This window comes from Buteo buteo, chromosome 7 (genome assembly GCF_964188355.1).
Source record: "Buteo buteo chromosome 7, bButBut1.hap1.1, whole genome shotgun sequence".
NCBI classification, from domain to species: domain Eukaryota; kingdom Metazoa; phylum Chordata; class Aves; order Accipitriformes; family Accipitridae; genus Buteo; species Buteo buteo.
In genome coordinates this window covers 14,982,035-15,094,413 of record NC_134177.1, presented here as the reverse complement: position 1 = coordinate 15,094,413, position 112,379 = coordinate 14,982,035, and the positions used below count along the sequence as shown (strand labels likewise).

Genomic DNA, 112,379 nt, shown 5'->3' with positions numbered 1-112,379 from the left:
CTTTGCCCATTTAGTTGAAATAACCGAGATGAAAAAGTTATTAATGAGAATGACTGACAGCGGGCCAAATGACCAGACAGCGTAGCCTGCCTAGCTTCCTTCTCCAAGGCGCCGTGCCAGGGAGAGGAGATGCACGCAGGCTCTCTGTGCTCTCTGAAAGCAGGCATGGCCCAGCCTTGCTCTGGAGAGCATGAAGCAGAAGAAAGGCTTCCCAGCGCTCCGCTTTGTTGTAACAGCACCGTCCGCCAGTCTGCTGGGCAGTTTCCCAGGAGGTGCTGTGAGAACAAGGTTGCATAAGTCACTTCAGCAATAACTCTGCTTGCTCTGCCCTGGACCACACTGTTAAAATTGTGTCCTGTCTCCAGGCACAGCAGGGGTTAGGAGTTGTTCCTTAGCCTGCGAGGACAGGGGCATCTTGGTTTGAGATCTGTGATGAACCCCTGAAGAAGCTGTGGATGCCACCCCACACCCCGTCCTGCCCATGGTGCAGTCCCTGGTGGCATGGCAGTAAAAGGCAGATTTGGTTTTGATTCCCTGATGGGAGGGTATGCCAACTGTCTCCTCGCCCTGGGTTTCAGTGCACTTCAGCTCCTTACTGCATGCTTGCCTGCTCTGGGCCAGCTCCTGTCAGAGATGGCCAGGACAGTGGTCTCATGGACCTTCAGCGTGGCTCAGGATGGCTGCAAGAGCTGCTGCTTCTCTGCAATTGAAGTCCAAGGACAGAAGGTGAAAGCAACTGTTGCATATGCTATAAAAATCACATCCAGGGGTTTTTTGGTTCAATAGGGAACTTTGCTATCATAAATATGTCTCTGAAACTGGGAACCCAAACAGAAATAGTTCAAAGACATTTTTCTGGTGCTGCAAATCTAAAGCTGCTCATCACGGCGCAGCCCTTGTCGGGCTAAGTGTAACAAGGATTGTATCCCTGCTTCCCGCCAAGGGTATAAAAGCAAGGCACTAATTTGCAGATCTTGAAGAATGTGCCAGTGGTATTTCAGCAGCTCTAATGCTCTGCAGCCTGTGAAGGCTGCACAGTAACTGAAAGGAAATATCTTTGTTTTTATTCACTTGGCTTTATTCCTAATTCACTCTTTGATGCCATCAGCCTGGGATAATACGTTTTCAGAGATATGCTTGAAATTAAGGAAATGAGTCTGATTAAGTCCTTTAAACATACTTTGAGGGAGAAACGTACAACAATAGAGGTATTAAAGGCCCTATTTTCAAGCAATTCTAATATGAAATCAAAACATCGCGCTGCTAGATGGCAAGGTCCATTAGCGGTGTGTGTGCATTCTTCAGCTGGAGAGGATCTCTCCTTCTCCAGCTAGGAAAGTTGCCAGAGCTTGAATCTGTCCTCTGTGCTGGGTGGACAGTGAGAGGCAGATTCATTTCACAGTCCCCTTACTTGCAGCCAAGTAATAAATGCACAAGCACTCGCCCTTTGGCAATTGTACTCTGCTAGGTAAAAGTGGTGGTTTCTCAAGAGTCTTGTGTTTGAGGTTTGCCTGCATATTTTTTTTTAAACTCTGTTTAGATAGTTGTTTAATTTTTCTCAGCTGTCCTGGGGTAGTTTATCCATAAATAGGTTACCTAGTATTGCGGTTATGCTGTCCATTGGTGTGGGTGGAGCTCCCCCCATTTAGTGGGATACTTCCCAGTGAAGTCAGTACCTTTGCAGGTACCTGCTGGGTCCCCTTGGCAATTTTTCCCTCTGGCTGGGAGAACTGCTCCCAAACTCAACCCTCCTTCATAGTGCGACAGCCTTTGCTCTGCTGTTACTATCACAGTGCTGATGTGGTGCCCAAGGATTTCAGTCTGGCCCAGGGGCTGGATGTGACAAGCCCTGTGCAAGCCCTCAGGAGACCGGTGTCCTCAGTGGAGACGATCCATCAGTGAGCTTTTGGGTGTGTGCTGCATGGCAGCATTAAGAAATAATACGGTGGAAGCATGAAAGCAGGTAAAGGCACTCAGATCCCACTTTTTTTTAGGTATGATACGGGCCAGGCAAAGTCTGACAGTCCTATTGACTGAAAGACTTCTGCATTATTTAAAATAAAGGCGGGGGGGGATGACAAGTACCAACAAAAAGGACATTTCAAGTAGCTGCACAGTGATTCGGCTATGGCTTTGTGAAAGCAGGGAGCCAGGAGAGGAGAGGGGATGGTAACTTCTGCAGAGGGGATAGTCTTCAAAGGGCCTGGGAAGTAACCTGGCACCTCCTTTACTGCTTCCCATGGCAGCTGTGGGGCTAGTGAGAGGAATGGGAAAGCACAGTATTATTTATTCCATCCGCTATAAAAAGTGACTATTTAAGATCTTGTTTGAGTAAATGAAGCAATGAATTCCCCTTTCACTCCGACTGCTGCTGAAGGCATGTGACTTATTAGATATGCTGCTGTTGTAATGGAAATAAGTAGCCAGGCTATTTTAAACCAAAAAGATCTGGATGTCTGGGGAAAGAGGGAATAAGGATTGGGTGGCACAAGAGAAAAGAGAGGCTTCATCTGTGACAATCTTGGACACTTTGTACAAGTTGCTCTTTAAGCTGTTTCACAAGCTCTTCTGGCAGAGAAGAGATAAAAAATTGTTTAACAACTCAGGCTTGCCAAAGTAGTTTAAGGAGCTTTCAAAGGAGACTTTTAAAGACTTGTGGCTTCCAACTGCATGTGAATCATCCTCTTGAAGAGTGAAACTGTAACTGCAGATTGCTAACCACTATTTCATGGGTCACCATGTACCTGTCTGTGCGTTCAGGAGCTCTGGCACTCAGTTCGAGAGTCAGATGTTCCCGTGCAGATCCCATGCCTACATCCAAGAGCCCAGCATGGCAGTGATGCTGTTGCTGTTGCCAACCTACTGAACCTGAAAATCTCAGCTGGCAGAGCCTGCAAGCAACTGAGGTCAGGGAAAATGTATAAAGGTAGGAGGAGGAATGTCATGTCCACCCACAGCCAATTCCTTCCCCTCTGTGACTCAGGGAAGGCATGGAGCCTTATCCACTCTCAGCCCCGTTTCTTACGAGGCTTTTTTTATTTGCCTAAGGATGTATGGGGATTAGAGACAGTGGGCCAGGGGAATTCATCCCCTGAGCATAGAACACCCTTGCCAGGAAAGTCAAAGGAACGGGGCCAGAGGTGTCCCACAGGAGGCCCCACGGCTGTCCCCAGGGAGGGCTGGGTGGCACAGGGCTAGCAGAGGTGTGCTTGCAGCTTCTGGGACCAGATGTGGCCAGCTGGGCGCCTGTGCACCGCGGAGGTGGGTCCCATAACCTCCTCTGAGCTAAGGCACATATTTATACAGCCCTACCAGAAAAGGCAGGGTGGAACACACTAATATATACACATTAAAGAGACTGAATAAATAAACAGTAGGTTTTGATTTATTTTCTCTGCTACTTGGATATCTTAGTTTTGGCACAAGATAGATTTTGTACACGAATGTGATCTCCAGATAGGTTCTTGTCCTGGCCGATTTAGAAATCATGTGCAAAGAAGAAAAACTTTGCAAATGTTCTTAAAGCAAAATATTTACACTGTTTACCGCTGAAGCATGTAAAATCCTTGGCCCCCTGTCAGCTAGGTAATATACAACAGGTAACAAAGCTGGTCTCTGCCCTGAAGGATTTACAGTTTAAGATGAGAGATAACAGTGCATACAGTCAGACTGGGAAAGCACATAAAATGTGATTAGTCAGCCTGAGACTCACTAAATGCCATAAACCTAATGAGCATCGTTCAGCAGATCTGTGCCTCGCCTGGGAGAGTGCAAGGTTTGGTGAGGCAAAGCTGGACACGGAAAACAGCGTATGCCCTCAACACTGGGGAAAAGGTAGTGGGAGGGTGCAATCAAGAAATGTCATGTGTGAAAAATGTTCTAGTCACAGGAAGTTGTAAAGGAGCTGGTAAGTTTTACTGTGGTACCTGTACCCAGTTCAGGTGGAATATATGTAACTATGAAATCAAAATAGTCATGGGAAGCCTGCTAAGAAAGGCTGCAGAACTTACTGCTCCTTCTGTCCTCAAGCCTCAAGGTGCTTGCCTGCTCCCACATTATTGAGCAAAGTCTTGAGGAATTTCACTGGCTGTGAATGCCCATAACATTGCCAGAAGCAGTGACATTGCTGGATTTTGTGCTCTGGCTCATTTCCTCCTGTTAACCACTCTCAGTAAGGTGAACTGAACAAAGAAAACCTGTTGTTTCTCTTGTCATTTTTTTTTCTTGTTTCTACCAGGTTGAACACCCAATGCTTTAAAAGCACTAAACACCATGATTTCTAGGTCTATACCTAGAAATAACTTGTGATGCCCTGTGACCCATCCCTTCCCTAGAGAAGCTGCAGCCAGCGATGCTGCAGGAGAGCAGGGGTTGCCAGGCACTTCCAGCAGTACAAACCAGAGTGACGCCAAGAGAGCTGGAAAGCAGCTGAGAAACAGCTTAAGGAGATGGGTGGAGGGAACGTGCCAACCACAAAATTAATCTCTGAATTAATAAAAGCCTCCATGGTTTGAGGTTTGTGAAGCAATAAACGAGTTGAAATTTGCCAGTGACTGAAAAAGAAAAGCAATTATGTATTAAGGGAAACCTTCTAATGGGGATAAAGATAATACATTAGAACATGCAATGGGTTGAAAAATGTGATGAGAAATTAATCTGTAATTGAAAATGACTACAGGAATTTTGATGAAGAACATAGAAATGTATGTATCAAAGCAAATCTTTTTATTCTTATTACAAATAGGGAATGACAGAATAAGAGCTTCTGTTTAATGGCACTAATAACTTTGTAATATTTTTCCTTTGAGTCATATGGTAGACTCTCTTTACCAGTCTATACTTAGTCAAAAAAAATCTCCTCTTTGGCTTCTCCTCATCATAGTCATGTTTTTGGTCTGTATGGATGTCTGCTACTTCTGCTTACGTGTTTTGCCTGTTTTTCTCTTTCCATCAGTATGTGGGCAGAATAGTACCCATCTCAATCTCCCTGCCTTCGTATGACTCTATTGGGGACACTGCTGCCCACTACTGAAAGGCTAAAAGCAGTTATGAGCAAAAGCAAGCCTGAGGAAATACTTCAGAGTGATCTGAATGCTAATTGAGGGAGTTCTTCACCAATGTGTTATTAGATGACTCCAACGCTCATGATTTCAATGTCACCAAAGGAGGCTTTTCTGGTTTTAAAGTGAACTAAAACATCCTGCTCAAAAGGGGAGGTATAGACAACAATAAAGTATTCTATATAGGTGGAAATTTGGCAAGCTGATAGCAATGGATAGATCAACAGTTTGGAAACAGGGGTAATAAATTAAGGAAATTCAGTGAAAATATATATGGCCAACACGACTGATCACCACCCAGTGGCATTTCCTTGAGGTACAAAGCAAATCCTAGCAGTGATTTAGGTTGGATGTTAGACAAAGACAATAATTCAGTAACACAATTCAGTGAAAAAAAGCTGAAATCATTCAGTAAATTTTTCTGTTCTTTGCTTGGAAAATGGACAGAATGATGTCCCCATATTTAACGGAGGTATCTTTCTCTTCCATGTGTAGCCAGAGTGAATGAAAAACACTGGTTAATACCCATCTTTAAAACTTGCACGCAGAAGTATTTTCAAAATTGCCTGAGAAGATCACCAAACCCTTAGTGCTGATTCCTCAGAAAATACTGCATCACTGAATTTCCAGAGAATCAGGGGAATTAATGATTGAGTCATTATATAAAAAACAGTAACTGATGTGTCCCAGGTAAGCAGGAACCAAAGCTGGCTAGGCAGATGCCAGCCTTTGGCAAAAGCAGTAAGGAGGTTGCTGAAGCACACAGTCAACACAGAATTAAACTGTGAGAGTACAAGATTTAACATGTTAACAGAAAACAGATGGTTTTCTTTTTTTTTTTTTTTTCAGTAGAGGAAGGTGACCATTCTGATTTGACTCAGAGAAGCTCAGTATTGTGCCTGATCTACGGGTAGCTGCCAAAAGGGGCAGTTTTGTTTCTCCTTTTCTTTTCCTCTCATTCCCTTAAATAGTGGTCACATGCCTGCCTGTTGAATCAGTTCAGCTCACTGGGCCAACAGAAAACTACGCTTTTTTCTTTCTTTTATTTTTATTTGTTACTGGCAGAGTTTCCTCCTGGATCCCTGTGCTGACCTGACTCACCCCAGGGCTGTGGGGTCACTGGAGCTGGCATGGGAAGCTGAGAGCTCTGCTGGGGCGATGGGATGCTCTGCCAGATGGATGTAGCCCCTGTTCAGTCGCTGCTGGGGTTGTGTGTGATGAGATATAACAGTCAACAGCTCCCTTAATCTGCAATGGAGGAAAAGTATTGGAAAAAAAGTAGTACTATGAGAAAATATAGACCCTTCTGTGGTTTACGGATCCCTTAAATGGTTTATAGCGCTCTTCAAAATCTTTAACTGATGCATTTGGAAACTTAACCCATCATCCACCCGAGGGTATGTTTAGTGAAGTCACACAGATGTCTGTTTTTTGGCCTTACAATGTTGATTATTTTTATATGTTACCTGAAGATAGTCAAAATAATTTCTGGTATAGTGTCTGGAGAAATGTGTAAGTCAGTGGGATGGTAACTACGAGTAGGCCATCAGGCACGCCACCTCAGCTGGCTTTCTTGGCTGGGCATATACGAGCAATGTAAATTTTACAACATTAAAACGCCGGCTTCTAGGCACTGAGAGCAGAGGGCACGCAAGCGCCAGCTGAGCACGCCGTGGAAAGCCGTGACGTGGGAGAGGGCTGCCGATGAGGGAAGCAATAAGCCTGTGAGCGCTAGGCATGTTCCTTGGACACCATGACATTTCCAGATAAGCCTATCATTAGCTGACGGCGAATGCAGCTGACAGAAGCCGAGATGGGTTACGAAAGGCAGGCGTGTATCGGATGGGGGCTGTGGAAAGGCCCCTTGGCACTCCTGTCAGGCTGAGGGGAAAAGGAGACGAGCGATCTGCTGGCTTTTTCAAACTGAGGGCCCTGGGTTGTGTGGTGCCTCTGCCGGGGTGTCGCAGAAGGGACTGGGGGGGTCCCTGAGCCGCTCCCCACCCTCTCTCACCTCTACGTAACACACGCGGTGGTCCCTCGTAGTCACACAGCAGCCTGCTCCCCCGGGTGCCGTGGCTGACCGACCGTCAGGCCTGCCGTGGCATGGAGCCCTGCCCGGGACAGGGGTCAGTTCCCCCAGCCGAGGCCCGAAGGGCCTGGGCCCAGTGCCCCCCCCGCGGTGCCGCTCCCCAGCCCACCGCAACTGAGGGCCCAGCCAGTGGAACTCGAGGAGTTGGCCCCCAGCTCCACGGGGATCTCTGGCTTTTAGGGGCAACGTCCAGCCCCCAGCCCCCGCGGGACGCCCCACAGCCAGCACCTGCGGCCCGGGGGACCCCCGGGAGCCGCCGCTCCCCCCCCCCCGGAGTGAGGCCCTGCAGCCCTCCGCCGTGCCCGGCGGCGCTGCCCCACGCCTGCGGGTCCCCAGACCCCCCCCCCCCTCTCCGGAGGGCCTCCCCGGGCCCCGCTGCCCCAGGGACCCCCGTCCTGCCCCACTGACTCCTCCCCACCCGCGACTCCCCCCTGCCCCACGGCCGCCCCCGCCCGCCCCTCCCGGCAAAGCCCCGCCCCCTCGCCAGGCGAGGCCACGCTCCCCCGCCCCCTCCCAACCCCGGAGCCGCGCGGCCCCCCGGTCTTCCGGCGCGTGGCGCGCGTGGCGCGCGGGGCGGGGCGGGAGGGGCGTGCCGCCGCGACGTCTCTTCCGCTCCCCTCCCTGCCCCCGCCCAGCGCGGCCGGCGCGTGGAGCCGGTTGGCGGCGGATCCGGTCGCGCCTCACGAGGCAGTCGCGGGCGCGCCGCCGGGCGGGCGGGGTGGGGCGGGGGAGAGCCGGTGCCGCTCCGGTCCCGCGCCCGCCCCGCCGGCATGGGGCTCAGCTGAGGGCGCCGCCGGTGAGTGGGGCCGCGGGGCGGCGGGCCCGGCCCGGCCCGGCCCGGCAGGTGAGGGAGGGTCCGCGGGCCGGGCCGGGCCTCCAGCGGCGCCCCGCCGCCTCGGGCTCGGCGCGGCCGTCCGCAGCGCCCTTCAGCCGCGCCGGCATCTCCTCCGCCCGCAGCAGCCCCCGCGGGGCGGCCCGGCCCGGCCCGGCTCGGGCGCGGAGGTCGTGGCGGGGCCGCTGCCGTGAGTAGCGGCCCCCCGCGCTGCTCGGAGCGGGTCCGGCGGCTGGGGCCGCCCCCGCCGCCCGGGGAGGGGGCGTGCGTGCGGCCGAGAGCCCGTGTGCGGCTTGCCCGGGGTCTCCCGGCCGCCGGTGTCTCCGGACACGTGCGGCGCCTCCCCAGCCAGCGGCCCGGTGGTTCCCCAGCCCCTCCCGTTGCCCGGCGTCGCGCCAGCCGCGGCGGTCCGCTCCCGAGGCCGGCCCGGGCTCTCGCTGGCACCTTCAGCAGCTGGGGCAGAAGTCCGATCGCGCTTCTTCCGTTCGCTCTGCCCGGCGTTCGGCTCTGCCTGCGGGTTCTGGTGACCGAGCACCGGCCCGCAAAGCGCTTCGCTGCTGGGGCACGCGTGCCCTTATTTTGTAGTGGCGGGGTCCGTGGGGAACGTTAGGATCAGGTAGCAAAGAGAAACTTTCCCAGCAGAGTACCAGATGAGGACTCGGAGGTTCTCATCTGTTTTTCAGCAGATGAGTCGGTGCCTTATGCTGCTGGTGGCAGAGGCTGCAGAGCACTTTTATGTCAGCTGGGCTGTGAAGATGGTGATCTCGCGCTGCAAGCGCCTCTGACAACCGCAGCTTCGTCCCGGAGAGGAGGCCTGTTTATGCTTGTTCAGGGATAAACAACTACTCGGTGAATTAAACACTGGAACTTGAAAGGGAAGCCGTGAGGCAGTTTTAAAAACTGCACTGATACTTAAGGTGAAGAAGAACAACTTGAGTATCTGCAGTATTGGCCCCAAAAGCTTGCTGCTACCACTAGTGCTCTGGGCTGCCTGTGGGGATCTGTATATCCCTGCAGGTGCTGTGGTTGGAGGAGCTTTTGGAGCCCTTCAAGAAGCTCTTGTCTCCCTCGGCTGAGGTAGCGTAGCCTCCAGCAATGGGAGATGGTTAACTCTGAACCACCGTTCTAACAGAAGTGCTGCTAGTTGTCTGGCCATGCCAACTGACTGCTTCCTCTTCATCTGAGCTTGCTGAGAATTTTGTTACAGTTTTAGAATTCGTTAACGTGTTTTCTTTGCCGTATGCACTCACTACAACTGTACAGTATTTTCTTAGCTAGGGCAATTAAGCTTAAGTTTCATTTAGCCTATTCATTCCTCTGACTGTTTTTGTTTTTTTTTTAATTGTAGGTGTCTCAGCCGTTGTATGTATGAGATTTGTCCACACACTGGCTCTTCAGACAGGTTAGCTATATTTTTCTGCCATCAGTTCCACCATCTCTGAAAGAGTTGCTACTTTTACCTTTTATTAAAGTAAAACTGACTTTTGCACAACACTGTGTTATCTCCTGTAGAATACTGATTTTCTTGAACCTATGGAGAAACAGCTTTTTTTGGCATTATATTTAAATATACTCTATGGTATAAGTCAGGCCCTCATAAACTCAAGTGTCCATGTGGCAGTGTCACACATGACAGCAATAGATCTTGGCTGCATGTACACTGAGGAAATGTTTGTCTTGGTATGTAGTGTGACAGTAGGGGCCACATACTGCTAGATTTGTAAGCTGCTTTTTCTTGTTGGCTAAGTACAAATACAACTTTACAGAGTTTAAAGATTTACTGTGTAAACTTTGAACTGTATAATTGACTTGGAAATGTATTGGTACTGACTTAACTCTCCTGACTTCTAAGAAGTGTATGGTTGAGATGGCTTGGTGAAATAAAAATGTTGTGTATTGTTGGTGTAGTCACCTGTGAGGAAGAACACTGGCTTCTGGCACCATGGAGTGTTCCAGTGTGAGCGCCTAGGTTAGCTAGGAAAGACTGATGTGCTCCAAAGTACTCAGCTTTTAAAGTGCTTTGGAAAATGGGTAAGAGGGATCTTCTTGTTGACTTTGGCTTTGGCCAAAGCTGATTGTGCTGCAAGGAGGAGAAAGCAGGCAAAGGGATCTGAGGAATTCTGCAGAGGCTGTCTCCACCAGAGCTGCTGGACAGCAGCTCCTGCCTTCCCGAATACCTCCCAGGAGCAGCGGTGCTGTTCTAGGTGCTCTGCTTGGTGTCTTCTGGTAGTGGTCTCTAGACTTTGAGCTCACTATGCTCTCACCCCTTAATTTTTTTGTTAGTTGTCTTCTAGAATCGAGTGTCTGTTCCTGTATTTGTTTTTCATTCATCCCTTTCTCCTCTAGGGAGGGCTTGGTGACTAGTTTCATCGGGCAGGCACTAATCATTCGTAACCTGAAGAGAGAGGGATGAAAGGTCCTAGCTGCCTGGTCAGGCAGCTTGCAATGCCTGACAAGGGAGCGTGGAGGCTGCCTAGCAGGGAGGGAAGTTGCATCACGATGGCTGAGTGTGGTTGAGAAACTTTGTGATTCAGTCCTCTTCTGCTAGCGTGCCATGTGACAGGCATGGTGCATCAGACAAGCTGCTTTGCTGTGGTCCTAGTAAATGATTGTAAAAAAAGAAATTAAAAAAAACCTGTATTGACATGCAGCCCTCAGATTAATTTTTCTCATTTGGCTTGAGGACATAGCATCCTCGCCGTCTTCAGTGTGGAGTATAAAACAGCCAACAAGACTCAGATTTTCAGTGGTATGGAGACAAATTCCATTTATTCTGTGGGAGTAAAATACCTTTTTATTGTTAAAGCCAGATCCAGGCGGATTGCCAGGTCATAGAGGAAATCTGTACTAGAACTGGGAACTGACATGGAAAGGCCAGGTTTTCGTCAAGCATCTTAACCATTGCACCCTTGTTCCCTTTTTCTGGAAACTTTCAGATACTGTTTGCTTTATTTCTGTAAAGTACCAACAGTGGATTACTTTGACTTAGCTTGTCCAAGGTCTGTTGTAGGAATTATTACTTCTGGTGTGAAAAGTGTTTGAGTTGAGTGGTATGCTTAAGCATCTCTAACAGCAGGCCAGGGAGAACTGTTCTAACACTTTCCCTATTAAATGTGTGTCTGGTATGAACCCGATGGTAGCTGGCATGGAGGGAAGAGGTTTCATTCCTTTAATACCTTGTGAAACAAAGTCCTTTAGTTAATTCTTCTAAAACTATGAGTTTTGGAAATTAGAAAATTTCTCAGATTTCATTTTCTCAATGCCCAAACAGCATCAGCGTAATGTAAAAACGTATGTTTCTTTAGCGTACATTTAGAGTCATCTTTTGAATGGCTTAAAGACTTGCATTGGAGAAATGAGTGTGTATGTAAGTGTATGCCTTTTTGGGCAGGGATTACTGGTTTCCACAGCATGGCATCTAGTACGGCCAAGACTGCTTTTGGTCCGTAGGCACGGTATTGTGCAAATTAGTAGGTCTTGTGTTCTTTCAGTGGCGAAAAAAACCAGGCGTTCTGACTAGTGCTTGGATCTGGTTATGTTTAGCATGGGAGAGTTCATACAAAAGAAATCCTAGTTCAAAAATCCTAATTTCCCAATTAGACACTTAAAAAAATATTTTAAATAAGAGTAATGCTAAAGTGTTTGCCTTTCGTGGTTACACAATGAGCTAAAAATAATTTTCATTCATAAAAAAATCTACTTCCTTTGTTAAATAATCTGCTTAGCAGAGAACAAAAGTTCAGTTTGTAGTAAACTGTAGTTGTATTATAGCCTCAAGTCTGACACCTTTATTCCGGATTGAAATAAGACTGTAAACTTTAATCTTCGGTAGCTGAAAGGCAGACTTAAATAAAAAAGCATGGGTGATTCACAGTTACTGTTCAGGAGTTACAGATGTGATCTGCACAAAGATCTGAAGTGCTGTATCTTGCTGCTCCTCTTCTAAAATATATAACTTCAGCACCATCTGCATGGAGCGCTGTGCATGGGTTGGGATTGGGAAGGGGTCTCTGTGGCCATGGAGTCTAGCTGCTTGCTCTGAAGTGGTGCAGTGTCGATCGCATTCGTAATCCTATCAGTCCTACCAGAATTAGCTGCATTTTGCATTCATTCTGTATTTTTATTTTTTCATTGTATATTTTTCATTTGAAAGAATTTAGCCCTTTTTTGTGGTTCTGGTTTATTAGAATTGTGGCATTGCGTTGTTCATCTTAAAGCAGCTCTTTGGAAGAGGACCAGGTAGTGGAAATGGTAGCAAGTCCATTACTTCTTAGTTGGGTTGAGATTTTATGTGGTATTTAAGACCAAAAGACCATCCTTCAAAATCAAAATACCTAACTCTTTCTTTTTTGACCTTTATCAAAGTTATGTGACGGTGACATTTTCAGTTTGGAAGGTACATACAGCAACAAAAATGGCAATTCCTTTAGATTTTATTCTAGCTAGAGGATGTCAAAAAGAAAGGTGATAAAGGCAACGGCTATGAAATCAGAGCTCATGATCCTTATAAAGGGTAGGAGACAGAACAGCAAAATGGGAAGGCTTTTGAGAAGTAGAGAAAGTAGTAAGACCAACTTATGACCTTTTACTGACTTTGAATGTAAGAAAAAAATACATGTAGAGTGTGAAAGTAAGTCACATTATGAAGAACATGTATAAAAGAATAGTAGAGGCAGATATTGGAAAGGCCAAAGTGCAAATGGAATTGCAAGTAGCAAGAGGCATAAAAGCTAGCAAGGTTCCTGTAGAAGTACGTTAATAGCAGGAGGAAGATTGGGGAATGTCTCTCTTGATTCAGTGGAGAACGTATGTATCTACAGAAGGTGCAGAACATTTAAAGTGCTCAGTGCCTGTTTTGCTCTTCTTCTCTAACATAGTGTCATGCAGGTGCTTAATCTTATTAATGCTTGTGATGAGGTAGTATTTTATACTAGAGTGTGTTTCCACTAGATGTTCCTGTGTCAGCTGGCCCTGGTAAGCTTCACTGTACGATTCTCAAAAAATGCAAAAATATTATCTAGAAATAATCTGAAGTACTAGAAGACTAGCAAAGGATAAGTCTTCAGAGAGCTCTAATGGAAGAGAGCTGAAGAAGAGGAGTTGAAGTCTGACAGTTCTCTTTATCTCATTTTTTTCCATCAATTGAGATTGGTAAGCAAACATTTTATTTTCAAGTGCTTGGAGGATAACTACAAGAAGAATAACAGCATGAACTGATTTGTGGGAAAACAATTGCGTCCAAAGTCTAATACCTTTTTACTGCAGAGCAGAAGGCTTTGTGGCTGTGGCAGAAGCAGTGGAGTTCTTGTCCCTGATTGATTGATTGGTTTATTTAATAAGGTTTTCCACATCTTAATGGCCTCATAAGTAAATGGAGACATGATCTGGGGAAAGTAGTCTAGGAAACATGCAAAATTGGGTAGATGATCCTATTCGGAGAACAGTAATTAGTGATTCAGTGTTGAAATGAGAGGTTATGTTGAAGGGTTCTGTCCTGGGTATTGTTGCCTTTAATGAAAGCATCAGTCAACTGGCTGATTAAATGTGCTTATTAAATTCTCAGGGACTGTGTGTTGGAAGACATGATGAGAGTTCAAAACGACCTGAAAAATAGGATGACTTTCAATAGGGACAAATGCAGAGTACTGCACTTAGACAGGAATTATCAGCTGTGCAAATGCAGGGTGAGGAATAACTGGTTAGGCACTAGAAAAAGGACCTGGGGGTGTACTGGATCACAAGTTGAACATGAGTCAGTGTCATGCTGTTTGCAGAAAAGGCAAATATCTTACTGGGATGTGTTAACAGGAGTATTGCCTGTGAGATGTAAGGTTTAAGTCCGTTGGCTTTATTTGCTGTTGGTATACTCTCAATGTGCAGACAGCATCTGTTTTGGGTGCCAAAATTCTAGAAGAATTTGGACCATTTGGAAAGAGTTCAGACGAGAGAAATGCAAATGGTCAGAGTTCGAGGAAACAAATTCATAAAGATGGAAGAACATCCAAGTTATTTTGGCAAGAGATGAGGAGGTTAAGGGGAATGTGAGAGATTTCAAGTATTTAAAAGATTTGTAAGAAGGAAATGCTATTTTCAATGACCATGATGGGCAGATTGAAGTGGGATTAAGTTTCATCAAGGAAAACATTGATGAAGCTTTTGACTTTATCACAGTAAAAATGGTACTTTAAGAAGTCTTTTATTGGTGGCCATGAAGAACAATTTAGTGTGTTGAGAAAGACTGGTATAGTTGGTTAAGGTTGGGGAATAGACGAAAAGTTGGTTAAGGATGGGGAATAGACTAAACTCTCTATTGATGTTCCTTTCACCTTGTTTTATAGGATTCTAGTTTTAGTTTGGGCCAAGGAGAGGGAAATGCACAGAATTCTTTTTGTCCATTTCTTGGTCAGTCGAGGTTTTAGACTTTGCACAGGTTCAGATAGCTAGACCGTGGTGCTTGTATCCATTTGGGAACATATGGTGTTCTGGATGTTACTCTCTTCTCTGGGATTGTGCCTTTTGCAAATGGAACAAGCTTTCTTGTGCTGTCACGTTGTTCTAAACCTCCATGGTGGAGGTACTACAGGGTGGCAATGTGTGTGTGTGTGTGTATGTAACTTCAGTGTAGCAGAGCACTGAGGAATTTTCAATCATTTTATTAGTCTTAGTAGCTTCAGATTACTGCTTTAGGCTCAGGTGGTGATCCTAATGCTTCTGATACATACTTAGAAAGGTCCACCTTTGGCTTTGAAGATCTTTTTGAAGAACACATGCTTTGGTATATTCACCAGTACAGGCAGCCTAAGTGAGGATGGACAGATTTTGAAGTGGAAAGTCCAAGTGCGAGTATAGCCGTGTATTTTATATATAATTATTTTCAGGCACTCTTATAATTGCTTTTGATTGTCTGCAGTAGGCAAAACAAAGGATCCAACTAGTCCTTCTATTTCAGTGATTGATATGTAGGATAACTGGAATGTGGGGAAATATTTTAATTAACTCTATGCATTTTGCTGTCATACCAGGTCTCCAAATCAATGAAGAAAAGTACGGTCACCCTTGTGAATTGTGGCCTTTAGATCTGCCACAACATTTATTGTAAACAAAATCCTCATTCTGGAGGATACGTGTAATGCGGTAGTAGATAGCAGGAGCTGAAAGTTCAATGACGTAGATCAGGGTTGGCCTCCAAGGTGGAGATTGTAGAGTGTGTTGGCAGTTATGTTGCGTTACCTGCCTGACTTTACCTTCACCCTGTAATAGTATTTATTGAACTGTATAATTTCTGGTACAGAAATCAGATGATTCCTGAAAAGTCCTATTACTGTTGAATTGCTAGAGAATTTTTTCTCTGAGCAGAGGGATAGTTTCTTACCTCTGTTTCTCAAACAGGGGAACTGTTTTTATCTTAGAGGAGTGGAGGAATCTTAACATATCTGCCGTTGTCACTAAGTTGTGAAGGCTTGATCCAAAGCCCAGTGAATTCAAAGGGTTGTTCCATTGGCTTGAGCAGTCTTTGGCTCAGGGTGCTGCTGTCTAAAACTGGTGCTTCTGTCACTATAGCAGTACTGCAGATCTGACAAGCCAGCAAAAAGTTCTTTTCAGACCAACTGGTAATTCAAACAGGAACATAAAAGGGCTGTCAAATGTGCAGTCTTGTGGAGTGCATTCTTTGGATTAACCCTATCTTTGGTTGGTCCATTTGGTGAGGACCACAAAAAAGTTTAGTGTTTCAAGAGAGGGTCATGGTATTACTTCCCTGCATCATAGCTGTGCTTTATTGCTAGGGACAATCTCCTGAGCCTTAATACTGGCAATATTGAAGATCTGTGGTGTAAAAAGGTTTTGACTCTAGTTTGGACAGCTGGGCTTTAAATGCCAACAATGTATGGATGAAACACAGCTTCTGCCTATTTGTTGTTCTGTACAGTTGTGATGCTGTGACAGTTATCTAGTGTTTGGGTGAGATCAACCCATGGTGAAGGGCATGTGTGTGGAGCAGAGGCAGATGTAATGTTTCTGAGTGAACAGAAGCACTTGGAAAATGGCTGTTGTGCAGTCTCTGTTGGTTGAAATTGTACTTGGGCTCTTGACTTCTTAAGTGCTGTTAGTTCATCTACAAATTTTATTTTTTGTTTGCAATATAAATTGCTTTTTTCTTATGACCATGTCTTTTCCAGCAGAAGAAGCTTTATTATAGTAATAAAGAGGCAAAAATGTGGGAATACACATAAATGTCTCACCACACAAATTGTATGCCTTTTGTAGGGGGAGAGCACAATGAAAAATAACTTACAGTCTTGTCAGCTTGACAGAGTCCTTACTCTATAGCTTGCAAATATAGGTATGCTCATAGTGTTCTTCTCTGTGCCACTCTTTCCTATATCCAGCAACATCCTTTCTCCAGAAAGAGAGCTTTTGTCAGTAGTGAGACTGTTGGCATAATTGCACTCTGAGGATGTGTTATGAAGGATTTTTGTGCCTCAAGCTGATACTGGTATGCTAGTAGCATTTGTAACACCAGTTCTTAGCCTGTGGTCATTTCAATAGTGATTGCCTGGTACATTAAATTGCTGCTGTCTCTTTGCTGGAGATTGCTGGTCCACTAACTCCATTGGCAGAAGGGATCATAGGAGTGTTTTGCTCAGGTTTCAATGCAAAGTATTTTGAATTTGCGTAGTCTGCATCTTGCATGTGGAACAAACACAGAGTGCCTCAGTTTCTTCTGCTTGCTGTTATCCTCTGATGGCTTAAATGTCTGGGAAGCAATAGTATATTAAATGCCATAATTGTCTGTCCAGCTGAAGTCAGGTAACATTTGTTATATGTAACATTGATGGATGTGGTAGGAGAACTTGCACAAACTGTAGTCAGATAGTAATTGTGCTGGTTGATTAGCTACTGTCAACAGAAGCTGTATCAGGTTGAGAATATTTTGGTGTGCACCCTGACAAACTGCTTTCTGTTGACTTATTGCTAAATTGAAGTAATTTACCTTTTGTAAAGCTCATTTTCCTTGGAGGCTGTAATTTTTGATATTCTGGACATTGAGTTCTACACAGGCAGTGTAAACTTGAGTTTAAGTTCATGGGGCAGTGTTTGGTGGTGAATCATCTGTTCGGTGTTCACTGTGTCCTCCCATCTTATCTTTGCTAGATTCTTGAAGTGTGTGTTTTATATCTATGCTTTCCTCCGTCAGGGAGGAAATCAGGAGGAACTTCCTCCTTCCTTGGGTGCGCTTGATACCTATAACATCAGCTTGAAAGATAGTAAAAATACAGTAACTTGTGGTTGATTCCCTTCTTAATGTTCCATAGAAATAAGGTAATGTTCAGAGCTTCAGTCTTTTTCAAAACCTTTTTGATTGTTTTGCTTTCATTCAGATAAAGTAGTTGCTTGTGAATTTCCTTTCCCAAGTGCTGTGGCCAAGGAGAAACCAAAGTGCATATTCATACAGCTAGTTGTGATAGTGTATAAGTTGTATCTTTCCTAAGTTCTTTTGTCCTACCTTGATAAATGAAGGCATTTTAAAAAACTCTGAGGTCGTTGGTATGTTTGCAGGTAGGATGGGAGGTAAGTTAATGTCTGTCAGGAAGTTGCACATGTGAATTTCTAACCGTATTAATCACACTGGTTTGCTAGGTATCTTGGATGAAGCCTACTCCATCTGGAACCAGGCTACTCTGTTGTAGTTTCTGTAAGGAGTGTACGAATTTGAGGACTCTACAGAGCCTCTACAAGGGATTCAGTTTATGCTTAAGTCTTATGATCCAGTTGAAGCTCCAGGGTGAGTTGTCAACTTTGACAGAGCTTCCCTGTGGTCACTTTTATGTAAACTGTGAATGTCCACCCCCTCTTCCTTTGTGTAGAAAGCCAAGCTAAAAAAACATTGCTTACTTTGTGTTGCAAGTGTTTTCAGATATATTGTGTTCTGCCCGTGATCCCTTTACTGTGGGGTTCGAAGTGTGAGACGGGGATGGGGCTTTGGATGCTGTGGCACCATCTGGAGTAGAAGTCACTGGATTTGGAGAGTCTCCTGGGAAGTATCATTATGTGAGTCTACCTGTGATGTCTCCTTGACTGCTGCTCTTCAGAATGCTGGGCTAAGTGCACATTTGATCTGACCTTTCAGGGACTGTTATTTTGTTGCTCTATTAGCCTTCAGCCAGGCTTTCTATTCTTTGGTTATTTTCATTCAGAGGGTATAGACTAAAAGCTACTTATGCATTTAATGAATGTGGAGGATTGTGGCAGTCCTTAATGGTAATTTAGAAAGCTGACCTCTGTTTTCACCTAACATTTATGAAAAAACAAGGCTGATGGGGGAAATCTGAGTAGAGCACCTGGACCAGAGGTATCTGAGAAGAGGCTACTTCTGAATATTTGGCTAGACAGTGGTGATATTTCAGTTTGTGAGGTCAACGCTTGAGGAAAGAGCGCTCCTTCATACATTTAATGTACTTAGAACACTTAAGTCTTGGTTTTGAGAAAACTAACTTTCCTCCTTACAGCAGAGAAGGTGGATACAGTTACATCTCTTAGTACTGTTATAATAAAGTTTAGAGGCTAGGGAAAAAAAACCCCATCTAAAAAAGGTAGCTCAAATGCAGATGTAAATATTGCTCTAGACATGGTATGTTAAAGGAAAACTTCTCCTTTTAGGTAAGTCTGCAGGATAAAAATTAACTATAAATAGAGTGATAACCAAAAGCTATTGCTTGCTGGGAGAAGCAAGTCTGAAGACCTTTACTGACTGTCATCAGTGCTGAGAAGATTGCAGCACTTGAAGGGAGATTATGCGTCAGATTTTTGCAGAGTCTGTTTCCGTTATACAGAAGATGTCTCCCACTGCTTATTCTGCGGAAATGATTCCCAAGAGGTACACATGTGCTGCAAAGTATCATTTGGACTGAGCTATATAAGGCAATGATGAAACGTATTGTAGTAGGCTGCTGTGAGTTCATTTAATTTCTTGGATTGTAGAAGTCCTTCTCTGAGGTATAACTGTTTACTAAATATCTAAAGCTCTTCTGGGTTTGTAGGACTGTTTTGAATGACTGGGATATAGTAGCTAGATGGATGTGGGCCAAAGTTTACATTACAGGCATGAAGGCATTGAGTTAAATGTTACAGTCCTGTATGTCTCTTCTTTTCTTGTCTTTGTCAAGCTTCTGTTCATGGACGTAGAGAGCGGAACTTTCCCCCCCTCGATTTTTTTCATCTTACCTCATCTGCAAGTAAATTAATCATTTTCAGGAGCTAAGCTGTCAGGTTGTATAAATTCCTGTGTGTAAGAAAATCGTCTTCTACAGCAGTCTAATCTCTGAATGGAACTTGTTTGCAGATTTTTCTGTTACTTATTTCAGTTACTAGAATTTGATCAAGGCAAATAAATTGTCCTGCTTGACATCTTAAATTCTTTGATACAACCTTTTAACTTTAATTTTTAGTGTTGTAGAGTTTTAGCAATTTCTGTCATGCATAGCATTTCTATTGATTGGTGGTTTGGTTGCACACAAGAAGAGCTCTTTCCTTGAAGCCTTTCTGATCTAAGTAAAGCGAATGTGCCACATACTTAAGGCTTTGTATCAATTTATTATGACTGTTTAAAAAAATTATACTTTCAGTAAACATTAGAAAACTCAGTTTTAAGTACTGAAGTTTAACCTATTTGCATGTATAGATCTTACGGAATGAATTTTTAGAAGTGAGTACAATTTGGTGCTATTTCTTTTAATCTGGAAGATATTCTACATGTGTGCATTTAGCAGTCATAGTTTAACTTTAAGAATCTTACATCACAACATCAGGGAGGTGAAGGAATACTGCTTTGTGTTGGAATGCTCAGCTGAAAGCAACAAAAGGTACTAAGTCATACTTATGATGGGAGAGAAAAGAAAGACGCTAAAGCAGATTGCTTGCTTATGATGAGTATGACTGGTTCTCAAACTATGCTGTGGTCATAGCTGTATGCCAACTGTATGTGCTTTTGAGGAAACAAAAGTTAAGTATCTAAACTTTAGAGGAAAGTTCATCACTTGTGATTAGTCTGGTTGTGCTTGATGATCTCCTTATAAGCGAACATAAATTTGATTCAAATGTTCTTATGTTAACCTCAAAAATATTTTCCAAGAATTTAGAGGAAGAGGAAAAAAGTCATTGCCTCCTTTTACTGAGCATCCATACTACAAAAGCAAATATATCCCAGGAAGCAGATACTCTGCATCGCACAATAAGGCGGCAGCCACGCAGGAAAGGTTGGGTTCTTGGCACGGCCCCTGAGGGGAAATGCTTCCTTGAAAGAACCCATTGTTGCTGGATCTGGGTCTTCAGACTCCCAATTCTCCACTAGAATACTTGCAGTTCTCTTGGTGCTGGATGGGGCATCTTTGCCATCTCCATTATCTGACCATAATAGTCTTGGTTATTTAATCAAATAGAAGGACTGAGTAAAGTTCATGCCCCATGCAAGAGAGGAACATCTTTTTGGAAACGGCTTCAGTACTCAGCTATTGAAAACTCATGCTGGGTGTAATGGTGCCGTGCCTTATCCAAGGTATTTGAAACAGTTTAACTTTCTCTTCCAAGAATAAATAAAACATTTCATTGTGTCTGTTGTCAAAGTCTGTGAATTGTAACCCACATGTCTAGAATACTCTTCCAAGAGCGGAAAGAAACAATAAGCATCTAAAATAAATGTATGCTTTATTGGATTCCCTGACTGTGGGACAGATCTTCTTTCCCTTGTGGCAGCCAGGTAGGAGATCCAGAAATCTAAAAAGGAAACAAGGAAAGACTGTATTTCTGTGTGCCTGAGAGTGAGAACAAGCTTTGGGCAATTTTGACTTTTGGTGCTTGATTTACCAGTTGAAAATTTGCATTAATGTAAATAGCTGCTGCGTGAAGTAAGATAAATGAGATGCCTGGAAGCTTAGGTGGTTAAGTGTTTGACTAGTTGTCCTTGATATGACTGACTGTGTTCCTAAATTCTCTTCTAACGTGTCTTCAACTTGTGCATGTGCTATTATGTTAACAACAAATGTTAAAGTGGTCTGAAAATAATGATCTGAAGAGCAGTTAAAAGTAAGTTTTGAGTATAGTATTGGCTATAGTACTTTGTTATCATGATGAATTCTGATACTGAGTTTATTGTTAGATGTAGAATTATCTTTCCTTAATGTAGCATATATTCTACTATAAACATTACAATTGCTATTGCAGCCTGCAAAAAGTATACTTTACAAAGAATACACTCTACAAATGTAAATACAATTTTGGTTTGGTGATTGTTGGATACAATGGTCTTCCTTAAGCCTAAACACAGAAACAAAAGCTTGTATTATAACAGAAAGCCCAAGATGGGAAGTGATAAAATAGGTATTGAGTGGAGGGCTTTGTTAAAATTTAGCTCGTGTACTTGTAAAATTTCCATGTATTCATTAAACTATTATGTCATTCTTATTGTTAGAGCTTGGTTAGTTGACTAAAGTGTTAAGCTTTGTTTGTAGTACAAATTATAACCTTAACTCCTTTCAAAATATAACTGGAGGTTTTTTGATCTTTCATGGTTCTTCCAGCTTGTATGTCTTACCCAGACATTTATTGTGCATGCTGTGCATAACTTCATGTTTAAGGGTTCAGCCTCAAGCTACTGGAGAACTGTAAATTGCATCAGCTTCCATTCATGTAAGGTGCATTTCTCACATTGAAGGTGCCTCTCAAGGAGAGGGTCTTCTGCGTTTGTAGTGTGGATTACAAACTTGTAAAAATATTGATATGTTAAAATAATACTGAAAGTTTTACAAATAAATTTAAATTACACGTGTAAATTCATCATAGTGTATGTTGAAGTAAAATGTGATAACCTTTGTTTTTTATGGTCACAAAAATGTGATATCCCCAGACTTTTGGTTAAGTTGCCCATCAGGTGTAAAGTGATCTATTTCAGTTTTGAAGTGGTCTTTGGGTGACCTGGCTTTTATGTTTTGGGGGCAGGCAAAGACAGGCTCTTGCAGATGGTGTCAGGTTTGCCAGCTGGTGCGAAAAGTCTCTAACATTATGATGCAGCTCAGATGGATGGATCCCTCTGAGTCCAGGGTGTAGTGTAATCCCACCTGCCCCAAATTGTGGCTGTGGTCCTAGATAATAAGTGGAAGTTGTCACTGCAACAGTGGTGCACATAAGAGAAGCAAAAATGCTGCGTGCAGGCACACTTGTGTGCAGAAGCTCCTTGAAGACTCTGAGAATCCATAAAAAGGAACTTTGGAAACTCTTTCCTTTGAGGAGGTACTGAGACTTATGAGGGATGATGAAGTCTGATAACAGACTGTTTGGAGACAAGATGTCATAATGTGGATTTTAGCAGGGTGTTCTTATAGCTTTTAAAACAGATTCCTAGCTTTTTTAATTGCAAATCTTTGTAAAAATAGTGCTTTTTTTCATTTTGAGTGGCTGCAGGTTCTGCCGATCTGTTTTGAAAGCAGCCGGTGGAGAAATTTTAGGAAATAGTACATTATTTTAATAGATGCTGAAATAGGATCCCTTATGTAAAGGAGAAGGACTGGAAAGTAAATATGGGACTTATGTCCAAGACCCTGTGGGCAGAAGCTTTGGTTTCAGCTCTTGAAAACTTGAAATGTTCTGTTCAAGTTTGCTTTTTTTTCTGTGATTGATTTTTAACGTGTGCAGCATGTTATGTGATACGGTTTGAGAAGAATGTGGTCCCAAATGTTTTCTTACCTTTATTTTTTTCTGATCTTTACATCTTGTTAGCCTTGTGTCCTTGTCCATTTATTTATTGGTACAGTACGTTTTAAATGAAGTCAGTGTTTTAGACTCAGTGTTTCAGGTATTGTATGTGGAACTCATTGGCAGTTGGCATGGGCAGGAGCTGCAAGCTCAAGTAGTAATAGCTGATAAGACTTTTCCTTCTATTTTTATAGCTCCATTTATAAGTGTGCTTCTTCTAGAGCGTGATCTCTTAAGCTATACCTAGAACTTTTTTTCCTCGGCTGCCGCCAATTCTGACATCAGGTTAAATATTACACATGCATTGAAAGCGATGTATTGAATGCAGCTTCGCATGGTCAGTGCTGTCACGTCCTGTGTAGACTAGAAAGTCTCATTAGCAGGATGGCAAAGGAGATCTTGGGTCAAGAACAGGTTTTTTTGTTTTGTTTTTTGTCTGCTGAGAAATGCTTCTGTGGTCTGGGGAGAAGAAAGTTCTTAATCTTTCTGGAATAATTTTGAAGAGGCGTTTTCATTGTTTTTTACTGTTAGTAGTTAGATAAGAGGTACTTCGTTTTATTTGCATAGGGGCATATTGCAACCGTAAAATTTTGAAGAACAGTTAATATTCAGAGCATCTTTTGGCATTTGGCCTGAGGTACAAGTGCAGAACTGTCTTCCAAAGTACCATCTCCTTGGATGTGCCAAGTGTTCCCGTGCAGCACCTGATACACAGCCCTTGCAGGGTGATGTGGAAAGCTGGCTTCTATGGCAGGGCAAAAGAATACACTTTTCCTCTGTGAATCACTTTGTAAAATTAACTGCCATCCTCTTCTGCTAATGGTTGAATGTAGCCCAGGCTGTGTTTTCATCTTTGCTAAGAAATCAGATGGTATTGTGAAACTGAATGTGTTCTCAGAAGATACATTCGTACTTCTTCCTGGCCTGTTATTGCTCTTCTAGTTTGATTACTTCTTCAATTTTTAATTTCATAACTGCCAGTAAGGCAGAGATTGAGCATTAGTTGGTGTTTTGTATATGTAAAGCAATTGCTTACCTCCCGTAGGTCCATTGCATAAATGCCAAAAACCTTTGTCATAAGGCATGGAAAAAAATGGACTGTTTGGTAACTGCTCTCAGTGTGTGGGCATCGTGTGTTGCTGGAACAAGAATAAGCCCTGGTGGTAAACGTTGCCTTTCTAAGGTCGGTTACCTTGTGAGGTTGATTCCTTCTTGTGGTAAAGGGTTGGAAGTATGGCTCTGAAGTGCAGAAATGTTTAATTTCTGAGTGACTGAAATAATGTTTGGCTTTCTAGTTTCAAAACAAAACAGGGTTTTACTGTGTTTTGACAGCTAGTCAGGTTACAGTTGAAGATGATGTCTGTCTGCTATGGAACAGGCGCTATCTGCAGTTAAGAATGACTGTTCCAAGATGTTTTTAAATTTAGTAATCTGAAAGACTTGTAATGACATCAAGCTACTTAGAAACTTAATTTGCAACTCCAGAGCTGTGAAGTGTTTCTTAATGGAGGATGTATTTGTTTAAAATAAGTTCTGGAAAAGGATTTTTAGTCTTTCAGTAGCCCTTAAAGATACTATAATGGTTCCTTTTGGACCCAGGAGGGCCAGAGGGGTCACTTAGTAAGACACTAGATCAGATTTCAGGAATATGATTTCATGTTTGATCTATACCATGATCTTTTTCTAGACAGGTCAGTCAGGTTTTTTTGATCTTAATTCTCTTCCTGTAGAAGTTTATGGTGCTTGGTTTATTTAATGACCGTGGTTACATAGGGAGCTGAGGAAAATTGACTCATATTAATCTTTGCACATAGGTGGTTTTAAAACTTGGCTGTTCTCATGCATGTCTCTTGCTTTTCCTGTCTGCCTTGCTAGCTTTTAGTTTGCTCTTTATGTTCTTACCAAAGCAGTGCTGGTTGATCCTTGTCTTGTAGAGAAAATTAACTCGTTTCTACAACATTCAGATAGTGACCAAATTCCCTTTTTTAGCTTTGTTGCACTTGATCTCTAAAGGTCATCTAATATGGTGTATGTGATTGCTTCATTATGCTCTGTCATAAACTGTAAAATGCTGAGAGTGAGAAATGTGTGTATTTCTTAACTGCCGCCTTTATCATCGATTAGCTCCTCAAAATGAATGTTGTCTTCACTCAGAACAGCTGTAAATACAAGGAAGGGTTTGGTCACAAGCCTATATGCTTTTAGCTGGGCAGATAGTATCAGGACTTGTGCATAGACCTGAAACTGTCTGCAGGCTCCTGGTGAGGCATTTGTGGTTTGAATAGAAGGAGCTGGACCGGGCGGCTGATGCCTGGAAGCGCAGCCTCCGCGCCAGCCCGGCCACAGTCTTGCAATTGTTCGGCCACACTGGAGGGAAGAGGGAAAAAAAAAAGGCATTCCAAGCAGTGCCAAATTTTCTTTGATATGTTAATCTTTTGATAACAGTTTGAAAAGCCCTTGGAGACTTTTTTTAGATTTTAAACAAAATAGTTCATTTGTCAGGACTTCCCTTGTAGATAGGGTCTCAGTTATTAAGAACTGCCTCACTAACTCATGATAACAAAAGCAAGTGCAGAGGACAGCTGCTGGACTGCTTGTTGGTAAGAGAAACTCTTTTAGTTATCTCAGGATTTTTATGAATATCTGAAAAGAATAAAATAGGAAATCTTTAAGATAGAAGTTTGTAAGTTTATTTACTTGCATATTTTAAGCAGATGAATGATGGCAGCATAAGCATATGTAACAACTTGATAATTTTTTAATGCATATCCATACATGGATTTTTACTAAAGACTTAAGCTGTCAAAATTGTATTTTCATCTGAGAAACTTGGTATTTAAATTACCCAGTGACTGCAGGAGACCTCAAAAGTTTCTTCTTTTGTAGCTGTAGTCTTTACAGACCGTGGAATTTTTCTCTTGAAATTAAGAAACTTGCAGTTAAACTGGAAAATTGGAAGAATAAACTGCTGGCAACAATGTATGTATGCTAAAGCAGAATTAGTATTTAAGGATTATGGACTTAGGACAAATGTTGAGGAGAACAGAGGGAAGTTCTCTGCTTCCCAACCCCCAAACCCAACTTGAAGGGTAAAATTTGTACTGAAGTAGTTTGTTAATTATGCCAGCTATTGGAAAACTGACTTCAGATACGCTAGTAGTCCTTCAAAAGTGTGGCTTGCAGAATTCTTCAGGCATACTGATTGAGACTTACTGTATTCTTTAACAACATTTACCTTAATAAATATGCCATGAGTTCACTTGCACCTTTTATACTGTTGCTACAAATGTTTATTGCATATAAATATTTTGGTAGAACTGCTTGGTATCCTGGTTGTGTAGTCAGGATAGATCAAAAAATAGATATTGGTGTAATTCAGATAATTCAGAAAAGGTGTAACATTTTCTTCACTGTGGGGGATGCATGTAGTTTTAAGGTCTGTACACTGCTGTAATCTCTTCAGTGATCCAATTTGTGATCTACTTTAGTTCCAAAATAATATCGACTTAAATCTGAAGCTGCAAGTGCTGCCCTACTCATAACTATATACTATTCAGGACAGAGGCAAATAGCAAATGCAGTTTAACTTAATTTTTATATACTTTTTTTACAAAGTTGCAGATTGTGATTCAAATGTATGCTCTTATTCAGACACTGTTCAGCTGATGCTGTAACATTTGTTAAATTTAGACCTATGTTCTAAAATGTTGCAAATGATTTCATTCTCTTAGTCTTGGTGGCAAACAGCTACAGACCTTTTTGATACTTCCTACTTTTCTGACTCTAGAATATGCTTAGCTATACAATAGTAGCTCAATAAGTAAAAATTATGTAAGTGGAGTGACAGTAATTTTTGCCATTTCCATTGTTTTTGTCCCTTTTCTTTAAAAAGAATAAATAGTGCTTTTTGGATGCTATTTTCAGTTTGTTAAAGGGGGAGAGGACTTGTCTGGCTGTTCACTCCAAGGAATCTGTGCCGGAGAGAGGCTGAGTCCACATTGCTGCTTGTGAGTGAATTTCAACCTCACTTCAATTCTAGTACTAGTAAAATGTTGTATTCCCTTGTAGTCTGAGAAGTCTGGGGCTTATATTTATTTAATTAAATATTTAATTAAGTATTGAAATGTTTTAATTTCCCACCATATTATAGAAATAAGTAAAGATCAAATGCAGATTGCTAAAATCTCTTCTGAGTTGGTGAGATGCTGCTACTTCTTTCTTCAGTCTGACCCAGCAGCCTGAAGTCACCTCCAAAGAGGGCAACCATGTGGAGCCCATGCTGGTGGTGTTCAACCCCAACTTTCAGCAGGGCAGTAAGAAACAAACCCAAAGTAGTTATGCATTTGAACTCTTGATGATGAGCTTGGGCTGATGATGTGCCAGAAGGGATAAGATTGGAGAAAGAGTGCTGTTCTTTGTTGCTGAATAGTAATGATTTTCATGACCCAGCAACTAAGAAAAGATCTCTAATGTTTTCTAAGTTTAGAGATTTGAATTTGAGTTTAATATGGAGAATTACAGACAGTATGTGAAATATTGAGAATGTGTGTGTTAGTTGAAGGTCGCTCAGTAAATGAGTCTGTATAAAATAATGCAGATGGAGCTAATGATGTGAGTCAAAAATAGCCTCCTAATGCTTCTCATGTACTCCCTGTGTGATTCTACCCAGCTGTTATTGCTGGTGCTCTCATTGCTGAGATTTCCCTTCGTGCTTCTTCAGACCGACAACTTGACGCTCCTTCCTGGCTGTCGAACAGCCCTAAATTAAGGCAATTGCACTTCTCTCATGCTGCTGTGGTGTCCCATAAGGAGCCTGTTCTGATGTGTTGGCCATATGGAAATCTCAGTTGAGATTTATTGATGTTGAAGCTGTTTGCATTTATTTTGCTGCCTGGTGCTTTCCTGTATCAAGTGTAGTTGTTGCTAGATATGTTCATCAAGATTGGAGTTTTGCCTGCAGGCACTTTTTTTGATGTTGCAGTACACTATAGTGGGGAAATGCATGTTTGTTTAAGAACAGACTAGTTCAAGTATGATAAATCTAGTAATTCTGTCATGGAGCTGTGAACTCTATTAGAAGTATAATTCTGTAAATACACAAAACTTTTTCCGGCTGCATGGCTTCTTGATTGAAAATGTGATTTGTATAGTGTACAGAAAGTTGTTCGATGTTATTAATTCAAAGATTGTTCTCAGGAGCTTTCTTAGCAATCCTGTGTAGGTTTAAGACAGATTTTAACTGGTTGCATATATGTGTCTTTCCCAGGATAAAAAGAAGAGTGGCAATTTAAACAAAAAATTGGTTTAGAACTTAGATGATTTGTGCAACAGATAAGGAAGTATCAGTGGTGCACATCTTTTGGCTTGATTTCCAAATTAATCTGCAGTAAGGAAGGTATTCATAGTTCAGTATTGGACAGTAATAGAAAATTTTCAGCTTAACAAAGCAAGGAGCATGTGAGCTGGTGTTTCTATCAAAGAAGACAGTTGTTATCAAATTTGCTTCCTTCCATACAGAACAAAATACAAACTGTATCAAGCATTCAATTTATGAAGTGCTGAGTTGTTTTTCACCTGTAACTGAGTCCTGTGTTGTGATGCAGTTCTTTGCTTTGATTGTGTGTTTATCCCACTAGGACCTTGTTCAGCAGTGGGGGTAGATTTCTGAGGAGACCCAGATTTGGGCAGCAACAGAAACCTTTTGTGTTGGGTTCCTTCCTCATTTGTTGGCTTAATTGGAAAGGAGGTGGTAGCTTGCAGAAAACACGTGAGGATGTGATGATGTTGATAAACTGCAGGAATTGGGAGGAAGGACCTTTTGAAGTTGGCATTGCTGCTCAATGTAAGTGCGTGGATCCAGGGGCTGGCTTTGAGGGGATCTGACTTGAAGTCTGGTGATTTGATTTGTGAAAATGTTGGGGAGTTAATGACAGCAAAGAACTGGGTAATGGTTGTGCTTTTGTCATAATGCTACCTAATACTAAGTGTTTTGAATAGTGGCATCCTAGCCTTCAATGGACAGCTGAGATGAAGTTAGGTGGGTGGCTTTCACCTTGATTCTTTTTTTTTTGTTGTTGTTGGTAACAGCCTTCTGTCTGAAAAATGACAATTACAGTAACTACGTGTGCTATGACAGTGAATCCTTAATACTTGAGGACTGCTTATATGCTGTGGTAGTAAGTGGTGTCTTCAGAGAGATTTATGTGTGCAGTAAATGAAAACAAAGGTTGTACATTGTCAGTGTAGAGAATGATAGTTAATCCATGCCTTGGCAGGTGAGCACTGGCTATTGAGTGCTTTTAACTATGGTAGGGTGGTCCTGTGGAAATATAATACAGCTGCATTAATTACAAATTGTATACAATTAACAGGTACAGGGGTGCCCAAATGGATTCAGTTTTAATTTCAAAAAATTTAGCTTTTTGAATTTGATTTTCTTTATTTGTGATGTTGAAACTTCTGATGAGCCTCATAGTTATGTTGTAGCCTTTTGTTTGTAGTTCTTCCCTATTGGAATAGGGATCTGTGTGCAATATGTTCATCTCATAGTCACTTCATATTTTTTCATGCCCTTCCCTATTCGTGAAACTTGTGATCATAACCTATACTCAAAGCTCCCCTCAAGATTTGCAATTAGAAGAATTTACAGTAAGAAATGAACCCATTGATACAAATTGGATGGTAAAAAAATTGGAAAGAAGGGAAAAGACTAATGGACCATTAAGCATGTTGTGATTTAGAAATACAAACCTTTTTTTAGCACATACTTTTTTTTCTTCTCAGATGAGACATGCACAGCTTGGGGGTACAATGCCTTTCCTTGTGGATGATAGCCTGGCTTCTGAAAGCATCTGACTGGAGTTATTACAGTACAGACTGATAAAAATGTGTAATCTTGACCTACTTGAAGTCTTTTTTTTTTTTACAGGTTTAATTTAGGCTTCCATCCTGAAGTTTGTAGAATGTACCAAAACCTGCTTGCTGCGTGTACAATGTAACCAAGTTAAATTGGTACAAGCTCTTTTCCTTCCTTCAAAGCCTGCTGTTTCTGCAGTATTTCACTTGTATTCATCCAGTGTTCAATCTTAAAGCTTTACTAGAGCTCCTTGGGTCATTACTACTGGAAAATAGTAACAGTGCAAATTTAAGATATATATTAATATGTTGTCAGTGTGTTTTATGTGTATGCACTTACAGAAGATAAAACAACCTAATGCTTCAGTATAAAATCAGTAATGTTGCTTCAATTTTTAATTCTTTTGTTGTTAAAGGTCTTCCATATCTCAAGTCGAGAAGTTCCATATCGTACTAAACATGGAGAAAGAAGAAAAGAAATTTGTCAATAAAGCAGAGGAGGATGAGATGGTAATTAATTCTGTTCATGTGTTTTTATACAGTGAGAGAAACACATTTTCATGGTTTTCTCTCTAAATGGGACATATTACATTAGGAAGTGGACTGTCTCAGTTTAAATGAGTTAAGCAATTTTATATGGTTATCCCTGATAATCTTTTTTTGGTATTAAGAAATGTAGTCTTGGGATAGGAAATGTTTTTGTTGAAAGCCTTTGCAAAGGTTCTGGGTTGGCTACATTGAGGTCGGCAGTCCAATGGTAAAAGATTTTGGTACTTACCTTTTTTTTTTTTTTAAAGGAAAATGGAAGCAAAGTATTGGTGGGGTTTTTTTTTCTCCAAATCTTGGAGTTTTTTTCTTGTCATCTAAAACAGGTTAATGCTCCATAATCTGACTGTACTCTGCATAATCTTGCATATTCATATTTACGCAGATAAGACCCACTCCCTAAAGCATGGCAAGCAGTTTTATGGGTATTTGGTAGCACATAAACTTTGCTTCCTACTAGAGCAATGATATTTCTTATTTCTCCTGGAAGATGCAGCAGTTAGTTTTGACAGGAAAATAGTGGCAGCTGATCTTTAAATTTTTATCCCATTTTAGAGATAGCAGAAAATATTTGGGATATATAGGGATTTTTGTTTTAAAAAATGGTAGTTTCCTGTGAATTGAAGTCCTTGTTCTTTCTTTGTGCATGCTGCTAGGAAAAGCTGCTCTCCACTAGACCAGCTCTAATATGGAGAGTAGGCAAATACACTGTAAAACAACAAAATGAAACTGAGATGCTTATGGTCTGATCACTAAACTAAATGCTTTTCAGAAGAAATAATTTTGTTTTGCCCCAAAAGAAGCATTAACCTCTCCCGCTATCTTTCACCCACCTGTTTTTATTGGTAAGGAGTGAATACTGACTCTAGTGTTTTGGGGGTAACAGAGAATGGGTTTTGTCTGATTTGTGTCAGGTGAGAAGGCTGCAAAAGGAACTTGTTGAAAAGCCTTTTCTTAGGAAAGGAGTTTAAACAATTTCTAATACCATTTAATGAAAAGTACAAAAAAATTTGCAACAAGTTGGTGTCAATATGAACAATGTGGGTGGGACTCAATGGGAAACTTCATTGCCCTTTTGCAGCAGGAAATATAATCTAATGATGTAATGCGAAACTCGGGAATGTAACACAGCTTCTAGTAAGTCACTGAATTATTTTCTGTTCCTGGCTGTCATCAGGTTAAGTTGGTACTTGCCTTTGACCAAGGCAAACTTAATACTTTGTGGGTTTTTTAATGGGAGAAGAGAATTTTTCCAGCTGGTGCAAGTTACAGAACCTTTGACAGTGCAGCTTGCAGCTTCTGATGTTTCACAGTAGCATTTCTTCTTAAATGGCAGGCAAAATAAGCCAGTTTTTGTACTAAAAACTAGTGTTTGATGAATATATTTTCATACTTGTTTTGAAAGTATGAAATTCTGCTGGCAACAAAAACTATGTATGATAGCAACAAAAACTAATGCTGTGCTAGTATTCAAAACTATGTATACTAGCTAATGTGGTAAAATCAGCATTTGATTAAACCAAATATGCTTTTACTTCTAACTGCTTAGTTGACTTGTGCTGGGTCATGGTCATGGTCAAAAATTTGGTCGTTCACTGAAAGTTAAGGTAGGTTGTGTTGCAACCTAAGTCCTTAGGGAGCAATGCAGAGAGGAGTCAGGTCCTATAATGAAATGTTGTAAATGATGCGTATCCTCTGCCTTTCTGAGGCTTTTACTGATGTTTATATTTCTGACTGAGCAAAACAGTCCTCCTTTTTGTTGCCTCTCCGTCATGTATTAAGTTTTTTACATCTTTCCTTCCCCCAGAAAAGAAAAAGGAGAAAATGGCTTTGAAATTCGATTCGCTTTAAATACTGCACTTATGAAAAATTAATGTTGGCTTCCCAAGCCAGAGCAATTAAAGAGGGTCATTGTTTGTTGTTTCTCTCTTTCCATGCAGGAGATCTATGGTTATGATCTTTGTCGTTGGAAGTTGGTGCTAGTTACTGTAGGAGTGATCTGTTCTGGTGGCTTTCTTCTCCTCCTCCTCTACTGGATGCCTCAGTGGCGTGTGAAAGCAACATGCAAAAGGACTACGCTTAAAGACTGTGAAGTGGTTCTGCTGAGAACAACTGTAAGTCTATAGGAGGGTGTGCTTCTCCCAGTTTACAGTTGTTTTACATCCCTCTTGCTGCTTGCTAAAGTATACAAATCCTTGCCTGCAATGTAGACATGATTTTGGTTCACAGCACTGCAGAACTGTGCTCCTTGGTACTGTACATAGCTTTGCTGCCCATATGGGAAGACTGACAGCTGCTTGCAGAGGACATAGCAAAAAGAAAGTCTTTGCTTTTGGATTTTAAGAATTAAATACATGATTGCTGTTGTCATCAAAAGTTACAGAACAGATACCTTGTTCATATAACCTGATAACATGGTTTTCAGGTTTTCCCTCCCTTGTTCAGGAAAGATAGATCTGTTGAATTAAGGCATAACTGCAGACTCAAGTGTGGTTTGATTTTTCAAGTGATTTTTCTTCCTCCACAATTGCTGGTTATGATCTTGTGTTAAGTCCTCAGTTATTTGAAGTTGTAGGGTGGATGCAGCTGAATGCATAGGAATTGTGTAGTTCCTACTACTACAGAACAGCTATTTTAAATTGTGAAGGGTTGAAGATGTCAAAATTCAAGTACCAAGACTCATTGCTTAAAAAAAATAATAAATCTTTCAGCAAAATCTTTTGGAAAGCAAAAAGCTTTTAGAATTGTGGAAGGAAAATGTATTCTTAAGGTAGCTGATATTAACTTGGGGATATCTTCTGTAGTTATGTATGGCTCTGCTAATCTGTCATCTGTTATTGACACATTTTGCTACAGATATTGTAGTAAAATGCTGTTTAAATGATGTTTCAACGAACTCATTTTTTCCCCTCTCTTTTTAAGGATGAATTCAAGATATGGTTTTGTGCAAAGGTTCGCCTTATGCCTTCTTTGGGAGCCAATCCTTTACAGAATCCTAACCCTATTATACACAAGGTTTCAAATGGCCATGCTGTTCATTTCTGTGAATCTGCTGCAGAAGAGAATAAAAATGATTTGAAAAAATATTTGCCTGTAAGTAAACCTGCAATACTATGCTTGCTGATTTTCGAAGTATCTCAAGTGGTATCTAGAGTAAACACACACAATACAGTACACATGAGCTGCTACTTTTGTCTAAAAGGCTAACTCTTTCTTTGGGTGGAGCACAAATCTTTTGCTCAATAACCTGTTACTGGAAATTGTGGAATCCTTGAAAGATTATTTTGAAAAGAAAACTGTTCATTTTTCAGTGAAGTTTTTCCAAATCCACTTTCTACTGCTGTTCAGAATAAAGTCAGTCAGAAGAGAGGAGTTAAGCGGTGCTAGTTTAATATCTGTCTGTTGCCCTTTCAGATTCGTTATTTCACACATCACAGCGTGAAGTATTTCTGGAATGATTCAGTTCAAAGTTTTGATGTTGTACGGTAAGAATACTTTTTTCTTTTGTGTTGTGCTTCAGCTGCATTTTTTTTAAAATACAATAGCATGCCTAAGAACATGGTGAAAATTGGTATCGTATTCTGACCAGCTGTTTTAGCTCACTGAGTCTTTGTTTGAACCATAGTGAGATTTTAACTTGGTGACTTTGGAAGGAAGGTATTTGTTTAATCTACCTTTATCGAGCATGATTCGTATAGGGTGACAGGCTGCATGCCTTTGCAGGCTTTTTGCCTGTTCTTGGAGTGTTATTTGTGAATCGAAGCACCTGTTTATAGACAGTAGCTCTCCCTCTATAAACTCTTAAAAACGTTCCTTCTGATGGAATAACTTACATTTTTTGCATTGCTGCTGAGTTAAACCCAAAAGGAGTATGTAGGAAGAGGGGAATTCACCAAATATCTTGTTGCTCACCTTTGCATGTAGGTCTGCTGCTACATTCTAGTCCAGTTGAGCTGAATTTGATCCCTCTTTTATTACTCTCTAGTAACAAAAACAGGTCTCCTGCATTGATAGAAAACGTCTTTTAGTGGGCAGTACTAGCTGTGCTCACTGAATATGATGTGCTGTATTTTCTTTTATCCAGCAGCACTGTTGCATGACGTTAGGGTTGAAGAAGAAAGTTCTTTTATCTGATGCTACTGATAAGGCCTTAGCATAGTGCTAACAAGTTAAATGAACGCAGGCTTCTCTGTTTTTGACAACTGCTTGTTAAGATAAGAAGTTCGGATCAGAAATACAACCTCTTTTTAACTTAAATCAATGTTCACTGCATTGAACTATCATGTGGAAAAGTCCAAGCACTACATATAGAAAAAAAATACTGACCAGGGACTGAAGGAAAGAAAAATAGCCAAAATTACTGTAAGAAGAAACATACTCTGCAAATGTTTCTTACGTTTTTGAAAACAGTGTGTGATAATAGTATGGAAAGTTATCAGCGATGACAACAATTTAAAGAAATGATCATAATACAAGGAGTTACAAAACTGAGCACTCCTCTGGGAGGATGGAAGTGTCCCAGTTCATGTGTAAATAATTAAAGCTTTGTATGCATTTTTTTATGTTAAGCTTCCCATGAATTACAGTGGTGCAGGTAGTGACGCTTGTCATTTTGCATTACAGGGTCCTGTTTTCATGCCTATAGTGTTGCTAATTTAAACTGCTCAAAGGGCATATTTCCCACAGATGAGATTAAAACCTTCAAAACTATACTTTTAAGCTAAGAACAGATATGGGAAAAAAATCATAAGACTCCACGTGTTTAGAAAAAATGTTGTTCCTTAGAATTGAAGCAGTGACTTGAAACTTGGCATTTGTTGGCTATTTGACTGTGCCTTTTGATGTTCTTGTGATAACTCAGCCAATTTATAAGCCCTGGAAAAATCTCAGATATGCCTGTGAAGTTATGTGAGCATTTATTCAATCACATTCTTGCTGATGTGCTAAACTTTCATTTGTTTGATGTATTAGCAATGACTGAGCCTCACCACTTATTTAGTCAGGTACTGTAGCTGAGCTGCTCGCCATTTTTTAGCAGTTGGATAATAAAGAGGAGAAACAGCTGGATCTGAGACATACCTGATACTGGTAGAGTACTAAGTCACTTTTGCACAAGGTCAAATAAGAATGAGAGTTTGCTATAACTTTTCTTTAAAGTGAATGAGGTATGATCATGTAGTGAAGTACTAGATACCACCTGCAAAATAATAGCTGAACTTATGATAAATATTTTGAAAAGAAGTCTTAATCTGTCCTTCATCGAGGTACTTTTAATCTGCTCTTCAGTTTATGTAGAAGACAGAAATCGGTATTACCTAATAACATAGTAGAGAATTAAGTTAATATTTGTAAAGAGATGGTATATGAGACTGAGGGGTTTGTAGTGAAATCCCCAAGGCAAGCAACACAGTTGTAGTTGTGATCTAAGCACAATACTGCATGATGAAAGCAGATTCACTCTGTGCAGTGACTTACGCAAGTATCCAGAGACAGAACAGTTTGATCACATAATTAAAGACTTAGCACAATACAAAAGGGAGGCAAATTCACATTTCTTAGGCAACTGATTTGGTCATGAGAGCTTGAGTTTTATATCATTGTTCTTTTAAAAATAATTTAATGTTAAGATCACTGTTTTAAACACAGGAAATGCAAGTGTAATTGTTCTTAAACTAAATCAGACTTGGTCACATAGCCAAAGAGGATGCAACTTTGACCTCATATGTCTGTTTTGTTTTAGCTAGTGTCAACTGAATCTCAGAGTGAGTTGATGAGTGCTTTAGGTAATAAACTGTGCATACAGGGATTTTTAAATGCCCTGGGAATTCAGTACTGTAACAGTACTGTAACAAGTAGATAACATCCTGCTAGAAGCTTTGTCTTTGCATGGACATTACACACATAGGTATACATATTTGCATATAAAGCACTTAGTTTTAGGGATCCTTCTTAAACCCACTGTTATATTCCTTTTTGTGCAGGAAAAGAAAAATTGAATCATTTGGGATGGAATGGGAGGAAAGGCACAGTTATTAACAGAGAATTGTGTATTTATTAATCTAAAAATTGTTATTTTAAAATCCTTGAACTTGAAAAATTTTAGGGAAACTTTTGTAAACTTATGGCCAGATTAACACATTAACATTTTTACCTTCTCTTATGAGAAGTTGCTGGAAACATGGTCCTAGCCTTTGCAATAGTGTGGATTTTCAAAGCTTTCCCTGTGTTCTAGAGAATGGAAATAATTTTTACTATAAATGCACAGTAAAGAGTTTTTTCTTCACTGGGACAACTCTGAATCTTTTTTAGTAGATAACATGATAGATGTCCAATATAAAAAAGACTTGTGTTGAATAGTGCTGGTTTTGTCATGTCATCTGTGAAAGCCTTTTGGAAGGTAATGATGTTTTCCTGTGCATCCAAAGTATGTTCACGAGAAAATGCCTGGATATTGGGCATGGTATGTCTGATTTAATGAGTTTGGTAGTTGAAATGATCCCATAGCTGTAAACATAATGATGTTTCAGGTGTGCTTGCTTATCTGCAGATCTTCTAAATTATAGCATTTGTTTTCACAGCATAGAAAAAGGAAGTGTTTAAAATGTAGACTGTACTTTACCTAGTCATGGATAAAATTTTGATAGTAAGATGCTGCAAAATAGCTTTAGTATAGATTTGTCTGATAAATTGATTAATTTTTTAAAAAAATGCTTCCATTACTACTGAGAGGCAAATTAAGATAATTTGAAGGAATATTAATCCGTATTGATTTCATACATTTTATAAAACTTGCTCACTTTTTCTTTTTAGAGGTCTTTGAATACTAGTTATGCTAGTATTTTACTTCATTTTTGAAGTGTAACTTCATTTTGATTGAAATAGATATGACTGTTTTACAGAGTAAGATGTGTCAACAAGAGGACTGCTTTTAACATCTCACTGGTATCTGCAGTTGTGACAAAAATAGCTGGAAAAACATTAATCCATAGACTTTGTTCTTTTATAATACAGTGTAACTCTTGGCAAAGACCTAGCTCTTTTGAACTACTGCATACTTCATTTTAAATATCAGGTTTGTTAAATAACTCATTGACTTTTTCCTTTACTTAGAGGTCTAGATGAATCTACATTCTGTTCTTCAATTCATAACGAACACAGCACGGGACTGACAAAGGGAATGCATGATTACAGGTAATACTACAATATTTCAGGGAAGAATTGTTTTTGTTCCATTACCTGTGCTTACAGTGTTGGCAAAACTAGAAGACAACTGAGTGATTTGTGTTTACAGACAGGCTCTTACATTTCCTTCAAAGGCGGCTGTTAGATGTATGAAATTCTTGTTTTTCTTACCTATGCATTGAGTAGGAACTAGACTCCGATATTGTGTTGACTTACTTTTCTCAAACTACACAGACCATGGGAATCAGAACCATTGTTTAAAGTAATTCAGAATATATTTCTGAAATTGTATTTACTACTTAACATTTTGAAATACAGTGAGTGTACAAAAAGAATAGCAAGCACTTAGGTTTTCAACCATGTTGGCAGGTATACAGCGAAATTTGGCAGTTGATGTAAAACAAAGTAGTTATTTTTTCCACATAACTCGCCTTTAAGTGACATAAATGTTACCATAACATACTGTCATTGTTGAAGGGTGTGTGTGGGTTCAGAGGCAAATAGACTGATTCCCAGTGGAAAAGTCCATCAAAAGTTCTTTAGCTGGAAAGATGCTTATTTGTCTCAAGCTGCAGATTGTTGAAGGCTTGAAGGGAACACTGAGGGAGATCGCTCTGCTGCTTCTTATTTTCTCTACTATCCTTGGCTAGCAGTCATTGTGAGAGAGGGGATAGTGTGCTAGATGGCTAATAAGGAACTTTGGATGCCAGGAAGCAGCAAACCTGGCCTAAACTGTAACTAATTTCTTATTTTGGGAAGATCAGGCTGAAAATTCCCAGGTCTCAGGACTTTGGCTTTCATTTTAAAAGCTTAGTATCACAGATGTGTCCCATAGCTTGCATGGATCTGTCTCTGGTTTGTCTGGGGCTAAACGTATTCCCCACTTTTTCTTTTAATTCTGGTTGACAAGAAATAACTGGGGGGAAAAAAAATAATTTTTTAACATGCTATTTTAGACTAATGGTGTAAATATGCCTGTCAAGGGACACAGCTGAAGTATGTAGGTAGAGAAGAACTTAGTCTAGAAAAAACCTTTAAAATATAACTTTAATGGTACATTGTTCAGGGATTTCTTCGTTCTTAAATGTGAAGAGCAAGCTGGAATATATATTGTGAAAATGTGGATATGTGCTTAATTATTAGCGTTTAACTTTATTGATGCACTACCCAAACTATTCTAGTTTGGGTTCTGTTGCATTCCTGGCTGTTTTTTTGCAAATGAGATGTTCTTAGAGTTAAAATAAGGAAGCACCTGCTTGTTCATAGTTCCATTTTCTGTCAATTTGTGTCTCTTCCTACGGTAAAAGCCTTTTTCTTAAGACCATCCTTTAAGGGCTTCTTCATGTCAATGTAATTTAACCAGCTCAGATCCCATCAGTGCTTAGTTTCTTGCCTTTCCTTTCATGATTTGCCTTTCTTCATGCTAAGAATAAAACCAAGACAGAGACCCATGAAGACAGTGTCTTACTGCAGGCTAGGAGTTAACACTTGTTTGAGCTTAAGTTGATGAGAACCCCATATTGGCTTTCAGAATGACTTGTTTAATAACAAGGACCTATACACAGTTTAAAGGGAAATCTGATTATAAAAGAACCTAAAAATTAAGTTACAGTTTAAATTGAAGTATTAAATAATTATCTTTGTATTGGAACATCTTGCTGGGTAAATGTTTTTTGATTAACAGCTTTTGAAACAGTATGATAAATAAAAGGGGCCACAGATTAAGTAATATTTTATACGTTCTCATATTAATGGAATTACTTTGAAGTGAGTAAGATTTCTAATAAAAATTTTAACTGTCTTTTGATATTTTTACTTTTCTAATGCAGAAAAGCATTCTATGGAGTAAATGAAATTGCTGTGAAAGTGCCTTCCATTTTTAAGCTTCTGATTAAGGAGGTAAGATCTTTTCTTTAACAAATTGAAAAAAAAAAAAGTATATCATTAAAAGTTACTTTAAGTACAATGATTATCGGACTGGTCTTCAAATAATAACGTAAACCAGAAACCTTCCCCCAGAGCCCAGCACTGTAAAGCAAAATGATATGGACCTTTATTTTTGAGCTCTCCAAACTTAAGAGGCCTTAGCTGTAAGCTCTTCAGAGTTCACAACCTGGTGTCTTAGCAAGGGTGTTAGAAAATGTGTCAGAATTCTTTGAGAGGATGTTCATCTTACTTATTTCTTGTTAATTTCAAACATAAAATGACTGATTGTGTTTTCCATTATCAGACCAGGGATTATACATTACAACATATGCATCAAATCAAATGTGTTCTTGCATATACTTTTGTTGGATTTGTTCAATTTTCCTTGTATCAGGTGGATTTGAATAATTGAGTTGTTATCCATGTGCTATAATAATGCATGACAGAAACTTTTGAACAAAGGAACTCTCCAACCTGAACTATAACAGAGTAAGAACTTGAGGTGTCAGTGCATTTATTAATAAGAAATGGATAATAACATCCAAATTAATTTAAGAATTGTAACTTAAGGTGCATCAGATGTTCCTATCATTTTGCTTTGAGGTATAGGGGGAAAATGCACACAGACTTAAATGTATTCGTGTATTATTTTAGTGAGAACTGTGCTTTTGAGGGGTTGAGGAAGTGGTGAAAAAGAGGGATTGGTTTGGCAAAACAGACAAAAATCATGTATAAAGAACAGAAAGGTATATCTCCTCCATGGAGGAGGAGGAGGATGATTCTGACTCTTCTGACAGAGAATGTGTGTGACCTTTTGGTGTAACTTTAATGTTCTGTCACTCTTCTAGGTTCTCAACCCTTTTTACATTTTTCAGTTGTTCAGTGTGATATTGTGGATCACTGATGAATATCACTACTATGCATTAGCAATTGTGATCATGTCTGTAATATCCATTGTTAGCTCACTCTACACCATTAGAAAGGTAAGTTCAAAGAAAAAAGATACATCTTTTCAGCTTTTTACTGATTGGTTTATTTTGATGTGAAATTGCCTACAAATCTTTAAGAATTTTTCAGAGGTATACAGGTAGAATATTGCTATGGGTTTTCCCTCTCTGAGCTGAAAGAATTTGGATTTACAGTTCCCTTCGAGACCCTTCTCTGTTGACTTTCCATGCTGTTGAATCAGTAGGTTGACCTCAGATAACAGAAACACTACCTCACTTAAATAAAACCTGGACACAGGTTTATGTACCAAGTTTTATTGACTGTAGTGATTCCATTGTTTCTTTCTGTTTGAAAAAGTCCAATGGAATTGAGCACCAGCCAAACGTGTGGATTGTTAAATTGGCAATGCATTTTTCTCTGTAGACTTAGCTGTAGCTGATTCAAATCAAAGTAGTAGTTATCCTTAAATTGCAATCTCTGAATTCAGACCAGAAACAACCCCCTGTGCCCCCACCTTACCTTAATCCAAGTTCATACAACTACTGCAGTTTTTACTTACGTATGTTAATGACCAAACATTTTTATAACATTTTGTGTGGCGTGTGTATTTGCTTCCAGAATGCAATTAAAAGTAGGAACCTGTACAGGTTGATGCACTCTAGCTTTATTTGCCCATACGTTTCCTAAACTATGTTCAAGAGAATGTTTTGAGTAACATTTTGTTGTAAAAGAATGTTAGTAAAGAATCTCATCACTTCTACTTGTAGAGATAGAGCATGCATTTAGAAGAAGACAACCTGTGCTTTTAAATAATGAACTGTTTTCTCCCCTTTGCAGCAATATGTTATGTTACATGACATGGTAGCAGCTCACAGCATTGTCAGGGTTTCTGTCTGCAGAGGAAACCAAGGTAAATTTCACAGGGGGTTTGGAAGGTTGAGTTTAAATTGTTCATTAAGTGTGAGTATAAAGTTGGTGTGCATCTGTTCTTTCTGTGATCACCTTGAAATTCCATTTCTTTGCAAAAGAAATGCTTCCATTTCTTTGCAAAATTGCATGGGAAAAAGAAGTTGCAAAGTGGAATTTAGATAGGATAATAATCTGTTCACAATTACCCTTCTAGACGGTGTTTTTAGCGAGTATCAGTTTTTTTCCTAGATTTTGTGCTTGTCTTATTCCTGTTTCTCATTATCTACTACTCCACATATGTAACTGTCATTGTAGTTTCTTTTTTGGCTTCCAGACATGCATGTGTTGGGTTTCCATTACAATTTATTACCCAGCAGGGGCTGCAAATTGATTTCTGGATTTTTGCTCATTTTGATACCACAGTAGCTGAATTTCGTTAGGTTTTGCAAGACATGCATTTGTGTTGGACTTGTGTCTTTATACTGAAGTTATACTGTAGTTAATTGTTAATAGCTTTTGTACAAGCTTGACTCCTTTCATTTGTTACGATAAACTATATCCATGTGTTCTGGAGTATAATCTGTGATGGAATTGGGTTTCTCAGTGGCTTTTCAAAAACTTTTCATAATGCCATTAATAAAATAGAGTATAAGCTTAATTGTCACCATCTGGACCTTGGCCGTGAGGATCTTTTATCAGGTTTTGTAGATGGTGGCTCTTTTCAGGTAAACTTGTTTGTGTTTTAATATTCAGAAATAGAAGAAATCCTTTCCACCGACCTTGTGCCTGGAGATATCATGTTGATTCCATCTAATGGGACAATTATGCCTTGTGATGCAGTACTTCTCAGTGGTACTTGCATTGTAAATGAAAGTATGTTAACAGGTAAAGTAAACTTGATACCATTTTGTGTGGCTAAACCTATTAGGTTATACCTGTGTGCATGCTTAACTTGCAATATGTTCTAGCAGAAGTGGATATGTTTATTTTGCTTGAAATGTGTATGTTCTTGCAATTATATATGCTCCTAAGTACTTAGGTACTTGTGTTCTGGTTATCTGCAACAGCTACCTGGTACTGCTTGGCAACTCCAAAAATGAGTGATGTTTTTTTGTTGAAAAGCTTTCTTCTTGATAGTTTGTCTTCCTGCCTCTTGACTTTGTGTTCTCAGTGCAGATTGAGTTCTGCAGTGTGTTTCTTCAGAAAATTTTTGCCCAAACTTTTTAGCTGCTTCCAAGAATGAAGGTAGTAAGTAGAATGTTCTGCTGTATTTAAAAACAGAAATTATCTCCAGTTGTGCCTGCATACTCTGAAACCAGGGACCTGATGTATTTGAAGGACAGCTTCAGTGAGTAGGATGGATTTTTTGTTATTCCTAGCATAATCTGTCCAAACTGGCAGCGTTTAGAATATTGTAGTTCAGAGATTGTGTGTTTTATCATGTTCAATTCTTTGAATATACTTGAGACCCTTGCTGCTGCTAGCAACTGATAAAAATTGATTGCAATCCTAGCTTGAGTGTACTTGGTCACCAAAGGAGCTGAGAATAAATTTCTTGAGCTCCTAGTTTTTCTGAGTAAAGATGGGGTGATGCTTTGGATCAGGAGAAAGAAGCTTGTCCTGTTTTCTTTCAATGAACTGTATTTCAATGAACACCTATCTGATTTGAAGTAAGAGGCACAAAAGCTGTATCGCTGAATAACAAATAGAGTTAAATAGGATTTGGATAAGGAATCTGATGAGCTGAGGCTGACGGGTGAGAGACTACCTAATAACGTGCTGAAAGGAAGATGACTTCTTCTATAAGTCTGCTTCTGTGCTGATGAAGTGAGATTATATTGTTCTACTTGAAGTCGTGAAGGAAAAAATGTCTATTCTTATTTGATCTTGCTTAGCGACTCTTTTTCCATTTAAGGTGAAAGTGTTCCTGTCACAAAGATTAATCTACCAAATCCTTCAGAATATCCGAAAGCAATGGGAGACGAAATATACAGTCCAGAGGTGCATAAACGGCATACTTTGTTCTGTGGAACCAATGTCATTCAAACCCGTTTTTATACTGGAGAATTGGTCAAAGCTCTAGTACTGAGAACAGGTATTGATTGTTGAGTTTATCACTTGTTAATGTACTACTTGCTTTTGTAGGTGTATGTCAACTGATACTTTGGAGTATTGTATTGAATGTTGCTGAGCTTGGATTAACGTGTATACCTGAAATAATTTGATAAATGTCGTACAACAATAATAGAGCTAGATGATGGCCTGGAAAGTATCAGTTGGCAAGCAAGAAAGTGAATGAGTCTTTAGCATCAATTTAAAACTTACCTGAATGCATTTTCAGGTATTTTAGATTTCTTTTATGGTGTGTTGGTTCAACTACATATGCCTCTTTGAAAAGGTTTGTCATACCGTTGGATTGGTTGGGTAACAGGGAACAGCTTATTTTGGTGGAGTCCTTGGCAATGTCAGATGTTTTTCTTTGCCCATAGTTTTGTCAAAGCACATAACATTTGCTTAAAAAAACGTGTTTGACCCAGCCCTTTCTACAGAAGTGTTTATTCATACTAATATTTTAAAGGTTTGGTTTTAGATAACACAGATGTTCTATTAAAAACTGTTGCACAGACTAACGTAGTTGTGGGATTCTGCTTTACAAAGATGATCTGAAGAAAACCACCACAAAATAAATAAATGTAAGCTATAATCCAAGCTACAATAGTATTGAATAGAATAAATTTGACTACATTGACTAGAATACTATTTAAAGCAAGTTTTCCAACAAGTAACTTCAACCTAATTAGCCTCTTCTTTCTCTGGTGTCTTCTCTTCACCTTCTGTTAGTCTGGTTTAGCTGTAAATGCTCTGATTTTTTTTAAGTTCATTAATGTCTTTCTGGAGGCTTTTATTAGTCTGTTTTTCAAAGAAAAATATTTCCTTTCCCTGGAACACATCTTCCCTTTAATAATATCCATCTCAACTTCTTTTGTTTCTTAAATAAGAAATTTTATGTGCCCAGCCTGATGTGTATATACAGATAGGTGGTCCAAAACAGCAACAGAAATGAACTGCTGAAGGCTTACTTCTATTCTGTGGGAAGGATAATGTTGTTTTTTTAAAGCCTGAAACATGGTCTGGAACTCTTACAAGGAGAATTGTAATTGCTTCCAACACACTGAGCCTTACTGCCCCGACATGTGAAGTCATTTTTTAAATCTTCTCTTTGCCCATGACAGGTCATCCTATGTTGTTAACAGGATGAATTTAGCTCTGTGGACCTTGTTCAAGATTTTACATATGGACAAGTACACTTTTCCTGCTATGACTATATATAGAGAGAGGAGCAAAGGGATATAAAATCTTCTCTGTTCTCCTGTCTGGTTTACAGGGATGGCTTTTAGGCAAGTAGGGAATTTCCCACTCCACAGCACTGGACAGATGTCACAGCGCTTGTAGCTTTTCACTCCTAAGATGTCTGATAGTAAGAATGAAAGTAATTCTTACCTAGTAAGATACAAGTAAAAATCCCTTTCTCTGAGGGAGGGGGATGCCACAAAATTGAAGACGCTAGAAAATTTAGTCCTTAAAAGAATTTTAGGAGGGCAGAACTCCATATGGTTGTGTGCGAAGACATGTAGTCTTAATCTTGTCTTAAATCAGGTTATAAGATTGATCTGCTGGGACTGTACTCACAGTACTCTTCAGAGTTAAGCCTTTAACATGACATGTTTGATTATACAGCTGAAATATACATAAAATACCAATCAACTAAATGTATTCTTTTTATTTGTTCCTGAAACTCAGTTCATGGATATATTAGTGTGTATGTCAAAATGCGATCAAGAGGTGGGTTTATCCAAAAGACTCTGTGCACCACAGTTTTTTCTCAATCTTTCTTTCTGGCTGTCAGGGAGGCTTACAGAGATTTGCCTTTTAAGTACTTAAGGTTGGACTCTATGAATAACTTCATTTTCTTTTTGCAAGGACTGGCTTAATTAGACAACTAATAAATATACCCACTAGCTCTGCACCGTGGGGGACAAAATGCAGTACAACAATTTCTTCCAGGTCAAACCTGCTGCTGTAGGAGAGGGGTTCATTTGCATCAGCTGCATGTCCTTGCCATAGGAGAGAAGCACTTAGTATGATGTGCACATACATATTTGAAGCACCTTAATTACAGTATTGCAAAACATCTGTTACTGTATACTGAGAAACAGTCTTAATGAAATGAGTAGCTTAAGAGTGTCATTGGGGTTTTTAATACATTTGAATAGCTTTGCTCTTGTCTGTGCTTTTAATAACTTCTTTTTATTTCTAGGCTTTAGTACTGCTAAAGGACAGCTTGTTCGTTCCATACTATATCCAAAGCCAACTGATTTTAAACTCTACAGAGATGCCTATTTGTTTCTCCTGTCTCTGGTAGTGGTGGCGGGCATTGGGTTTCTTTACACAGTTGTCAATAGCATCTTAAATGAGGTATGTTTTAATTTCTGGTCCAGAACTGCCTTATTTTAGAAGAGGGTTGATCATTATTTCCAACACACTTCAGATGATGAGAAACAATTCGATTTTAAGTGAAAATTTCTTTGCTTCAGTTTGTATCAATGGAACGAGAGAGTGAAGCTTACTGAGAACAAAATTCAGCAGAGAAGCAGAATTTGGATATATTACAGTGAAATTTGAGTTTACCTCAATTTCTGTTGACCCAATTAGTAGACTTTATTATATGTAAGATTACTGTCTGACTGATATCCAGTTGGAAGAAAAAGGACACAGCACAGCTAAAGCATGCTGCAGGCGAAAAAATCCTTACCAAGAAACTGATAACTGATAACCTGATAACTAATTTTTTTCTTTCAAAAAAATTTGCATTATTCAGTTACTGTTTTAAAGGAATATATTTGCAGGAGGAAAAAGTGAAAACTTGAAGTTACAGGTTGTGGATAATTTAGGAATGGATTATCATGGTTGCTGATGGTGGGTGAAGATTGTGCTAGGTTTCTGGGCAATCCAGAACATGCTGTACTGGGGAAAACAATGTGTGGATTTTGCTTTTGGTAACAGCAATGTGATGTTTCAGTGGGATAGTGCATCTTTAAGTGGTGAGTTCTTGTTTGTTAACTCCGACCTTTATTGCAGGTTCCGGCTCATACCATCATCATAGAGTCTCTTGACATTATCACTATCACAGTGCCTCCAGCGCTCCCTGCTGCCATGACTGCTGGCATTGTTTATGCACAAAGAAGGCTGAAAAAAATTGGCATTTTCTGCATCAGCCCACAAAGGATAAATATTTGTGGCCAGCTGAATCTTGTGTGTTTTGATAAGGTTAGGTGAATTTTGAAACTTTGTGTTGCCACCTGGAGAGGCATTGTATTTTAAATGGGAATTTGTATAGACTAGCAACTACAGGAAAATTCATCACTTTCATATAAGTTAGATCATTTTTGTGCTGTTAGCTTCCAGGTATTCGGTATTTACCACCTGTTAAAGTCGCTTAATTTAGTCTGCTATAAAAAGTTGTTATATTCCAGAGCTGCTTTCTTATCCCAAGTCCTAACTTACTACTGGCACCCCAGAAATGTGAGAGTTGGGGTCTATTAAGAGTTTTATTTAGTACACAGACTTCTGGAAAATTGAAGTGTGAGGTCAGACTTGTTTCTCATTTTAATTTATTTCAATGAAAAGCCAAATCAGCATATTTTGTTATTATTCCTTAACAGAAACATGAGTGAAAGACAGTAATGCCACTAGCCAGAATCCTTTGCTTTTAGCTAATTCTTAGATAAAATTTATTTTCCTCCTTAGATTTTTATCTAAAATCTTAATTACCCACACTAAATTTATTATTTCCCTTGTAAATATATTCCAGTTACTGTTTTAACTATGTAAGAAAGTAGCACTAAGTGTTTAGTACCTATTTTCTGTTGCCCTCATCCCCTGAGTATAGAGATGTTGAGCTATCATCTTTGGATTTTAAGGGTCTGTTTTGTTTGCCCTGTCTCCAAGGAGGGGCATGATTGCTTTGAATGGTTTTTAAAGTTATTTTACAGGGTTGGAACTTAGTTACTAGCAAAAAGTAAGGGAGATACTGTATTTCCTGTCCCGAAGTCTTGATTTTTAAGTGAAAACAAAATAAAACATATTGTTCAAGTGTAATTTGGTTAATTAGCTGTTAATTTTTGCTTTACCTGAGGGTAACTTCTTTCTGAAAGCTTTTTCTTCTTGCCTTGCCCCTTGGTTTATTTTGCAGACTGGCACACTTACTGAGGATGGTTTGGATCTTTGGGGAATTCAGCGGGTGGAAAATGCTCGGTAAGGATAAGCTCAGAGCTGATAGCAAATACGATACTTTGTTGTGCTTTAACAGCTTCAGCAGAATAGAACAGAAAATTCAATGTGAGCTCATACATGTTTGCATTTCTGTAATGAGCTGTAAGAATGCAACTGAAAATACAGTTTAGGTGTAGTGAAAGTTATAACCATCTTATGAGGCTGAGGTGGCATTTAATGTGTTAAAGTCTGAGACTCTTTAGGTTCATACTGCAGAAATGATGCAGTTAAAGAATAGCATGTTTCCTTAATCCTGTCCTCCTAAGTGACTTCTTGGGCTGCTTAAAATGAATTAGCTTAGCTAATTTTGTTAAGTACAAAGTGATAAGAGACCTCTGTATGAGGAATGAAAGTAGACAGTGAATTAACACAGTTTTTGAAGGAGACAGAAGTTGTAACTGCTTCTGAAGATTTCAGCCCAGAGTCTTAATCTGTTTTCTGTGATGTGTGAAAATACAAGAGACTTGTGCAGTCAATTTTCTTCTGTTAATCTAAACAAACCTTTTGAATTGGCTCATAATAAATAATTATAGTGCTAAGTATATTATTACTTCATTGTTTTAGTTTCCTTTTGCCGGAAGAGAGGGCTTGCAGTGAGAGCTTGCTGAAGTCTGAGTTTGTTGCTTGCATGGCAACTTGTCATTCCCTTACAAAAATTGAAGGGGTACTTTCTGGGGATCCGCTTGATTTGAAGATGTTTGAAGCAATAGGATGGGTAAGTGTCTGCTTGTTTCAAGAGAAGCAACTTTTTTAAGATTAGTAATCTGAAATTTCCTACACTGTTACATACAAGATAAGCCATTATATGCTGTTTCAAGCTGCAGCTGTAAAGTGGTGGGCTTTAGACAATGCCTCTGTGTCAAAGAAAGTCTTAATAAGAAAATGTTCCTAAAATGTGTTCTGTGCAACAATTCATAGAACTGAAAGAATCTGAAGAGATAATTTCCTGCTTTCTGATGTGTGTGGCAAAGTTTCAATGCATATTATAAACATGTAAAATAACTAAGTGGATCTTAAATTAACTGCTAAATTAAGACACTTAATTCTCACAGGAAATTTTATTTAGAAAGATCATTGCACCTTGGGCTGACTTCCAAGCCTGTTTTTTTCCCTGAAAATTACATTACGAGAATATCAAAGATAATGAATGTATAAATTAGTTGATTATTTTTAATACAGATTTTAGAAGAAGCAACTGAAGAGGAAACAGCCCTTCATAATCGAATCATGCCGACAGTGGTTCGACCTTCAAAACAACTTTTCCCAGAATCCAAACAAGCAACAAATCAAGAAATGGTATAAAAATTCAAAACAATTCTTTGAGTTAAAGTAATCCTTCATGTTAAACAAATACATTTTATCGCATGCTATGGTTCAGGCTGATATAATTCAAACAGGATCAAAACTGTGTGGTTTTTGATGACAAAGATAGAGAAGACATGTTTGAACTGTTGTTGAAGGTAGTGGTTCAGTGTATGCCACTTTCAAGGTGAGCAGACTGATTATTACCCTTACGGACTGGTTATAAAGTGCTGCAATGCTTTTTGAGTTTACACATTTTAATATTGGTATCATTACCAAATTCGTATGGTGCTAATGAAGTGCTTAGGTGTGTTCACCTTGCAGTTTCAGTTAAAACAATTTTTTGTTAATGTCACTGTGCGGCACTGAATTCTTGCCGCCATCATACCTTCGAGATGTATGCTTTAAGTGCCAAGTTAAAAATAAAATGTACATGGCAGATTTAATTTTTTTTTTCTATCTGCATTTTGAAGTGTTCTTGAATACTTCAGGAGGGGAAATTTTAAGCATGTGACTGTATATCCAGATTATCACAGAGCAGGCTAGTGGGAGGGTACAACAAGTTGGTTCCTCTCTGAGTCTTATTCTGTGGTAGATAGAAGCGTCTTTTTTTTGTGTTCAGAACTCTGTACAGGCACAGCATTAAACTGTGCAGTAGTTGATGTGAACATTCTTGAAACTTATTACATGATTTTTTGGAGATATATGTAATAATCATGGCCTCATTCTGAAATACCATAGTACTTTAATCATTTACATAGGCTAAACGGACAGGCTGGACTGTGAAAGGTCTTGCAGATTCTAATCAAGAAATCAGGCTCTGAAGTTCTGTTATGTCTCACTTAAAGGATTTTAAACAGATGTAGTATATTCATATTCAGCTTTTATGAAATCCATTGCAAATATATGTGACTTTACATTGAGAGTGCTGTGTAGATTAATTTACTGATTTATGTTGAAATAGTTTGTAGCTGAAAAAATACTTAAAAATTAATATTTACAGTAAATGTATTTTTTCTTTTTTTTTTTTTTTAGGAGTTGTTTGAGCTTTCGGTAAGTATGCTTTTTCGATTAAACATGTACCTCTTTTCTTAGAATGTATGTGGATGTAACCCTTTTCTTCCTTCCTTCCTGTATGACACAGACCAGTTATGAGATTGGAATTGTGCGTCAGTTTCCATTTTCTTCAGTTTTGCAACGTATGTGTGTAATAGCTAGAGTTCTAGGGGAGAAGAGAATGGACGCTTACATGAAAGGTGCCCCTGAAGTGATTGCCAGCTTGTGTAAGCAGGAAACAGGTAAAGGAACAAACTATTTTTATTTCTTGTGTAGCTGAGCTGGGGCATGAATAATTTTAATAACTCTAAACTTGACCTTTTTAAAGTTCCTGTTGACTTTGAGCGTGTCCTGGAAGAATACACGAAGCAGGGCTTCCGAGTTATTGCTCTTGCTCACAGAAAACTGGAGTCTAAACTTACGTGGCACAAAGTCCAGACTATTAATAGGTAAGAGTGACTTCACTTTTTAATAAGTAACAGGCTTTAAAAGCTGTATGCTTTGGATTAATTATATAATGTTTATTCTTGTTTAAATCAATGACTACTCACCTTTAGCTTTCTTCTGTCTTGACATATGTAGTTCTGTGCATTCTTTATTTGTACCCTGGACAATACATAGAAACTTAAGATAAGGAAGTTTTTCTGCAGTAATGTGAATTCTGAGGAACATCTTTAAGTTTGAAATGAACTGTAATACTAATTTTTTGTGGTGTTTAATTTTTGTTAACGTGGCAGAAAACCTCATTTGATTTCTGTTACTTGAACATACTTATGTCATCTGTGTTTATTAAAGATAATAGCATGTAGTAGAAACCCTCCTGTGCATGTTTGATTGAGTTTGTTCATCTGCTATAGGCAGCATGTCCATTTTCTCATTGCAAAGTGTGTCAGAAAGGCTTGGAAGGTATAAACATTTCTTCCTTCAAAGAGTAGTATTTCCTGTTAATTATTTTTCAGCTGGTCCTAGTTTTGTGGATAATGCTGTCTTTTCCATAGTGTTTGAAAGTGTAGCATCACTATGAAAATGCCAGCTTTGACTCTGTTCTTTTGTATCAGCTCTGTGTCCAAGATGAACTTTTTGCAAAGCAGTACAAAGCAGAGAAATGGCTTTTCCAATTTGGGGTGTGAAAATCTATGTAGCAGTAAAATACCCAAGACCTGTAAATACACTGACTTTCATGTAAACCAAAGTTAATTGGTTGCTCTACTTAATTAGCTAATGTCTATTAATCTTACTAGCCTTGGTAACATAATTTGGTAGCTTGTATGTTAAGGTTCAGCTAATTTGGAAATTAGAGATATGCATTGTAAACAAATCTTAAAATTTGGCTGTGAATGCAGTTAGCTTCAGAGCATTTTTTCTAGCAGTAACCTTTTTGAGGATGTAATCTCTTTTAGAAAGAGTTCTTGTGAAAGAAACTAAAAATTGTGCTTGAGAGGAAACACTGTTTTCTCAATACTCTTTTTCAACTATAAAACAAGGGGAATAAGTATAAATGATTGTGAATAATGATATCTCTCAGGTCACTTTATGAAGTAAATACTTCACTTTTCATGGTTATAAATAAACATTTCCCTTTACTTTGATAAACAGAAAACCAGGCTCTTTAAGCTACACCTAATAATTGTAATTCTTCTAATGTTCTCTTCCTTGCCTCCTTTTCTATAGAGATGCTATTGAAAGCAACATGGATTTTATGGGGTTAATTATCATGCAAAACAAGCTGAAGCAAGAAACCCCTGCTGTACTTGAAGATTTGCATAAAGCCAACATTCGCACCGTCATGGTTACAGGTTAGCATGTAAACATTCATACTCAAAAGACAAAAATCCATCTCTTTTTTGGTCTTATTTTAATTATAGTGTATGAAGTCAAATTTTAGTGTCAATAGGCTGGGATTACACTGTATTTATAGCAAGAGGGAAGTTTAGAAACTATTGTGAGACTATTCAGACACCAGTCTGTTTCTTTTTGGATGACAGTTGCTTTGCTAAGTCAGAGATCATAAACCAGTATAGGGATTAATTCTACTTCGTAGCTTCTTCTTCCTAGCTTCATGCACAAGTTACTTTCTACTGAATTGAAGGATGAAAAACCTTAGAGGTCTTCCAAATCAGACTAGGTGAAAGTCCTGTTCTAGTCTTATGACTGACCCTGCTTTGAGCGGGAGGTTGGACTAGATGACGTCCTAAGGGTCCCTACCATTTTGAATTATATTATGATAAGTCACTTTGTATTGGGTGTTTTTTTGTAAGAATGACTTCTGTCCCCATAAGCGGGACAGGTGTCTGTGCTCAGTGTTTTCCATGCAATATGTGTGTTTGCTTTTTAAATCGTAGGTATTGCAATGTTGGAATAATGTTTTGATGTGAACATGAGTTGTATTGCTAGCATATGTTCTTTGACTGTGTTTAAAAAGTGGTATTTTAAATGGGTGTGTGTTTTCTGCTTGTTTTTCAATGTATACTAAAATTTGGTCAATAAGAGATCTTTATGGCTGAAAGAAGCATACAAAGTTTCTAGTGATGTTAGTGCAGGGGAGGAGTTTAACGGGCTAGGCTTCTGGAATTTTGTCTGTAGGCTTGGTTTGTCCTAAGGTTGTCACTAGTATATTGGGCAGTCCTCTTCCTAGTTTAAAACTGGCTTTGTTAGCTTTTTCTTATGTGGAATATCAGTATATGGTATTGATTCTTTTCTAACTGAAACCTTTTTAAATGCAATTGTTTAACAGGGGATAACATGTTAACTGCTATCTCTGTGGCCAGAGACTGTGGAATGATTCTACCTCAGGATAAGGTCATTATTGCTGAAGCACTACCTCCAAAGGATGGGCAGGCTGCCAGGATCAACTGGCATTATGCAGATACCTTAGCAAAATGCACTAGTTCATCACCAGCCATAAACTCAGAGGTACTATGAGCATTATTATGCCCTTAGAGTGTAAGCAGTTAGTTTCACTGTTGAGTTTCTTTCTTTTTATCTTACTCTGTTAAATAACAAATCTGCTGTTAAGTGTCAAATCAAAATTGATGTACTAGTTAACTTTCAGATCTTAAAATACCAGAGTAGTAAAACAGCTGGGGGAGCTAGTTTTCCAACCGTGATAATGACATTTGACATTAGTTGTGCAGGAGACAGGTTGGTTTTTTTTTTTCCCACGTTTCATTCTGTTAAGACTGCTCTAGCTGCTTGCAGTTGAAACATTAAACCACATTTTCTTTTTACTAAATAAGTGTTTTCATTGTATGAAGTTTTCTTTCAAGTAGCATTCTTAGAAACCTCCTCTAGTGTGGGATCTCTAAGAATACCCCTCTGAGTATTAGCTTGAAATTACAAGGTATCTGTGTAAATGCGCTACAGCTAGAATATTAACTCCTTTTGATAGGATATTCCAGTTAAATTGGTCCATGAAAGCCTTGAGGATCTCCAGATGACCAAATACCATTTTGCAATGAATGGAAAGTCATTTGCAGTGATTTTGGAGCATTTTCAGGACCTGGTACCCAAGGTGAGCATTTTACTTGAGTATGGGCACTTTTGATGGGGAACAGACTTTGCCCTGTGACCATTAAGAAATGTTCTGTCTTCCAGCTTGTGTTACACGGCACTGTGTTTGCTCGCATGGCGCCTGATCAGAAAACTCAGTTGGTGGAAGCTTTACAAAATGTAGAGTAAGTATTTGCTTAACCATAGAAAGCGGGAGGGTTGACAGAGTGTTTGGTGTGTTAGGAGGAAAAAATTATGTATGCTGCTAGCTGTTTTGCCAAATGAAAAAGGCTGGGCTAATATAACTTCCTTGAGTTGGTAAATCGACCTATTAGCTGAGCAGGAGTGAGAGTAGTACCATCTGGTGGCTAGTTGTGAAAGTTTCAGACTTTTCATGAAGTTATAAATTATCAATAACTAAACTGACTAACATGTTATAAATGTGGTTGCTTGGCTTAATAAACAAATCCATCAAATGTCTTCTGTTTATAAAATAACTATTAACAGGATGACTTCTGTTCACATATGGTCGGTATAATACTGTCTGTTGGTGTCAGGCCTTGCAGCTATACAAAATACTATGAAAGTCTCTTTGCCTAGAGCAAAAATGCTTTAGACCACCTTGGAATGATAGAGGGCTGATAATCATTATTGGTTTGATTGACCTGGCTAAGTCATACTACTTTTCTGTCTACTTCCTTACATGTATAATGGCAACAGTAATTGCTTTCAGCATTAAAAATCACTCATTATTATGCAAACCCCGAATAAGTCAAATAACATAGAAGTATTTAATGTAATAAGCTAAATGGACTATGATTAGGGAATAGTCCAGAATGCTGACATCTGTTTGGTTTTTATAGTTACTATGTGGGCATGTGTGGAGATGGAGCAAATGACTGTGGCGTAAGTATATTTTTATTTTCCATACAGAACTGCTCAGTTAAATTTTACAACTGAAAGCAAGTTTAAAATGTTCTCTATTTCAATATTAACTGGCAGGCGCTAAAGAGGGCACATGGTGGTATATCTTTGTCTGAACTTGAGGCTTCTGTGGCATCACCATTCACTTCCAGGACACCTAGTATTTCCTGCGTGCCAAAGCTGATCAGGTAATGCCGCTTAGTTTGAGCTTAAATATGTCCGGGTAACTTGTTTTGCATACCCTCTATTAGTATATGTTTGAAGCTGTAGGAGGCCAGTTTGAATTAAAGAACAAGCCATACATTTTTGGTAGTTCTGTTTCTTTACTGAAGGTATTCTGAGCATAAGCTTGCCATAGCATGGTTTGGTATTTTTTTAAAAAACCTTTTGTCCGCATAAAGTTAATTTTTAGAGCGTGAGCGAGCTTCTACACATTAGTATTTAATTTGATATCTTAGTGACTGCTAGTTTCCATAAAGGCTGTGTGTAATTGCAAGCAGTAAAAGACTGCTCAGCACCATACAAAGTAGAAAATAAATTTTCTAAATAGGGTTTTACCAATTTTTGATTCTAGAATTGGAAGTTAGGTAATAATTTTGGATAAAGGTCAGTCAGAAAAGAATCTACTTAAGTCTGTGTGGAACTAATGAAGTAATGTGTAACCAGAAACATTTCTGAAGTCAGCAGCTCTGTGGCTGACTGCATGTTCATTCAATCTGTGTAGTAAACTAGTGCTTCATAGATGCTTTTGCAAGCAGACCTTCATTTTAAAACCTCTGTTGGAAAACTGTGTGAAGTCCAAAGAACACAGAAGTAAGGTGGTGGCTCGGTTCAGAAGGCATGCTCACAACTTTGTACTTGAAAGTGTACCATTCTGACTGCCTTTTCTTGGTTTGTCTTCAGTCTAATGTCCCTCAAAGAGTTTGGTGATGTGTTTAATTGCAGCTAATGTTTTGCTAGGCAGAATTTAACTGCTTGCACAGAAAGCTTTCTAGTTACGTGATTGCATTTGTTTTGACAGGGAAGGCCGTGCTGCTTTAATAACTTCCTTCTGTGTATTTAAGTTCATGGCATTATACAGCATTATCCAGTACATCAGTGTTACTCTGCTATATTCTGTAAGTATTCTGTAAGTGCTTAAGCAGTGCCAATGTAATTCAGAGATTTGAAAATTGGTAGATATTTAATATAAATTGTTGCAAGTCTCTTTGAGTACACAACACCTGCATTCTAAAAACTATCATTGGACTAAAAGTAGTGTTACTATTTTTTGCCTTTTTTAAATTTATTAACTGTATGAAAAACATGGTAATATCTATTTAAAAAAGGCAAGAACTAATGCCTGTGAATAGAAAGTCTCTACAGTGGGAAGTCCAAATAAACATAAATTGAACAAAAATACAATTTTCAATTATTTAAAAACTGTCAGCATTTTAAAATAGCCTAACTTTATTTAAAGGGGAGTGCATTCCTTTTGTGTAAGGCTTGAAAGAGAGCAGCTTGCAAGTATTGAGTTAGGAGTGGGGAAAAAAGCCAAGTGGAGTATTTCCTGTTAATGTGATTAGATTCACAGTATGGCATGAGTTAGAAATCCTGTATTTTAACTTGTATTCTGAGTAAGTTAAACATGCAAAGTATTAAAGGACCTTTGAGGTGGAAATTTTGACAACTGTGTGACTACATAGTAAGGTTATGGTGTTTATAGAACTGTGGGCCTAAGCTATTATTTCATTGGTTTGTAAGATTCAGTAATATAAGTTTGATTACAAACAAATTTCAATTACAAATAGCTTATGCATGTTGAAACTGTAATTATTTCATACCTTCATACTTCAGAAATTGATCTGTGAATTGTAGAGTACTCAAGACTCCTGCAGATAAAGGAAGCCAGTTTGATAAGAGACTGTCTTGTTTATTAGTGAAATGTAAAGAATTAATGTCGTAGGACTGTCACTGTAAGATGTTTTTTGGTGTGAAGAAATTACCAATGTTTCAGTTGTGATTTCTGTCTAGATCCTGAGCAATTTGGGAGATTTCCAGTTTCTCTTCATTGATTTGGCAATCATTTTGGTGGTTGTCTTCACTAGTAAGTATTGTGCTGAATTACTGCTGCTGGCTTCTATGAAGCAGGTTTTGCTTGGTCAAATTTTCTTTAATATCTAATTACACGCTGTTTGGAGTAGGCACTGTGACATACGGTTAAGATGTTACGACTACTACAGTATATGCATTAAAAAAACCAAACCACTGTGTACCAAGTTATTCATCTGAAGTTTGTGAAATGTCCTCATACAAAAAGCAGGTTGTGGGCATGATCTTAGAAAAAGTAGTTCTTCACATTACAGGAAGTCATATATCTCTACTGACATGAGGAAACTGTTTTTGGAATCAAAACAGGAGTTGTTCCAATACAATCTTTCTCAAATGTTTTGATTTCTTGTATTTTTAGTTGCACTTCTGTCCACAAAATGTTATACTTGAAAACTTTTATCTAGTGAAGTATTTGATTCCACATGTGAACCTAGAACTCAGTTTACTGGCTAACAGTAGAATTCCATTTTCAAGTTTGAGAGACTGCTTCTTTGAAGCAATGGCAGACCGAAACTGAGGGGACAAGCTGTAAGTCCTTGTGCCAGACGACGGGAATTTGGCCAGACATTACTAATTCCTTAAGTTTCATGGCTTCTATTATTGTCCCCTGCTATCCTGTGCTGCTGGGGGTAACCAGCCTGTAGAAGGCACTGTGGCATTATTCTAGTGTGGTATAATCTTTTCAAGGTGGTTTCACACTTGCAGTTCTGGCCTAATTTTTACAGTGATGTCATGAGCAAGCCATTCTAATCCCACAGAATGTGAACAGAGTAACTCTTGAAAACCATAATTATGTAATGTCTAATTTGTTTTTCTTTCTCTTTGCAGTGAGTCTGAACCCTGCTTGGAAGGAGCTTGTTGCGCGAAGGCCTCCATCAGGTCTTATCTCAGGTCCACTTCTGTGTTCCGTTTTGTCTCAGATCATCATCTGCCTTGCTTTCCAAACCTTTGGGTTTTTTTGGGTCAAACAGCAGTCCTGGTATGAGCCTTGGACAACGGAATCTGAGTAAGTGTTTCAGTGGCTCCATGCAGGATATAGCAATGATTGGAAAGCTATAGGCAATAATTGCTTTCTTCTTTATTGACCCCCTTTGGGGACTTTGTAAATAAAGCTTCTGTATGGCAGCTTGTTAATCTGTTGAAGTTTTTGTGAAAAGCATACTAATACATAGGAGTTACTTAATGACTGAAATGCAAAACTGGGGCAGAGCCAGGCTGCGCAGGGTCTGAAGACTCCTCAACTTCGGGACAGTGGAGCTTGAAATTTGAAATTAATGGTTCAGACCTATTTTAACTGATCTATGTTATGAAGTTTTGTTTTCCTGTTAGAGATCCAGTGAATCAAATTCATATGTCTGAAAATGAAGAGGTGTTTTAATCTTTTTTTAGATGGCAATATTTTCTTGCCTGTCTTCGAAGTTTATCTACAGCGATAGTTTCTAAACAGTTCATGTAGTGAACTTACAAGCTGGAAGCATAAAAGAACTGGAAGCATAAAATTCACAAAAATTGCAGTTTTGAGTTATTTATTACTACCTGTAATAGGTTTTCAAGGATAAGCTTTTACCACTGTAGCAGTTTGTTCTGTCATTACTTTAGTTAATAAGTAGACCTTGTTTGCATCTTCTCCTTAACTCAGTGGTTTTTTTGTGTTGTAGTGCATGTAATGTATTGGATGCCACAAACAACAGCTCTGCACCCCATGAGAATGAGACTCTTCATGATGAACATTACATTAAAAATTATGAAAACACAACTTTGTTTTTTATATCCAGCTTTCAGTACCTCATAGTGGCAATTGTCTTTTCTAAAGGAAAGCCCTTTAGACAACCATGCTACAAAAATTGTAAGTCCTTTCTTGCTATATACAGTTCTAAGTAAAACTCCAAGTGACTGTGCACTCGTTTATCTGTGGTTCACTTACAATTCTGTTGTGCCACTCAGGCAGTAATAGTGTTGCCAGGAGAACATAATACAATTACCCTCTGATGATCAGAGGTAGAAATAGGGAAGTATTAAACTGTGTGGAGAAATTTGTGTTAATAGTTGCTTTGTTTGTAGAAGTATATGTGTATATACATTTCAGCTCCACAAATGAGTCAGTGAGAAATTGAGTCTGGTGTTCTGTCTCTTTATGGCTGTCAGGACAACTTGTAATACCAAAAATCTGCCTGGAAGGTCTTTAGAGGGAAAAAAGAGGTTATTTCCAGGGAGTAATGAACCCATGATACATGGAAGAACTGTCTAAAACTCTGATTGTAAGATGGTCCAATTAAAATATTTTTTCTTCTTTTACAGTTCTGTTCGTTATATCTGTGATAGTTCTTTATGTCTTCATATTTTTCATCATGTTGCATCCTGTTGAATCTATTGACACATTTCTTGAGGTAAGATTCAGCAGATATGCAGGTGTCTCTACTTCCTACGATAACTGATTGGCTGCCTTCTGGGCAAGCTTGACCCCTTTAGAGCTTTAACTTTGCATCTTGTGGGGGGAGGGAGAATTTATAACTCTGAGCCTGTTTTGAAAGTGTGTTTCCTTCATATGTGTTGCTAACCTCTGGCAACTTTTTCTCACAGCTCGTGTGTGTGCCATATGAGTGGCGTCTAAGAATTCTCATCATTGTTATTCTCAATGCAATTGTATCCGTGCTGACGGAGGTAAGAAATTCAAATGGAAAAAATGCTTGTCTGTTAAGTGGTTTTTTTTTTCAGGGTACATGTTTGTCTTTTGTTTAGAAGGTCTCCCTTCACAGCACGCCAGTGTAAGTGGCCACTGTTTTCTTGTTAAGTTTGTATTCCTAAAAATGTCCTAGATTTAAGGTGTCAAGGTTTTCTGTGTTAAAAGCATAATTTTAAAACTCTTTTTCTTTAATTAAAAAAAGAGGGGGGAAGTTGGAAGACGTGTAAATTATTTCAACTATTTCATAGGGCAATATTCTCCATATTTATTTGCTGTGTTAATTCAGTTCAGAATAACATAACATAGTAAAGAACTATATAAAATCCTTAGGGGAGCCCGTCTTCATTCAGGTGGATCATATGCATAGCTTACTGTTCAGAATAATGCAGGTCTACATAACTTGTTCATCTAATCCGATCCAAGTCTAGAAGTAGAGATGTTCATGCAGATCTTTTTTTTCCAGCCCTGAGCTTGTCCAAAGTCAGTCACTCTGGATATTGACCTCTTCTGCTGTAATTCCAGAGTTAATGTGGGCAGAAACGTGCCCTACCTTTCCTCCAGGTACCCCTACATTGTTTCCAAGAATCGAAGTTTGACAGATAGATCTTCCAGAATGAGTCTGTATTCAAAGTCAGTCATTTATTCCTGTGGTTAGTTCTTGTTAAACCGATGCCTTATTTCCAACCTGAATACATTTGGGTTTTGGTTGCAGCCATTAGTCACTTTTTTTTTTACTGCAAGATGAAAAAGCCTTTCAACATTATCTAGCGCTTGCACACTACAATTATCTGTTTTTACTGTATAACATTTTCTGCAGCTTCTAGTCAGTATTTCCATTACTATACGAGGGATTGCTATCAAGGTAACCAGCATAATGTTTGCTTGGATCATACCATTTTGGCCTTTGAAGATTACTACAGCATTAGTACTCTTCCCAGTTGACTAGTTTTTTCCCTTTTATTATTCATGACTTAGTAAAAATAAATTCAACCAAAGGGGTTTTTTTTGATACTTTAATCAAAATTATCAAGGCTTTGTTCAAAATGTTGTTCCAAACAGAATTTGCAATATAAGCTATTATGTTGCTGCCTATTGTAACATGTTTTTCAGTGTTTTCACATGATAGGCCATAACTTGTCTTTTCGAAAACATGGCAGTAGATTCTAATTTTTTGGCCTTTGTCTTGCTGTTAACAAGTTTATCCTCTCTTAAAGATCCTGTGCCTTTTTTACATTGTCCTATATTTATGCTAACCTTGCTTGTGATGTTTTCCTTTATGCCCTTTCTGTCCTTTTTTTTTTACTACTAAACTTTTTAATAGTTTTCTTTTTTTGCATCCTTTTTTGTTTGTTAAAAGTTAAATTTTGTGTATATTGCTGCCTTTGCTACTGAAACAAAATAGTTATTCTGAAGCTGCATAATCATGGCTTTTTTGTCTTCTGATGAATTTGAAACAAACCTCCTAGATAGAAATATTTTTTCCTGTTTACTTTTTCTAGTCGGTTTTGGTGGTTTTTTTTACCATCTCTGGGAAATCAGCTTTTTTGAAGCACTAAGATTATTCCTTGGAATCAAGCTTTGTGTTGATACGTGGAGTGTAAATAGGTGGTGGTTACAATTTTCAGTCCAGTGATAAATGTTCCTGAGAGAAATAAATCTACCTTCTGCTGAAAAATTACTTTGTTCTGCAGGTGATCTTTCTAACTTGCATACAATCTGGTGATGTTTCTGTTCTGGAAGTGTAAGGGCTCCAGTAGAAAGTCTGTACAGTATGTCAATCCATGTATCAGCATGTGCCTCTCCAGGACAAATGGTTCTCCTCTGGTTTAAATGTTCATAAGGTTCCACTCCTGGACCTTGCCAGTTGCCACATAGATCTGTAAACTTCTGAGTTTCTACTAAGCATAACCTAAGCAATATAATTACTGTAGAGCATTTGTTTTCACCCAGTATTTCAAACCCCACCCCACTTTTTTTTATGCAGTTTTGAGTTAGCATCTTTCAACATTTTAGTCACTCAAGTGTCATTACCAAAACTGGTAGGATGATTTGTCACATTCCTTTTAAACAGACTTTCCTATTTATCTTTTTGCCCATACTTTAGTAGTGGAATAGAAGTACCTATAGAATTTAGTTTTCTTGACATTAATTGTTTGGGATGTTCTGCTTTGACTTAAAACCTATTTCTTCCACTTTGTTAGTTGAATGCTTTGTTCAGACAGAGAGATAAGTTGTCTTACTGTACAGCAGGTGTCCAACGGAACCATTGTCTAGTGATCCTCAAATCCCAAGCCTTGTTTTACAACACACGCTTCATCTCCCATAACTTCAACCTGCTTTTGTCCCACCTTTTGAACTGTATTTGTCCAACTCCAGCAGTATTACTGTAGGCTCCCTGAAGCTTTTTCATGTGGTGCCAACTCATTGGGTCCCGTGTGTTGTGTAGGAATCGCAGGCTATTTCATTCTGTCATTTCAAGTAGAGCTCATTGCCTTTCTGTCTTTGTGTGCCTGGCTGGATTTTCTGCTCACTACACTTTTTACTACAGAGTTACTGGGTACCACAGATCAGAATAGAGTATCTAGGAAAAACTGCTGGTGGCATCTCCTTATTTCTTTTAAAAAAGTACTCTGTATGTGTATTACCTAGAGTTTGTTCTGCTGAGACTAATCCCTCAGTAATTGCCTCTTTAAGTGTCTCATAATGATGAGCTACACGAGGGATTTAAACTATCTTCTTTTGTCACTCTTGCCAGTTTGACACTTTTGTGTCACACTACGATCATACGTAGTTTCTTCATTGTTTCTGCAACAGGCATGGTGTCTGACTGTGGTTGTCCCAAACATGTTTTCTGAAATGCTGTGTAAAGCTTTTGCTCCTTCCATCTGGGTGCCAGACTGGGTTCACAAAGCATGCATATTCTTTCTACTAGACGACAGAAATTATTGCACAACAAAGGCAGATCCTAGCAGATGTTACTCCTTACCCCTGATGCCTGGTATAGACATACTTAAGCCAGACTGGCTTCAAAAATGAACATCTAACAAGCTGAAGATTTGTTGGCAAATGCTTTATAAAAGCACTATAAAATTCTGGCATATTATAAAATCATAAGCATTATAAAATCTACTATAAAAGTCTGGCTAATCAGCTCCCCTTTCTCAATGGCAGAGGTTAGTCAGATGTTAGAAATGGAATCTGTCCAAAGATCAGAGTTGTAGGCTCAAGGCCATGGAAGATATGGGTTCACACCTGTGTTGCCGGATTTGTTCAAGGCTCTCAAGTCCACCCACACAGCTGTATGAGAATAACCAGATGTACTGAACATACTGTTCAACTTCTGCCCTTTTCTCCAAAATCTGGAACAGCTCCTACAGAATTCCTTCAGACTTCCTGCTGGTAGCTCAGCTTTGCCACCCCACTGAAGCTTTTCTGGGAATGTCACTGGTTTAAAACAAACCGCGAACAAAGCATGGCTCCAGCATGAAGTACACTATAATGTTAAAGATGTTTTGAGGGGAAACTGCTTTAAGCACTCATGTCTGCAGTACTTCATAGGTTTTTTTTTAGAGTATTGAAACACGTTAAGAATGTGTATTTATGGTTTTTACCTGTATCAATGGATGCAGTTTTGGTCATTGTTGCTATTGATTTAAAGTACATGTTCGTATTCTTAAATCTCATGTGAGCACTTTAAGAATGAAACTGTTTATCACTTAAGTAGTGACAAGTAATGTGAACTCTTCATTTTGCCTGGCACTGAATTAATTATGCCTAACACACTATTTCAGGTTTTATTTGTAATGTGCACACTAACAACAAATGATCATTAGTTTCTTTAATTCTTCCTGCTCACTGCAATGTCTCACAGAATGTCCTCCTTGATATGATCCTTTGGAAGGTTGTGTTCAATCGAGACAAACAAGGAGAATATCGCCTCACCATACCCCAGCCGCCTCAGGTTGGAGACTAGTATTTTGCTGTCATCATTTGAGTGCATGCAGATTAATTTGGTTTTGTCTTTTTATGATCTATAAGTGTCTGTTGCCTTATTTTAAGCTTAAGACTGCTTAAATTAGATATCTGTAACTAGAATATTAAAAGGAAAAGCTTCTGGTTTTATGTTTTTCTCCTTGTTGACACTTAAAGAATTTAGCTCTGTATACAAGAACTGCGAGGCAAACCCAGAGGACTGCTTTTAAGACTTTTCTCACTTTATCTTCAGTTTGCACGTTAGCAAATTTTACTTGTGTTGTCACAAGTTAGCATACTAGAACTGGGAACATCTTGATTTGCTTGGAAGCAGAATTGCTGATGCTGGGTCTAATCCAGTTCTTTATTAAATTAATTTGGTTTAGACTTCTAGATCATTGTCTGAGAGCAGTAATTTATAGCACGTACAAATGAAATGAAACAAAATGGCAATGAAAGTACGTTGCTACTACTTCACATGGTTTAGGAGACTGAAGGATTTAGCTTCTCAGGTGCTTTTCAGGTGACCATGAATCTTGGTCTGGTCTGCCCCTCCTGTCATTAATACGTGAAAGAAATCTATGTGAATCCCATAAAATCTGGCTTTTTCTTTAAGTCTGTTGGCTTATAACTTTTAGTTGGTTGTACATTTGTTCTTGCTAGAATTACAATTGTTTATTTCTCAGCACTAAATTTTATTAAATGTATTCACTTCAGATTTACATTTGTCCTTTTGAGGCTGTTCAAGAACAAATTGCTTTGTGTTCACTGAAGAATGGAAGTTGTGCTTAAGGCTCATGTTTGGTTCAGTTCATCAGTTGATAGAAATTCAGAGCATGAAGAAAATCACAGAATATATCTCCATTAAAATGTCAGCCCTGCAGACTATAGGTGCTCTCTGAGACATGAGAGTGATCCAGTCCTGCAAATGAGGAATGGTGTTTCTCTTCTCCAGTTAGTTATGTTACATGCGTTTAGGACTGGGAGAGGAAAAACAGGAAAGAAGACTTAAGTTCAATAATTTGTGTCTGTGTTAATAACTATTAATACCTGTAGGACTTAGGTTTCATAGTATCAACAAGTGAAATTCTGCCATTTTCAGCTGGCTGGCCACCTTCAGTTAAACAATTCATTGCTTAAAAAGTGTTTTGAGACTCTGGGAATTTGACTGCTTTTTTCTAGACCAGCCTTTTATTTTTCAATAGTAACATCATTTAATGGTGCCTGTTATACCTTTTATTGAAACTCTTGTAAAATATGCATAAAAGCTGTTGGTGACCTTAGATGTTATGATAACGCAGAGTACTTGGGTTTTCTTCATGTTTTTTAAATGTCATTGCTACCATAGTATAGAAGAGGTGACACAACAGAAGAGTTTCTGTACTATGCTTTCTAGGTCCAATGTGACAATAAAATAGTAGATTAGAAACTAAAATAATAGTTTTTCTTCTAGCGATTTACTGTATTGTTAGCTATATTAAATTTTTCGTATGGTAATCCAGTTTTCAAATCTGTTCACTTCTGCAGGAGGCTGTAGATCGCTGTGGAGTCTGTTTCCTTTCTTCCCTGTTTGGCTGTAGAGAGAAGACACCAAAAGCCAAGTATATGCATCTAGCTCAGGAACTGCTGGTTGATCCAGAATGGCCACCAAAACCCAGAACAACGACAGAAGCGAAAGTACCATCCCAAGAAAATGGTTCATATCAAATCATCACTGTAACGTAACAGTGGATCTTGGTGGCATGTGTCTTCAGTAGTATTCAGAAGAATGTAATTTTAAGGCTTTATTTGAAATTGCGGTATACTAAATGTCAAATTCTAATGCAGATATTTCCAACTGTTTTGTCTCTCTGAATACAAAGTTCAGAGCCAGACATCTTATGGCTATACATTTTAAAAATGTAGGTTACCTTAGGCAGAACAAAAAATGATTGTTTCCTTCTACCTTCTTTCAAATTTTGTTATTCCTGAATGAGATGTATTTGAAGGTTTAAACTGCAGGGCAGTTAAAACAGGTTCACTTTATTTGCCTGGAGTATCTTAATCGTTGTTCTAACCTGCTTACCTGGGCACGTGTTCATGTAAACCCTATGATGTAATCGTCCCATGGTAGTACTAGAGGTACATAATAACCTTGTCATGCTTTTTTCTTTTCTTTTGATATTCACTGTTGAAAAGCTTTGTGCCTCAGAACGGTTCTAAAGTTTTGGTGTGTGTACCTCTAAGTTTGTCCCTACTAGTAAGGAGTGTTTTTGTTTAATTCTTTAGTCTGCCATAGCAGGAATTGGGAACGCTATAGAAACAATATGGTTTGTCCTTAAGAAGAAAGCACATTGCTTTCAAGTGGGTTCTTAGCTTCTTTTCTAGCTAACCCCAAGGAAGGGCTTAGGTGGCCTGCAGAGGGGGAGGCATTTGGCTACGCTAAAGTTTTTGGAGAAGAAAGGCTGGAGAATCTTAACACTTTCTTCTGTCTCATGTTTTATTACATTTAGCTATACATTTCTCCACAGACCTTGCTTTTCCCAGCAGAAGGGTTGGATTTTCCCTTTGTGGACCATGTTTTGTTTTAAATCTTAAGACAATTTTCCTATATACCTTGAAGTAGTAAGGTCAGAGTTACTGCTGCAAGGGAAATGGGTGTGGGAGGGAGGAATATTTTTACATGCCCACGCTTGGGATTTGTGCATGTTAAGAACATATGCATTTCAAAGAGTCTGCTAGTGTCTTAAGCACTATATGTAGCTGTATGAAACAAAATTAAGAGAAAATAGATGAGCTAAAATCTGTCTTGCTGCAGAGCTCTAAGGCTTATGTGGATTTTATTTATTTAAAAAAAAAAAGAAAAAAAAAAAGAAAAAAGAAAAGCTTACATACTAGTAATGCTGCTTAAGCACTTGGGGTAGTGATAAATTATTTTGCCATTAGGCGGTGTCAAAACACAAGACCACTAGAAAAATAGGTCTGCAAAGATGTAGAGGCAGGCATCATTTTCACATGCAAAACTTAACACTTTTCTTTCTTTTTTTTTTTTCCCCTTAAACCACAAATTACTTATCTCCAAACCATCTTCAACTTGCTAAACTTTCAGAAAAATCTTTGGTGTCTTTGGGAAGATGATAAAATACCGACTCTTGATCAACCTGTTTTGACCAGATGCAACTGACTGGTTCAGACACCTCCAAGCTTTGGGAGGGGATCTGGGATGTGGAGAAGTTACGATTCTGGAGAGATCCTTTAAAGAAGGAAGTCAGGTCCTTTAGTCTTGGAAGGAGGGCCCCAAACTCCTTGGCCAGCTGGGATCATTTTGAAGTGTGTGTATTCTGATGATGGAATTTGAGGTTTTATTTGGCTGGGGGGGTGGTTTGGTGGTGTGGTTTGTTTTTTTTTTAAACTCCTGTGGAGACAATTCCATTCCAGCACTGGTTTAATAAGGGGAATTTTTCAGGTTGGGCCTAATTCCCTTGTGCTGTTCTGTAAGGCAGTATGGACAGTGTCCCCCACTGCTCATGTTATGGTTTCTGCAGTGTTGAACATACTGTGCCAATGGGGAATTTAAAAGTGGTGCTAAATGGTTTGGAAGACTTTTCCCTAGAACTTATGGGTTTAAGTTACTAGTACTTGCTCCTCATAAATAGTATGCATATGGTATACTATCCTTCAGTCCAGCTGTCAACTCTTTTCCTGATTTTTTTTTTTTTTTTTGGGGGGGGGAGGGGGTTGTTGTTTGGTTTTGAGGCGTGGAGCAGGAGGAAGGCGGAAGTGGTTTTCTTAGCATTCATTCAACAGAGCAATGTCAAAGTCTTATTATCCTGGCTTCTTAAGGTCATAAACGTCAAATAACATCGGTAGCTTTTAAGAGGTCTGCAGTTGTGGACTTGGATGAATTTATTAATCATGAACTTGAGTCAGCTGGCTAATTTCTGTCAATGTTGGTTTTACAAAATCTTTGTAGCATGGAATAATTGATGAAGAATAATTCTTAGCTGCGTAAGTAGTATTCAAATTTAAAGAAAAATAATATTTTAGTTGAAAAATGTTGTGAAGCTATGCATCTTGGACCTGGGAGCTGTGACTTACCTTTAAACGCATAAGCTTTTGCTTTCCAAAGCTTTTGCTTTCCATTTCATTGACCATTTAAACTTGATTGTTCCATCAGAAGTAAAAGAAAATATTTCTGTCTTTCCCTTTTATATGCTTTTGCTTAATACTTTCTCTAAACTGATAATTTGTCTCAGCTTGTTTGGTTTCTGAAGCTAGTCTTTCAATCTTATTCTGGTTTTAGACTTATCTAGAAAGTGATGAGGAAACAGCTTATTAAGGTGGGCTTGTCTTTGGAGAACATTTTAGGGAACTCTTACTAAAACTGAAATTGCCGAGTGTCTCCACTTGATTGAGTGACTAATGGTTCATAAGCCTATTAAACTTGAATATTTTGCAAATGGGAGCTAGTTTCCTCAAGGTATGCATTCAGAGTTAGTAAATGTTCTTGAGGTTGCATGCTTGAGCTCTGACCTATTTGCTTCTGACGCTTAGTCAAGAATAATAAATCAGCTTTTCTAAGAATCCTCGTTGTTGCAAGTTCAGCCACAAAATAAGCTTTTGCATCTTCTGCAATTATTGGGATTTATGCCTTCCTGCCCAAGAGCTGAGTTTGGCCACCTATAATTTTTCCCATTTTGAGCAGTTTAGTTTTTCTGGTTTTCAGAAATGCAGCAAACTAGATCTGCACTAGTGTATTCAGTTTCTGCTTTGAAGTAAGATGAAATTCAGTTTGTAGTGAAAAGAATCTCTTCTAATGTTCATCTTGGAAGTCTGAATTCAGGTGAACAGACCAATTTAGTGAGCTCCACTAGATACTTGGTAGACATTTTCTTCCTGCTGTATATTTTGGCCTTTACGTTGAGGAGTTTGATTTATTCTTAAATTATTTGTGTATGCAGACTTTAATCTGTACGTATTTTACTTTGATATATTAGGATTTGTAAATATTACTGATTTTTAAATATTATTTATGCACATACTTAAAGGACTGGTCTATCCAGAAAAGCAATTGCTAAATAATACATGTTATTTTTTAGGAATAAATTGCAAGATCATTAAATTGTATATCCCTCAGGGTTATTTTTAAGGTTTTCTTTTTTTTTCCTCTTCCCTTCAGATTCAATTAGCAGTAACTCTTGTTTCATGTACTATAGAACTAAATCTACTGTAAAAAGAAAATGCTGCGAATAATGCTTGAGTAGAAGCGGCTAAAACACCCACAGAACTGACTGTCCATATTCATTGTAACTTTAAATTGGAAACTCTTACTGTTGCACTTTTAAAAAGTTGTTGGATTTTTAATTCTATTTATTTTTTTCTTTCTTCATGAAGGTTGTGCTGAACAGTCATCCCAAATTGGGTAAATAATCCTGTACTGTATATGTGTATACAGTATAATACTCAGCAGATGTGGAGTCCTTTTTATGCTGCAAATTTTTAATGCTTATGTTGGTCATCACAAGATGAGAGAGCTAAAGTTCTGTAGGATTTCTCCCATGAAATTCTGAATTGTAAACTTAGGGTTTTGTATGTCTAAGGGAAAGCTGTGGGGTTTTGACAATTTTTAGAGTCTTGAATATGTTGATTTTATACAGTAAAGCGTCAAGTTTTTAAAGCTATTTTCAACAAACTGCAGCTTCTTTGATAATTATGTGAAGCAGAAACTACTCAGTTTATCATGAATTCCTCAAGCCTAACACAAATTAAAAGGTTCATCATTACAGCGCTCTCTAGAAGCTCAGCTTCCTTTTTATTTTTAGATCTGAAATGATACTACATCTTTGTATTTAAAATATGTATTGCTGCTCTAGAATGGTACCCTGTTGTCAAGAGGCATACATAAATAACTGTACAATAGAATTGTAAATAGACTTGTAAATCATTTTTGTGACTGAAGCTCTTTGAAAATAAAATTAAAATGAACAGATATTTTAACTCTTTTCTTTAGTTTCATGAAATTGTTTTTAATCTTTATACAATTAGATCTAAAGCTTGTTGAAGAATACAGACTTACTCCCACTGATGTCATGGGTATCTTGTTCAGTGCCTCTGTGTTTTTGAAGGTGAGGGTGGAGAAGTATGCATGCTGTGTGTTAGCAGTGCCTGTGGTAGCACTGCTGTTCTGCACTGGAATAATATTGCCTGTACTCTTACCTGGTGGCTTATGAGAGCCATTTTAAAGCCAGACCTTATACACATGATAGCAACTTGTTTCCACCTTCTGTTGTCCAGATGTTCCTTCTGTTCTTTGGCGTGTGGGAGGCATTATCTTGAAAAGGCTCTGGGCAAATGTTCCGGGTTGTGAGCTGTCGTGGTTGTCGCAGTCAACTTCAGAAAAATCACACAGAAATGAAGACCTCTTTTCCATCCTGCGGCTCACCTTCCATTTAAACATTCATTGGCAGACCACATTATTTTAAGCTTCAAGACAAGATACTTGAAATACCTGGTTAGTTGATTACAAAAACTTAATCTTTCAATTTCAAGCTAATATTTTGATAACTTAAAGCTTTTCTCTCTTCAGAATCTTTCAGGCTTTAGGTTTTGTTGGCCTGTGACTCCAGAAGACTTGGAGGAAATACAGAAGCTAAATGGGTCAACCTTGGATTGCTTAGCCAAAGCATTAAGTAAAAAACTCTTCATTCCGTACTTAAAATTGCTTTGACTCCAATCCTGCAAGAAAGTAAAAGTCAGAGCATCCTTGTGAAGGTACATATCAATCACTTGGTTGTTTAAAGTAGATGTGTCCACTCCTTCAAAACCTAATGCACCTGTGTAGCAGACTATGATGAAACTGTCTAACAAATTTGAAATTTTTTATCATAATTCAAATTGAACTGTAGATTTCTGACTTTACCCAGATTGGCATTGGGTTGGTTGAAGCATGTATTCTAATATCACTATCAAAGAAGCTACAAGCGGTTTTTGTGCTGTTGCATGTGTGACTTCAAACTTTCTCCTGTTCTGTGAGCGGTCTCAGATTCTACTTTTGCAGTTGCACACAACCTATGGAAGCTGGTTGCTTACACAAATATAGGCAAAATCTGCTCTGCAACTTAAAATATTCTTTGGCCTTTCACAATAGTTATGCAGATGTGGGTGAAAGTGTTATCTAGAGGATGCGTTCTGCTGTTTTACTTCCCATTTAAAGTGCAGAATCATCGTGAAGCCTGATTGCCTGCTATGCTCCTAGTAAGTTCCTCTAAAAAGCAGTTAAGTTTCTAAGGTACGGTTCAAAATTCCTTCTTCATGCTCATATGAGTTTAGAAACTTGCAAGAAAGTAAAAAATGTTAAGCGCCATAGTAAATGGTAAGTGTGCTCACTATTTGTGAAACTGAGTTCAAAACTGATTTGTGACTTTTAATATACTAACAGTATTAATGTATTGCTTCTGGCATCCTTTCATAGTCTTGAGAAACATTAAGGGGGTGGTAGAAAGGAAAAGAGGCTGTAGACCAGAACATAGTAAGTGACCAGCAAGGCTGGTGTCCTTTCTGGAATGCCAGGTGTCTCATGTGAGGGTTTGAGGAAATTTTAATATGCAGGAATGTATAATTATGACCCTTATGTGGATCTTGCTGTATTCTCTACTATTGAAATTTTCAGTTATGGAAGTTTATTTCTTCAGAAAATACCATTAGGAGCTCTAGATGTTTGAGATGCATAGGATTATCCAGTTCCTGTGCCAGTCATGTGCTGGTGGCCTTAATCTCTTGCAAAGAATGTCTACCATTTCATTGTTTGTTTGTGAAAATGTATGTCTTCTAGCAATTCTGGGTGTCTAACTTTGTCTTGTTGAATACTCTCTTACCTTTTGTTACAAGACCAGGAAAACAGACGTCCCTGGTTTCCAGTCTAGTGTTAGCCTGTTTCTTATTTTAAACTCTAGCCTGCTGTCATGCTATCTGAGGGACCTGCATTTGCAGTCAGTAGCATAATAAATTGTTTATGTTTGTTTTTTTTCTTCCCCATTTCGTTCTCTAGATCCTTATTTCTCTCATCTCACTGAATCCCGTAGTTCTGCTGTGGTCTTGGGTTGAGTCAGTGCAGGTTGAGATGCCTGTCAGGGCTTGAAACAGAAATTTCTTGGTGCATTTCTGCCCTGCATGGAGGGTTGTGCTCCTGCATCACCCAAAAGTGGCTCGCCGGCTGCCTGCTCTGTGGGCTGTAGGCTGAGGTGCTTGCCATGGGTGCACGGGGATCATCGGCGTGCTGAGGTGGGGATAGGTAGGATCAGGGACAGGCTGGCTTACGAGTTTATTGAGCTGAAGGCATCACTGGTTTATGAGAGATGGTCGGGTTTGGGGTGGGGGAGATTACTACGAGGGTGAGATTCTCTGAAAGATTCTTGTTTGGCATGGAAGAGTCCTTTGGAAGGGTGAAATCTCATGGCCTTTTTTTGGTGACTTAGTCTCACTCAAAGAGTTGTAGAAAGCCCAATGAGATCTCGCTTTGCAGCACTGTGTTGCCGGTAGTTGATACCACTAGATGCCATGTCCTTCCCTTCCTGAGGAGGGGATGCAGATTTTACCAGTCTTCAGTGCTCTGAACCTAACCAAGAATTTATTTTTTTTTTAAGTACGCCCTTTTGGTTTTTTTGATGCAGCAGCTGTTTTTGATCCATGGTGGTACATTCTTATCAACAGTTCAGGCATGTGAGAAGTTCTACTATCCCACCTGGCTTTTTAAGTGATGGAGTTTGTACCCATGTCTTTTTGTGGGCTTGGTATGGGAGAGCTTCATCCTTGCCCCTGGAAAAGGGAATGTTGGAATGGAGCCCTCCTCGCCCCCAGCATTCTCGGTGCTGAAGACTGACACAGTGTCGGCTATTCTAGTTATGTCTGCAGAACTTGTCCAGCTATTCCAGCAGTCCCAGCTGCTGCTTCTTGTACTGATCAGCCAGATACTTGGCTTCCAGGTTTCTGATACATTTGGACTTGTTGACTTTAGTAAGGAAGTACTTCTAAACTGTGGATTTCTGTTTGACTTGCTCTTTTAAATATTATAACTATAGTTACAATGATTGCTTTCCTGTTATTTTTTTGTTTGGAAATCTATACAACTTTCCAACTCTGTGGTATGTCATGCAGATCTACCTCTATTGCTACAGCTTTCTAGCTAATTTCATCGCACTTCTTTCCTCTCATTTCATCGTACTTTTAATACTGCTGATAACTTAGGGTTGTGTTAAGCTGTTGAAATGAGACTCATTGGTTATCGGAGGCTCACTACTGTCCTGCGGTACATGAGCTCTTGCATGGTATTTTCAGGCTATGTCAAAAATAGCCTGTTGCTTCTTGTGTGTTCTTGGGCTGTTCCAAGAAGCGATCACTTGCAAATGCTGAGAGATGATTTGACAGAACTGTGTGCTGTTTTGCTTTTGGCCACTTAAAATATAGGACACCCTTTTTACCTCCATGATCTATTTTTGCAGGCTAAACTTTATTTTTAAACCTCAGGTAACCTACAATAAAAAAATACTGTGGGTGCAGGACCTTTTGATAATTTTTTTTTAAAGACTTTCTGTGTGTAACTTAGTATAATGCTTTTCTGTTCAAATAAATACATGCCTTATGACTCCTTAGTTTCATCATGATTTTCATATGTGTTTATTATACTTGATTAGTACAAATATAAACAAGGAATACTTGATTTACAAAAGAGCTTTATCTGTACTTCTCAGTGTAAGTTGAGCACCTTAGAAATATTTGCAGTCAACAGTAATAGAGATTCTGAAGTTTGCTTTCAAGCCAAGAGAAATTTCACACACATTTGCAGGTTTTATGATATATTCACACAACTTTGTTGGCTGCTAAGTTGTTAACTACCTGTGATCAAATCCTGATGCTCTCTTATCTCTCGTAACAGCTAATGTTTCTGGCACTTCAACAAGGATGTTGGTGTTTGGTTTGTCAGTGATGATCAACCTTTTCTTCCAGCTGGATGCATCCATTTGTCCTGAGAAGTGTGACTGCTCTTCAAAAAATGCAATTCATTGCTCTGGTCCCCACCTAAAAGACCTGGAATCGTTAAATCTGCCTTGCAACATGACAGCAATTCACATAACAGACACTAATATAACATACTTGCAGGATGTTTTTTCTAGGATGGTGAAACTGCAGCATCTCATCTTGTCTTCAAACAACATCTCTCTGATTTCACCAATGGCTTTTAAAGGCTTGAGAAGGCTAAAAGTCCTCAAACTGCTAGATAATAAGCTGGTCGAACTACCCCCAGAGGTGTTTGATGACATGGTACAGCTTCAGCAATTGATCATGGAAAATAACAGGTTGAAATCCATAGAAGAAAATCTGTTTGACAAACTAGCTAGTTTGGAGGAGCTTTTCTTGAACAAAAACCAACTAACAGCACTTCCTAGTGGCGTGCTGAAGAAACTCGCCAAACTCAAAGTACTGAACTTGTCAAGAAATTATTTGGCAGCACTGCCTAGAAATATATTTAGTGCATTAACCAAGCTTGAGAAGCTGATGCTGTATTTTAACAGGCTGTCTTCAATAGAGTCTGGTATGTTTGACAGCCTGAAGGAGCTGCTGGAACTCTTCCTGCATTCCAATAACATCCAGTCCATTGCTCCTGATGCATTTCATTGTCTTCATAAGCTGAGAAGCCTAACGCTCTCCAGAAACAAGCTTGAGGTTTTGCCTCCTGGGCTCTTTCTGCACTTGCATGACCTGTCTAAATTGACCTTGTACAGGAACCCACTGAAGTCTCTTCCAGAAGTATTGTTTGGAGAAATGAGACATCTTAGTAGCCTGTGGCTGTATCATACAAAGCTCTCGACAATACCAGATTTTGTGTTCAGTAACTTGACAAATTTAGAGCTGCTTGTGCTGAGTTTTAATCCAGAGCTTAGTGTTCTTCCTAAGAATGTATTCAGTGGTCTGAATGAACTGCGGGGCCTTTCTCTGCACACAAATAATATTTCCAGTTTGCCAGAGGGCATCTTCCTGAGCCTTCAGAAACTGCAGAACATTTCCCTTTTTGATAGGAGGCTTGAGGTTCTTCCTAGAAACCTCTTTCATAATCTCAAGTACCTTCAGAAAGTTTACCTGAATAGTACTAAGCTGCAGTCCCTTCCTGGAGACTTCTTTACCACTTTACCTGAGCTACAAGAAGTCTTCCTTGACGACAACCCTTGGAAATGCGATTGCCAAATTCTTGGCTTCCAAGAGTGGCTCCAAAAGAGCATGGAGGTAGTTAAAAATGTGCCATCTCTAATCTGTCACAGCCCGCCGGCACTACAGAATATTTCTCTTGTGGCTCTAACAGTTGATCACCTGAAGTGCCTGCCAACCACAGCCGTTACATACCGGACGTTCAGCTCAACTTACTCCCAGACTTCAACTTCTCTTGTGATGGAGCACTTAACATCATCTTGGGAGACTACTGTAACAGCAGTGTCCGACATGGATACCAGCACACCCACATCAATTCCTCTTGCAACTCCAGCTTTTACCTACTCACACGTTGAACATGTTGGACAGCCTAGGTTTCATTTCTCAGACGTTCCAACCAAAACTTCTGCCAGTCACATAGTACAAACCAACAGTGTCAGAGGAACAGATTTAACTACTCTTGCCTGGTGGGATGAGCTGCCAGCCCACAGGAGTGCTAAACCCTATTTTAATACCAGAGTTGCTTATTGTCAGCTATTCTTGTGCCTTCACAGTTTGATTTTAGCACTTCAGACTGTCACCATTGTGCTCAGTCTGTATGTGATGGGTAAAACCAGGCAACTCTTGCGCTCTAGAAATAGTCCTGCTCAGCCTGTAGTTCTGATAAATTTTTTAAGAAGATAGAGAATACCAGCCAAAGAGGAGTAGAAGCATTGTTTTGGATGCATTTTGAGCATTTGGGCAGTTGACACTTGATTCAGATATGGAGTACAAATCTTCATAGCAATAACCATAGAGACCTTGTCTTTACAGCATAATGAAAATGTGCTTTTAGGTACCTCACAGTGTTTGCCAAAAGTGGTTGTAATCACTGTATATTGCTGCAGCACTTGGTGCGTGAAGCCAGAGGGAGAGCTGAAAGAAAATCTGTGGTCACCTCTATGCGTGTACTACTGCTTGGGACTGCAGCCCTGTCCCTGCCTGCTGCCACTGCCTGCTGCCGTGCTCATGCTGCTCAGATGGAAGCGGCATCAACGCAGGAAAGCCTCCATAGGAACACATCTTTAGCTGTGCTTTAAAGGTTGCCCCTAGTACTCCAAATGCTATTATGCCTTATACTGCCGGCAATGTTTTGTCTCCTTATTGAGAAGACAAATGGTATTTTTTGGGAGGAGATGCTGGGGGACCTTTTAAAAATGGAGGCAGGGGCAGAATGGTATGGTGCAAGTGTCTTAGGTTTTGCTTTCTGTCCTCAGCCCCTTTCCAGGACACGGCAGGAGGAAGGGGTACCGTTTAAAGCTAACAGTGCTTTCATCCAGCTTAACTGGAGGACGATAAATAAAATTCTGGGCTAGGAAGTATAATCTTGATCTATTTTGTTGTTGGTTTGGTTTTGAAACATTGTAATGTTACTATAACTCTGAATTTTAAGTAAACGCTTTCATCCTTAAACTTTGATCAGTGGTCTCAAAAGCAAGGTGTTACTCACTGCATGATGCAGTGAGTCTTGAAACCAGAGTACCAGGCAGATGCCCAGAACTGAGGCTGGGCTCCACAGGAGCGTAGTTGGTTTGAGAGCTGGTCTTGACTGAGCTGGGAGAGAAAGGGGTGCTTTCTGCTGGGCTTGGCTAGCAAAACATAGGCAGGCAGCAAAGTCGCAGGGAGCCTGCCTGAACTGAGGGCCCTGAAATGTCACCACCTTTTTTTGCAGTTGGCTGGGGAACATCCACATCTCCATCAAATTGCAGTAGCATATACAGTCTCGGTATTTTTTACCTTTTCTTATTATGTAGTATTACTCCCTGACTTCCAGCCCTTTCAAGTGTTGATATACAAAGGCAACTATGAGGCAGTAGTGTGGGTTTTGATCTTCATGCTGAAATGTTTATTAATGTTTTGAATTATATGAATATTTTAGTTTGTAAGTAGACTGGTAGCTGTCAGACTGCATGTGCTTTGGCAGCTCTTGGATTTAACTATTAACTTTTATCTTAATTATGTGACTTAGCTTGTTCTTAAAAGCTCTGATGTGCTAAAAAGCCTCTGGATGTGGTTCCCTGGCTAGTTGGGCAGGCGATGCTATACTCTAGGAGTCCTTTCATAGCCTTACTGGCTTTCTAACTAGAGGTCTTTCCTGAATGGCCTTGAAATGGCACATTACAAGCCTGAGGTGAAGAGAGCTTACACTTGCTGCAGGTTTGTGGCTTGTTCCCTGCTGTGTGTTACTCTAGGCAATGAGAATAAACGACATTTCAGGCTGCTCTGCTGCTGGACTTGAATTCCTCTTCTAAGCTGTGAAAAGAGACAATGTACTTCTGTGGTGTTAAATAACCATTGTCTTGCTGGTGAGGTTTAACAAAATTTAGCAACCCTGTCTAAATAGTAGTTAGAGCCATCTCTAAAGAAGGAGAAATAGGAGTCACTACAGCTGGTGCAAAGCAAACTGGGACTGGTTTCATAAACAGAAGCTCCAGAATATTTATTGCAATATATTTGAGAGAAGCACAAAACCAACACGAAGCTGTCTCGGTGGTGGTTCTGGGTGGTTGCATGCTAGTGCTTAAAAGGAGGCAGTTGTTACAAATTTAGGTTCTTGGTTGGGCAACTGTAATGACCACTTAGTGTTGTGCCAGCTCCAGTGCTGTCTTACTGGTGCCACGCAAGCATCTGCTCGCAGCAGGCAGGAGATAAGTATAATCTGGACTAACGAGGAAATTGTTCTACAAACCATGCTGGTTATTGTTTGCCTGGGTGAGGCACTGAAGAAGAGCGCCCGTGGCTATGGGCCCTTGGATGCACACTGTCCGATTTCTAAGAAAAAGCAACAGGTTGGTCACCACGTGGGCGTACGACACCCTGATGTCCGACCTCTGGAAGAGCAGTGGATTAGCAGCAACTGCTATCTTTCTGAACCCCCCTTTGGCTTCCCCGGCCCTGCTGGGTCTCCGCGCTGCTCCTTTGGCTCCCGTTGCATGCTCGCTGAGCTCTGGCACGTGGGGGCTTTGGCACACGGCTGCGTACAGTCAAGTGCTAAGAGGAGGATGATTTGTCTTTACATGCTGTCATCGGGCTTTCCCCATGCTTGAGCCAGACGGGGAAGTGAAGTCAGCAGACAACAAAAGGCTGGAGCAATAAAGGGCTGGGGTGTTTTACTAACTCTTCCTCTGAGGTGTCCTGTTTTGAGCTGCCTCTGATTCATTGCTTGTTGCCCAACAGAACTCAGCCCTTCCTGCAGAACTCCCTGGCCTGGGAAATCTGAGGATATGCTTATTAATGTCCCATCTCTGTTTTTCCCGGAGAAGGGACGGTCTCCCAGGTCAGTGTGACGGTGGCGGTGGCAGGCGGGGAGGCAGCAGGGAGGGCTCCTCAGGAGAAGTGCAGCTGCACCTCAGACCCTCTCTCTGGGCACCATTGCCTTGCTGCTGTCTCAAGGTGCTAACGGCTTGCCATTGCCAGTGTATTGGCAAGGCTTTTCCCGGTCCCTGCAGCCCATGCCTTAATGATCTACTGCCCAGCCTTTGCTACCAGGCTGGGCTTGGGGCGACAGTGGGCTGGAAAAGGTTGGAGGTAGCTAATCCCTGGTCCGGGGGTTCCCTGCTGCTGGGGAAAGGGTGGATGCAAAGCACGTCTGCACTCAGTGGCTGAGGGGATCAGCTCCACGCTCTAGGCTCCTGTGCGGGATGCAGAGTCATGGTTAACAGCCCTGTGTGTTAACCAGACCTCCGAGTCCAGGAGCTGCCTCTGGGACCGCATCCTAGTTGGGAGCACTTCGGGTACACCCGCAACACAGCCTAGCCGAGGGTCTTCCATAACTCGCTCGGTTCCCTCAAATGCTTGTTTCTGTGGCGGTTGCTCCTGCTCTCTCTGCTTTAGGAAATCCTGGAGCAGTGGGAGCTCTGACCCCCATGCTGGGCCATGGGAGTATGTAGCATGTTTCCAGCCTGATGTCACTGCAGCTGCCATTCTCCTTTGCTTGTTGGGACTTGAAGAGTGGGGTGGCAAGGAGGGAATTAACTGCTGCCATAAGTGCTGGCAGCTCTCTGCCTGTTTCCCTGCTGCTGCAGGACCCTTCCAAGCCACCAGTACTCATGTCCTGTGCTTGTGTCCCTGGTGTCTCTGTCCCTTCTGTCTCTCCTCTGCCACGTGAGGCCGGTAGCTGCTGGAGAGCCCTTGTCGCTGCTGGCAGAGGGTGCCAGCTCAGGTAGGCACCTACTAAATGCAGCTCAGCCCTCCAGCACACAGCAGCAAGATCGGAGCTTACACCTCAGATCTTCCCTCTCCTGGTGGCAAAGAGAAGCCGGGTGATGGCCGATGTGCTCGGAGAAGATACCCAGCAGCGCTTCGTGGTTCAGGAGTGCGTGCAACCGCCGGCTGCGAGGCAGGAGCTCTGGGAGCCTCTGCCTGACGTTATGGAGCGTTGGCTGTGTTTCCTCTAGGCCTCCGACCAGCCCATCTCGCCTGGGGATGCTGATTCAGCAGCCACGATATCGGAACACGGCATTTCCTAGGGATGACAGAATAGCTGGGAGGAGATGCAGCCAAAGGCACGTACCCCTGGGACAAGAGCGGGCTTGTGAGTGTTTACAGACTCTCACAGCGGTCAGGAGGCCTGAAGCTCCTGCTTTGCCCCTGCTCCGTGCAGAGATGGGCAAGCTATGGAGGCGTTACGCCTCCGTTTTCCTAGCCCAAGTCTGGGTTCGCACCCCCTTCCCTCCTGGGTGTTTTGGGTGGACAAGCCCTGGCGAAGCCTCCTGCTTGAGCCACGGTGGGTGAGTCCCACTTCACCGTGGGCTGGGGGGCTGCTGCTGCAGCAGCACCGGAGACGTCCTGCCGCTGGGCTCGGCCCCTCTTGTGCAATCGCTGCTGTAGGACTGTCATGTTTCTCCGGGACGTGCCAGGCTTCCAGCTGTGCCTTTGTGTCTCTCTAGATGAAAAAAAGCCCAGGGCGGGGAGCCAGCAATGGCTGGCAGCAGCTCTCAAGCCTGCTGTGCGCTCTGCTGCCGGCTTCTCCTGGCCGCTGGGGAGAGATGGGGCCCCTTCCCCCTTGGGGTGCTAGGAAGGGGTCCCTGGGGGGCTTCCTGGTGCCAGGGATGGCTTTGTGGAGATGGAGAACGGGGCGAAGCTGGTCCAGCAAACACCGCGCGGTGCATGAGCAGGGACAGCCTCCCGCCATCCCCTTTTGCTCCAGCCGGTCCTTCCCTCCTCTCACAGCGCCCGTCGGACAAGCTCTTTCCGCTTCGGATTATCTCTCCAGGCGGACTTGGCTGCAAGCCCCACATTCCTTCCAGCCTAGCGCTGCCCTGAGCCCACGCCAAGCCCTGCCTGCTTCTGCTATCGCTCGGGGCTCAGGCCAGGGCCGAGCCTGGAAGAGACGAGCTGGGCGAGCCCCACTGGTGCTTGAGATCCTAAATGCCATTTTCCTTGAGCTCCAGGAGGGTTGTGGTGGGTCTTGTGCTGGCGCTTGGATGGAGGTTAGCTTGATGGCCAGCCCTGCTGCCCATCCCGGAGGGACCAGGGCTGCTGCTCCTTCCCGAAGCTCCCACCCTGCACATGCACTTCCCCGGGGAAGGCAGGACATGTCCCTGTCCCTTGGGGCAGATGCGGATGGGGCATCCTGTAGCCGTGAGCGGTGAGGCAGCCCTGGCCCTGCATTCCTGAAGCAGGGAGCTGAAAATGCTGCAGGGGCTGGATCGCTGGCCCTATGGAGGAGCTCTCTGGTTTGGGCTCCTCAGAGGGTTAGGGTGGGCGTGTGGTGGAGAAGGGGCTGCTGGTGCCGCTCTGGTGGGTGGTGGGGGCCCCAGCACTGGTGTCCGAGGGACTAATGCACCTCCCTTCACCCCTCAGCTGTGGCTTGAGTCTCTGCATCCTGCTGCATGTCTCAGGCCTGGGGGGTGTCTCCCCGTGCTGGAGCACTGAGGGGACCCCCTCCCCGGCCCTTAGCCCAGCCCTCCGCCCTCCTCCTCCGCTTCAGCAGAGCAGAGTTTGGCCCGATGCCCTGGGCCAGCTGGTCTCTGCGAGCACCGGGGGCCACCATGGGGGCTTCTCAGAGCGTGGCGAGCGCTTTGCAGCAGTGCAAAATAACTGGGGGGGGGGTGTCCCAGCCCTGTGCCATGGGGAGCGGCAGGACCTGGGGATGTTCCATCCCCCCCAGGGGTGCCAATTCGGCTGGGAGCTGGTGTGCGGGGAGGAGGGGCTGAGGCGAGAGCTTGAGGGGAGCTGGGGCTGCTGGGCTGCGGAGCTGCGTGGCGTGGGTGAGCGTGCTCAGCTGTTTGGCAGATGAACAATGCGCTCTCCCAGCCAAGCCCACAAGCTGCTAATTTTAGCGATTACATGAATTTTTCCAAGCAGTCTCGAGTCCCTTGATGATTCAGAGCCACTCAGCTTTGCTGCACCCGCCACCCTGGGGATGCACTGGAGGTGTGCCAGCACGGACAGACACGGGACTGTCCCGCTGTGTGGGAGCGAGGCAGACCTCCCCAAAACTAGGTGATGCTGCTGTTCTGGGGCTCCTGGAACCTCCCCCGTTGGTGGCGTTTCAGGGCTCAGCTCGGCATGGGGGAGCACCAGGGCTAGTGCCAGAGCTCACAGGACAGATGGGAGCCATAGCGGGGCTGGGAACCCAGACTGTGTTAAATGCAAGTGGCTCCGAGAGTGTGGCCAAGGGTTGCCGGCTGCTGGCCTCCGAGAGCCCCAGGCAGGGTTATGGCAAAGCACAAGGGGTAACACTAGCAGGAACCACTTGCCCGCAGGACCTCTGGCCCTCCTGCAGGCTCAGCAGCATGCGGACAAATGCCTACAGAAGGTGCTGGGGGCTGTTGGGTGCAAGGGCACCTTCAGTCCAGGCTGCGACCGCCAGCAGCGGCTGGGCTGTGGGGCAGCACCGTGTGCTCTTGCTTTTCCCCGTGCAGTGGCGTTTGGCCACTGCCTTTGGTGAGGAATCGGAAAACTGCATTGGTGCAGGTGAGGAAGGCTGGGGGCTCTGGGGGAAGGAGCCACCCCCCCAGCCAGCCCAGCTGTGACCACAGGTTTCACTGCCAGCCTCGTCTCACAGGGGCACAGGGCCTGGCAGGTGCCCACCCTTGGCCTCCATCATCCCCTTAGGGGTGTAGGGACGTGGCAGTGACTCTATGCCGTCCTGAGCCTGGTCTGGGGGGGTTAAGCCTTTCTCTGGCTGGTGTGGCTGGAGGTGAGGAAGGTCCCCAGAACACTGCTGGACCCTGGGACTTCCCTGCGGCGCGAGGCTTGCTCCACTCCATCCAGCGCCGTGTGAGCTCCCAGCTATGCGGAGCAGCCTGCCTCTGCAAAACGCTTATCTCACCCTCAATCACATCCCTGTGCGGTCTCGGGGAGCTGCCTCTCCCCTCCAGATGTGCGGAGTGTGTCCGTGCTGCTGTCCGAAGCTCTCACACCCTCTGTTTCTCTCCCTTGCGTGTAGCCTGGGGCAAGCTCCTGTGCGCTCACCTCCGGGAGCAGCTCCCTCTCCGCTGCGGGTGCGGTGCGCGGGTTTGTGCCATTACTCAGCCTTACTTTATTTTTAGGGATGTCTTGAAAACAGACCCGTCCTTCCCAGCCAACAGCTGGAGCCAGGTTCCCGAGGCCTGGGTAGAGGCAGCTGGGTTTTTAGCAGAGCTGTTACCTGGGCTCCTCTGAAACTTTGGGCGTTCTGTGTGGCCGTAGGGACCATAACCTGATCACCCCCCTCCTGGGGGCAGGGGGTTTGAGGGTACCCACCACTGCACCCCTATCCCTCCCCCGGGGCAGCGCTGCTTGGAAGGAGCTGAGTCTGACATTCCTCTGTCAGACTGGGATTGGGGTGGTGGTTTTTCGGAAGTGCTGGGGTTTAATTTCTGTGTTGCCTTGCTGAAAAGCTGTGTGCTTCTAGGATGAGTCAGAGCAGGCAGGAACCCAGCAGCGCTGGTGCCGGCGGTGGGCAGACAGAGCTGGCGATAAGGGTGCGATAAGGCGGCGAGAGCCCTACTTTCGTGCCAGGGCTGCAGGGAGTGGGCAGCTCCCAAGCCCGCTGCCTGACCTCCAGCTGCACCGCTGTCAAGGAAGCAGGGAGGTTATTTTGGGAACCACGGCACTGGGAAAATCTGCTATGTCAACAGCACTTGCGGGTGGTATTTTCAAAACGCCCCTTCTCTGTGCCCAAATGCCTGGGCTTTGCCCCAGGACCAGGCAGGGAGTGTGGCTGGGGGATAGCCCCAGCCTCGGTGCTCGCTCCCTGGCCAGGGAGGGGTCCGTGGCCATCCGGCATGTCCCGTGGCAGCCGGGCCCCCCGTGCAATCTGACACTGGTGGCAGTTGCCTCCAGCTGAGGTCCCATTCCCTATCCTCTTCCCACGATCCCTGTCGTCTTCCTCCAAGCCTGGCGGGAAGCTCCCCTCCCCATCCCTGCGGTTTGCTGTTTATCCTGGTCCGGTTCCCTCTTTGAACAGGGTCCCTGTCCCCTACAGCGCCCTGCGCCCTCCCACCCATCGCGGCATGGTGCGACACGCTGGGGCATGGGGACTGAGGCAGCCTTCCTCCCCTGCCTCTGGCGGCAGCCCTGTGCTGTTCCCATCTTGAGCAACTCGTTAGCACCAGCTGGGACCTGAGCAGGGGCTGCTGTGGCCAGAGGAAACATGGGTGGGCTGAGCCGGGATTAGATGTGGTCAGGGAAATTCCAGCTGCCCCGTGGTTAGCACGGGGCTGCTCTGGATCCGGGAAGCCCAAAGAGGCTACTCATGCTGGCTCCCTTAAGCTGCTTCCTCCTGAATATCCGTTCCCAGCAGCTGCTGGACGGGGGCTGTCCGGGAGAGGTAGGCGAGGGGGGGACCTGGGGCACCCCCGTGCACCCATGTGGGCTGGAGGGGGCAGGGGAGGGGTGGCAGCAGGCACCCCTGAACAAGTGGATGGGACGGGCTTGTACCCTGCTTCCCAAACGCCCCTGGGTGCTGGGCTCCATCACCCATCACGTGTCAGGGCTGCTGAGGATGAAGAGCAGCATATGGGCTGTGGCACAGCCGTGGCAGCCCCTGGGAGATGGCAGTATGTGCCGCTTTGGGGTTACAAGACTGCCTGCAATTGGTGCCTAGGGGGTTTCTCAGTGCCTGCCGGCACAGCAGTGCTGGTGGGAGGCAGCTGAAGCAGCCTGGCCTCCGGCTGGCACCAGCAATGCTGCTGGTCCCTGCTCGGTGCCCGCTCCCTGGCTGGGCTGGGCGAGATGCTTGCAGGGCAGAGCGGGTGCTTGTGGGCTCCTGGCCTGTTTGCATCTGCGGCTGGAGGGAGTGAATGAGAGCTGCGACCCCAGGCAGGGTCGGCGTGTTGGGGGGCTGCCTGGGCTGCCGACCCTGGGTTGGGGCACGGCCGGAGGTCCTGACGCTTGCAGAAGCTGGAGCTGGGGAGGCAAGTGCTGTGCATGCGCCGAGGCGATGCTGTGGAGCAGCCCCGGTGTGAACGTGTGCCAGCGAAGGGCAGGATTGTACCCAAGGGCCTGGCTTTGCCTTGCCTGCCCCCGTGGGTCGGGGTACCTAGCTGCGTCCCACTCCACTGGGTACCGGGGGGCTCACAGGGCCGAGCTGCTACCGGGGCACTGGCTGACATGAGCAGCATGTTCACGGGACCATCTGCTTGTCTTCAAACAAGAGCACTGAGGTTCAGGAGAGGGAAACCCAAAACTCCATCCTTGAGATGCTTGCTCTGTTTGCCGAGGAAATAGGAGTTGGAAGCAGCTCTGCTCCAGTGCTTTCCCTAACCCCGTCGCTGCCCCTGTGCTGATTCATTGATTTGGACGGGTTATATACTGGGAGGGGAAGCATGAACCACACTCAGCTCTCTTGCCAGCACAGAGCTGTGCTCGCTCGGCGCTCGTGGCTGCAGGACACTCGGGTAAGTCTTCTCTGCGCTACCGACCCTGTGAGCGGCCCCGGGCCTGGGGGACTCCCGGGGCAGCTCCGAGGGGTGGTGGTGCGGCAGCGGGATCTGCACGTTCAGCATCTTTTGATTTGATGGAGATGTTTGTCTTGCGAGGGTTCTCCGAAAAAGCGAGACCACTTAGGCATTGTGGGAGCTGAAATAGGTTATTGTTTAAGATATGTTGCCTATATAACAACAGAGAAAATTAAGGAGGGCCAAGTAACATCTAGGGGGGCTGAGGTTAGGAGACCTGGGATGCTGAGGGGTTGAGCGGTAGGGAATATTCAGCCCCTTGGTCTGTAAGCTTTTTGTCCCTAGAAGAAAAGAGGAAATAAATTGTTTTCAGCTGCCTTTTCTGAAGGGTGCTCCAGCGTGGATGCTCTCTGAGCCGCCTTACCAGGGAGTGACATGAGCAGGGCTTTTGATGTGCGGAGCGTTTGGGGAAGTTCATAAATGGCTTGTTATAAACAAAGCTGTTCTTGGATGCAGATTGTTTCCATATGGGAAACATAAACCGTGCTGGCTTGTGGAGGGTTCCTCCCTCCCTGCGGGAGAGCAAGCGTGTTCCCTGGAGGAAGCCTGGGGTGGAGGGCAGGGGCTGTGCCCCAGCACCCCGGGGTGCTGTGCCAGCCGGGGCAGCGTGCCCAGACCCCTGCGCTGCTAGACTTGCCCGTCTGGCTGAGCCATCCTCGGGGCCGTGGGAGCGGCAGGTTTTCTCCCTCCCTTGTGCCACACAAAGTTGTTAGCGGGGAGCTGCTCCATGCCAGCCTGGCACAAGGCTGCTGCTTTAATCTAGGGAGGGAGGAAGCTCCTAGGCCAGAGGAGGGAGGAGAGGGTGTCTAAGGGTGCTTGTGGGGTGATGGAGGACCTTGCTGCAAAGCTCTCGTTCCCCCTCAAGCTCCAGGGCTCCCCTGGGACCAGCCTGCATACAGGTGCCCACACTGGACACCCCGCTCTCACAGCCAAAACCAGCCAGGGCCGAGACCTTCTGCTGGGGAAGGGGTGCAGACAGGCCACCCCCGTACCCAGTCTGGGCTGGGGAGCTGGCAGAGGGTCCTGTTGACCCAGGTTCCTGCAGGATCAGCGCTAAAGCACACCCAGGCAGTGGGTGCCAGCGCTGCTCTTGGCTCCGTGACAGGAGCTTATTGCTGCTCGCCACTGGGCAGAGCCAGGAGGGTGCTTGGGGTACTGGGCAGGGGGGGCACCTTTCTTCCTGCCTCCACCCAGCATCCCCGGGACCCGCTTGGCTGTGGGTGCCACAGGCCGGCTCCGGTGCAGGTCTCGGCTCTTCAGTGGTGCCAGGAGGCCAGCGCTGCTGGTAGCAGCTCGCCATGCTCGCTGCAAAACAGGAAACCACGCTCCTGGCCGCTGGAGGAGCCAAGCGAGGGGGACGCCAGGGATGCCACTAATAGCTGTGGTATGGCAGCCAGGCGCCACGGCCCCAGTCTCTGTCCTGCTCTGCGCTCCTGCCTGGGCTGTGCCCAGCCCTGCCTGCTCCCAGCCTTCCTCGCCCCTCCTCCTCTGCCTCGCTGCTACGCTGGGGGCAGGATGGCCGCTGCCTCGGTGGCCTTTTCCAGGGAGAAAGCAGCACCCATCCCTGGCAGCGGCCCTGGGAGCTGGGAAATCGCAGGGGCTGAGCCCGCCTCCTTTGTTTTTACTGCAGGCTCCATGGAGCGGGGAGGCTGGCAGCGGTGGCTGCTGCTGCTGGTGGGCATCCAGCTGGCCCGTGGCCAGTGCCCAGAGCAGTGCCAGTGCGTCCGCACCGCCCAGGTGGAGTGCTCCGGCGCTGGCATCACCACGGTCCCCAGCCCCATCCCCGCAAACGCTATGACCCTCCAGATCATTAACACGCGCATCGCCGAGCTGGGTGACGCGTCCTTCGGCAACGCCTCCCTGCTGATCGGGCTGCGCATCGAGAAGAACAACCTGTCGCGCATCAGCCCCGGGGCCTTCCAGCACCTGCCTGACCTGCGCTACCTCAGCCTGGCCAGCAACAAGCTGCAGGAGCTCCCCGTGCAGGTCTTCGAGCCCCTGGGCAAGCTGGAGTCTCTGCTCCTCTCCAGCAACCAGATCCTCCAGGTCGAGCCTTCCCACTTCGCCCACCTGAGCAACCTCAAGGAGCTGCAGCTGCACGGGAACAACCTGCAGGAGCTGAAGGAGGGGGTGTTCGACCAGCTCACCAGCCTCACCAAGCTCAACCTGGCCAGGAACAACATCGACCGCCTGCCGCCCCGGGCCTTTGAGCGGCTGGCGCGGCTGCAGGTGCTGCGGCTCTACGAGAACCGGCTCCGGCAGATCCCGGCAGGCGCCTTTGACGGGCTGCCGGAGCTTCAGGAGCTGGGGCTGCACCAGAACCAGCTGGAGATGCTGTCCCCGGAGCTCTTTGTGCACAACGGGAACCTGCAGAAGCTCTACCTGTCCAACAACCTCCTCGCCACCCTGCCGAGCGGCATCTTCTTGCCCCTGCGTGCCCTTGCCAAGATCACCCTGCACGTCAACCGCCTGCGGGACATCTCCCCCGGCGCCTTCGGGCCCATGCCGGACCTGCGGGAGCTGTGGCTCTACGAGAACGAGCTTTCCACCCTCCCTGCCGCCGTCTTCAGCAACCTCACCCAGCTGCAGCTCCTGGTCCTCAGCAAGAACCGGCTGCGCTCGGTGGCGCCGGGGGCTTTCCGGGGCTTGGGGGAGGTGCTGGAGCTGTCGCTGCACTCCAACTCCCTGCGCCGCCTGGACGCCCGGGCGCTGGAGGGGATGCCCAAGCTGCAGAACATCTCCCTGCACCACAACCAGCTGCAGGCGCTGCCGCGGGGCCTCTTCGGGGCCACCCCGGGGCTGCAGCACCTGCAGCTGCACTCCAATGCCCTGGAGTACCTGCCCGCCGGCATCTTCTCCCCCCTGGCCACCCTGCGAGAGGTGAGGCTGCACAACAACTCCTGGCGCTGCGACGAGGGCATCCTGCCCCTGCGGGGCTGGCTGGAGGACAACCCCCACAAGGTGGGCGAGACACCCCCCCTCTGTGCCCAGCCCCCCACCCTGCGGGGCACCCCCATTGCCAGGCTGCCGCGGGACCAGCTCCTCGCCCCCCGCTCCCCCGCTGCCTCCCCCCAGCCCAGCACCCCGCTCCCCGCTCGCCCCTCCGAGGTGGCGTTGCCGGAGGGTGCCTGGACGGAGCCCCCCACGGGGCTGCCGGTCTCCCCACGGCAGGAGGAGAAGGAGGAGGAGGAAGAGGAGAGGGGCCGGTGGGGGCTGACACGCATGCAGAGCGGGGTGGTGGTGGCCGTCATTGTGCTGGTGTGCGTGGCCCTGCTCGCCGCTCTGGTGGCACTGGTGGTCTACGGCTGTAGGAAGAAGAGCCACGTCGTGCTCATGAGGATGAAGGCGCCCAACGAAGCCTGAGCGCCCGGCAGACCCTGGGGGGGAGCGGTGCTGGCAGGGCATCTCCTCCCCATGGGGCCAAGGGACGTGACAGTGGCTCTATATCAGCTGCCCTTGCTGATTGGGACGGGCCAGCATCATCCCGCGTGCTGCGCGTCCCCCCTGCCCTGCTCTGCTTTGCCCTGCCCTGCAGCAGGGCGTCCCCCCGGGTGACCTCCCACGGCTGCCCTCTGTCCCCAGCCCCTCCTGCCTCCAGTGCAGCCTCTGTGCTCGTTCCCCGCCTGGGGGTCAGCAGCTGGGGTGCGGGGGGGCTGAGAGGGACCCCTCGAGCAGGGAGCCACAGCCTGACCACGATGGTGCTAACCCCTCCACCTTACATCCTCCCCTCCAGCGCTGCCTGCCCTCGCACCGCCTGCCGCCCATCCCCAGCCCTTGTGCCCCATCTTCCCCCCGTCCCTGCTATGCCTTCAGCCTCTGCCCCTGCCTGGGCAGCCGGGTACGAGCTGTCCCACAGGGCCGGGAGCTGAGCGAGCACCTTCGCCCCCAGCAGAGCCTCGTGTCCTCGCGCTGCCTCGCAGCTCACCCGCGTCCGGGCGCGTATCCCCGCAGGGCTGGGCCACGCTGCTGCTAGCGTGGCACACCCTGAGTGACTCGGCCGTGTCCAAGCTGCCCTCCCTGCCCGCAGGCAGGGTGGGCCAGAGCGCAGCCAGCATCTTCCCCCGCTCCGAGCAGCCTCCTGCTTCTCCCGCCCTTGTGCATCTCCAGCCAGGAGAGCCGCGGGGAAGCGTGCTGGTGTCTGGGTGCAGCGGCAGCCCCCCTCAGTCCTCACCGCACCCTGGTGCTAACCCTCCTGGGACCGTGCCCCTGCCTGCTGAGCCCTGCCCCAACCCCGTGGGTGCTTGGGGGGCTTGCACCAGCCCCTGCTGTGGGGGAAATTGTAGGGGTGGGACGATGGGTGTGAAGTGTCTGCCAGGGGCTGGGAGAGGCTCCTGTGCTTGTGCCCCGGGGCTGCTGGAGCACGCCAGGGCTGCTCCTGCTGCACCCCATCCCTGGTCCTCGCTGCTTCAATACCCTCGTGCACCCTCCACCAGCTAGTGAGCAGACTGGCCCTCCTCTGCCCGGCAAGGCTTCTTCCTCCTCCTTCCTCGCGTGTCCTCCTGTATGTGCCTAGTCCCGCTGCCTGCTTGCAGCCCTCAGGCAGCAGAGGTGCTGGCAGCCCACAGTGGGGGGGGTCAGCAAGCGCTGGCTGCTCTGCAATTCACAGGTGGGTGCTGTGCCAACCCCCCCCGCAGCACCTGCATCCTGCAGTCACCCTGCCTCCTCCAGCCGTGGCACAGCCACGGAGGGGTCCAGCTCACCTCTGCGCCTGGTGCGGCATGGCAGCGCCAGGCTGCCTGGGGATTACTGCCACGGGACGAGGGTCACGCTTGGTGTGCATCCCATAGTGCTGGCTGCTCGCAGCACCCCAGGAGCCAGAGCTGGTGCAAGCAGCCCCACGCTCGTGCACGTGATGGGATACTCCTCCGGACTGTGACCTGCATGGCGGTGGGAGACGGGACTGTGCCGCGGGGCTATTGGGTGCTGTTGGGTGACTTCTCCATTAAAGTGCAGTTGTCCACCCCCAGTGCCAAAAGCTGTTTATTCACTCCTCCGTGATACGCAGTCGGGGAATGACCCAGCAGGGTCAGGAGCTGCACTGAATTTCCACACCTAAGAGTTTTTTTCATGTTGAGGAAAAGCCCATACAGGCTGGTGAGGCTGGAAGAGGGTTAGTGGGCTGTGGTCACAGAACCCATGCTGGTCCTTGGGCTCCAACCTGGGTGAGGGACCAGGGAGGGCTCAGCCATCCAACAGCAGCGGGATGGCTTTTGAAGAGTGAGCTGAGCCCTCAGCAAGCTTCTGGGGCAGGGCACCGAGGGTTTAGCCAGCACCACTCTGGGGTGGTGGGGAGCTCGCCTGGCTCCCCTCAGGGCTGGCTGCCGCTGGCTTGTGTCAGCTGAGTTTCTCCATGTGTCACTGTTTGCTCCGCCAGTCTGGCTGACTGCATGTAAGTGTCCCTCCTCCTGCCCCTGGGGGTGCCTCCGTGGCTGCTGCCGCCCCAGCTTGTTCCAACACAGGCCCTTAAGGTGGTGCACGCTGCTCCCCCGGGCAGGTTGCAAGCTCCCAGGGAGTCCGGCTGGTCCACAGGTCCCTCTGGCCATCCCACCGCTGGCTGGGTGCACGTCATGGGCTGCAAAACACCTGGTGCATCTCAGTATGGTGGTCCCAGGGTGGTCACCTCCCCATGGCATTGCTTTGCCTTGCTAAGCTGTGCTTGGTCCCCTCTCATGCAAGAGATGTTTGCTAGCACCATTTCCCAGTGAAATTTAATAAAGTCCAGGGGGTCTCTCTCGGGGGCTGCCGGAAGCAAGCGTGCTGACCTCAGTGTGGGACCGGTGCCACCCGTGACAGCAGCGCCCTGCCACCATCCCCAGGCCAGTGGATGTCCAGGGCCGGAACCCCGCTTCCCTGCCAGGATGCTTGCTGGCAGCTGCCTCTGGCCTCACCTCCAGTTCCTCTGGGGCTGGGTTATTTTTTGAAGCACTCCAAGGACACGGGTTGTTGTTGCCGATAAGCAACAAGGGGCAGCTCCGCCCCAGCAGGAACAGCTCATCGGCTGACTTCCCATCCGCCCCAGGATACGTGCCATCTCAGTGAGCAGCGTGCCTGCAAACCTGCCGCAGGCTCGGTGGCAGTCTCCACGATGCCACACTCGGTAAGTAGTGGCCACGCCACTTGGGTAGTTTGGGGGGCCTGGGGTGGGTGGGAGCTGCTGTTGGCTCTGGTGAAAACAAGTGAGATGGTGGAGAGGAAAAGCCAAGGCCAACAGTGCTCTCGAGTGCTGGTGTTAAGTCCAGGATAGCCCCACTTGTGCGGGGTGCCTGCAGGAGGGCATTGCTGTGGGGCGGGCAGCATCCCCCATCATGTGGCAGCACTGGCATGTATCCCAAGTAGGGAGGGACTGGCAGAGGTCTGGAGGCTACTGCCTCAAAAAGTGCCTCCTGTGGGCTGGGAGCAGGCGTTTGGTCAAGCTGAATATCCCTTGGGCAGGTTTGATGCTGCTCTAGTTGCTTGCAGAGAAAGAAGTACTTGATGGGCAATCAGAAGTACAACCGGTGGAGCCCGCTCCTTTTGTCACCGAGCACAGAGCAGCCCTGCAGCCCTGTCCCCACCACCCAGTGTGCACAGCACATCCCCGTGCTTCGCATGCTCCCCCAGCCCAGAGCCCAGATTTGTGCCCACGGAGATATCTCGCGAGGCCACAGGTTCCCCCAAGACGCCCCCGTGGGAGCACACGGGTCCCACCTCGGCCGCTGCTCTGCAGGACGCGGGGACCTTTCATGAGGGTGGCACCACCCTGGTTGTCACAGGGCAGACTGGAGTGGGGCTGGGGTGCAGGAGAAGAGCCCCTGCCCACCGCACAGGGCAGGCGAGGAGAGTTTTGGGAGGGAAGTGCTCCTCGTTCCCGCAAGCGGAGTGCTGGGGTGGTGCGGGCAGCCGTGGCTGGAGAGACGGCCCATGACCAGGGCAGCTGCCCACGCCGGCAGTGCCCCAGAGGTTGCTCCCGCTGCCGTTCTGGCTGCAGAAGCCGCTTTCCCAGCAGTGCCCACCTGCGGGTGCAGATTTCTGCCTCACCGAGGCAGAGGATGAGGCTCTACTCCTTCTCCAGTGCAGGCTGCTGGTCTACGCGCTGCTGGGGCTGGGGTCCCTGCTGGTGGGGGGGCTGCCCCTGCCCTGCCCTCCCACCTGCCAGTGTTATGACACCTCCAAAATCTTCTGCTCGGAGGAGAGGATGCGGGAGATCCCGGCGGGCCTGCCAGGGAACGCCACCCAGATCTTCTTCGTGGAGACAGCCCTGAGCAGCGTCCGCAGGGGGGCCCTGGGCTCCAGCACCACCCTCACCAAGCTGGTCTTCCTCAACAACAACATCCAGGAGCTGGAGGCCGGCGCCTTTCAGGGGCTGCCCAGCCTCACGGAGCTGGAGGTGTCGGGGAACCCCTTGCCGGCAGTCAGCCCGGAGGTGCTGCTGGGGCTGCCCAGCCTCAGCAAGCTCTCCCTGGGTGCCAACGCCATCCGCTCCCTGCACCCGGGGCTCTTCGCCGCTGCTTGTCGCCTGCAGGACCTGCGCTTGCCAGGGAACAAGATTGAGGTTCTGCCCGCCGACATCTTCCGCCCGCTCCGACGCCTCCAGACCCTGGACCTCTCGCAGAACGCCCTGGCCGAGCTGCCGGCTGGGCTGCTGACGCCACTGGTCGCCCTCCGCCTCCTCAAGCTCAGCGAGAACCTGCTGACACGGGTGCCCTCCGGCGCTTTCAGGGCACTGGGCCGGCTGGCCGAGCTCCACCTGGATGGTAACTGGCTGGAGGAGCTGCCGGCCAGCGCTTTTGCTGGACTGGGGGGGCTGCGGCGGCTGCAGCTGCAGCACAACCACCTCGGCAGCCTGGCCCCTGACATCTTTGCCGGTCTCCCCAACCTCACCGTCCTCAGCCTGGAGGGCAACCGCCTGGCCACCCTGCCTGCCGCCCTCTTCGCCGGCACCCCTCACCTCCTCCACCTCTCGCTGGCTCGCAACCAGCTGGAGACGCTGCCCCAGGGGCTCTTTGCCAACCTGTCGGCGCTGCAGACCCTGATGCTCTCGCACAACGCCGTGACCCATCTCCCTGCCGGGGTTTTCCAGGCCCTGGCAGGGCTGACAGCGCTGCAGCTGAGCCACAACAACCTCTCCAGCCTGCCGGCTGGGCTGCTGGCCGGGCTGCCCCTCCTCACCGCCCTGGCGCTGGACCACAACCGCCTGGCCCGCTTGCCCCCGGGGCTCTTCGATGCCAACGAGGGGCTGGCACACGTGGGGCTGGCCGACAACCCCTGGGCCTGCGACTGCCGCCTCGCCTATCTCCTGGGCTGGCTCCAGGACTTCGCCGAGCCCCTCACCCACGCGCGAGCCTCCTGCGCCAGCCCGGCCGCTCTCCGGGGACGGTTCCTGCTGGAGGTCTCCCAGGGGCAGCTGGAGTGCCCGGGAGCGCCTGGCATCCCCCAGGAGGAGGGCTGGGACAAGGAGCGGGGGGAGGATGCTCTGGGGCAGTGCACCTACAGCAACCCTGAGGGCACCGTAAGCATGGCCTGTGATGCCACGAGCTGCCAGCAGCTCAGCCTTCGCCTCCCTCCTCCTCCTCCTCCTCCTCCCGGGCAGGTGGCAGGGACAGGGCTGGTGTACCAGGGTGCCTGGGTGCTGCGCTCCCGCTGTGGCACGCTGCAGGTCAGCGTCCTTGTCAGGGCGCAGAGCGGGGATGAGGCCATGTCACCAGCTCTCCCCGCTGAGCCCTAGAGCTCGGGCAGGCGCCAGCTTCTGCCTGCTCTTGCATTGGCAACCTCGGAAACAGCCTGAGAAAAAACACGCCATCTCGCTCCGCTACCCCGGTGTGGTCACCAGCCAACACCGAGCTCCCTGCAAAAGCCGGCCTAGTGGTATTTATTCTCCCAGCTATGCGTTTGCCCTGTATTTCAAATATAATTAAAATGTATATATGATTCCTGTGCAGCCAGTTCCCATGGTGGAGAGTAGAAACACTGTTCCCCTGCCTCTGTCCGTGTATCTGGGAGGAGCGGTGAAGGTTGCTGTGGTCCGCCGGGGACTCGGCCGGGGCTGTGCGTGGTGCAGCATGGGTGCAGGTGCCTGGCAGCGAGTAGGTGCCGCTCTCCGGCGTGCTCATCTCTGCCCGCTGCAGCCTGGCACTAACCCCCAGGGCACGGGTTTGGGGCAGGGTGTCCAAGGGAGACATGGGCGAGTGCTGCCGACCGCCCAGCGAGGGGCACGGCCTGCCTGGCCGCAGGGTGGGCTCCAGCCCAGGGCTGTGCACCGGCAGGTCCCCCACTCACCCTGGCTGGGCTTGGCCTGCAGCCCCCCCCCCCCCGCAGTCAGCCCCACGGAGGCTCCGCGGAGACGGGGCGCAAAGTCCCAGCGGGCGCTGCCCACCCAGGGGATGGCAGGTAAGGTGGGTGCTCCCCTAAGAGAGCAAGCGCGTGGGCACGCACGGGTGGGTGCGTGGTCGCGGGTGCACGCACTGTGCAAGGCGTTCTCCCGGCGGTTGCGGTGCGGTGTTCCTGCACCATCTTGCGGCCGCTGGGACGGCCACCTCCAAGCCTGGAGCAGCGATGCTGCGGCTGGCTGCAGCTCCCCAAACCCTGCCGCAGCTGCCACACCACGGCCTGGGGAGGCTGGTGTCGCTTCTGCCGGGAGCTCTGTCCCCTCGTCCACCCTGGCTCCTGCCACCCTGCAGCCTCCGGAGCGGCCTGGCAGCGAGCGGGGACCTGGACGCATGTGGCAGTGATGTTGGAAAGGGGTACGGCTGCTGAAAACGTGCAGTAGTTTGAGTGTTTTTTTAAATGTGCCGGGAAAGGTATAATGAAGCCCAGCATGTGCAAGCTGAGCCTTAATAAGAGCAGGTGAAAACTGAGGAAGAAATGTTTAAATGCAATTAGTGCAACTAGCCTTTGGGAAGTGATGGATGCCTTGTCATTTTAAGTCTTTGCATCAAACAGGGTGTTTCTTCCCACAAGACACCCTGCACTGGCCAGGAGCCCCGGGTGTCACCGTAGGAGGGTCTTCGGCTTGTGCTAGGATGGAGGGGAGCACAACGCTGAGCCCCAGCCCTACGGCCAGCGAGGTGTGGAGCCGTGGGGCTGAGCCCAGAGCCCGGGTGTCAGTGCATCTGCCTGGCCGCAGATGTTATCCCTGTTATAAGCTTAAACAAATGGCTTCAGAGCAGCACCTTTAGCTACATAAGGCAATTCCTGAGGAAGGAAACAGCTGGATATTTTTAATAGGAAAAGCTTTAAATAGGAAAACTTTCTGTTGTGTTGGTGGGGGTGGTGCCTGTGAAGCTGATGGGTTACGCTGGTGGAGATGTGGGACTGCAGAGAGCATCAGCTACAAAACAGGCTGGCCTGGAGATCTTCAGGTTTTCCTGGATGTAACTAGTCAAGTGGTGCCAGCAGATAACACCTGGGGGGTACGTGCCTGTCACTTCTCTGAGGGGTTTCTGCAACGGCCTCCCACAGTGGGGCTGCAGCTCCGCTGCCTGCTCCCTGGCCGTCCCTTATCTCCCCACGCAGACCTGTCCCCTGACCTCATGCGAAACCAAGCCCTGCGCCTGGGCCGTGGATAAAGAGCTGGCCAGGTGATGGGACCCTCGTCTGGTGGCCTCGCTCCTCACACGGCACAGCTCGCTCTGGCGGCTGGACTCGTTCGCAAGCGCTCCGCCAAGTAAGTGATGCAAAATGCTTTATTTGCTCTTTAAAATGTGCTGGGAGGGAGAGCTCTGGGGGGGCTGGTGATTGTTTCCTTGCAGCAGGGAGCAGGAGAGGCTGCAGCACCGTGAGCTGGGGCCGTCCCTCCGTGTCCCTGTGCTGCTGGGGGGTGGGACAAGTAAGGAGCCACACTGAGGTCCACCGCAGCCAGATGCGGTGAGGGAGAGTTTTAAAAGAGCTTTGGAGTTCAAAACTGTTTATTTTCATGCCCATGCACTCGGTCCAGCCATTCCCACCTGTGCACTTAACCCATCGTGCTGCCCCTGCAGCTGAAGTGAAGCAGGCACTTTTGCATCCGCACCCCCGGCTCCTGCACCCGAGTCTCCCAGGGGAGAGGATGGGCAGGGGTCAGCAGCAGCTTCTGCCCTGGGGAACCCCACGGGGCAGCTGGCACATACCTAACCTCCCATCGGTTTCTCTTCAAACCCAGTGGCTTTCAGCCTCCTGTATTTGCTGACCTCTCAACGTTTTTCAAAAAATAACTTTTCATAGCAAATTTACCCTCCCAGCACAAGTTTTTTGCATGGTCAGCCTTGATGGACACCCAAGAAGCAACCCACAGCCATTTCCCCTGCTCCCACCCAGGGCTGTGAACCACAAGCTGGAAACTATGGTCTCAGTACGACGCTCGTGGCCATTAAACCCCAGCTAATGTGTTAGCTGAGTGTTTCCAAATGACTCGATGGAAGTGGTGGACTTTACGTGGCTATTGGTGGGTATGCATGAGTGACTTCACTTCCTAACTGCAGGTCAGAGCCCTAAATGCTAGGTGTTGAAGAGTTCATCTGTGGACATTTCATAGTCTTTTAATGAGCCTCGCTCTAAAGCTTGGTTGCTGTTCACAGGTTAACCATTTCTATCTGACAGAGCTGCATAACCAAGGCCAAAATATGATGTGATTAGCAAGAATCTTGAAAGGAGATGCTTAGAAGCCATGTTTTAAATGACCCCCCTGAACTGAGAGAAGCACCAATGAAATAGCAAGTCCATGCAGCACAGTGTGGAAATTCTGAGTAAACAAGGTCATCTGGTCTTGGCTGGCTTCTGGGACCCTTTCTGGTGCCTCATTAGCAAGCGCAGGGCTGACTGCTTCTGTTGTTGCATGAATGGGCTGTTGCCCTGCTGAGTAACTGGACCCACTGGGGCAGCGCTAATGGGCAGCAGCACTTTGCCTTCTTCACCCAGACAGATGCCAAGCCTACAGCCCAAATGTGGGAGAAGGAGGGCCAGAGAACAGACCGTCCAGCCCTTGTCCCTCCTGGAACGTCTCCCAGTGCCAAGCCATGAGCTGGCTCGCTCTGCCTTCCTCTCCATCCCTCGGTACCAACGGCCATGAACTCTTGTAAATGCAGCGTACGTTGGCTTGTACAGTCTCTCTCTCCTAAAATGAGTTATGATATGCAAACAGAAGAGTCCTGAGAGTTGAATGACAGCGTGGTACCACAGTTCATGAGCTGTGGACGGATATTTTTTGTTCTTCATAACTGATTTTTGAAATCTTTTTTTCAGGACAATGTACCAGCATTTCCTCTTCCTTTTCTTCCTCTTCTTCCATCTCCATAAATGCCAAGATCAAATCCTGGGTGAAGATCCATATGAAATGCCCAAAGACTACCAGGAGGTCTACAGAGGGACAAAAAATGACATCAAAGAGATCCCAAAGATTGTAAAGCCCTTCATTTCTGAGATGATCTTTGTGCAAACCAGCATCACTGCTATAAGGAAAGGTGCCTTTGGGTACATGCCCAACCTGATCAAGATTTTGTTTATTGGCAACAAGATCAAGACAGTTGAACCTGGAGCCTTTGATAATTTGGTCAAGCTGAGGGACTTGGAGATCTCTGGTGCCTTGTTGGAAGAACTAGCTGTGGGCACTTTCCAAAACCTCCCAAGCTTGCAGAGGCTGGAGCTGAGAGACAGCCACCTCAGATACATCCCCAAAGGCCTGTTTGATGGGCTGGAAAATTTGGGAGAGCTCTCCCTGCACATCAATGCAATCTCTTCTCTTCCAGAAGGCATTTTTGATTCTCTCGTCAATCTAACATTTTTGGACCTTGCTAGAAACAGGATCACAACTCTTCCTGGGGATGCCTTTAGCAAACTCCCTCAGCTGCAAGTCCTCCGGTTGTATGAGAACGAGTTGCAGGATCTCCCAGAGGGGCTGCTAGACAGTCAGTTGGGACTGCTGGAGCTCAGCCTTCAGAGCAACAGGCTCAGGGCACTGCCATCCATGTTTCTGAGGAGGCTGCCTCACCTGGAGAAGCTCCTCTTGGACAACAACTTCATCGAGGTTCTCCCACCTCAGGGCTTTTTTGGTTTAAACAAATTGAAGCTGCTGACTCTGAGTTCAAACCACATTACGGAGCTCCCCTGCTGCCTTTTTGACACCATGCCACACCTGCGGGAGCTGGACCTGGGCAGGAACAGTTTGGCCACACTTCCAGATGGCATCTTTGTCAACCTTACGTCTCTTGGCAAACTCATCTTGTCCCACAACCAGCTAGCAGCCCTGCCAAGAGGAGCCTTCACTGGGCTCAGCAAGCTGTTGGACCTCCAGCTGGACACAAATCAGCTCTCTGCTCTGGATGATGAGGTCTTTGCTTCTCTCCCAAATCTGAAAACCCTCAACCTTCGGAAGAACCAGCTGGAGAGTGTGCCCCGAGGGCTTCTGGACCCCCTGAAGAAGCTCAGCTCAGTGTATCTGAGTGGAAACCCATGGAGATGTGACTGCAACCTCTGCTACCTGCACAGCTGGATCCTAGGCAACAGTGAGAAGGTCAAATTGTCCACCCAAGTATCATGCAAGAGTCCACCCCACCTGGCAGGGCAAGCAGTGGCATCGCTGAGGGATGACCACTTAACTTGCCAAGCTACTCTGCCTCTTTCAGCTTCTTTTACCCCGTCTCTGCCATTCACCTCCACATCATCACAGGGGATATCAATGTTGCTGTCACCTGGAGCCTTGCCCACTGCAGCGCCAACCACGTTGTCACTAGCAGCCTTTCCCATCATGGCACTGCCAACCAAGCTGTCACCTGTGGCCACCTCTGCCATGACGCCAACGGAGGCCTTCTTCACCACTCCATCACCAACTGTGCTGCTGAAGGCCTTCATTGCTACCCCATCACCAACTGTGCTGCCCAAGACCTCCATCACCACCTCATCATCAACCAATGTGCCCAAGACCTCCATCACCACACTGTCATCAACCATGCTGCCCAAGACATCCATCACCATGACATCAACCATGCTGCCAAAGGCCTCCATCACCACCCCATCATCATCTGTGCTGCCTGAGACCTCCATCACCACCCCATCACCAACTGTGCCGTCTGAGACCTCCATCACCACCCCATCACCAGCTGTGCCACCTGAGACCTCCATCACCACCCCATCACCAGCTGTGCCACCTGAGACCTCCATCACCACTCCATCACCAGTTGTGCCACCTGAGACCTCCATCACCACCCTATCACCAGTTGTGCCACTTGAGGTCTCCATCACCACCCCATCACCAAGTGTGCTGCCAGAGACCTCCATCAACACACCATCATCAACCATGCTGCCAAAGGCCTCCATCACCATCCCATCACCAACTGTGTTGCCCGAGACCTCCGTCACCACCCCATCACCAGCCGTGCTGCCAGAGACCTCCATCAATATACCATCACCAGCTGTGCTGCCCAAGGCTTCCATCACCACCCCCTCACCCGCTGTGCCACAGGAGGCCTTCAGCCTGCGTGTAACTCCACCCGTCATAAGCCTACAGCCTCCTGGGACCCCCAGCCCAGAGCCCGCACTGTCCACTCTAGCTTCTGCCACCACACCAGTGCCAACCGGCCCGCTGGCAGCCACCACCAGACAAGCGTCTCCCGCTCTTCTGGTGCCCGTGGAGAGGCCAGCCCCCATCCAGTGGGGGACATCCAGCATCTCCCTTGTCTCGCCCCCCCCTGAGGCACTCTGGCCACCCCCCAGGGCTGCCGTGCCGGGCATGGTCCTTCTGGCCTCACACTCCCCGTCCCACCGTGCGCCAGGCGGGGAGCAGGACCGTGCCACCGCACGGAGCTTGTCCACGGTCGGCACCCGGCCCTCTCCCACCGCCCCCCAACGCGCTCCCACCCCTGCAGGCACCGTCCCGCTCCCGACACCTCCTGTCCCCCCGCCGCCAGACCACACGAGCCCCTGGCCGGCCTCCCCACCCCTGGCCCCCAGCGGCCCTCGCACCCGGGGCTTCGCCCTGCGGTCCAGCCCGCGGCACTGCCGGGTCTCCCTGGCCCTGGGCCTGGCCGCGCTGGCGCTGCAGGCGGGCTGCGCGCTGCTCTGGGGGACGCTCGGCCTTCTCCTGCGCCGAGCCACCCGCCGCCGGGGCCACCCCACGCCACCCGTGAGGCTGCTGCGTCTCCAAGGCCTGGGTGCCCCGGGGCCCCCCGAGCAAACCCGGGCACCGCTTTGAGCTTCGCTGCCCCTGCGTGAGCTGGGCAGTGCCCGTCGCCCTCCTCTGGGGGGTCTGGAGCCACGTCGCGGGGTGCGGACCGTCCCGCGGGGGTGGGTGTCCCAGCACCCAGGCTGTTTTGGGGTCCGTCCCAGCTGGCCGCTGGAGATGCCGGCCTCGCTGCCTGACGGGCCCTTCTGCCAAGCGACACTAGATGGCATCCCGACACAGGCGGTGGCTGCCGCTGCCTGACCAGGGCCACCGGCAGCAGAGAGGGCGAGCAGTGGCCCCGAAATGCCGGAGACCCCGCACCCGACCAGCTGGAGACCTCGCTGGACCCCGGGCACGGCCCCCTCTTGCCTGCAGGGTCCGGTCGGGGCTTCTGCCTGCATCTCCTCCGCATCCCCGGCGGGTACCTGCAGGGTGCGAGCAGCCCTTGGGGAAGGAGATCCCAAGGCCTCCTGCCCCGCGCCCCAGCTTCTTCCCCGCGTCGCATTACGGGATGTGTCGGTGCCCGCGCATCCATCGTAACACTCTGACCTCTCCCTCTCTCTTTCTCCCTTCCCTCCTCACTGATATTAAAGCCTCCGCTGCATCTCTGCCATGCACTGAAGGGCTGGAGAGAGGAGTATTTTCAACCCAGGGCTTTTCTCACCCTGACCTGCTGCGGGGATTCCTGTGGCTTGCGGGAGCGCGGGGGTCCCCAGTCAGTGCTGGCCGTCAGGGACCGGTGTAGGACCAGGGTTGCACACCCTCCTGCAGGCAGCAGCATAGAGAGACAATAGACGTGCTTTTCTCCCCCCTCTTAAATCTCATGCCCCCAAAACCTCTTTGCGATGCTGCCTGTCCTGGCCTCTCTCGAAGAGTAATGTTTGAGCATGGCCAGCCACGTGGTTCTCATACCGTAACTTCACCTGGTGCTGAGCCCTGACTGCAGGCTGGGCACCCGCTCTTCGGAAGCTCGGGAGGAAGGGGCTAACTCTCCTTATAACACTAGGGCTGATGTGTGCCTTCACCGCTGCAGTCCTGGGCTGCCGCCAGGGCCAGGCAAGTGCCAAACCTAGACAAAAGTGGCTGTTTCTGCGGGTTTTCTGCCATCACAGAAAGCGCTGAAACTTTCACTGGAAAGCTTTAGCCCAGGAGATTTTTGAGCCGATGACCACAGGGGCTGTTCCTTGGTTTGGGTCTCTGGGTACCTTATTTTGCTCTAGGCTCAGCGTTGACTTTGCCCTGTGCCAGGCAAGCTGCTCCCAAATTTAATCATCTCGGTTACCACAGGGTTGCAGGTATCTGTCTTCAACTCCTCACCTTTGCCACCGGCACCTTCTCCATCCTGCCCTGCCTTTGGGTGCCCTTCTACAGGTGTGGGGCATAGGGGCTGCCTGGCTTTGGGGGGGTCTCAGGAAGATGAACCCCTGAAAATCAATAGTCTGGGCATGTGCTGGGCAAAGAGCCATGGGGAAGCGGCTCAGAAACCTCCTGGCGGGGGAGCCCCAGCTCCCCTGCCTGGTGCAAGACCAAGGGAGGGGGAAAGGGGCTTCGCGTTAGGGTACGTGCCTGTGGCTGTGCATTAGGGACCTGGATATATGTCTTTGCTAAGAGCCTGTGCAGTGTTACAGGCCCTTCGGCTGCTCCTTGAAGTCCTGCTGACGGCTGTGAAATACGGGAGGCGAGTGCAGGGCAGCACATCTGGGAGGGATGGAGCGAGCGGCTCCAGGGCTGGGGCTGGCACGGCAGGTAATGAGACGCAGATGAGGGGGAGGGAGTGTTTTTCCTGGCAGTCCAGATGGGCTCGACTTAATACTTGATTTAGAGGGTTTGAAAGCGGGGCCTGGCTGCTGGGGAACAGACCCCAAGCACTTCCTGGGGCGGCAAGGGGGGGTCTCCGCTGGCTTTTCAGATATTTAATGGCCCAGTGCAGCCTAAACAGGGAAGTACTTCGGGGTGAGATTAGCACAACATAATCACATCTTAAAAGGTCTTCAGAGACACCAGGCACGTCCGCTCTCATATTAATTACTTGTTATTAATAAAGCTGGGGTCAGGCTAGAGGTGTTCACTCTGGAGCGTGCTGATTCCCTCTTTGCAGAGCGGTGGTGTATCTGAAAGCAGCACAAAGCCCCGCCAGCCTCCACCTGTGCCCGTCCCGCTCCAGAAACCAAATGGCCAACATTCCTATAGCTGCCTTTAAAACTAATTTGCCCCATAATACCCCAAAAGGGCCATGTCTTTCTAAGTGCCCAGAACACCTCAGAGTGCTGTAAAAGAATAATAGCCAGGGTGTTCCCAGCATGGGAATTTCCTGCTATGATTGATTTCTAATTTGCAATGAAAATACAGCTGCCTGTGTTCCTGGGTTCGCAGGCAGGAGTCAGCTCCCTCCATCGCTGCGGGGCCGATCCCTGGAGGGCTACGGCTGGGCTGGGCTGGGAGGAATTGGCAGCCATTCCCGTTTGCCCCTGGTCGCCCTGGTGTCCCCTGGGAGGGAAGGGACTGAGAGGCGGGTGGGATGCAGGGTGTTCTGGAGGTGATGTGCCTGGGCAGCCTGTAGGGGAACACGCTTGGGTTTCCTGAGCAAGAGCAGCCAGAGAGCATGCGGGGATTGGGCAGAGCATAGGAGATCTGCACCGCAGAGACCAGAGTACAGGTTTGCTGCTTCAGAGCTGCACCTCTCCGCAATGCCAAGGAGAGGCCTTCCTCCCAGCGGGGAGGTATGTGGCTGGGGCAGGTTTGCAGGGAGTACGCAGCCCCCAGCATGCCCTCCCCGCTCTGCTGTGGGCAGCCCGGGCAGCCCTTTGCAGGACAGCCATTGCACTGAGTAGCGCTTGATGATTTTTTAATCCGTGAATTTCTCTGGTTTCGCTGAACTCGGGTAAGATTTTAGCATCTGCAGCACCCCGTGGTGAGGAATGCCCAGGATTGCCCACGCCACGAACGAGGCAGCGCCTCCCTTTGCTCTGCCCCTGCTCGCCGCTCCGTGCACAGGATGCCCCTGGTTCTTGCATTGGAAAAAAAAAAAAAAAAGGTGAGTCTCCCCGTGTGGCATCTCCAGGCTGCTTGTGACACTGTAAACCTCTTCCCAGTTGCTGTGACTGCCTGAGGTCCTCGAAGTTAGCCTCAGGTGACAACCAGTCAAGCAGAGACAGGACACTGTGCGTGCACGTCCTTGAGCCGCGCTGGGACTAGGGGGTCTCCAGCATGGCCTGGGAGTCCCACAGCTGCTGCTGGCTCTCTTCCTGCCCCGTGCAGACGAGACGTGGTTCCCACAGCCCTCTCACTTGTGCTGCAGTACCAACCCGTAACCCCCCTGCCCGTCAGCCTCGCCGGGACCCCCCCGCGCAGCCTGGCCTGTCCCTGCCACCTGCCTCCGGTCCCCTTCCTGCCCCTGAGGCGCCCCGTGGGTGGAAGGGGGCTCGCGAGCGACGGCCCTTTCTTGTGGCTGGCGGGAAGGGGGGCAACGAACACCTGCACGGGGGGATTTGCACAATAACCCGGCCGGGGAGCAAACCCGGGCCTCCGGCAGGCAAGTCCCGCTGCCGGCTTGCGGCTGGGAACCTGCCCCGGCCCACGGCCACGCTGCCGCGGCTTCCTCCCCGGGCGCCCGCCTCGTGTGCCGGCCCCAAACACGTGCCGTGGCTGTGCCGGGAGGGCTGTCTCGCAGGCTGCTGGTGTGGTTCGAGCCCCCACGTCTCTCGTGACTGCCTGCCCCGGCGGGGCGGGGGGCTGGGGGCTCCGTGTGTGCTGCAGGCAGGGCGAGGAGGGGCTGGATTGGCACTGGGTCCCGTAGGAGCAGGGAGGTGCTGGCAGTGCTGCCTGGAGAGGTGGGACGGGCGATGTGGGACCTGTGGGTGAGGACCGGTGCTGGGGCAGCTCCCTGGCAGAGGCAGCTGCAGCTGCTGGGATCAGCCTAAGGACCGGCATGTCCGGCACCCAGCCAGCCCCTGTTGCGCTCAGCAGAGATGACCATGGGCTGGCAGTCATTGCTCGGTGTTGCTGCTGTGCCCTCTCGATGCCGGTGATGGTTTTGAACACCAGCACCACTCCTCCGTGTGTCCTCTGGGCGGTCTGCCTCTCCCTCCCCATCCTTCACCCGCAGCATCCCTCCCTGCACCCACTCATGGCACCCATCCAGCCACATCAGGCTGCTCCTTGCCAAGAAGCCCTGTGAGACGTAAGGGGCAGGAGCTGAACTGGGACATTCATTTGTCTGCTTTGGCCTTGGCATCTCCCAACCCTCCTGCAAAAGGGCTGCAGGGGCCTGACCTCCCCCAGGACAGCTGGGGCAGCGAGAGGACACCCAGGCATGGGGGATGGGGCTCAAGGGGGTGCAGGGCTGTGCACCCCCAGCGTTCCCATCCTTGGTCCACCTGCTTCACACCTTGCGCTGCCCATGCTTTTATCCAGGATTTGGGCAGGGCACGAGAGCAAGGGCAAGGAAAACCAGCCGGCGCATCCTCTCTTGGGCCGCGGGAGAGCCCGGAGGAGCGGAAGTCTCCTGTTTGTTTAAGGTGCAAACAAGTGCTGTTAATCTGCTGCCTGTTTGTATTTCTTTAGAGCCCCTGAGCGTGGGGGGGGGGGGGGGGAGCGGAGATGGGGTCTCCCCTTTGTGCGGGGGCAGGGTCAGGCTATTGGAAATGGAGGTGAGAAAACACAGAGGGGCAGCTGGAACCTGCTTTGGGAGGGAAAGATTTTTTTCGGCTATTTATGATAATTAGTGGGAAACGTTCCTCAAGCGTTTCAGATGATTCTGTAATGAAGTTGGGCCGAATGTTCCCGCTTTGTTCCCCTGGAACCATTAAAAATCCCCCTTCTTTGGCTGCCTTAATGCAATGCTGAAAAGGCACAATGGCATAAAAGTGGCTCTGGGCAGGGCAGCACGCCTCCTGCCCCGCCAGATAGAGCCCTTCAGAGCCCAGATTTTCTGGGTTATAAACCTCAGTGCTTGCAATGTTCACGCAAAGGCTGCTGCGGATCCTGCGCCCCGGGCTCCTTCACATCCCTGATGCCGGTCAGTGTGCGTGAGTGCCAGCCGGCCGGCACCACCAAGCTTGCGGCACGCTCAGGGGGAACAACGGCCAACACAAACACACCAGAGTGAGAAAGGGCAGGCACGATGGCTAGGGATGCCATCGCTCCGCTTTTATAGAAAAGCTGCTTTTGGGCCGTGGTTGTGCTAGGAGTTTGCTGGGGTGAAATGCTGCCCTGGGAGGGGACCGATCCCTGTGCAGGGGGAAATGGGGAGTCCAGCCCCAAGGAAAGTGCTTCTGAGTCAGTGCTGTTCTGGGCCAGATCCTGCCCTCCTACTAGGGCCAGGCAGCCCCCCGGGCACCAGCGCAGAACAAGATGTGTGAAATCCAGCCGTGACACTCTGCATGGATCACTACCAAGCTGCAAGAGCTGGCTCATTCTCTTCTTGCTTTTAGCAGTGGAAGGCTTCTCTGGCGTAAGTGATGAAAAGAAAATCCACCTGCCTGATCTCACGCATCTGTCAGCGCTATTTCCCCGAAAATGATGTGTAAAGCTAATGGGAGCTCTCCTGCTAAAGCCGTGTTAAAAAGGGAAAAATGGCAGGAGCTTTTAGCGTACTGGTGGGGGCTGAACGTGATGGTTTTCAGTGTCCCCATCAATATTCCCATCCAGACTCTGGCTGGTGAGCTCAGTATCCCCAGCTGGAACACGGTGCTGCAGCTGGCAGAGGGGAGCTGTTCCCCTCCTTCTCCACCTTCGGCTGGACGAGGGTGGCTGGGGAGTTCTTGGGCACCGGGCATGGGCACCAGCAGCAGCACAACCCTGCGGTGCTGCGGAGGTGGAAGGGTGCTGTGCCTGCTGGCCAGGCACCTTCCTTCCCAACCACAGCCGGCGTTATTTAGAGGGTGAGCACTAATTGGGATCACGTCACCCTTAATGCCCACCTGCTGCCCCATGGCTGGAGCCGATGTGCTCCACTAAGGCATTAAATCATCAGGCTGGGGAGGAGAGGTTAAGGGCTGCGAGCACAGCTCTCCGGGAGCTGCCCCGTCTCTCCACCTCAACTGCCCCGGCTGTAATCAAGCGATTGTCTCAGCCCCCTCGCTCCATTCAATGGGGGAAAATTTGCGGACAAATTCCTGCCAGCGGGATGTTGGAGCTCTCCTGGGTGGCAGGACAAAGATACCTCTCACCTCCTCCCGGCCCTGCCGCCGGCTCACGCTGGGAGCACGGCTGGGGAGCTCTGCGCTGGCTGCGGGGCTGGTGACACCAGGCAGTGTGGGAACAGGCCAGGAGGGCTCCCGGGAGGAGCGGGAGAGCTTTCCTTTTCCCGAGATAACGCATGGCCCGCAGCGGTGGGGTGACGCAATGAGCCCAGCTGTGAATAGGCTGGAGCCCTTACCAGCTGGTTTCTGTTATGGCAGGTCCTGAAGCACCACTTGAATTATGATGCCGTTGCCAGTCCCCGTGTCTGTCCCAGCTATCTTTTTTTGGGAAAAAAATCTCTATATACACAGTAAATTTTCTTTGGGAGCCGGAGCAGAGGTATTTGGATGCCTGCTGGCACTGGGATGGAGTATTCAGCTGGTGTATGTCTGCAGGCAGGGGTGGTGGTTCCTGAGCGAAATGTGGTGCGTTCGCTCTCGGAGATGGGGACGTCAGCACGGGGTGCTGCCTGCATCATGATTTAAGCCTCCACACCGAGCCAAACTGCTCTCTTTGCAAAGTTTGCCGTGGGAAAACGGCTATCTCGACCTCTAAAGGTGATGATATGGAGCCTTGTGGACCATGGCAAGCCTGTGGCTTCCCGAGCAGCACGCAGTAGCTCTGGCCAAGACGCAGCGTGTCTGATGAACCAGGCAGCTCCGGTACCACCTCCCTCCCCGTCGGCACACCTCCACCCCTTCACTCTGCTTCCCCCCCAGGTCCGGCCATTGCTTTCCGACAAGTTATTTCCATAAGCTCTCGGCCGCGGCTGGAGACAAAAACTCAGGTACGGAGCGGCGACGTGCTCCTGACCTTTCCCACCGCCGGACAAACGGAGCCGGCAGCACGAGGCGGGTGGACAAAGGCACTGCGCCGGCCGGAGCGCTGACCCCGCCGTGCCACAGCTACCTGCTGCTCCGCCACAATGGCCCCGCGGCCCCGGCCGGCCTGTCGGGGCGATGAAAAAGGGTCCGAGATAATAATGAGCCTGACTACCACTGCTCTCTTCAGAGAACCGAGTCAACTCCTTGGGAAGAAAGAAAAAAAAAAAAAAAAAAAAAGAAGAAAAAAAAAAGAAAGAAAAACCCCTCTTGGATAATAAAGAAGTAACAAATGAAGACTGAAAGCCTATAGAAGGCGTCTTAACCTAGTGAAGAAAAAAAATGTCAACATCTGTGGAGCTGTCTGCAAAAACAGACCGAACCCCTAATGAATACCCTCTAGAAAAGGCATTCACTCGAGGAAAGGCAAAAGGCTACATTTTTCTATGGAGGTATAAAGATTTTGATGAATCTGCCCTTTCCCTTTCCAGTGCAGTTGAACCAAGCGCTAATGTTCATCTTCAGCTGTATTAAAGGGTGCGGAGGGGGGCGGAGGGGGGAAGAGTCTTGATCTGAAAGCTTATGAGGAGGGTGGATTTAGGGAGCCTGGATAGATGTCTGAGCACTAAAGCAAGGAAGAAAAGCAACAGGCATTAGAGAAAATACTGTTTAACAAGAGTTTCTTTAGTCAGCCCATTTGAGCAGAGATTGGTGCGCCATAAACGTAATCCTCTTAGTGCTGACTTAAACGTGTTTGTACAAAACAGGGAAATATAATATGAATGTAATAGTCACGTTTGCTAAAATGCTTAATAAAAAGACAAAAGTCCTTTATTTTGATCTTCAGCTCTGGTGCGGGCTTGGGGCACAGCAGATGTTTCCTCAGAAGTCTGCTTGAAAAAAAAAGAAAGAAATTCAGAATATGGCTGTGTCCCGGCTGGCTGTGCCACGCGGCACCCCAGCATCTTCACCGGGTTCATTGCCGGCGAAGCCAGCCCTTGCCTAATGAGCCCCCGAGCTCTCCGGTGCGCGAGGAAAGCCGCCACGGTTTTGAACCGATAAACGCTTGATGAGGAGTGGCTAGTAAACAAGGCATGTTTCAGATGGGAAGGCACAGACAATTTTCTTTACTGTCCCCAGAGGCTTTGCTGGAGGGGGAACAGTGTTAAGGAATAGTCCCCACCTGGAAAGGGTGCAGTTCCTCCTGAGCCAGAGTTTAAGAAGTCCTGGACTGTCAGATTCAGACCCAGCTGGAGCTGTTGTGGAGGGACCGTAACAGTCGTCCCCGGCTGCTTCCTACCTTGTGCTACAGACACAGCAGGAAAACCAATGGGTAGAGTTGCTGTAATCACCATCCTGACATCTATGCTAATCACAGATAAATTTTAAAGACAGGAGTGAAATTTTGCAGGTTTTTTGTTTTGTTTGGGGTGTTCGGGTTTTTTTCTGTCATTTCTATAGAATAATCATGGAAAATGCTAAATTGAAATGCCAGCGTTTGGATTTGACTTAGCTTTCTAAACTTTCAATTAGTGTTGATGCTGTACAGCCATACTGGCTAATGTTAAATATACTAGATGTTTGTCTTGGGCACTGTTGGTACTTCACATTGTGAAACACCAGCAGTATGGGCAGAAGATACGGTGATAAAATCAGATCACTTTGCCAGATCTAATAGACAAACATCGCTATTCCACAGTAATTTTCAGACCTTTCTTCCAAGCGGGGACAAAGAGCAGCGCTGTGCCTCTCAAACAGGTATCATCTTGCTCCGAGAAGCTGTGGTTCCCCCTCGGGCCAGCCCAGATGGGTGCTGGTGGTTGGTGCTTGGTAGCCCACAGGACTTGCTTGGGCCAAAGCTTGCATCGAAGCCAGGGTTTATGCTGCAGGTTTGGGTGCCTGGTCATGCCAGGGTGCCCCTAGGATGCCACCTCCCAGAGATGGAGGGGTGGCATGGGGACAGGGCTGCTTGCTTTCTGCTGCCACAAATGTCAGTGCAAACTAGGTAAAACTTGTTTCCTGAAGAAAATTTCCACTCTAATAGGAAAAGAAATGCCCCAGCGGTTTTGGAAGCACATCAGATGTTTCTGGTATGGCCCACAATGTGTACAGCGAACGCAAGGCATTTTCTGTGGAGAGCAGATATTTTCCACAATAACAACATGTTTTGTTAAAAAAAAAAAATCATCCGGTCTCCCAATTAAGAAGAAAGAAAGAAAAGCTTTGAAAGCAGATATTTTCTGACTGCCAGAGTCCTGTGCTCAGCTGCTGCAGCAGCACGCAGGGATGGAGCAGCCCCTCCAGCTGCAGAGGAGCAAAGGGGAGCCGGGGGGGGGTGAGCTGGGCTGGTACCCACGCCTGGCTTCTGTTAGTGGGTACGTGTGGTCGCGTTGATGCCACGTGGTTCAGATCCCCAGCATCACCCAGCCCCTCTCCACCACTTGTCACCAGGCGGGGAGGATGACAGGTCCTGTGTTTCCTACCAGGCACGTGCTCGGGAAGGTCTGCCGGGGCCACCGAGGCAGGTGGCAGTTCTGGGGAGAAACCAGGGACATTTGGAGCCAGGCTGGCGGGGTCGTGCCTGTAATGCAGTTCATCCAGATCTGTACAGCCGGACGGTGATGGCTGATAAGCTTTGGTGCTGGTCTGGGACAATCAGTCCTCGTTTGGGTGTGAAATGGTGAAAAAAAGACTTAAACCAGCCAACTTGCTGCCTGCAGAGAATGGCTGCGTTTTTAGTAGTGAGAAAAAAGGAAACTGATTAATTATTTGGGTCCACCATCACTTTGTTTGGAGGCTGCTTCCTTGGCTAAGGGAAAATTAAACATGGGAGATTTTCGTGTGGGGCAGGGAAGCTCTTGGTGCTCAGGGCTGGTCGCTCGGGCACCAGTGCCCTTGTTGTGTTCTGGGCAACAAACCCAATGTGTTGCACGTTCCCAGGTGCTGCGGGAGGCAGCGCAAGTGCTGGAGCAAGGCACAGCAAAGGGTATCAAAACAGAGCCGAGGACCCGGCAGATACTCGCTGTCACCCTGTCACCCCTAGCACCCCGGGTCTGAACTTGCCTGGTGGCGGGCGGGTTGCGCAGCCCCGTGTTAGGGAGCAGAGGAGCTGAGCACCGGCGAGCCAGGGCCGGGGCAGATAAAGCAAAGGGCTGAAAGGCACAGCAGCCCTGGAGGTAGCGGTAGCATGTCCGTGATGCCTCCTCCTGCTTTCTCCCATGCCTGCTTTGTTTCTCTCTCTGTTATCCCAATGGTGACAGCAGAGCCTCCAAACCCTGCTACGTTTCCTCCTGGCACACCTGGTTCCCGAGCCTCGTGTGCGAAAGGCACATTTCTTCACCAGCAACGTCGTTACTGTAACGGGAACAACGCACTTTACAACCCAATAAACCCCACGTCCTTCTGTGCAGGCTCCTCTTACGTGATGCTAATGCTTACAAGATGTGCAACGCTGCGGGACAGCCCCGGTAACCAACGCCCCAGCAAACGGCTCGTGTTTTACATCGCTCTGCGGCCGCAGCCTTTGCTAATTAATCCCAGGGACGAGCCTCCTGCTATCGGCAGCCCTGCGGCCGCTGGGCGCCGGTGCCCGCCACGGCTCCCGCTCCCAGCTCCGCGGCAAGGCACGAGGCTCTCTCCTGCCTGCCGTGGGTGCCCCCCGCTGCAGCCCACCCTCGGTCCACGCTTTCGTCCGCAGCTTGGGGCTGTTTATAGCCCGGTGCTGGCCACGGCTCGGCGGGATGCCCGGGCGCCGGGGGAAGCACAGCATTGTCTCGCAGCGGCGTTGTGATCACACACTGCGGCTAACGTGATTTACATCCCATATTCGACCTCTGGCGACTTCAAAGCTCAGGCGAGAGGGGGATTAAGCGGAGGGGCTGGGGCCAGGGGAGCCAGGGGGGGCCCGGCTCACCTTTGAGCTCCCGTCATCCCCTCCCCACCGGACCCGGGATAATCATCTCCCTTTGTGCTGCCAGGGAAAGCCGGGGTGCAAACACAGGGACCTTGTCAATATTGGTTTTTGAGAAGACTTTTTTCTATTCTCCCATGTCTGGAGTTTTTGTACCCAAATCCCCCTGGGGCTGCCCAGTCTTCCCCTGGGAAATCGGGATCCCGGGGGTCCCCGCTAACACCAGCCATTGATTGAAATTTCACACCCACCTGTTTGCACACAAGATTTAATTTGGTTGATTCTTCATGCCCTTTTCCTGCTTAATCGTCAACCTATTGACCTTAATATTAAAAGGGGCTAAGGGCGAGGGAGAGAGAGACTACATTTCTGTAAGGGAACAAAAGCTTCCAGAGAATAAAGTAGGCACAGCCAGCCCTGAGCTAATGAGTCCCCACCGCACATGGGAGCAGAAAACCCTGTGCGCTGCCCTTGGCTGGTTGCAGCGCTCCTCTCCTGTGCGAACGGGGCGCGTTTTGCTGCCTGTCCCTTTCCTTGCTGCCCTTTACAGGACACTCAGGCTTAAGGCCAGAAGGGATGGGAGACCACCCAGGCTGAGCCTGGGCACCTACCAGCCCGCTGCGTTTTGCTTTCCTCCCCGCACTTGCGCAGGGTGAACTTGCCTTGCTGAAACGCCTGCTGTTTGATGGAAGATGCCGGGATGCAGGAAACTTTGCTCCAGGGATGCAGGAGCAGCGGGCAGAGGTCAGGAACACCCCGCACACCCGCACGGCAAGCGCCGCTCCGTGCCGTGCCCCGGTGCCGTGGTATGGCTCTTACACACGCATCAGAGCAGCATCCGTGCAGCAGCGTGAAGCCCAGCCCGGCACCGCAGCCTGCACCCAGGGGTGATGCCGAACCCTGCCGTGCTCCCGCGACCCAGCCGGCGTGCCCGGTGAGCTGGGGCTGGGCCAGCTGCCCAACGGTACATCCTCTGCCCGGCGCGAAGCAGCCCGTGGTGAACAGCTGCCCCGGCCTGTGAATTAAATACTGCACCAACTCACTCAGCCCGGGGGCTGGCAGCCGGCAGGAGCGGCACCGGGGCATGCGTCTGCCGTTGTGCCGTGGCCGGGCAGCCTTCGCGCTCTCTGGGGGTCCGGCCGCTCTCACGCTTGCTCTGCCTTTGAGCACAGGCAGGGAAAGGGCAGGAGAAAAGCTTTTGGTGTCCACCGAGGTCGGAGCTGGGCGGGGGGAACACATTTGCCATCAGCCCCCACCCGTGCCGGGACCGTGGGGGCAGCAGGAGGGGTCGGGTGTGCCGGTAAAGGCAGGGCACAGCCCACATGGCCCCACGTGTGAAGTGTGTGCACCCACGGGGACCGGCACGTGGCTGCTCCTTGCCGGAGGCGTGTGTCCAGCCCAGGGGTGAGACCCCAAGCAGAAGCTTTACTGCAGGGGTACCGGCCAGCCCAGACCCCGGGGGCTTCTGACCACCTTCCCTGCATCACCCTGTTTCACGGGGCAGAGTTTTTGGCAGTTTCTGCACTTGCAGATGTAATCTGCCTGCTGGAAAACAAAAAAGGAAAAGGAGCTCTGTTTTTTTTTTCCCTGCTCTGCCTTAGCTGATGTGAAACCCAAGCTGTGTGGGAGCCTGCGAGCGTGTGTGGCTGTGCTCACACGTGTGTGCGGCGAGCCGCCCATGTCCTGCACCCTGGCCGGGGCCGTGCCTGGGGTGGGGGGGGGTATGCGGGTGCGGGTGCATGTGCGCCTTTCCCCAGGGGGGCTGTTTCGGTCTGCAGAGTGCGGTCGTGTTTATTTAATATCTGACGTCCCTTCTGTCTTCAGCGCTGACATTAATTGCCAGACAATGAGCAATGGAGCCCAGATGTTCCCCGGCGGTGGCCTCCCTTCCTTCGCCAGCACTATGCGGGTGATAAAAAAATCCAAGGGGGAGTCGTGTTTGGGCCGCTGTTGCTGCAGGGCCGTTAGCGGGAGTGCGCAGGGGGCTCGCGGGTCAGCTCCCACAGCTGGGGATGCCCACGCACGGGCAGCTCCCGCCCCAGCCCCTCTGCGCCGGGAGAGGGGCACGGGCAGCGCAGGCGGCGGGGAGCAGGGGCCGTGCAAAGTGTTGGAGGCAAAACCCACCGGCAGACAGGCTGATCTCCGGGACCTCCCCACGCGCCTGCCTGCCCGGACTGCGGCAAAAGGCTTTCGCAGGCTGCGCCGGGCTGCTGCGCTGCTGGCATGCTCGCTTGCCAACCAGAGATTAACACTGCAGCCTGTCATTTCATAAATATCCTTACTCGCAAAACCAGAGGCCGTTTTATA

General features: G+C 45.9%; 4 protein-coding genes across 7 annotated transcripts; all 4 read left to right on the top strand.

Moving 5' to 3' along the window:
- Positions 1 to 7,795: 7,795 nt before the first annotated feature.
- On the top strand, positions 7,796 to 68,923 carry ATP13A3 (ATPase 13A3). 3 transcript variants are annotated; one of them, XM_075031657.1, is made up of 34 exons: positions 7,796 to 7,945; positions 9,330 to 9,383; positions 29,998 to 30,091; positions 32,068 to 32,241; positions 33,050 to 33,220; positions 33,542 to 33,612; positions 37,238 to 37,318; positions 39,139 to 39,208; positions 40,111 to 40,218; positions 41,021 to 41,093; positions 41,846 to 41,977; positions 43,008 to 43,187; positions 45,411 to 45,568; positions 46,232 to 46,420; positions 47,346 to 47,407; positions 47,990 to 48,140; positions 48,605 to 48,721; positions 49,763 to 49,780; positions 49,872 to 50,025; positions 50,112 to 50,232; positions 51,455 to 51,579; positions 52,518 to 52,696; positions 53,172 to 53,294; positions 53,378 to 53,457; positions 54,136 to 54,178; positions 54,275 to 54,384; positions 55,218 to 55,314; positions 56,210 to 56,282; positions 57,116 to 57,293; positions 57,946 to 58,133; positions 58,586 to 58,674; positions 58,868 to 58,948; positions 62,842 to 62,931; positions 64,470 to 68,923. In XM_075031657.1, the coding sequence occupies exons 2-34, from the start codon at positions 9,346 to 9,348 to the stop codon at positions 64,665 to 64,667; spliced, it is 3,816 nt and encodes a 1,271-aa protein (XP_074887758.1). In that variant the 5' UTR covers positions 7,796 to 7,945; positions 9,330 to 9,345; the 3' UTR covers positions 64,668 to 68,923. The 3 variants fall into 3 exon arrangements, with proteins under 3 accessions (XP_074887758.1, XP_074887759.1, XP_074887757.1); XM_075031658.1 differs by having other exon boundaries at positions 40,084 to 40,218; positions 62,872 to 62,931; XM_075031656.1 differs by having other exon boundaries at positions 40,084 to 40,218.
- Positions 68,924 to 70,072: 1,149 nt separating this feature from the next.
- Positions 70,073 to 76,826, top strand: GP5 (glycoprotein V platelet). 2 transcript variants are annotated; one of them, XM_075031659.1, is made up of 2 exons: positions 70,073 to 70,293; positions 72,853 to 76,826. In XM_075031659.1, exons 1-2 carry the CDS (start codon positions 70,272 to 70,274, stop codon positions 74,802 to 74,804), a joined length of 1,974 nt encoding a protein of 657 aa, XP_074887760.1. In that variant the 5' UTR covers positions 70,073 to 70,271; the 3' UTR covers positions 74,805 to 76,826. The 2 variants fall into 2 exon arrangements, with proteins under 2 accessions (XP_074887760.1, XP_074887761.1); XM_075031660.1 differs by lacking the exon at positions 70,073 to 70,293 and adding an exon at positions 71,228 to 71,933.
- A 6,996-nt stretch (positions 76,827 to 83,822) lies between these two features.
- LOC142033273 (uncharacterized) lies at positions 83,823 to 99,763 on the top strand. Its single transcript, XM_075033155.1, has 6 exons — positions 83,823 to 83,989; positions 85,680 to 87,394; positions 93,327 to 93,415; positions 93,706 to 93,768; positions 94,596 to 94,691; positions 96,245 to 99,763. Exons 2-6 carry the CDS (start codon positions 85,685 to 85,687, stop codon positions 99,186 to 99,188), a joined length of 4,902 nt encoding a protein of 1,633 aa, XP_074889256.1. The 5' UTR covers positions 83,823 to 83,989; positions 85,680 to 85,684; the 3' UTR covers positions 99,189 to 99,763.
- Positions 90,070 to 92,956, top strand: CPN2 (carboxypeptidase N subunit 2). Its single transcript, XM_075031655.1, has 2 exons — positions 90,070 to 90,146; positions 91,101 to 92,956. Exons 1-2 carry the CDS (start codon positions 90,135 to 90,137, stop codon positions 92,751 to 92,753), a joined length of 1,665 nt encoding a protein of 554 aa, XP_074887756.1. The 5' UTR covers positions 90,070 to 90,134; the 3' UTR covers positions 92,754 to 92,956.
- Positions 99,764 to 112,379: the final 12,616 nt, after the last annotated feature.

Excerpts from the sequence above, each read along its gene's own strand:
- ATP13A3 (XM_075031656.1), top strand. The coding sequence starts at position 9,346 with ATGTATGAGATTTGTCCACACACTGGCTCTTCAGACAG. Across the intron at positions 30,092-32,067 it reads AAGCAGAGGAGGATGAGATG|GAGATCTATGGTTATGATCT; the intron begins GTAATTAATTCT and ends CTTTCCATGCAG. Across the intron at positions 39,209-40,083 it reads TTAAGCTTCTGATTAAGGAG|GTTCTCAACCCTTTTTACAT; the intron begins GTAAGATCTTTT and ends TCACTCTTCTAG.
- GP5 (XM_075031660.1), top strand. The coding sequence starts at position 71,756 with ATGGAGCCCTCCTCGCCCCCAGCATTCTCGGTGCTGAAGACTGACACA. Across the intron at positions 71,934-72,852 it reads ATTTGGACTTGTTGACTTTA|CTAATGTTTCTGGCACTTCA; the intron begins GTAAGGAAGTAC and ends CTCTCGTAACAG.
- LOC142033273 (XM_075033155.1), top strand. The coding sequence starts at position 85,685 with ATGGAGCGGGGAGGCTGGCAGCGGTGGCTGCTGCTGCTGGTGGGCATC. Across the intron at positions 87,395-93,326 it reads TCGTGCTCATGAGGATGAAG|CCCCCCCCCCCCCGCAGTCA; the intron begins GCGCCCAACGAA and ends CTTGGCCTGCAG. Across the intron at positions 93,769-94,595 it reads GGCAGTGATGTTGGAAAGGG|AGCTGGCCAGGTGATGGGAC; the intron begins GTACGGCTGCTG and ends CCGTGGATAAAG.